General features: G+C 37.6%; 1 long non-coding RNA gene across 1 annotated transcript; it reads right to left on the reverse strand.

Annotated features, from left to right (window-relative positions):
- Positions 1-31722: 31722 nt before the first annotated feature.
- On the reverse strand, positions 31723-96063 carry LOC120537115. The gene is made up of 3 exons (XR_005635263.1): positions 96000-96063; positions 90374-90420; positions 31723-31831 (listed from the first exon to the last, which is right to left on the reverse strand). It is a non-coding gene; the product is annotated as an uncharacterized LOC120537115 (long non-coding RNA).
- Between the last annotated feature and the right edge of the window lie 48116 nt (positions 96064-144179).

The following is a 144179-nucleotide window of genomic DNA, read 5'->3' on the forward strand; positions in this document are numbered from 1 at the left end:
GGTCAATAGTCCTATTTCCCCAGGTTTACAATCCACATACTGGGAGAAGGCAGGTAATCTTTTGTCCAGCATCACATGGTTAAAATCTCCAGTGATTAGTACAAGCGCCTCAGGGTGCTGTTTGTAATTTAGCAACAGCGGAATGGATGATGTCACCCGCTGTCTCCCTGTCCGCCCGAGGAGGGATGTAAACAATAACAACAATGACGTGTCCAAACTCTCTGGGCAAGTAATAGGGGCGCAGACTTACAGCCAACAGTTCAGTGTTTCTGCAGCAAGTGGAGATTTTGACATTTACATGTCTAGAGTTGCATTACCTTGTATTCACATAGAGAGGAAGTCCTCCTCCTTTCTGCTTCCCACAGGTATTTGCGCCTCTGTCTGCTGTAACTGTACTAAACCTAGGTAGCTCCACGTTAGCATCTGAGATGGTAGTTGTTAGCCACATTTCAGAAAAACTCAACAAACTGCATTCTCTGTAGGTCCTGACATTTTCACCAGTGTGGCCAGTTCGTCGATCTTATTTGGTAGTGTGTTCACATTTCCCAGGATCACAGAAGGCACCAAAGGCTTGTAACGCCACATTCTTGCAAGCTGCTTTGCCTTTAGCTTAGCTCCGGCTCTGCTGCCACGATACCGTCTTCTTACTTCGTCAGGTAAATACGGATCCACACTGGTATGGGCATTTGTCTCAGCTTGTTATGGAAATCCATGTCCAAGTAGTAAAAATTGTCTAGGGAATGAGTCCACATAAAAGAAAGTGGTAGGAGTGATCAGTGAAATAGAGAAAAAGGTAGAAAGATAAAGTCATACACGGAGATTCTAGAAAGGCTGCCACTGATGGCGGCACCTGAGTCATTCTTCCTCCGTAGAAGTAAAAATGTACAGCTTGCCTTAAATGTCCACTTTCAGTTTGGCAGGATACTAGAGGCTATATCTTATCTCGGCTTTCCGTAAGCGCTGTTTAATGTTGTAAAATGCGGCACATTTAGCAGCTGTTGAGGGTGAGAAAACAGGGAAAATACAAATGTGATTATTTTAAACATGATTTCTTCTTTCTGTTTGAAAAGTAACATATGTAATTTAAATTGTCATTTTTGAAACACAATGAGAGTCCTAGGTTTTGAGGTATTCAATTCATGTATGTGGTAAGCTGCTGCTATCTCAGTGTCTGATTTGAAGTCCTCTCCAATTATTTTAGAGAATAGTTCAGCTATAAATTGCACTGGGTTTGGATTTTCATGATTCTCAGGGAGACCTTCGATTCTAATATTATTCCTTCTGCATCCATCTTCCAGTGCAGCTAGTCTGCCTCCAAGTACTTTGCATTTGGAATTTGCAGCTGTTGCTTTTCCATCAGCAGTAGATGCCAGTTGTTCAGCTCTTTCAATACGAGTCGTGAACGTTTGCTTAACATTTTCAAACTGAACGCCAAGTGCTCTAAGTTTATTTGCAAACTTAGATGCATTTTCCTGTATTTTTTCCTCAGTTTTTTCAAGTATACCTTTAAAGGTTGCATCAAAGCGATTACTTAAACATTTTTCCTGGTCTTTAATATCCTGAAGCAGCTTCTCATGTATCTTGTGTATGTTCTTCATTTCTTTCCTTATATCATTTATGTCCTTCTTTATATATTATTCTTTTTTTTAATTTAAGTTTTTATTGAAAAGAAATACAATCCAATATATCTGTTTATGACTTTTGTCACGTTTACAACAGATATAGCTTATATATTATCAAAAAAGCTCTTCATGGCATAAAACAGATCAATATATCTCTTTGGGTTATCTCTCAATTATAGAAAAAAAAAAGAAAAAAAAAACTATTTACAGAAGACAGGGGATGTTTTATATATTAATTTTAAGCCCTTTTATACCCCATGAGAGTGGTCATCATTGCTTACAGCTCGGACAGATTGTTTCGGTCCTCTTTGTGCTCTGCGGGTGAATTGGCAAACCCAGTTAGAGTCAATGTTGCCAGCTCACGAGGTGTAGTTGGCAACTTGGAAGGTAAGGCCATTTTCAGTTTCAATGAATCTTCTGGAATCGACAACGAGTTCTCCTGGCCAGACTTGCTTGCACATTTGCTCCCACTTTCGCTCTCAGCTGGAGATGATGCAGTAGCATCAGGTCCCGGGAAATCAGTGCTTTCGCCTAAATCTTCCAGGTCAATCTCTGGCAGGCTGTACCTAGAGCTTGATCTTGATGTCTATCTAGGCTTGGATGAAGCTTTAGCTGTCTTTACCTTTTCTTTTGGAGCGTTTTATCTGCTGCTCATGTTTATATATGCTTGCACATACTGTAATTGAACCCCCTCAGGTTGAGTAAATACAGGATACCTCAGGATGATAAAAAAAGAGAAAAAATAACACCGTTCCACTTCAGACACCCATCTCCTATAATGGAAGAGACCAATAATATACCTTCTTTTTTTGGACATTTTGTTATTTGAAAACCTTTGCCCTATTTTGAGATACTGTACATTATACATCGGCATTTTGAATTTAGGTTGAGGCTGCCAGCGGTGATGATGCCCACTCAGTGGGTTCAGACCTATAAGAAGGCATGTTTGGCTTTTCGTTGTTTTTTGATGCCTTCATCTCTTTGTGAAATTACTGTGTGGCAGGAACACAACAAGAATAAATGAAAATGGTTAATCTATTAATGCCTCACATACATCACATGAGTAAAAACTTACTTGAACCTTCTAATCTCATGTATAGTACCTACCTCCAGACAACATTTTACTTTTGTGCCTTATGCATTGTACCACAATCCCCTGAAGTAACGTTCTGTTCTGGGTGGTTGAGTTACTAAACCAAATATTATACATCACCATTTCAATCATGTTCTGCTTATATCACTAAAAATTAAGAAGCTCTACTTAAGTCTTTTCACATTATACTCAGAATCCTCAGAGGGCAAAGGTGTTTTGTGCATTTTTTCAGATTGACCTGACTATAGTGATTCTAAGAGGTGTCCCTGCAGAGGTGAAATACAAAGATTCTAAAGCAGTTAATTTTTGCTCTATCATTTCTGACCAGATTAATATTCTTTCCCTAATTATAAGTATAATATTACTTTTATCCTGTAAGATTATTTCAGACCGCCTCATACAATTTTGACTACATGTCATTCCTTCCCGGAAATTATCACTGTTTTGCAAAAGTCTATTTGATGATCTAGTTAAAAAAATGTATATTTCAAAACTTGTAGTGGTGACATTTATTACATTATTGCCATAATTCTGTAGGCCTCACCACTATGATCCAGCCTAATCTTAAACTCATGATGCAGACTTATGGACTACACAGACCCATTATTAGGGGATGTCAAAATATTCAGAAAGAGGGGGAGGAAAATACATAAAATCTCCTGTCTCACAAAAGCAAAACAATCTTCCTTTAATATTTAAAATTTTATTCTCAATTCAAATGATACAAAAGAAAACATAAGCAGTAGTAAAGATAAAGGATACAAAAATTAGGCAAACGTAATAGTTAACAACTGCAAGACAAAACCCAGAACTGCAAAACCCAGAACAGTAAAGGGTAGAATAAAAAGAAAAGAAAGTGAGACAGAGGTATACTAGCCAGAAAGGGTAAACTACTGTGTCCATGAGGAATGTCATGGTTTCAATCAATGATTTATTTAGTGCTCAGATTGTCAGTAACACGGTATGGAGTGGAAACCATCAGAAGTGTGCTTCTAAGGACTACTGGATAAATCCAAACTGAATGTGCACTGTAATGCATTCAGTGTCAGATAGATAGATAGATAGATAGATAGTTAGATACTTATAGAGCACATTTAAAATAACATCAGTAATGCTGCAGCCAAAGTGCTTTACATTAAAACACACAATAAACATAAAATAAATACAATAAAAAGCAATAAAACACAATACAACAGGCAGTAATTGAAAACAAACAAATAAATTAAGAGGAGGGAGCCATTAGTATCACTGAAGGTCACGGAAAGCTTGAGAATAGAAATGTATCTTCAGTGTAGTTTTAAACAGTTCAATTGAAAGTGACTCTTTAAAGTAATAAGGTAAAGAATTCCACAGAGAAGGTGCAGCAGCTGCAAAAGCCCTGTTCCCCTTAGTTTTGCACTTTATATGAGGGACCACAAGAGAAAACTGACCAGTTCTCTGGTGTCTAAGCTCTCTGGATGGCTGGTGTATAACGCATAATTTAGATTAAAAGGTGGGAGCATACATATGTAATGAATTAAAAACCAGCAGCAACATTTTAAAATTAATTCTAAAGCAAACTGTTAGCCAGTGTAAAGAGGCTAAAACTGGAGATACAGAGGCAAACCTTTTTGCTCCATCAAAAAAAACTAGCAGGAGCATTCTGCACCAGCTGCAACAGGCATATCAAGGATTTACTGATCCCAGAATACAAAGATAAAAGCATGAGTAACTCTCAAGATCCCTAGAAGATAAAAAAAAGCTTAACCTTGGCTAAAAGACGAAGTTAGAAAAAGCCAATCTTGACCACAGAATTAATCTGTTTCTAAAAAGAGAGGAAGTATCAAGTAGTAATCAAAAATAATCCTAAGATTCCAAATTTGAGGTTTGCAAAAGTGTACCAAAGAGCTAAGATGTTCAAAACCATTTTGAGCTTTGACTGCAGAACCAACTATCAGTACTGCCCTTTTATTTTGATTTAGATCAAGAATATTGTCAGCCATCCAGAATCTTAGTTCTTCAAGACAATTGTGCAACTGATTAATTTCAGAATTGTACACAGGATTATAAACTTGTGTGTCATCAACATGACAGTGAAAATAAACATTAAACTTCCTAATAATAGCTCCTATAGGATGTAGATACTGTATATAGAAAATAAAACGGGACCAAAAATGGATCCCAAAGTAACAGCACATTTAACAGCAGTAGTAGATGAAAAAGAGGAATTGAAAGTCACTGAAAAGTTTCCACCAGTAAGATATGACCTGAACCATTTAAGAGCAAACCTCTTTAAGCTCCACCAGATGCTCAAGCTCCAACAGTAAGATATCATGATCTCAGTGTCAAAAGCTGCAGAAAGGTCTAGAAGGAAAAGGACTACTGCCCCACCTGAGTCACTAATAAGAGAGATGTCATTAAATACTTTCAGGAGGGCCTTATCAGCTTTATGAACATGCCTAAAGCTAGATTAGTAGATCTCAAATAAATTACTGGAATTAAAATGATTGATCAATTGATGATAAAAAATTATTTCTAATAATTTATCCATAAATTTTCAATTGAGAAATCAGGAGAAAATTAGCTAACACTCCAGGATCTAACTCTGCCTTTTTAAGACAAGGTCACACCACCGCAAGTTTAAACAATATTGGGTTTTTTAGCTACAAAAGTGAAATAACATTAAAGGAGTCCAAAACAATGCCATGAATGACAACAGGAAGTACATAACATAGCCAACTGGAACAATGCCAGAGTGAATAGTATTGATTTTGCAGACAAAGAATAAAAGAAAATGCTGACATGAATGAACAGTTGAGTCTACAACTGTTTTTAAATGATGAATTTAAAGCTAAGGTAGAATCATCAATACAATCGCACTGGTCTTGTAGATCGAGACTGGAAAACATGGTTTTAAAATCAGATATATTAAAACAATTTAAAATGAAAGATCAGGAACTGGTAGAACTGACAGTATTACTCAGATTCTATGAAAGCCAATCCTCAGTGCTACATTTGGGACATGTTCTGCACGTATTAAGAAGAAATAAGACACAGAGACACAAAAATAGAGAGTTGGGGGAATTCACCATATAATGTTGGTGGACTGAGTCATCGTAAAAGACTGAATCAACAGTCAAAACTTGTAAAAAACACATTTAACAACAGGAGATCTTTTCACGGGTCTTTTATGAAATGGTGGCAAAGTGGGAATGATCTTGCAGGAAGTGAAGTCATCAGGGGGAACCGGAAGTGAAGTCATCAGTACGGGGCCAGAAGTTAAGCCATCAGTACGTGGCCGGAAATGACATCCTTGGAAAAAGGAACCAGAAGTGATGCCATCACAGGGAGCTGGAAGTGGTGCTATTACATGGGACTGAGGTGAGAAAGTTTTATTAGTCTTTCGTTGGTCTGTTGGGAGAAGAGAAAAGGCATTAGTACTCTGTTCCAATCCCCTATTTATTGTTCTTTCACGCTTATTTGGATCCCTTGGCTGCCCCCTAAGTGCTCATATCTGACAATATGTACAGTATGTATAAAAGATTACTATAAAACTTGCATGTCTGTGGCATCTCTGTAGTTGTATTGTTGTGCTATTGTTTTAATTCTGTTTATAATAGATTTTGGGCTGCTTTGCCCATTATATACACATATAATGATTTCCCACACTGAATTTGCGGTTTCCTTATTTATATACTGTAGCATTTTATATGAGTGAGTTTTGAGTCAGTGTTCCAGGGGGGTCCTCATGGTGGTCAGATTTGGTGTTGGCATTCCTTTTTTGGCTAATAGTCTGCCCTTAAAATCTGCCGTTGACAACAGTCCAAATGGAAACTTCACCAATAAAAAGAGGCTTGCTACAATCAAACTAAATGAAAATATGAAATAGGCTAAAAGGAGGAATAAATACATCATTAAAAACCCTGTTGGAAAGGTTAACTAGCTAAGGGGTGTATAGTAGATGTCAACAACGGATTACATTTATAATATAATTTATATATACACATGTGTATATGTTTACAGTATTTAATTTTTCTTCCTAACTGCACTAAAAAATAAAAAGGCCCATTTATACATAAAAATAAAAACAGTAAAGCTGATGAGGAAATTGCAAATGAACTAAGTACATACAGTAGAATGTCTCAAGGTGAAGTAAACTGTGTTTAAATATTTAAAAAGAGAAGAATCAGATGTGCATTATGAAAAAAATATAAAAAAATAAGCAGCAACTAGCAAAGGCATTTCTTTTTAGTTAAGATACATAATGACTGTACTTGCAAATGTGACTTCAGTGCACAAGAGAGGCTAAATGTGTTTCAGTAGTTAAAGACCCATAAGCCTTACATTTGTCCTGTATTACTTAAAAGAAACAAGAAAAGGAAAATGAACTATAAGGAAATAAAAAACAATGAAAGCCATCATAAATATAGTAAGGAGTGAAATGTATGTAACCCTACCACTTCCATCCATCCATTCATCATCCTACCTGCTATATCCTAACTACAGGGTCACGGGGGTCTGCTGGAGCCAATCCCAGCCAACACAGGGTGCAAGGCAGGAAACACACCCCGGGCAGGGCGCCAGCCCACCTCAGACCCTACTACTTATGCTTTAAAAAGTTTTAGAAATGATTTGGTACTGGTTGCTTATCCTCACTTCAAAAATCAGCAAAATCCTATGAAAATAGATTGTATGCTTGTTAAAGGACAATAGATAAAGATTAAGGAAATGAGGAGATTGCTCCACAAAGGATAAGAACCTTGGAGGACCATTTATAGAACCATTACTTTTTCTAACTTACATTTATTATATTGATTCAAGTATTATAAGTTAAACTAGCACATGCTCTTCTACGCAGTGGGGTGCTGGGGAGGCAGCATAAAGAAGAAGGACGCCTCACACCTGGACAAACTTGTGAGGAAGGCAGGCTCTATTGTAGGAATGAAGCTGGACAGTTTAACATCCATGGCAGAGCAACGGGCGCTGAGCAGGCTCCTATCAATCATGGAGAATCCACTGCATCCACTGAACAGTATCATCTCCAGGCAGAGGAGCAGCTTCAGCGACAAACTGCTGTCACTGGGGTGGGGTTGTTGGGTAAACGTTAACATTATTCAAAGTTATTGTCTGTTTTTACCTGCATTTTTATTACTCTTTAATTTAATATTGTTTTTTTGTATCAGTATGCTGCTGCTGGATTATGTAAATTTCCCCTTGGGATTAATAAAATTCTATCTGTCTATCTTTATAACACAATTATAAAAATAGTGAATACTGAGCAGACAGCAAAATACTAAACAATCAATACTACAGCTCAATCATATTGCAGCTTTAGACTTTGCAAAGAAAACAACAAATGGCATCCCTTCAATAAAGTGAATATCTTACCTTTACAGGTTAAACTAACTAATCTACTTATTTATTTTTTGCACAGAGAATAAGTACAAAATTCACAAAAGCATTGACAAAGTTGATCCAGCACAATGGCTTCAGCTGAATTGAGAACATGGATTGCAAAGGAAAAGAAAAAATGTAGAGAAGACAAAAAAATGAAAGGTCATTGGAATCCCAAACAAGTTATGTACAATACAGTGGAACCTCTGGTCACGACCTTAATTTATTCCAAAACTCTGGTAGCAACCCGATTTGGTCGTGACCCGAACTAATTTCCCCCATAAGATTATATATAAATACAATTAATCCGTTCCAGATCTTACAAATTTTTTTAAAGATTTTTAAGCACAACAATAGTTAATTATACCATAGAATGCACAGTGTAATAGTAAACTAAATGTAAAAATATTGAATAATACTGAGAAAACCTTGAACAAAAGAGAAAACTAACATTGCAAGAGTTTGCGCTACACCCTTACGAACTGCTGTGAAAAACTTTGAACAATACAGAAAGCTAACATTGCAAGAGTGCGGGCTACACCCTTACGAACCGCTTGCTGTAAACACTTTTTTTAATGAGTTTTAAGCACAGGGAAAATTTTGAAAAATCCTTAATTTATACAAAAACTAACTATAAACAACCAACTAACCTTGCATGAGTCAAGTTCTGGCATGAAGGAAGTGAGGAGGAAGCTGGATGGAGAGGAGGTTACAGTTTTGAGGAAGCGTCCGGCTCCGTGATGGAGGGATATTTGCCTTCAGGTGTTTTCCCTCTTGTGATTTCTTGGGTTTCTGGTATTTTTAGCTGTTTAGCTGGTGGATCAAACTTCGTGAAATAGTGGTCTAATGTGATTTGCCTTTTTCTGCGCATTAAAATTTTTTGGAAATGTGAGACAACATGGTCATTCATCATGTTTATCTATAATTCGGTTTCAATTTTCTTCTAACCTTATTTCTCACCAACACTACCACTCTTCACTTGCTTAGAGGCCATGGTTAATTGCAAAATTAATACAAAAGCACATGAAATAGAGCACATAGGTCACAGTGAATGCACGCACGTCTGACTAAGAAAATGTACAGGAAGAGACTGAACATGTGCAGAAATCATTGGTGCGTACGAACCAGAAGGGAAGCTGGCTGGTTGCCAGTGTTTTTGTTCGCCACCTGAGTGTGTGGTCATGAACAGATGCAAAAGATTGGCGAACTTTTTGATCGTAACCTGATTTGTAAGTGTTCCGAAACGTTTGTAACCAGAGGTTTTACTGTACTCGAAATGAAAACTCCAGCATCACACTCTGCCCCTCTCTAGTAATTACCATTCTGTAGGTTCTCTGGAAATACAGTGCTATGGTAAAGCTGCATTTAAGTACAGTTGAATTAGTACTATGGCTGGCTATGGCATGTGTTTACCCCCAGACTTAATAAATAATAATAAATGAGATCTAAGTTAATGCTATTCTATCTTTAGTTTTTTGGCTTGAAAAAGTCATAGGTAAATTATGTGGTATGGACATTTTCTGAGTTTTCAGTTGTGATGTTTTACTCTGCCACATCATTGTGAATATCCAGTTGGTATTTAGAGAGAAACGTGATGTTACTGTGACTATTTTCCTAGATTTGCACAATAAACAACTGAAGATTATTTTTTTAAGAAAATTAAGTGCAAATAAATGTATTAAGCATATACTGCATTGTTCCAAATGCAGTACAACCAAAAACCTACACATGCTTCAAGACGCAGCCCAATAAAACGTAAATAATTCATGAACATGTGTTGTCTTAGATGTTGTCTGAAGTCTGGTTGTGTTTTATACACATTCCTCAGTATGAGTCTGTCTCAGGTCGGGCGCTATATAGCATCCATATCACAGTGGGTATTTGCAGATTTAAAACAACAGAAGAACAATACTGGCGTGCCAGTAGTAGATAGTCAAAACAACTCGGTTGGACTACAGAACAGATTTTCTGTTTCAATTCTGTCCAGCTTCTGTTGGCACAGAGTACAAAGATATTGCTGTTAAAAAAAAAAGACTGGAAGAAGTGCACGTGTTTGAGAAACTGGAACAAAACTGTTTCTAGAAGCCAGTATCAAATACAGCCTCTTGTATCCTGCCAAACTGAAAGTGGAATTGCACGGTCAATTCTATGTCTTCGCCAGCAAGGAAGAAGTAGAAAAGGAATTAAGAAAGCTGATCCTGATACTATTCTGAAAAACAATAGTGAGTCGTAGCCTGTCATGACATGGCAAGGATAAATAACCTGTTGTCTGATCTATTTGTTCAGGGTTATTATAATTATACATCCCCTTTATTACTCGGACGCTATCTGTTTATGTTTTAATTACAGTTATAGAGGTTTGTGCTTAATTCTTACTTCTTTTATTTTCTTTATCTTATTTATTTATTTTATCTCTACCCTAAAGGAGAATGTTTAACATCATACCTTTGGTTTATTGCTATTGTTATTATTGCATTAAGACTTACTATGTTTATTCTGGACCACTTTCTACCACCATTCCCCGGGTTTATTATCCGGGTTTATAATTTTAATACATTAAGATTGCTGAAGATTATATGTAATTTAAGTTCATAGTTTGTTAATGATTATATTTTAGGCATATAGTATTTAGATTATATTGGCAATAGATATCTCTATTTTTTAATCCTAAAACGCTGCTGCGTGGGGGCTTGTTTTGCTTTGGACGTGCTCTGTCTCTGGGTATGTCAGAGGACCGGGACTGTGTGAAGTGGGGTCCAGCCTAATGTGGGGAGGTAAAACAGGAGGGTGGGGGTTAAGGGGGGGAGAGAAAGAAAGCAGGCTATATCTATATCTAATCTATCATTTTAATCTTTATAATTATAACTCCAAACCTAACAATAGGCTGCATGGCAATAACTCTTGGGGAAATAGGAAATTAAGGTTAAAGCTGTCTCACTTCCAGTTAAGACTATAAAATGACATCAAAAATTCAGAATCAATGTCTCCATGATGGGACAGTTAACTTTGTGAGCTGGAATGTTAAAGGCCTGAATCACGAATTAAAGAGAAAGAAAGTACTCTCTCACCTAACAGGTTTAAACGCTAAAATAGTATTTTTACAGGAGACCCACTTACTAAGCAAGGATCAGTTCCGGCTGCAAAAGGACTGACTGGCCAAATGTTCCATTCTAGCTTTACAAAAAAAACTAGAGGTGTGGGAATTCTCATACATAGAACAGTCTCATTTGTAGCATCAGATGTAGTATTGGATCCTGAAGGGAGATATGTGATGGTCATGGGTAACTTATCTAACTGTAAAATGATTTTGATAAATGCTTATGCACCTAATGTTGATGATAAGGAATTTATACAAAATTTATTTGCATCCATTACCAATGTGAACACTCATAAAATTATAATGGCTGGGGGCTTTTTAAATCCACTCTTAGATAGGACTTCTATCACGGGGGGATGACATCTAACACTGCAAAGATAATTGCAAAGTTTATAACTGATCACAACTTATCAGACCCCTGGAGGTTTTTAAACCAAACTCAAGAACATATTCTTTCTACTCACCAGTACATCATTGCTACTCAAGAATTATTTCTTTATAGATAATAATTTCTTGCCTACAATTAAATCTTGCAAATACGATGCTATTGTTACTTCTGACCATGCATCTCTGATCTTGGAGCTAAAGTCAATATGCCCCACACATTCACCTCGCAGATGGTGCCTGAACTTGCTTCTATTAGCAGACGAGAATTGAGAAGAATTTATATCCAAACAAATCAGTTTCTTCCTAGAGACAAAAAAATCATCAGAGATTTCTGCAGGAATACTCTGGGAAACTCTTAAGGCCTTCTTAAGAGGACAGATTATCTCATATCTTTCCCACAGAAATAAATTAGAAACCAAGAAAGTAGCAGAGCTAAAAAGCAAAATTACTAGAATAGATGAAGAACATGCCAGGCTTCCAAGCGAGGCTCTACATAGGGAAAGGCAGGCTCTGCATTCAGAACTAAACCTCTTCACAACAAAAGAAACTGAACAACTAATTTATAAATCCAGATATCATTACTATGAACACGGAGAGAAAGCTAATAAGCTTTTAGCTCAACAAATTCACAAGCAAGAAGTCCGCAACGCAATCCCAGTAATCACCAACACGAACAGAGACAAAATCATCAACCACAAAAATATAATGCACACATTTAGAGACTACTATAAATCCTTATATTCTACTGAGTTTAAAGAAGACAACACACAATCTAATGCATTTCTGGATACATTACAGATACCACAAATAGACACTTTTAGTGTGGAGGAACTCGATAAACCTCTGGCGTTATCAGAATTACTAGATACTATAAAGTTACTTCAAGGCGGGAAAGCAGCAGGCCCTGATGGCTACCCTGCAGAATTTTATAAGAAATTCTCCGCTCAGCTAGCTCCCCTCCTATTAGCAACATTTACAGAAGCCAGAGACAATCAAACTCTTCCTCAAACTTTTCGCCAAGCATTAATCACCGTTTTTCCTAAACAAAATAAGGACTTATTACAATGTGCATCATACAGACCAATTTCACTTTTGAATAATGATATTAAAATGTTCTCAAAAATCATAGCTAGAAGGATGGAGAAAGTGTTCCCTTCAGTAATATCACAAGATCAAACTGGATTTATTAAGGGTCAAGAATAATCTTCAAATCTTCGACGCCTGTTTAATGTAATATACTCACCAACTATGTTATTTTCATTGGATGGAGAAAAAGCATTTGACATGATTGAATGGAAATACCTTTTTACTACATTGGAGAAATTTGGGTTTGGCCCAAACATTTGTGCATGGATCAAACTACTGTATACCAATCCAGAAGCTTCAATTTGTATCAACAACATTTGTTCAGACTACTTTAAACTAGAACATGGTACCAGACAAGGATGCCACTTGTCACCGCTGCTGTTTGCAATCGCCATTGAACCACTTGCAATACACTGTCGAAATGCTGATCAGATAAAGGGGATTATCAGAGAAGGACTGGAACAGAAAATTTCTCTAAATGTAGATGATATGGTACTGTATATATCAGACCCACAAAATTCTGTGCCTGCAGTCTTAACAGCACTCACAGAATTTCAAAAGATCTCTGGTCTCAGAATTAATCTGAATAAAAGTGTACTCTTTCCAGTGAATTCTCAAGCATATAATATTAGATTAGACACCCTACCTTTTATCATTGCAGAACAGTTTAAATACCTAGGGGTAAACATCACAAGTAAACATAAAATTCTTAATCAAAAAAATTTTGCCGTCTGCATGGAAAAAATGAAGCAAGACTTGCATAGACGGTCAACCCTTTATTTCACTCTAGCTGGAAGAATTAACATTGTTAAGATGAATATTCTTCCTAAGCTCCTTTTTTATTTCAAAACATTCCAATATACATCAATAAATCATTTTTAAGCAATTAGATTCAACAATAACCTCATTTATTTGGAACTCAAAACATCCACGTATCCAAAGAGCGACCCTACAAAGACAAAAGGCAGAAGGTGGCATGGCTCTACCTAACTTCCAGTTTTATTACTGGGCAGCAAACATACAAGCTATAAAAACCTGGACACAAATAGATGAACATACACAGGCCTGGTCCGCAATAGAACTAAAATCCTGCAGTACTTCTTTATATTCCCTGCTCTGTGCCCCAATAAATGCAAGTTATCGGCAATCTACTAATAACCCAATTGTGCTTCACTCACTCAGAATATGGAACCAATGTAGAAAGCATTTTAAGATGGAGAAGATTTTATCTGTGGCACCTCTGCAAGAGAACCACCTCTTTCAACCTTCGCAAACATATGCAGTTTTAATATCTGGAAAAAATTTGGGAATAACTTGCTTAGTGATCTTTATATAGACAACGTCTTTGCATCCTATGAACAATTACATTCCAAATTTAACATTCCAGCTACACATTTCTTTCATTATCTTCAAATTAGGAACTTTATTAAACAGAACCTGCCCGATTTTCCTCATCTTGCACCCTTGTTCATGCTGGAAAAAATATTGCTCAATTTCAAGGACTCAGAAACCATCTCTGCAATATATAAAAATATTTTACAGTCCCTCCCTTTCAAAGATCCAAGAGGACACTGGGAAAAACATCTCTCAATTAATTTATCAGAAAATGAGTGGAAAATAGCAATGCAGAGAATTCACTCGAGCTCCATATGCGCAAAGCATACAATTATTCAACTCAAAATTATATATCGAGCATATCTGTCTTGCCTAAAACTCTCCAAAATGTTTCCAGGGCGAGATCCAACCTGCGAACGCTGCAATCAAGTCCCAGCCTCACTGGGTCACATGTTTTGGGCCTGCACCAAATTAACATCATTCTGGACCAAAATTTTTAATTACCTTTCAGACAGCCTTGGTCTCACAATACCTCCTAACAATTTAACAGCTGTGTTTAGGGTTCTTCCAGATGGGTTTAAAGTGGAGATGGACAAACAAATGGTGATTGCATTCACTACACTTTTGGCACACAGACTTATTTTGCTAAACTGGAAGAATCCTAACTCTCCTTTTTTAAGTCAGTGGGAAACCGATGTTTTATACTATTTGAAATTGGAAAAAATCAAATACTCATTTAGAGGATCTGTACAGACTTTTTTCAAAACATGGCAGGATCTAATCAGTAATATTTTAGAACTAGCAAAATACCCGCACTTTGCAGCGGAGAAGTAGTGTGTTAAAGAAGTAATGAAAAAGAAAAGGAAACATTTTGAAAATAACGTAACATGATTGTCAATGTAATTGTTTTGTCACTGAGTGTTGCTGTCATATATATATATATATATATATATATATATATACACACACACGCATATAAACATATATATACATATACACATATACATATATATATATATATACACATATATATATATATATATATACCCTTTGGGGTGCGAGCAGCTGTTGCTGGGGGTGCCAGAATCCATTGAGGAAGAAAAATGAAATACATTATTTATACAAAATCTTAATTTAATAGAAATTTAAAGACTAAATTCAACTTACATTCCTACTAAAGGTATTTCTGTCGACTATATAGAACCTACTTATATCCAAATAGAACTTGAAAAGATATATTTTTTTCGAATCTGATTGCGCATTTTAGATCGACTTGATACGCACCACATCGAGCCTGCATGCTATTGTGCTCTCGCCTGCCTGCCTCAATAAGTCTCTGTCGCTTCGCTCTTACTTTTTTACCGTTCATTTAATCATGGCTAGTCGCGAAAAAATTTGAAAATGGAAGGAGGATTACACTGAGTATGGCTTTACCAAAACAATTATTGATGGTGAATAAAGTATCCATTTTACACAAAGCTTCAATTGGTGATCTTTTTTTCTGCGTTAACCTCATATTTTTTCATACTTTTTCTCAAACCAAGGTGGTGTGAAATCGGGATCGTCCATCACAGGGGGTGCGAGGGTAAAATGAATCGGGAAGCGCTGATATATATGTATGTGTGTGTGTATATATAATATATGTGTATATATATATATATATAAAAATAGTTTTACTGTCAAATAATGCAAAGAGTACGCGGCACATGTTTCGCCCTAATTCTGGGCTCATCAGGCATACACACTCACTGCCCCCCTCCCGGGAATCGAACCTCGGATGTCAGCGCTAGAGGCGAAGCCTCTTGGGTTGCGCCACGGCATGTGGTTCGTTTATTTGACAGTATATAGATCGGGGTATATATATACTGTATATCTATACTAATAAAACGCAAAGCCCTCACTGACTCACTCACTCACTCACTCACTCACTCACTCATCACTAATTCTCTAACTTCCCGTTTAGGTAGGAGGCTGTAAATAAAAAGGCTGTAGTTATCAGCAGGGAGACGTGAATCCTGTGGCGAAGCAAGGAAGGGAATGTAGAGACTGGAGTGACGGACGGCCTTATATAGGCAGGCAGCCAACAATGTGGGAAAAGTTGGGATGGGGGACCCAATGCCGCCTCACACGGTGACCGAGCTGCAGGCTATGGACATATATATGTACGTAAGTAGGATTCAGTTAGCGTTGGAAACCTGCGTACCAAATGTCTTGAAGATGGGCCCATAAGTAACAAAGACCGTTGAAAACTTCAATATGGTGGCCGACAGTGGCATCATACAACCAAAATAAGTACCAAATTTCAGCCTTCTACCTAATTAGTACCAAAGTACTAATAAGTGCCAAATTTCATGAAGATGGGGCCATAAATAAGAAAGTTCAACATGGCGAACGTTGTCAACCATTACGCGTAGAATTTTGAAATGAAACCTGCTTAACTTTTGTAGGTAAGCTGTAAGGAATAAGCCTGCCACATTTCAGCCTTCTACCTACACGGGAAGTTGGAGAATTAGTGACGTTGGAAAGTTCAATATGGCGGCCGACAGTGGCGTCATACAACCGAAATAAGTACGTACATCGGTTTCGGTTAGCGCAGGGAAGCCGCCTACCAAATTTCGTGAAGATGGGGCCATAAATAAGAAAGTTCAACATGGCAAACGTCAACCGCTACGCGTAGAATTTTGAAATGAAACCTGCTTAACTTTTGTAAGTAAGCTGTAAGGAATGAGCCTACCAACCTTCTTCCTACACGGCAAGTTGGAGAATTATTGATGAGTGAGTGATTGAGTGAGTGAGTGAGTGAGGGCTTTGCCTTTTATTAGTATAGACAAGCAAAATACCCGCGCTTCGCAGCGGAGAAGTAGTGTGTTAAAGAAGTTATGAAAAAGAAAGGAAACATTTTAAAAATAACGTAACATGATTGTCAATGTAATTGTTTTGTCACTGTTATTGTGTTGTTGTCATATATATATATACACACACACATACATATACAGTGGTGTGAAAAACTATTTGCCCCCTTCCTGATTTCTTATTCTTTTGCATGTTTGTCACACAAAATGTTTCTGATCATCAAACACATTTAACCATTAGTCAAATATAACACAAGTAAACACAAAATGCAGTTTTAAATGATGGTTTTTATTATTTAGGGAGAAAAAAAAATCCAAACCTACATGGCCCTGTGTGAAAAACTAATTGCCCCCTTGTTAAAAAATAACCTAACTGTGGTGTATACCTGAGTTCAATTTCCGTAGCCACCCCCAGGCCTGATTACTGCCACACCTGTTTCAATCAAGAAATCACTTAAATAGGAGCTGCCTGACACAGAGAAGTAGACCAAAAGCACCTCAAAAGCTAGACATCATGCCAAGATCCAAAGAAATTCAGGAACAAATGAGAACAGAAGTAATTGAGATCTATCAGACTAGTAAAGGTTATAAAGCCATTTCTAAAACTTTGGGACTCCAGCGAACCACAGTGAGAGCCATTATCCACAAATGGCAAAAACACGGAACAGTGGTGAACCTTCCCAGGAGTGGCGGCCGACCAAAATTACCCCAAGAGCGCAGAGACAACTCATCCGAGAGGTCACAAAAGACCCCAGGACAACGTCTAAAGAACTGCAGGCCTCACTTGCCTCAATTAAGGTCAGTGTTCACGACTCCACCATAAGAAAGAGACTGGGCAAAAACGGCCTGCATGGCAGATTTCCAAGACGCAAACCACTGTTAAGCAAAAGAACATTAGGGCTCGTCTCAATTTTGCTAAGAAACATCTCAATGATTGCCAAGACTTTTGGGAAAATACCTTGTGGACTGATGAGACAAAAGTTGAACTTTTTGGAAGGCAAATGTCCCGTTACATCTGGCGTAAAAGGAACACAGCATTTCAGAAAAAGAACATCATACCAACAGTAAAATATGGTGGTGGTAGTGTGATGGTCTGTGGTTGTTTTGCTGCTTCAGGACCTGGAAGGCTTGATGTGATAGATGGAACCATGAATTCTACTGTCTACCAAAAAATCCTGAAGGAGAATGTCTGGCCATCTGTTCGTCAACTCAAGCTGAAGCGATCTTGGGTGCTGCAACAGGACAATGACCCAAAACACACCAGCAAATCCACCTCTGAATGGCTGAAGAAAAACAAAATGAAGACTTTGGAGTGGCCTAGTCAAAGTCCTGACCTGAATCCAATTGAGATGCTATGGCATGACCTTAAAAAGGCGGTTCATGTTAGAAAACCCTCAAATAAAGCTGAATTACAACAATTCTGCAAAGATGAGTGGGCCAAAATTCCTCCAGAGCGCTGTAAAAGACTCCTTGCAAGTTATCGCAAACGTTTGATTGCAGTTATTGCTGCTAAGGGTGGCCAACCAGTTATTAGGTTCAGGGGCAATTACTTTTTCACACAGGGCCATGTAGGTTTGGATTTTTTCTCCCTAAATAATAAAACCATCATTTAAAACTGCATTTTGTGTTTACTTGTGTTATATTTGACTAATGGTTAAATGTGTTTGATGATCAGAAACATATTGTGTGACAAACATGCAAAAGAACAAGAAATCAGGAAGGGGGCAAATAGTTTTTCACACCACTGTATACGTACATATAAACATATCTACATATACACATACCTACACATACACATATCTATATATATATATATATACACATCTACATATATATATACATATATACACATATTAACATATATACACACATACATATACATACATACATACACACACACATATACATATATACATACATACATACAGATAAATATACATATATACACACATACACATACATATATATATACAGTAATCCCTCGCTATATCGCGCTTTGACTTTCGCGGTTTCACTCTATCATGGATTTTAAATGTAGGCACATCTAAATATATATCACAGATTTTTCGCTGGTTCGCAGATTTCTGCAGACAGTGGGTCTTTTAATTTATGCTACACGCTTCCTCAGTTTGTTTGCCCTGTTGATTTCATACAAGGGACGCTATTGGTGGATGGCTTAGAAGCTACCCAATCAGAGCATGTATTACATATTAACTAAAACTCCTCAATGCTATAAGATATGCATCCCGAGCGGAGCTTGATTGTTTGCTTGTCTCTGCCTCTCTCTCACCCTCTCTGACATTCTCTGCGCCTGACGGAGGGGTTGTGAGCAGAGGTGCTGTTTGCTTAAAAGATACTGACGCTCCTCTAAAAATGCCGCTTTATTGCGGTGCTCGGCATATTTAAAAGCACAAAAGCACATGTATTGATTTTTTGATTGTTGCTTTAATCTCGCTCTCTCTCTGACGTTCTCTGCGCCTGACGGAGGAGAAGTGAGCAGGGGGGCTGTTTGCACAGAGGCTGTTTGCTTAGAAGATCCTGACGCTCCTCTAAAAATGCTGCAGCAAACTTAAAAGCACAAGTATTGATTTTTTGATTGTTTGCTTTTCTTTGCGAGCGCTCTCTCTGTCTCTCCCTCTGAAATTCTCTGCTCCTGAAGAGAAGAAGATCTATTTGCATTCTTTTAATTGTGAGAAAGAACTGTCATCTCTGTCTTGTCATGGAGGACAGTTTAAACTTTTGACTAAAGGGTGTTATTTCATGTCTAGAGGGCTCTAATAATGTTAACAGTGTGGGAGAGTTTATAAGGGCTTAAAATATATAAAAATAACTACACAAACATATGGTTTCTACTTCGCGGATTTTAGTCTATCGCGGGGTTCTGGAGCATAACCCAGCGATCGAGGAGGGATTACTGTATATATATATATATACACATACATACACACACACACACACTCATATATATATATATATATATATATATATATACTAGCAAAATACCCGTGCTTCGCAGCTGGAGAAGTAGTGTGTTAAAGAAGCAATGAAAAAGAAAAGGAAAAATTTGCAAAAATAACGTAACATGATTGTCAATGTAATTGTTTTGTCACTGTTGTGAGTGATGAGTGTTGCTGTCATATATATATATATATATATATATATATATATATATATACACACACACACATAAACATATATATATACATATCTATACATATACACATATATATACACACACACATATATACATACATACTGTTTATATATATCTACATATATACACATACATATACATACACACATACATACATACATACACACACATATATACACACAAATACATATATATATACATACACACACACATATATAAACATATATGTACATATACATACATATCTACATATATACACACACAGCTATTTCGTATCAGTGCAATACGCTGCTTGTTAAAACGGATAACTCCCGCTCTTACGTGCAAGTCTGCATGGATATTATGAACTATCGTATTTGTTCAAGTTCTATTTAAATTTTAAATAGAAGGAATTTTTATTTAGTCGACAGAAATATCTTTGGTAGGAATGGTAAAAACAGACAGGAATATTATTCGTGAATAAATCAACTCAAACCTTAAACAACTTATAATATTTTGCTCTCCATAAAAATATATCCTGTCTAAATTATACAAGTTAGAAATAAAGTAAACGTTAAAAGAACAAACATTCAAATTTCTTTACTCTTATGTAATTTTATATAAAAAATAAACTTAGATTTTAAATATCCCAAAAGATTTTGCTCTCCATAAAAATATATCCTGTCAAAATTATACAAATTCAAATATGAACATGCTGCATAACAAAACCTGGAAATATAAATAAAATGTGTTCCTTTCAGCAATAACAAATCAAATCATTCAGTTGTCTTTGCTCATATGTCATTTTAGAGCTGGACGCCTGGCATCTTTTTTTGGCAACAAGTTCGTTTATGTTTGGTGTGAGGTTCTGTGTTGTGGAGATTCTCAGGATGGATTGCAGGTGCTCATCAGTGAGGCGACTCCTGTGTGCTGTTTTGTTAGTCTTTATCACTGAGAAGAGGTTCTCACACAGATATGTGCTACCAAACATGCACAAGGTTCGAGCCACAAGTAGACAGACTTTTTTTGTTCTTCAAAGTCACCAAAGCGCCGTGCAAACTCAGTGCGCTCAGTTTATCAGCAAAGTGCGTATTTTGGGAACACCGTAGTGACGACTTGGTTCAACATTACTTGGCAACAGGGAAAGTGGGGTAAGTTGCACTGGTGCATGTGTGTCTCCCATAAAAGCAGCTTCACTTGAAATCACTTTGTGATTGTGCACGGGTAAAAACGTCCGCTGAAGTGTCAGATTCTTATTTAATTCTTCTGCTTTCTGTATCTTCTGCATTGCATTCAGGTCTTTCAGGTTACCCTGATGTTTTGTCTCATAGTGCCGTCTTAGATTAAATTCTGTAATTACAGCCACATTAGCTCCACAAATGAGACACACGGGTTCAGTAAACATATACTCAGCCTCCCATCGGTTTTTAAAGGCTCTATTTTCAGAATCAACTTTTCTCTTCATCATCGTGTGAGCTAGCTTCGCAATAACTTGCAGCATCATAAGCTAGACTTGATTAACGCGGTAAGTATTCGGCAAGGCAGCTGAAGCGCTGCATAATGGGATCTGTAGTTTATTGTATTACCAGCGCTTCATATACCCGGGCCATTAATAACAATAATACAGTATATAAAATGATCTCGGGGTCCGGATATAATTACACGCGGGCGGATGTGGCCATGCCCTTGAGTTTGACACATATGGACTAAATAGAACTTGAAAAGATATATTTTTTCAAATGTGATCGCGCAATTCAGATAGAGTTGACGCGCACTACAGCCTGCATGCCTCAATAAGTCATCCTCCCCTCGCTCTTACTTTTTACCGTTCATCTAATGAATACACTGAGTATGGCTTTACCAAAACAATCATTGATGGCGAATAAAGTATCCATTATTCGAGTATGTAGATCGGGGTATATATATACATATATATATACCCGCGTATCGCAGCGGAGACGTAGTGTGTTAAAGAAGCTATGAAAAAGAAAAGGGAACATTTTAAAAATAATGTAACATGACTGTCAATATACAGTAATTGTTTTGTGAGTTTTACTGAGTGTTGCTGTCATCAAGGATTTGATTATCATTATTTCTTTCAATCAGGTTCGTATTTGTAGGATATGTTGTGTTCAAGTTACATTCCTTGTTTGTCAATCGTTGTAAAGATGACAGGTTTCATTTATCGATTTGTTTCCTACTGCATCAATAAACAGCTCGTCTTCTTCTTTATCTGAGACCCGACACACTGCATGCACGGGATTTTTTATTTTACACTGTCTTCCTTTAGCGGGACATTGACTTTTTCCACTGTGTGCTTTGTTTCCACAGTAGCTGCATTTATGAATATGCTTGTATGTATCAGACGCTTCATATTTTTTTGCTGCCTTTTCAATTGTGTAATTCATTTTTTGTTCAGCGCTCTTTGGAACTGTTCCTTTTTGTCTGTGCACTGCATCAGTTCACGTGAGCCGCTCGGTGTACATGCATCGAAGTTTCCCAGCTGTGCTGGTGCCATGTCGTGCTATGTCCATGGCTGTATCTAATGTTACCAAAGTCCCGGCACTTAAAACTTTCTCTCGCAGTTTCGCTGAGTTTGTGCCAAACACCACCCTGACCATCTCATCTTCCTCTGCATAAGCACAGTCCTTCACCCGTGAATATTTACCCGTGGCAGTTTGCTATTGGATTGCCGCTGACGGACGGCCTTATATGGGTAGGCACTAAATTACAAACGCCAGCAGCAGCCTGTCTATAAACTTAATTTAAAGTTTAGGTTTACATCGTGCTTTGTTTCCGAAGTAGCAGAACTCATGAATATGGTTGTATATGTCACTCGCTCGCTTCTTATTGTTTCGCTGCCTTCTCAATTATATAATGCATGTTTTCTTCAGCGCTTTTTGGGCCTCTTCCTGGTTTTCTATGTACTGCGTGATTACGTGGAAGGCGTGATGATGTCACACGAAACTCCGCCCCCACGGGTTTCAAGCTCATCTCCATTACAGTAAATGGAGAAAAACAGCTTCCAGTTATGACTATTACGCGTAGAATTTCGATATGAAACCTGCCCAACTTTTGTAAGGAAGCTGTAAGGAATAACCTTACCAAATTTCAGCCATCTACCTACACGGGAAGTTGGAGAATTAGTGATGAGTCAGTCAGTCAGTCAGTCAGTGAGTGAGTGAGTGAGTGAGTGAGTGAGTGAGTCAGTGAGGGCTTTGCCGTTTATTAGTATAGATATACACAGACACATATATACATATATATACAGATCTACATATATATACATATCTACATATATAACAACAACAACAACATTTATTTATATAGCACATTTTCATACAAACAGTAGCTCAAAGTGCTTTACATATTAAAGAATAGAAAAAATGAAAGACACAATTATAAAACAAAATAAATCAACATTAATTAACATCGAATAAGAGTAAGGTTCAATGGCCAGGGGACAGAAAAACAAAAACTCCAGACGGCTGGAGAAAAAATAAAATCTGTAGGGATTCCAGACCAAGAGACCGCCTAGTCCCCTCTGGGCATTCTACCTAACGGAAGGGCTTGATGATGATGATGGTCACGTAGACTTCTGCCTTTTAATCCGTCCATCATTGTTGGAGCATCATGGAGCTTTGAGTAGGTGGTGGTGGCGCAAGAAAAAGAAACAGAAAAGAGAATCGGGGTCAGTACCGATTTTAGAGCCACCATGAATAGTTATTTTGAGGAAATTGAACATATAGAGTATCAGGATTAAGTTAAATTAAGATTAAAATGAAGTTATAAAAAGGCCATGTTAAAGTAATATGTTTTCAGCAGTGTTTTAAAGTGCTCTACTGTATCAGCCTGGCGAATTCCTATTGGCAGGCTATTCCAGATTTTAGGTGCATAGCAGCAGAAGGCCGCCTCACCACTTCTTTTAAGTTTTGTTCTTGGAATTCTAAGGAGACACTCATTTGAGGATCTGAGGTTACGATTTGGAATATAAGGTGTCAGACATTCCGATATATAAGATGGGGCGAGATTATTTAAGGCTTTATAAACCATAAGCAGAATGTTAAAGTCAATTCTGAATGACACAGGTAACCAGTGTAGTGACATTAAAACTGGAGAAATGTGTTCTGATTTTCTTTTCCTAGTTAGGATTCTAGCAGCTGCATTCTGCACTAGTTGCAAACGATTTATATCTTTTTTGGGTAGTCCTGAGAGGAGTGCATTACAGTAATCTAGTCGACTGAAAACAAACGCGTGAACTAATTTCTCAGCATCTTTCTGTGATATAAGAGGTCTAACTTTACTTATGTTTCTTAAGTGAAAAATGCTGTCCTAATGATCTGATTAATATGTGATTTAAAATTCAGATTACAGTCAACAATCACCCCTAAGCTTTTTACCTCCGTCTTGACTTTTAATCCTAATGTATCCAGTTTATTTCTAATAGCCTCATTGTATCCATTATTGCTGATCACTAAAATTTCAGTTTTCTCTTTATTTAACTTGAGAAAATTACTATTCATCCATTCTGAGATACTAGTCAGACATTCTGTTAGTGAATCAATAGAATCAGGGTCATCAGGTGCTATTGATAAGTACAGCTGTGTGTCATCAGCATAGCTGTGGTAGCTCACGTTGTGACCTGAGATAATCTGACCTAACGGAAGCATGTAGATTGAGAATAACAGCGACCCAGGATAGAGCCTTGTGGAACACCATATCGGATATCATGTGTCTTGAGTTGTAATTCCCACAACTAACAAAAATTTTCTCCCTGTCAGGTAGGATTCAAACCAATTTAAGACTGCCAGAGAGGCCCACCCATTGACTAAGGCGATTTCTAAGAATGTTGTGATCAATGGTGTCAAATGCAGCACTCAGATCTAAGAGGATGAGAACAGATAAATGGCCTCTGTCTGCATTTACCCAAGTCATTTACTACTTTAACGAGTGCAGTTTCTGTGCTGTGATTTGTTCTAAAACCTGACTGAAATTTATCAAGAATAGCATGTTTATTTAGGTGGTCATTTAACTGCATAATGACTGCCTTCTCCAGAACTTTACTTAAGAAAGGCAGGTTAGAGATGGGTCTAAAATTTTCAAGAGCTGAGGGTCAAGATTATGTTTCTTAAGTAGGGGTTTAACTACAGCAGTCTTAAGACAGTCTGGGAAGACCCCAGTATCTAGTGACGAATTTACTATGTCAAGAACATTATCAATTAGCCTGATACTTCTTTGAAAAACCTTGTTGGTATCGGGTCAAGGATGCAGGTGGAGGGTTTTAATTGAGATTATTTTTTTAAATCAGGTAAATCTATCCTAGTGAAAGAGTTTAATTTGTTTATAACAGGATGCTGGGGTTTAGGAGGATCCTTAGTGTTGGAGGGATATACTATGTTATTTCTAATATCATTAATTTTTGATTGAAAATACAGCGACAGCCTCACAGGTTTCACTGGAAGCACTTAGGAGGCATTCCTTTGAGCTACCTGGGTTTAGTAGGCGATCAATTGTAGAAAATAAGACTCTGGGATTACTAGCATTGTTATTTATAATCTTGGAGAAATAGCAGCGTCTCTCAAGACGGACAGTGTTATTGTATTCTGTTATTTTGACTTTTAATATTTCGTGGTGGATAGTAAGTTTAGTCTTCCTCCATTGACGCTCAGCTCTGCGGCATGTTCTCTTTAAATCAGACACTCTTTGGGTCTTCCATGGTATAACAATGCTAGAAGATTTTTTCACTGTCTTTTCAGGTGCAACTATGTCAACAGCAGCTCTTACTTTAGAATTAAATCTTTCCACCTTACTATTTACATTATCCTCGCTATTATAGCTGGCACTATAAACGGACTGATTGCTTAAAATGTTTGTAAGTTTTAAAGCTGCTGCCGAGTCAAAGAAGCGTTTTTTAACAATATGCTTCTCATGAGTGTTTTTTATCATTATTTCTATATTAAAAAGTAGAAGAAAATGGTCTGATAGACCAATATCAATGATCTGTTTTATATCAACTTTCAGTCCTTTAGTAATCACTAAGTCTAACGTATGACCTGCTTTATGTGTAGGCTGATTTATGAGTTGTCTCAAATCAAAAGAATCCAGGAGGTTCATAAATTCTTTTACTTTTAGATCACACTGATTATCTATATGAAAATTAAAGTCGCCAACTATTAGGAGTGTGTCATAGTTAGTAATTAAAATTGACATTAAGTCAGAGAATTCCTCAAAAAACGATGCGTTATATTTAGGAGGTCTATACACGGATAGTACTAGAACTTGAGAATCTCCATGGATAACAACGGCGAGATACTCAAAGGACTTGAACTTACCAAAACTGACATCTTTACATTTTAATCGGTTCAAGTAAATGTTAGCCAATCCGCCCCCCCTTTTTCCCTGGCGGTCTGCACGAGTAAAACTGTAATCCGGAGGCGCAGATTCGATTAAAACTGCCGCGGCATCTGAACTAAGCCACGTTTCATTTAGTGCAATAAGATCTATTTTTTTATCACTAATAAGATCGTTGATAAAAAACGTTTTGTTAGTTAAAGCTCTAACATTTAATAGTGCCATATTTAATGTTTTGGAGGTGCAGAGATGAGTACTATGTGCGTTATTGATATTTGGAATAGGAACTAAATTATTATTATTAGCGCCACTCTGTGTGTATTTTTTGTTTAATCTGTGATCTGTTTTTATAATTTTAATACATTGTTCCTCTAAAATAGTGATTTTAATTAGATTATTGGAGTTTATGCCATATTTCCTAGGTTTTCTACGTGCATATACACACACACATATATATATATATACATATCCACATGTTTTTCCTCAGAATTCTACACACAACACCCCATAATGACAATGTGAAAAAAGTTTACTTGAGATTTTGGCAAATTTATTAAAAATTAAAAAATTGAGAAGGCACATGTACATAAGTATTCACAGCCTTTGCCGTGCAGCCTGTTTCCCCGATCATCCTTGAGATGTTTCTGCAGCTTAATTGGAGTCCACCTGTGGTAAATTCATTTGATTGGACATGATTTGGAAAGGCACACACCTGTCTATATAAGCTCCCACAGTTGACAGTTCACGTCAGAGCACAAACCAAGCATTAAGTCAAAGGAATTGTCTGTAGACCTCCGAGACAGGATTGTCTCGAGGCACAAATCTGGGGAAGGTTACAGAAAAATTTCTGCTGCTTTGAAGGTCCCAATGAGCACAGTGGCCTCCATCATCCGTAAGTGGAAGAAGTACAATACCACCAGGACTTTTCCTAGAGCTGGCCGGCCATCTAAACTGAGCGATCGGGGGAGAAGGGCCTTAGTCAGGAAGGTGACCAAGAACCCGATGGTCACTCTGTCAGAGCTCCAGAGGTCCTCAGTGGAGAGAGGATAACCTTCCAGAAGGACAACCATCTATGCATCAATCCACAAATCAGGCCTGTATGGTATAGTGGCCAGACGGAAGCCACTCCTTGGTAAAAGGCACATGGCAGCCCACCTGGAGTTTGCCAAAAGGCACCTGAAGGACTCTTAGACCATGAGAAACAAAAAATTGAATTCTTTGGTGTGAATACCAGGCGTCACGTTTGGAGAAAACCAGGCACCGCTCATCACCAGGCCAATACCATCCCTACAGTGAAGCATGGTGGTGGCAGCATCATGCTGTGGGGATGTTTGTCAGCGGCATGAACTGGGAGACTAGTCAGGATAAAGGGAAAGATGACTGCATCAATGTACAGAGACATCCTGGATGAAAACCTGCTCCAGAGCGCTGTTGACCTCAGACCGGGGTGACGGTTCACCTTTCAGCAAGACAACGACCCTAAGCACACAGCCAAGATATCAAAGGAGTGGCTTCAGGACAACTCTGTGAATGTCCTTGAATGGCCCACCCAGAGCCCAGACTTGAATCCGATTGAACATCACTGGAGAGATCTTAAAATGGCTGTGCACCGACGCTTCCCATCCACCCTGATGGAGCTTGAGTGGTGCTGCAAAGAGGAATGGGCAAAACTGGCCAAGGATAGGTGTGCCAAGCTTGTGGCATCATATTCAAAAAGACTTGAGGCTGTAATTGCTGCCAAAGGTGCATCGACAAAGTATTTAGCAAAGGCTGTGAATACTTATGTACAGTGGTGTGAAAAACTATTTGCCCCCTTCCTGATTTCTTATTCTTTTGCATGTTTGTCACACAAAATGTTTCTGATCATCAAACACATTTCACCATTAGTCAAATATAACACAAGTAAACACAAAATGCAGTTTTTAAATGATAGTTTTTATCATTTAGGGAGAAAAAAAAATCCAAACCTACATGGCCCTGTGTGAAAAAGTAATTGCCCCCTGAACCTAATAACTGGTTGGGCCACCCTTAGCAGCAATAACTGCAATCAAGCGTTTGCGATAACTTGCAATGAGTCTTTTACAGCACTCTGGAGGAATTTTGGCCCACTCATCTTTGCAGAATTGTTGTAATTCAGCTTTATTTGAGGGTTTTATAGCATGAACCGCCTTTTTAAGGTCATGCCATAGCATCTCAATTGGATTCAGGTCAGGACTTTGACTAGGCCACTCCAAAGTCTTCATTTTGTTTTTCTTCAGCCATTCAGAGATGGATTTGCTGGTGTGTTTTGGGTCATTGTCCTGTTGCAGCACCCAAGATCGCTTCAGCTTGAGTTGATGAACAGATGGCCGGACATTCTCCTTCAGGATTTTTGGTAGACAGTAGAATTCATGGTTCCATCTATCACAGCAAGCCTTCCAGGTCCTGAAGCAGCAAAACAACCCCAGACCATCACACTACCACCACCATATTTTACTGTTGGTATGATGTTCTTTTTCTGAAATGCTGTGTTCTTTTTACGCCAGATGTAACGGGACATTTGTCTTCCAAAAAGTTCAACTTTTGTCTCATCAGTCCACAAGGTATTTTCCCAAATGTCTTGGCCATCATTGAGATGTTTCTTAGCAAAATTGAGACGAGCCCTAATGTTCTTTTGCTTAACAGTGGTTTCGTCTTGAAATCTGCCATGGAGGCTGTTTTGCCCAGTCTCTTTCTTATGGTGGAGTCGTGAACACTGACCTTAATTGAGGCAAGTGAGGCCTGCAGTTCTTTAGACGTTGTCCTGGGGTCTTTTGTGACCTCTCGGATGAGTCGTCTCTGCACTCTTGGGGCCACTAGGCCACTCCTGGGAAGGTTCACCACTGTTCCATGTTTTTGCCATTTGTGGATAATGGCTCTCACTGTGGTTTGCTGGAGTCCCAAAGCTTTAGAAATGGCTTTATAACCTTTACCAGACTGATAGATCTCAATTACTTCTGTTCTCATTTGTTCCTGAATTTCTTTGGATCTTGGCATGATGTCTAGCTTTTGAGGTGCTTTTGGTCTACTTCTCTGTTTCAGGCAGCACCTATTTAAGTGATTTCTTGATTGAAACAGGTGTGGCAGTAATCAGGCCTGGGGGTGGCTACGGAAATTGAACTCAGGTGTGATACACCACAGTTAGGTCATTTTTTAAGAAGGGGACAATTACTTTTTCACACAGGGCCATGTAGGTTTGGATTTTTTTCTCCCTAAATAATAAAAACCATCATTTAAAAACTGCATTTTGTGTTTACTTGTGTTATATTTGACTAATGGTTAAATGTGTTTGATGATCAGAAACATTTTGTGTGACAAACATGCAAAAGAATAAGAAATCAGGAAGGGGGCAAATAGTTTTTCACACCACTGTATATGTGATTTCTCAGTTTTTTTATTTTTAATAAATTTGTAAAAACCTCAAGTAAACTTTTTCATATTGTCATTATGGGGTGTTGTGTGTAGAATTCTCAGGAAAAAAATTAATGAAATCCATTTTGGAATAAGATTTTAGTATTTTTATGTTTCAGTTTCACATAATAACATTTTCTCTTGTTAAAAAAATATTTTTTTTTGTCTAATTCTTCCAGGGATAAACATAACACCAAGTAGGTTAAATGCTTTTGTAACGTCTATTAGTCAACTAAATGGGTACACATTTGATATTAGGGAAAGTGAATAATTGTTTTTAATCATTTTTATTTAGCTTCCCATAATCAAAACAGGGCTTTTTACTAAAGAAAAAACTCAAATGCCAATATGCCATTACTGTGACTTTCTTTATTATATCCGGCCATAGCTTTAGATACTAAACAAGAAAGGGCCTATGCTTTCCCTTTAGAGAGAGAAGCAACAGACAATAATTTACTACCATAATCATATGAAAAGTGTGGATGTAAAACTACTTACTGCTTCTTGGTAAATATATCTGCAAAATTTTCATACTCTTTTGGCAACCTCTTAGAGAAGCAGCAAAGAATAACAGAGGGACTGATATTTTCTAACCAAGAATTCCAACAGTTTACTCCCAATTAATTTGTTGTGAGCGTTCCTGTAACCAAAAATAAAACTAATGAAAATTACTCTTGGCTCTTACAAGTACAAGAAAATGAGCATTTTTGAAAATGAAAACAGCCAGTGTGAAGATGAAGGGCTGGGATAATTGTTGGATAATAAAACGTTTGTAATAATAATCGCAGGTGCCCATGGAAAGTGAGTGCATATGTTTGCACATGTGTGAGAACTGTGCGCTTTTTGGTTGTTGTGATTTTGAGCCTGTAAAGATCATTCTAGCAAGTGGGAAACTATACTTTTGTAGATACAATACTTGGCGACGAGAATGGCTGAACTTTCGCTTCCATTACCACCCCCTTTCTTACCTTTATCTGATGATCCTTCTGTGCCTTGGACTTTTTGATTTGAGTCTTTTCAAATTGATTTGATTGCACTTAGCTTAGACTCACTACCTGATGCATGCAACCATACCATCTTGCTCCATTGTCTGGGCACTGAAGGGCAGTGTGTTTTTCATACATTGGGCTCAAACAATTTATACAATGCAGCAGTTCCAAAACTCAGGAAACACTTTTCTGGAACACTAGGCATTCTTTTAGGGTGGTTTCATTTTCGGCAGAGCATTTGGTTTCAAAATGAGATGATAAGAGATCAGATAATAGAGTGCCCCTGTGAGGGAGAGATTATTATTGGAATCTGGTGAACTCACACTAAAGAAAGCGATAGAGATTGGATGCCAGTTTGAATCAGCAGTGCAGCTGACAGCTAATGCTTTATGAGAGCAGACGTTATAGTCCACTTTCGCTGATAACCATGCCGAGATAGTTACCACAGCCCTACAGCATGGAGAAACACCCACAATCTCAGGACAATATTGTGGGAATTGTGGATCTAACCACCATCAGCACAGGGACCCAAGTTGTTCAATATGAGAGCAGAGATGTAGAAAATGCAACAAATTAAACTATTTTCCAAGATTCTGTTGTTTGTCCTTGTTGTCTGCATCTGGACAGCCTTGACCTTCACATCCAACACCAGCATCCATTCATGCAGTGCAGTCTTGTTCTTCTAACTTCTGTAGTATATATACAGGATATGTGCATTCCTTTGCTTTTGGACATGGATGCTAAAGTGTCTCTGTTTAATTATGTTACATACAAGCAATTTTATTCTAGTTTACATTTGCAGAGGCCATCTATAGCTTTGACTGGTATAACAAGGAACGTAAGAAATGCAAAAAGGTTCAGGGACATCCACCCCATATACTAAAAACAGCAAAAGAAATATGTTTTTATAAAATGGAGTTCAAAACAGAACTGAGGTAATGAAGTTCATACAGAGACGTTTATATGGCTGAAAAAGAAAAGGAATGATAACAGTGGCTGGAAGTGGAAGTGATGTCTTCGGTAGGTGGGTTCTAAAGAGAAGGAAGTCATCAAGAAGGGATGGAAGTGACATCATCAGAGGGAGCTGTAGAATAAAGAATAAACACAACATAAAGGTTTGGGGTTGTCCGGCTCCGTATAATGTAAAGTTTACTTTTCAAGGTCAGAGATTTTCATACAGAAATACAACAGACAGCTTGTAATGGTGAATAGGGAAACATTTATGGAGTGGGACCGGAAATAACACAGAATGAATGCTGGGAAGGAACCGCGTGGTTGATGGGAATCATGACGTCATCTGAGGTAGACGGAGGGAAGGGAAAGAATGCGGAAGTGTCAACACGGGATTAGGGAGTCTGAGCACATTCATGGTGGTGCGGCTTCTTTCTTTCTGTATGAAAAATGGAGAGAAAGGCTAATGTCCCTCTTTTCCCTTTTGGAATTAGTTTTCGTGCTGCACCTCGGGTCTTTACGTGGCTCCCTATGCACGCGTGCATGACAAAGCGCTAGTGGTGATGTCATTGTTCGTTCTTCTGCTGGTCTGCCGAGGGCCGGAATCAGGAAGAATCAGATGAAAGTGCCGTCCCCTAAAGAAATAACATCATTTGGGCCCATCAACCTTCTCCCAAGCGCACATGTGTGACACTGGTTATGGGCACACTAAGACTGATGTTCTGGGAACTTTGCTGTTACATGTTCGTTATGGAACAAGGTCTCTTTCTAACTTTTGCTTTCATGTTACAAAGCACGGAGCAAATATTCTGGGTGTTGAACCTTTTACTCAAAATTGGACTTACTGTGCTTGACTATGATTGTGCATAAATCCTGCTGGTCAGTTGTACATGGGTGCAGAAATGGCCTGCTCTGTTTAATGGTCTAGAATGCCTGGCTGAGGTTGTGCACAATACCAGAATTAATCCATTCACACCTACTGTTATTAAGCCAGTGCAATATGGACCCCACTAGCACTGAGAGATGATGTCACCACGTAGTTTCTGGATAAAGGGATTACAGAACCAATCTGATTCTCCAATCTAGTAATTGCACGTAAAAAGTCAGGTGGGTTGCATCTCTGTACTGGCCTTTGTGCAGTTAACAGGGCTGTTGTCCGAGACAGATACCCACTACCAACAACTGGGGAGATTATATCTCAATTTTATAGTTCTACAGTCTTCACTAAACTGGACTTACAACAAGGTTACTTCACTGCATTCGTCACAGACTTTGGGGTGTTTTGTTATACCTATATGCCATTTGGGCTTTGGTAAGTGCCCAGCTGTTTTAAAATAAAAATAATGTCATCACTCTTGGCTGTGATGCCAGGTGTATGTGTACATATGGATGACATTGTAGTGCATAAGCCAACACTCTGTCCATATTGAATGACTACACACAATGCACAACCTCATTGTGCATCTTTGCAGCACCAGAAATTCATTTTGTTGAGTTCCACTTATCAGCTCAATAATAATAATAATAATAATAATAAATTTTATTTATATTGCACTTCATATTTTGGAAATCTCAAAGTGCTACAGAGTAAAAACAAAAAATAAAACAAGAAAATCTATGTATACTTTAACAAAATATCTTTCTAAAAAGATGAGTTTTTAGATTCCGTTTAAAAACATCAGTCGACTGTGGGGCTCTCAGGTAATCAGGGAGGGCGTTCCACAGTCTCGGCGCCACAAGGTATTAACCCTCTCCAATCCATTGTGGATGGTGTTTGGTGTTTTCCTGAACCCACTTCAGCTGCATAAGTTGCTTCATTTTTAGGCATGACACCCTTTTACTTACACTTGCTTCCACAATATTCACCTATCACAGCCCCACTCCACAAGCTCCTAAAAAAGGATGCACCCAGTGCTTCAACCTCTGCATGTGCTAAAACATTTAATTTCCTAAAGCAACAATTCTGGACTGCACCAGTTCTCTCTCATTTTAACAAAGAGGGTACTGCCATAGTTACTTGTGATGCCGCTGCTTTGGCCTTGAGAGAGTGGAAAAGCCAGTTGCATTTGCTTCCAGAGCACTGAGTCTGATCGAACAAAATACTCTGCTGGGGAACATGAAGCTTTGGCATGCATCTGGGCTTGTGAGCAATGGCATATTTATTTTTATGGCAGACCTTTTATTCTGAGGTCAGACCATCAAACTCTCACTTCCTTGCTGTCAACATCTAAAACAGGACACAAGGCCCTCCAGTTGCATAAGTGGTCTGATTGTCTACAACAATATCATTTCCAGCTGGAGTTTAAGACAGAATGGGAAAATTTAGTAAGTAACCTACTGTCATGTTTTACACTAATACTGTGGTCACGTTACAACCAAGCTACTGACACTGAAAATGACCTTATTCATTTGCTGCATGGGCTTCTCCAGGACATTTTATAACTTACAGAACTCCAGCAAGCTTCAGAAGTGGATACTCTTTTCAAATTTTTATACACATATTTATAGAGGGCTAGCCCAAATGTGTAGCTGATGAACTGATCACATTTGCTCATATGGAAGAGTAGCTGTCATGTTGGAATGACACACACATTGATCGGGGGTTTGGCAATGGCTTGTGAGGGTCACCTAGTGTCACACACATGTGTATAGGAGGCAGCAGAAGGTCTCACAAAGGGATAATTCTGTGCCAGACCAGTGGGTAGCAGAGTGCACTAATGCTTCCTCTTTTTCATCAGCAAGCCAACCATGGCAAATGTCACCTGGACTCAAGGATGCCACTTCTGGTTCTGGGGCCTGATGACATCACTTACAGTTCCTGCCCTGATGACACCACTTCCCCTGCCTGACTTTAAAACCGCCATTTTGCCTGTCTATACTCTACTGTGTCGGACTGAAGTCTATTAAGACTTGTAACAAATTTGAACCACAAACATCTGTTTTGGCAGCCTATCTCAAGTATACAGGTAGTTGCCCCCAAACCTTTCTCTATGTAGTGTGGACTCCTTTCACACAAGTAATTGTGAAAATGAAGCAGAGGTGCCAAGATTGGGCATGGTGGCCAAGCACTGACAATGATATAAAAGTCCTTTTTAATGATTGCTCTGCTTGTCTGGTTAGTGGAAAGACAGGGATACCTATACCTATACCACTTCAGCCCCATCAGTAGCCAGCCCACCCATTGGAGCACTTGCAGCTGGACATTTGTGGTGATCTTTACAGTGCTCCTCCCCAGCATTATTTTCTTGTGCTGATATATGATCTGCACTCTAAGTGGCCTGAAGTTGCTCCAATGAGCACAGTCACTTCAAAGGCTGTAATCAATGTAGTGGAGGATCAAACTTCCGAGTGTAATCACAACTGACAATGGGTCTCAGTTCATCTCAATAGAATTCATATCATTCCTAATGAATTGAACACCGTAAGACAGCTTATTATAACCCACAGGAAAATGGAGGGGTAGAGTGATTTAATTATTCCCTTAAAAATGGCATCCGGGCACATCTTGCTCAAGGTTGCAATTTTTATACTGTCTTCAACCAAACGCTACTTCACTACTGGGCAAGTCAACACTAAACCAATGGGAAATCACCAGCTAAGTTAATGATTAATCAGGAATCTCCACTTCCTCTAGATCATCTTTGCCCAATGGATTTAAACCATTCTGCACCCTCAGCAAATGCCAAATTCAGACAAAGGCAAAAGAAAATGAAATGGCATTTTGGTCAGTGCTATAGAGTGACGTTGTCTAATAACAGTGCCAGTGACTGGGTGAGAGTTACTACTGTTTACTGTTTACTATTAGACTGTTACTAAATTCTTTAGCTTTAATGTTTCGAATTTAACAACACATTAATTCCCTATGCTCTGTGACTACTACTATTTAAAAAAAAACGTTCACCCATTTGCATACTAAGTGATGCCTCATAATGAATGCATGTGCAACTTGTTGACAGATATGGAACAAGCTTAGTGATGATGGGCATGAAGTCTAAGCTATATAACCATATCTTATAAAAAAAAAAATAAGTGGCAAACTTGTCTGTCTTGAAATGTTTATAGAACTCCAAGGTTTTATACTTTTATTTGGTGTCTTTCACCTCAAATAATTTTTCAGCCACAGGCTGAAACCAAAATAAATCCCAAATATTTATTAGTTGGTGAATTTTGTGTCTGTCTCAGTTCATCAGCTGTTTCTTTCTACTCAAGTAAGTTCTTGCACTCATAAGATTCATTAAGGTATCTGAGGTACCAGAGTTCAATCTCACATTTCTTCTTAATTAGGGCACACATTGACCCCACTTTGATATCAGCATTGAAGTACATGTTGACTATTTCTAATCAGTCTACAGCCTGTTGTGAAGTAAATGAACAACACTAAAGATATGGGTATGCCACTTGTAGCATTGATAAGCCCAATTCAACACCAGTTCAATATACATTTTTGTATTTAAGCACATTTTTTTGTGGACATGGGTCAAATCCAACTGACCCTATTCATATACTGTACCCTACGAGACTAAAAAAGCTGTTTTTACTACTTTCCACTAACATTACACATCTGGAAATCTGTAAAACTGAAGATACTTCTTGACTTGGTAAATCAATAAGAAAGCAATAAAAGCTTGATACATCTTTTAATTTGAATGTTAGCAGGAAAGAGTAAGACAATTCATTAGAGCACAGCATGGTGCAATGTGTTTCTTCCTTAGTTCTGTCACATCACAAGAAAGATGACTGCTTTTTATACCTTTGACAAATTCTTCAGGTGATTCTTGACAGATTTTGGTGACTTCAATGAAGCAGCATGATTTTGAAATGATTTTTATTTGTAAGTGAGATGACATATGATATACACACTCCAAAAATAAGATCGCTTCTGAAAATCTGTCACTTAAGTGTTTTGTGTCCAGGAATATGTCAGACTTGAGAGTTTGGTGTGAAGGTGGACTTTATGCTAGTGAATACTGGAGAGGGGCTTATTCAGTGATGGCATTGGGTCATATTGTTATGATTTGTGGCAGAAAAACAGCAAACTTTGAATGTGTGATTAGGAAATGGAAAATCACTCAAAGAAAGAAACAAACAAACAGCCAGGGTTCAAAAATCAAAGAAAGCACAATATTTGCACTGCCAAATTCCCAAGTTCTTTTAACTGTAAAATTCTATGCAGGAAACGTGAATGACATTTTTCTTTGTTCACTTACACTCAGGTGTGAATTGCTACTTCTCTACATTGGCTTGCACTTGAGCGCATCTGCATATTCTTTCTATCTCATAAATTTTAATCTAGCCGTCATTATTGAGGTTATTAAATGTTGGTACCTAAATCTGAGTGGCTGTCTCTTATCTCTCTCCTTAACACTACTAAACAATAATCACCGAAAAAAAATATCACTTATAATCACTTTTATTGTTTCACCACATATAATGATGATTGTAAGGAAATCTGAAGAACTTTCAGCACTCCTTCTATTTAAATTAGACTAATAATAATGTAGCCGCAGATGTATAAGGCGAAGTCAGGCATGGGTAAGACGCGTGTCAAAGAAATCTGACAGTCCAAAAGTTCGTTTTAAAATATTTAGTGAAAGTTAAAGCAAATAATCCACTCAGGAATAAAAAGAAATATAGTTACACACATACAGTAGAATAAAGGCAAAAAAAAGGAAAAAATGTATCTTCTGTAAACTTAGTTTTTCTTAAGAAGCTTTGGTTATTTCTCTACTTAAAGGTTCTTAATTTCTTCTTCTGTATGCCTTAAACATACGGTTCAACACCTAAATCTTTTTTTTTAAGAGTTACTTCACACTCAAAAGGCCCTTAGGCCATCGGCACATAGACATGCGCCCAGGCATGGTCACGTGCGCAAGCACGAACGTGAGCACAAACAAGAACACGGTTAAAAAACCATATGACTCTGTACCTTACACAAGGCAAGGCTAGACACTAACTGGAGAACTGTTTGCTGAAAACTGTTAGAAAATGACAGGAAAATACCAGCTCAATTCAATTCACGGGGGTTATAGGAACCTCCCATATTTTATGCATTATCATCTAGTAAATATTCATACATTTTATAGAACTAGGAAAATGGCTCTTACAAATAATATAAAACATTAACTGAAATTGCAGCACAATTTTTTAACTGAAATTTGACTAGCATAGGTTATTAAAGTGTCATTAAATTAAAAATAAATTTTAAAACTAAATAATTTAGTAATAGTCTAACAGTAAACAGTAGTTTAAAAATTAAAAAAAAATGATATTTAAAATATCTTTATATTCATGTATGGCTCACAGATGACACTTTAGATTTCATAAGTTTGAAATTCACATTTATATTCCGAACTAGTGTGTTGCATAAAACAACATGTGGAGATGAATGTGCAACATATATAAATGAATACACTGAATATGTAGACATAACTGTAACTTGAATTTGGACAACTGAACTCAATACAGACTTTATATATGTTTATAACCATATTCTTGTATTAATTTTCATACTACATTTCAGCATGCAAGCAAATTTGTCATTTTCTCCATCTCCATCACTCAGAAAACTTTAGATTTTGTTGGTATTTATTTATTGTTGCCAGTTTTTGCACGTGGCAAAGCATGTATTATTCAATCTAGCACATCCACAAAGGCAAAGATTAGGTAAAAGTTCTTGATAAAGAAAATCAAGCAAAAGTAATTCCCAATAAAGGAAGAGTGTTTACTCAAAATATTGTATTTTCTGCTTAAATTTGTTATTTAGTTCAATAAATAGTTACATACAGTAAGTGTCTAAATATAAATATATGTATATATAATATACTAGCAAAATACCCGCGCTTTGCAGCGGAGAAGTAGTGTGTTAAAGAAGTTATGAAAAAGAAAAGGAAACATTTTAAAAATAACGTAACATGATTGTCAATGTAATTGTTTTGTCACTGTTATAAGTGTTGCTGTCATATATATATATATATATACACACACACACACACACACACACACAGACACACATACATATAAACATATATACATATACATATATACATATATATACATATCTACATATAGACATATCTACATATACACACATATATATATATATACATATACACATCTACATATATATACATATATATACATATCAGCATATATATATACACATACATATACACACATACATACACACATATATATACACACAGACACATATATACATATATATACAGATCTACATATACATATATACATACATACATACATACACATATATATATACTTACCTACATACATATATATATATATATATATATATATATATATATATATATATACTGTATATAGCAAAATTCCAGCGCTTTGCAGCGACGAAGTACTGCTTTTACATTTTTATTAAGAAGAAAAGAAAACCTTTTTAAACTGAGGGAAAATATACCAATAACTATCTGTTAATGATCGCTTTGTATACCACGTTGTCAGTTCAGCACTCCGGTTGTAATATGACCAAGCTCTGCGAGCTTACTCTTGAGAATGCAACGTATAGTTGTCCAGGAGAAAAGCAATGTTGCCTCAAATCAATGGCAACCTTTTGTAGGGTCTGTTCCTGAGACTTATTAATTGTCATCGCGAAGCAGAGCCTTACTGGAAATTGGAGGCATTTGAATTGAAATGGGAGAACAAAGGGTATAACGGTGATGCGAGGAATATATTCAGAGTGTGGCGCTCTGCTGTTTTTTTGTGTAGCTGCCTTGACACAGCTTCTCCGCTGCTTTATAAATGAACGCCATATAAGGCCGTCCTTTCTCCTTGGTTCGCGGTTCTGTACTGTTTTATTGATCGTTTATTACGATTGTTATAGTTATTGTGTAGCTATTTGAGACTTATTTTACTGTTCAGCTACCTATTTCCTTCTACGCTATTTTTTGTTCGTTTATTACGTTTATAGATATTTATTGATTCCCTTCTTTAGCTGACTGCCTGCTCATATAAGGCGCTCTGCTAGTTTTTTGTGAAGCAGCCTTTACACAGCTTCTCCGCTGTTTTATAAACGAATGACATATAAGGCCATCCTTTTTCCTTGCTTCGCCAAGGAAACTGCCTTTTTATTTAATCCATGGGTTTTTCGCTGTTTTATTGTTCACTAGCAAAATACCCGCGCTTCGCAGCGGTGAAGTACTGCATTAAAATTTTTATTAAGAAGAAAAGTAAACCTTTTTAACTGAGGGAAAATATGGCAATAATTATTTGTTAAGGATCTCTTTGTATACCATGTTGTCACTTCAGCTCTCCGGTTGTAATATGACCAAGCTGTGCGCTGAGCTTATTCTTAATGATGCAACATACAGTTGGCCATGTGAACAGTAATCTTGTCTCAAATCTCACAGCTTAGATTGCTGCTGTCATAATCGGTTTGAGTTTCATGGTTTGTTTCAATTACGACAGTATTTGCAGGATTTGTTGTGTTGAAGTGACATTTGGTATCTGTCAAGCGTTGTGAGCACACAACCGGTTTCATCGATAAAATCACATCCAGGTTTTGAGAGTTTAAACATTCATAAACATCAAAGTGTCCACTACTGAAATCGTCACCTGTGAATCTAAGATGTTTAAGAGGCATTGGCAGTTGTCGAAAGGTGAAAAATATTTGGCCATTTCGGTACACTTGAAAGCAACAACCGAACAATTCAGTGGCAGGCATCAACTCAGATGCAAAACCATAGGTGAAGAGCTAAAGCATTTTACTCTTATAGTGCTCCTGTGTAGTATAATTATCTCCTGTACCGTCATCAGTCCACATCGTAAACCTGTCCCAGTCATTCAATACATAAGACATAATGTTCCTCGGGATATCAAGAGTGAGCCTGATATGGCCGTGCAATATGATCATCTCGATAGACATGGTAATGGGGGTTGGAATGATAAAGGAAATGGGTACCTGAGCAATGTAAAGTAAGTGTAAAATACCTACACAATAACTATAATTGTAATAAACAAACAATAAAACAGCGGAGAAGCCGTGGATTAAACAAAAGGCTGTAGTTATCAGTAGGAGATGTGAATCCCATTGCGAAGCAAGGAAGGGAATGTAGAGACGGGCGGCGGACGGTCTTATATAGGCAGGCAGCCAACAACGTGGGAGGCGTTGGGATGGGGGAACCAATGCCGCCTCACACGGCGACCGAGCTGCAGGCTATGGACATATATATGTACGTAAGTAGGATTCAGTTAGCGTTGGGAACCCGTGTACCAAATTTCTTGAAGATGGGCCCATAAGTAACAAAGACTGTTGAAAAGTTCAATATGGCAGCCAACAGTGACATCATAACACCGAAATAAGTACGTACATTGGTTTCGGTTAGCTCAGGGAAACCGCCTACCAAATTTCGAGAAGATGGGGCCATAAATAACATAATAATAATAATAATAAGTACAGACATCGGTTTCTGTTAAAAGTTCAATATGGCGGCCGACAGTGGCATCATACCACCGAAATAAGTACCAAATTTCAGCCTTCTACCTACACGGGAAGTTTGAGAATTAGTGATGTTGGAAAGTTCAATATGGCGGCTGACAGTGGTGGCATACCACCGAAATAAGTATGTACATTGGTTTCGGTTAGTGCAGGGAAGCCGCCTACCAAATTTCGTGAAGATGGGGCCATGAATAAGAAAGTTCAATATGGCGGACGTTGTTGACCGTTATGACCATTACGCGTGGAATTTCAAAATGAAACCTGCTTAACTTTTGTAAGTAAGCTGTAAGGAAAGGGCCTGACAAATTTCAGCCTTCTACCTACACAGGAAGTTGGAGAATTAGTGACGTTTGGAAAATTCAATATGGCGGCCGACAGTGGCGTCATACCACCGAAATAAGTATGTACATCGGTTTTGGTTAGCGCAGGGAAGCCACCTACCAAATTTCGTGAAGATGGGGTCAGCCTTCTACCTACACGGGAAGTTTGAAAATTGGTGATGTTGGAAAGTTCAATATGGCGGTCGACAGTGGCGTCATACCATCGAAATAAGTAAGTACAGCAGTTTCAGTTAGTGCAGGGAAGCCGCCTACCAAATTTCGTGAAGATGGGGCCATAAATAAGAAAGTTCAACATGGCGGACGTTGTTGACCATTATCGACCGTTATGACCGTTACGTGTAGAATTTCGAAATGAAACCTGCTTAACTTTTGTAAGTATGCTGTAAGGAATAAGCCTGCCAAATTTCAGCTTTCTACCTACATGGGAAGTTGGAGAATTAGTGATGAGTGAGTGAGTGAGGGCTTTGCCTTTTATTATTATAGATTTATTACGATTGTTATAGTTCTCTTTGTATAGCACGCTGTTAGTTCAGCACTCTGGTTGTAATATGATGAAGCTGTGCGAGCTCACTCTTGAGAATGCAACGTATAGTTGTCCAGGAGAAAATCAATCTTGCCTGAAATCAATGGCAACCTTTTGTAGGGTCTGTCCCTGAGACTTATTACTTGTCATCACGAAGCAGAGCCTTACTGAAAATTGGAGGAATTTGAATTGAAATGGGAGATCAGAGGGTATAATGGTGATGCGAGGAATACATTGACTGTGGAGAAACTCTAGAGACAGCGTGTGTATTAACTTGTGGATTTTTCTGTGAGTATTTGGTGGCAGAGTGACTAAGTTGCTTCTACAAGACCGCGTTAGCTGTGGAGCTCCGCTCAGAGCATAATCTTTTCCTACCTTGTCAATTGTGTAATGCGTTTTTTGAACAGGTTTGATGCATGGAAGTGCTCACTCGTACTGCATTCAGTCAGTTCACGTGAGCTGCTCTCTTGTGTGATGTTGCGATGTCCACGGCTTTACTTAATGTTAGCTAAGACCCGGCACTTAAAAGTTTCTCGCTACAGCAATTTTAACTCCATTACAAAGTGATACAAAGTTTTGTTTATACCTCGTGTCTTCTCATTAAACTTGTATCTCACGAACAAAGTATTTGTCGAAGGTATGACAAACGGCAGTGGGAGCGTGTCTATAAACTTAATTTAAACTTATGGTTAACACCGTGCGTGTTTCTGCATTAGCTACACTTATGAATATGCTTGTATGCGTTTTGTCTTCAGCGCTCTTTGGAGCTCTTCCTTGTTTTCTATGTACTGTGTTCACAGTCAGTTCATGTGATTACGTGGGAGGCGTGATGATGTGACACGCAACTCCGCCCCCCACGGCCATCGAGCTGCAGTCCATTACAGTATATGGGTAAAAATAGGTTCCAGTTATGACCATTATGCGTAGAATTTCGAAATGAAACCTGCCTAACTTTTGTAAGTAAGCTGTAAGGAATAAGCCTGCCAAATTTCAGCCTTCTACCTACACGGGAAGTTGGAGAATATAGATATACAATATATATAAAACTAGCATTTCAGCTTACAAGTTACATTACATGTATATGTAGAAGCATGTAAGCATACCAGTTATTTATCCATTTTCTCATTATTCATTTGCACTTACTGCCATAAGCATTGTACACCCATTTAATAGTACAGCCTTCCTTGCAAGGACGACAGGATGGGCTCTTATGGCTACCGAATTACTGCATTAATTTCCCTACTACTTTTCAGACAGCAAGCAAGTGTATCATTTCTTCTAACTTCATCACTCAGCCAACATTTGATATTTTCTGGTATTTATGGACCATCACTGTTTTTTACACTGGCGACTACACTGTGATTGGTGCCCATTGTTGTGTAAATTCCATTAAGGGTATGGGAAAGTGAGGCACAAATTAATGGTAGTAATTAAATAGTGCAAGGAAAGCCAGCACCTTTATTTATAAGTTTCATATATTGCCAGTTTTGTATGTGCAATTTTGGACATTGCTCATTCCTATCATATCACCAAGACAAATTGGTTTGAACAATTTCAAGTAACCTTTTTTGGGGAATATTTTTTGTCCAGCTGTTTTCAGAATAGCCAGATAGTGGCACAGCTCTTTTTCTTAGGTGCTGGAATGGAAGAGGATATTATAGAGGTAAACAGCACTAAAGACATAGTAGATCTGATGCAGTATGTTTGCTTGATGCTGGCGAATCACCAGAGCTATGTAGCCCAGATGGATAAATGCATTGCTGCCAGTTTATTTGCAGCTGTTGTCAGGCCTATAGCCTTTTGTCATGCCTATTATACTTTCCAGGGATAGAACAGCGACAGCCACTAGAGAAAGGAGTAAAACCATGAAGTCAGATCGATCTGCAAAACCATCCAGTGACCACATCCTTTAGCAATGGGTCACCATGTCAAAAAAATATCTCAACAAATTGACAGTGCCCATTAAAAATAAAATGGCATTTCAGAATTTACAAAACTTTATTAAAACTTAACTATGTTAAACTTAATTATGTAAAAAACAAATAAAATATTTTAATTGATTATGTTTCAAAATTCACAAAAAAGCTCCGCACCCTGAGAAAAAGTTCTAGCAAACAACATTTTTAAAAAATTTGCCATGATAAGGCATTGGTCCAAATCTCTATAAGACCATCAGTTCTTGGGACAAAGTAAGCATTAAATCAAAAAACCTGGTTGAGTTCTGCTAAGCCACTGGGTATGGCCATAATGGGACTGCACAGAAGGCTGCCTCTTTTCTCAATAATAGCAAAACTGAGCTTCTTTTTAATTTCCACTCTGACTTCTGCCCATTTCACCTTTGCTCTATAACTTTGGGTCTGTGATGATATTGTGTGAAATCAAGTAAGTCAAACCTGGTTGGAAATTTTCAGTATCAGTCATCTGTCCTAAGACTTTTAGCAACTGGCTCTTTTGATTACTGGAGAGATGTTTCCTAAAATGTAACAAGTCCAAAAATGGGCTCAGAAATATATCCCAAGCTTCATAGACTTTATTAGGTTTAGGAGATATTTCTGCTCTATTTTTTGTCTGATGGGCTGTTGTGTCATATAATTGATCATATTCTTTTATTTTCTAAGGACCCTGGAAATGTGCTTGTATTTTTAATGTGAGGTGGGTATGAGTAGCATCATTCTATCCACAAGTTCAAATTTGCATAATATTGTATTTCAGTCATAAAGTACAACTGAGTCTGCTGTGCATTTTCCATATGCTTACATACTAAGGGGTGAAATGTTTCAAAATAATCATGCAATGAGGTGACATATTCAAAAACATTGAATGTTTATCTGCACCTTCCATCCTTCCTTAACTAAGTTAAGGGTGTCTCAGAGATGTTCCCATGTACAAGTCAAAAGGCAAAAACCTAGTGGATGCTTGACGCACCAAAGAATTTTCAAACAAAATGAAGGAGATACCAATCCTTTTCATCCATTTGCATTACATTCCTCTTCATCTATTAAAGGATTTGATTAAATTTTTCAAACAACCTGTCAGTTTGTGGATATGTTTGATACACAGAAGCTTAGCAGTCTATTTCAATGTTTAAGAATTAAAAGGGGCCCCATGATCTGTAAGGATCTCTTTTGTGGTGCCAACCTGTGCAAACAACCACATTCACTCAGGGTGATACATTTAGAATTGGTTATTAGAATCAGAATGAATTTGAGGTAAAGAGTTGCATAATAACCAACTAGTATATCTTTCTGTCGTCAAGGTGACATTTAGAATGATTGTACTATATCAATGCCAATGCCCTTGAAAAGAATACCGGTTAACATCAAGGGAACAAGAGGAGCATTCTGGTATCTGGGTATCTGATGATGCTGGCATTCTGAGCAGGAGCAATAGAAGTACCTCTTCAGGCCAGCGGAAGCACAATTTTATTCTTTCTACCACTTGATCATTTCCTGATAATATATGGGCATGAGCCAGCTTGCATATCACTCCACGGTATGGGCAGGGGACTAAAAGAAGCTGGAGTTGTCACCCAGGTGATGAACTCCCCAGTACAATAAATCATGTGTAAAAGCTAGCCTGGCCACAGACAGACACGACAACGCAGTGTCCACAACACACACGTTTATTCATATAAATATTTATAAATAACTATTATTTACAGTACACAGTCCTTGGCTCCTAACCCTAACCCTGTCCTGCAAGCTCAGTCCTTCTTCCACCTGACTCTGGCTCTCTGACTGACTATTACCCTGTCCCAGATGTGTCCCAGGTGCCTGGTGATGAACCTGTGGCGGAATTGCTGCCCTTGCACCTAGAAGCACTCCAGGCATAAACCATCCCTGATCTGTCAGCACTTCCTGGTGTCCCGGAAGTGCTGTCCCCCAGGGATCAAGGACCGGCTGGGTACCCAGGGAAAAGAAGTGCCGCTCTCCCGGTTCCTCCTTTCTCCAGGCATCCCGGCGGGGCAGGGTTCCTGGCTGTCTATCACACATGAAGTGGAAGCCTTGTGGAATGGTTTCCACGGTTGACTGTCCATTAATGGAAACAACAGCATTATCATTCCACTGTTTTCTTTTAAGAAGTTATGGTAATTTGTTACTCTGCAACACCAGATCGCATAGGTACCTACTGCAATAAGTAGCTTCGATGTCTGCCTTCTTGGAGGAAACATGGACTTTTTCACGGTGCCTCAGGGTGGTAATTGTGGATGCTGTGACAACCATGTTGAACTCAGTTAGCATGCTTTTCGAAGTATGCCCTGCTAAATAGCTTATCTTATACAGAGTGTTAGAATTTTTAACCTGTCCTGTTATACATATTTTGGGTTCAAACTTAGTTACAGAAGGAACAGTCGAGGAATAGTCCTACTGGAATATTCTTTACATTGATTTCCAGGATACTTGTGCTCCACAATCATATCTGTTTTTGGGAGATATATTTTAACTTTTAGTCTTGTCTTATGCTCCTTTAACTGTGGCATGATGAACCTGACTGCATGAAATGTCTGAAAATGTTAAACATTAGCTACCTTTTTTTGAAACTGCTTTGGGTTGGCCCAGCACTGCTTTTAATATATATTCTTCAGAAATACCTTAAATTAATTTAAAATAAAGATGTAACTTCACTTAGTACTGTGCTTTATCTTTAGCCAACCCTAAGACATCCACAAAATTTACCTTAGCAAATCCTCATCTTAAACATGCATACCTGAAATTCATGAACTCTCACGGCTTTGCATTTTATGATTTGTTCATTACATTCGCTTCTACTCTGTGTATATCTGCTTCAGATACCACAGAAGTTCTCTCTCATTAAGCTTCAGCTTTACCATAAGAGATGCCTCTTCAGGATTTATTTCAGGTTATGCAAATTAAACATGGCTTCATCATCATCCTTTTTATCTTTTTAGCCACTCAAAAGATATATTCTGTGCATTTTTATAACTTCATTTTCAATTCTTCCTATTTTAAATTCATAGCATCTAGTAAAAATGTTTCTGACTCAAATTCTTTCAGCATGTATTCTTTTTGCACATTGCAAATACCTTTAATTCATAATGATGCACTCTGACCATTGTCAAGGTCATTTTCACCTCTGAGGCATTCTTTCAATTGCGCCAGACTGTGATCAGACTTACTCCAAGTTCTGGGCCAGCAGTAGCCTCTGCTATATGCATAAAAATGCTTCAAATCTCCCTTTACAGTTTTAACTGCTATAGATGGCTTCCTTGCCGTTTCATGTCAATTCTACCTGTTCGAACAATTTAATCCTAAAGTGATTGTCTTTTACACCATTAAAATTCTGTCTCTCAGCATTTCTTTCATTGTTGCTGAACTGCAGCAATCTCATAAAAAAGCCAAAAACTCACAAACTGTTTCAAGTAGCTTCTCTAGAGTCAAACTTCATATGAAGCACTATTTCTGTTGGCTTACAGTTGCAATATTCCTTTGAAACAGTAAACAATTCTGCAAATGTTTACATCCTGGCCTCTCAGCATTGACCAATCTTCGTATTAAGCTGTGTGCCTGGCTTCCAAGTTCACTGTTGACCTTTGTTATTTCATGTGTCATGAAATAAAGGTTTAAAATCTTACAATAGTCTTCCCAGTCTCTAAATCATTTGTTCTTTCTTTTTGCAAGTAACCTCGCCTATCACTTTTACCATAGTATAATTAAGAAGTTCATTTTAGTTTCATTTCAAATATTATGCTTTTAGTTTCCATCATTATTTCTATAAATGGGTGTAAAAGTGAAGGAGGTGCGACAACAAGCAAGCAAACAAGCCATTGTTTTATACAGCTTCTAGCTTTTCAAAACACTTTACGGCAGAGAAACACATAGTTGGTTATTAGAACTAATATTACAGTCTTAAATGATAAAGACCAGCATTGTGAGACACTCCACATATTTTCCAGTGACTTTCAGTCACAAGCTAAGTTTACAGGAAAAGGACAGTCATGGTGCACTCCGATGACTCGCAGTCACGTAGTTTGACGTCTCTACTGATTTGGAAAGAACAATTTGTGACTCAAATCAAACAGGTTTAATAATGTCTTTAGTTTTTGTAGTAGGCTTGTGTGAACTGAACCGCCAATTTATCGTGGTGGAGGGGTTTGCGTGTCCCAATGAAACTAGGAGCTCTGTTGTCCAGGCCTTTATACCCCTTTTAGGATCACCCAAGGCAAACTGGTCCTAGGTGAGGAATGAAACAAAGAGCGGTTCAACCAAACCCCCTATGAAGAACAAAAACCTTGGACGACGTTTTCCCTCACACGGACGCAGGTCACCGTGAGCCCCCCTCTGGAGCCAAGTTTGGAGTTGGGGCTCGATGGCGAGTGCCCCATGGGGCTCAGACATGCACAGCCCGAAGAGGCAATGTGGGTCCCCCTTCCCATGGGCTCACCACCTGTAGGAGGGGCCAAGGAGGTCGGGTGCAGTGTGAGTTGGGTGATGGTCCGATCCTTGGCTACAGAAGCTGGCTCTTGGGATGTGAAATGTCACCTCTCTGAAGGAGAAAGAGCCTGAGCTAGTGCGCGAGGTTGAGAGGTTCCAGCTAGATATAGTTGGGCTCAACTCAACACACAGGATGGACTCTGGAACCAATCTCCTTAAGAGGGGCTGGACTCTCTACCACTCTGGAGTTGCCCCCGGTGAGAGGCGTCAAACGGGTGTGGGCATACTTATTGCCCCCCAACTTGGAGCCTGTTCATTGGGGTTTACCCCAGTGGATGAGAGGGTGGCTCCCTCCGCCTTCGGGTGGGGGGACTGGTCCTAATTGTGTTTGTGCGTATGTGGCGAACAGCAGTTTGGAGTACCCACCCTTTTGGAGTCCCTGGAGGGGGTGCTAGAGGTCATACCTTCTGGGGACTCCCTCGTACTGCTAGGAGACTTCAATGCTCATGTGGGCAATGACAGTGAAAACTGGAAGGGTGTGATTGGGAGGAATAGCCCACCTGATCTGAGCCCGAGCTGTATTTTGTTATTGGACTTCTGTGCTCGTCATGGATTGTCCATAACGAACACCATGTTCAAGCATAGGGGTGTTCATGTGTGCACTTGGCACCAGGACACTCTAGGCCTCAGTTCAATGATCGACTTTGTGGTCATATCATCGGACTTGCGGATACATGTCTTGAACACTCGGGTGAAGAGAGGGGCAGAGCTGTCAACTGATCACCACCTGATGGTGAGTAGGTTTCGATGGTGGGGAAGGATGCTGGTCAGGCCTGGTAGGCCCAAACATGTGAAGGTCTGCTGGGAATGTCTGGCAGAGTCCCCTGTCAGAAGTAGCTTCAACTCACACCTCCAGCAGGACTTCGACCACGTCCCTAGAGAGGTGGGGGACATCGAGTGGACCATGTTCCGTGCCTCTATTATTGAGGTGGCTGACTGGAGCTGTGGCCGTAAGGTGGTCAGTATCTGTCGTGGCGGCAATCCCCGAACCCGTTGGTGGACACCGGCGGTGAGGGATGCCGTCAAGCTGAAGAAGGAGTCCTACCAGACCCTTTTGTCCTGTGGGACTCTACAGGCAGCTAATAGGTACTGGCAGGCCAAGCGGAATGCGGCTTCGGTGGTCGCTAAGGCAAAGACTCGGGCATGGAAGGAGTTTGGGTAGGCCATGGAAAACGACTTTCAGATGGCTTTGAGGAGATTCTGGTCCACTCTCCGGCGTCTCAGGAGGGGTAAGTAGTGCAGTATTAACACTGTATATGGTGGGGATGGTGCGCTGCTGACCTCGACTCAGAACGTTGTGGGTTGGTGGGGGGAGTACTTCGAAGACCTCCTTAATCCCACTAACATGCCTTCCTATGAGGAAGCAGAGCCTGGTGACTCGAAGGTGGGCTCCCCCATCTCTAGGACTGAGGTCACCGAAGTGGTCAAACAACTCCTTGGTGGCAGGGCCCCGGAGGTGCATGAGATATGTCTGGAGTTCCTCAAGGCTCTGGATGTTGTAGGACTGTCTTGGTTGACACGTCTCTGCAACATCGCATGGACATCGGGGACAGTGCCTCTGGATTGGCAGACCAGGGTGGTGGTCCCCCTCTTTAAGAAGGGGGATCGGAGAGTGTGTTCCAACTACAGAGGGGTCACACTCCTCAGCCTCCCTGGAAAAGTCTATTCTGGGGTTCTGGAGAGGAAGGTCCGTCAGATAGTCGAATCTCGGATTCAGGAGAAACAGTGTGGTTTTCATCCTGGTCGTGGAACAGTGGCCCAGCTCTACACCCTTAGCAGGGTCCTGCAGGGTGCATGGGAGTTTGCTCAGCCAATCTACATGTGTTTTGTTGACTTGGAAAAGGCATTCGACCGTGCACCTCAGGGAATCCTGTGGGGGGTGCTCCGGGAGTATGGGCTACCGGGCCCCATGATAAGGGCTGTTCGGTCCCTGTACAACCGGTGTCAGAGCTTGGTCTGCATTGCCGGCAGTAAGTCAAACCCATTTCCAGTGAAAGTTGGACTCTGCCAGGGCTGCCCATTGTCACCGACTCTGTTCCTAACTTTTATGGACAGAGTTTCTAGGCGCAGCCAGGGTGTTGAGAAGGTCCGGTTTGGTAGACTCAGGATTGGGTCACTGCTTTTTGCAGATGATGTTGTCCCTTTTTGTTTCATCAGGCCATGATCTTCAGCTCTCTCTGAATCGGTTCGCAGCTGAGTGTGAAGAGGCTAGGATGGGAATCAGCACCTCCAAATCTGAGACCATGGTCCTCAGCCAGAAAAGGGTGAAGTGCCCTCTCAGGGTTGGGAACGAGATCCTGCCCCAAGTGGAGGAGTTCAAGTATCTTGGGGTCTTGTTCACGACTGAGGGAAGAATGGAGTGTGAGATTGACAGGCGGATCGGTGCGCTGTCCGCAGTGATGTGGGCTCTGCATCGGTCTGTTGTCGATCTACGTTCCTACCCTCACCTATGGTCATAAACTATGGGTAGTGACTGAAAGAACGAGATCACGAATACAAGCGGATGAAATGTGTTTCCTTTGCAGGGTGTCTGGGCTTTCCCTTAAAGATAGGGTGAGAAGCTCACCCATCCGGGAGGGGCTCAGAGTAGAGCCGCTGCTCCTCCGCATCGAGAGGAGTCAGATGAGGTGGCTTGGGCATCTGATCAGGATGTCTCCTGGATGCCTTCCTGGTTAGGTGTTCCAGGCACGTCCAACCGGGAGGAGGCCCCGGGGAACATGCTGGAGGGACTATGTCTTCTGGCTGGCTTGGGAACGCCTTGGGTTTCCCCTGGAAGAGCTAGAAGAAGTGGCCGGGGAGAGGGAAGTCTGGGCATCCCTGCTCAAGCTGCTGCCCCCGCGACCCGACCTTGGATAAGCGAGGATGGATGGATGGATGGCTTGTGTGTGTGCAAGACCTGAGAAGCAGAGTTATCACCCAGAATACAATACGTAAATGCAGCCACAAGGAATAAGAAATGTGGGTGTTTTGGACCTTGCAAGCAGAAGAGAAACTTCTCTGTCCAATGTCTTGTGTTTGTCATACCATCACAGAATAGAAAAAGGGAAAAAAAGAGGGTGAAGTTGCAGCTGAACTCACCATACCTTGAAAGTATTCACTATGGCCAGGTTGCTGTCAGGCAGCATGTTAATAGGCAGTGAACATGTGGCAAACTTGTGATACATTGGAAATTTTAAACTGTACTTGAAATTGTTACAATTGCTAATCATGTAATTTGACTTTCTCAAGGCAACGTAATTCAGAAATTGCACTTGTCTTGCACAAGTCTGACTCCCTCATGTTATAAGCAGTAGGCTTTAGCTATTAGACCATACATACAAAAATGCCTTTTAATAAACACTTTGAATATTTGCAAATACAATTTTCTTTGACCTCTGTATTAATGCATTACCGTGGCTGAACACACTTTACATTTCAAACTCTCCTGACAGATCACTGAATTTCAGACAAATCTTTTCACACTTATGAGAAGCGCCTAAAACACTGCTTTAACCAGGTGTACTGCAGTCTACAATAGGTTTATCTGTCTTAACCACCCATCCATTTATCCATCCATCCACTCATCCATTATCCGAACATTCTGTATGAATTCCGTTCCTAATGGAAAACAAGTTTAACTGTGATATGTAGTTCTAAAAGAAAGCAATCGGGTTGTAACTAATACAATTTTTATGCAATAAACAACAAAATGCTTACAGCCTTACTTAGACGATGTGGCACAGTCTAGACTGAAAATTACAAACATTATCAAGTGTCTTTCATGTCTGCCATCTTTTAAGACAAAACAGCCTTTTAGATGGATGGGTGACTAGAGGGAAAAATGGCAGCCTTTACCTGACTGGTAACACTAACAAGATATAACCCAGTTGCCTCCTTGACTGTAGATGATTGGCTGCACATGTAGGATAGAAATATGCCAATAAGGTTATGGATTAGTTGGTTGTACAGAGAACAAAATAACAGAGCAGCTTCTGCTTAGGTTTATTGTCAACAAGTGCACAGATAAATTGGCTAGCTAGAAAGATAATGGATGTTCATTGCCTTTCTGGACAAGCAGAGACAACATAACAGCAATATGTGGTGTGTCTGGCTAGAGGGACATTGTATAGCCACCATCTTGATGGAGATCCAGGAAAAAAAACATCAAATATGGTGACATGGCCATCTTAACAGAGACAAGACAATCAGCGTTTAATGAGAGAAAGCAATGCTTTCAGGACAGGAATAAGACAACTGGACATGAGATATTCAGCTGATATTTTCCATGAGGAGATCAACTGGACTGAAATAAGACAGATATATCTCAAAATGAGATAGACAACAAGCAACAACAAAATTCTTGGATAGGTATTAAGTCAAAGTCAAAGTGAACTTTATTGTCATCTCAACCATATTCAAGTATACAGATAGAAGAAATTGCGAAGCTCAGGGTCCGCAGTGTAACAACATGATGTGCAAATAATAAATTAAAAATAGAATTAAAATTTAAAAATTTAAAAATTAAAACACAAACAAGACAAGACATTGTGCAAAGATAGGACATAGAAGTAGCAGCAATATTGAAGTGTAAGATATGTAATATAATAAATAAATAAATAAATAATAGATATAGATAATACATAAATTATCAGTGTATGATAATAGTTGTTTAAGACGTGTGTAAACAATGACAGGTCAGAATGTTTCACAGCAGAAGGATATCAAGAGTGTCAAAATACTTAAAGGTCAGTATGAGATTTTCAGTTCTTTTCTACATGCACACTCATCTTTGCAGGATAGTGGTTTTCATGTATAAAAGTTCTGTTTTTAAAGGTGGTTGAGGCTGTGGGGAAGGTCCCAGGGGGAGCCTGGTGTTATGGAGTCTAACAGCATGGGGGTAAAAACTCTCCTGCAGCCTAGTAGATTTGGCTTTGATGCTGCAATATCTTCTCTTGGATGGCAGAAATGTGAAAAGTCCATGTGAGGGGTGTAAGTGGTCCTGCACAATGCTGCAGGCCTTGCGGACATTGCATTTGTAAAATATGTCCTGTAGTGAAGGGAGAGGCACCCCAATAATATTCTCTGCTGTCTTCACTATCCTTTGCAGGCGCTTGCGGTCAGATATGTTGCAGTTTCCATATCAGACAGTGATGTAGCTGGTCAGGACACTCACCATGGTGCCTTTGTAGAACATGGTGAGGATGGAAGGGGGAAGACGCGCTCGCTTCAGCTTATTATGGCTTATTGCCTAAGAACCCTAACTTTCCCACTGTCTATTAAAAGTGTGCTACAGTATATACAGTAAGTGTAATTAATTAAGAAACCACACTCTGAACCAATAGGCCAATAGTCATCATGACATGTGACCAATGTTTTCTCTGCTTTGTGTGTGTGTGCTGGAATGCAAAACCTTTAAAGCTTTGGCACACAACACTTACCAATAGCAGACAAGGGAATAAATAAAAAAAAAAGCTAACCCCACCACCACCAGCCGAGCGCTTACAAAAAAGAGACGGAAAAATTACCCTGATGTCTCAAAAATCAATTTTTAAAATTTTAAATATATACAGTAGAAAGCCCATAGGCTGATCCTTTGAAAATTGACAATAAAGTAAAACCATTAGATTGTTTTAAACCTATTCCTAACAAATTGTATTCACTTTCATATTAGCCAAAAATATGTCAATATATTTAAACACAGATTTAATTTTCTGAATGATACATATATATTTGTATGCTTTATATATATGCTTTTAAAATATTTTTCTTATTGTTAATATTTATACTTTTTTGCTCACAGTACGTCTGCAAAGCATGTAGTACATATGGCTTGTGTATAATTATATAAAAAGCAGATTGAAACTATGCCTTCAAATGAATCTCACAGTCACAAGGTCATTAAAATAGGCTTCTCTGGCCACACAAAGTAACAGGATGTAAAAGAAAGAAAAATTAGGTACACTTTTGACAGGTGATTGATCAATTCTTCTTTTTTATACCTCTTGAAAAGGAAAATAAATTAACAGACTATGGACAGGAGCAGACAGTCAAAGAAAAACATATAGGGATATACTAAACTCATTTTCACATTTTTTCTCTTTAACATTACAACAAAAAATGTTATCACAGGTAAATGCTGGCTGACAGCTGAGCTTGAGGTAACTAAAATGAAAATTGCTAACAGTGAAAATACTCTTTAAAATATTTATATTTTTAAAACCACTTTAATTACAAAAGTAAAATCAGAAATATTCCAGTTATTCTTTAGACCTAGAACATTAGTAAAACTGAGACGAGAACAGGCCATTCAGCTGAACAAGCTTGTCCATCCAACTCACCTACATCTCTCTTTTATAAAAAAAAAATCCTAGAAGGCTTGGAAGGAGACAATGCCTGATTTTCTCAGAGACACTTTATTGTCCTGCGAGACAAGGCAGTGAGACAAGCTGTACAGGCTTTAAAATGATCAACGAGCAGTACGACAAGCAGAACACGCAGCTTGGCAACAGTGGCAGCAAGCCAGCAGCTGATCCAACCACATCTCCTTAGTGTGTGTTCGCCAGCCCAATTCGCCACCCCCCTTCGCAACATGAGTGGCAGAGATGTGAAGTGGCTGGTGCGTAGTGCACCCCGGGATGGAGGGGGTGGGTGAGTGAAGCCCCTAGTTGGCTAAAATTTGCAAACAAGCTTTCCTTAACAGGTTTCCAACTGTGTTCCTGTATTATTGATGTACTTGATGTAGAGTTAATTTTTAAGTAACAACTGGGATTTGTTGTAGTAATTCCTTTCATAATTTTAAACACTTCAGTCATATCCCTCCTTCTTCTCTGTTTACTTAAATTAATAAGGCTGAACACCTTTAATCTCTCCCCATAGCTCATACTTCTCAGTCCCAGTATCAGCCTATTAGCTTTCCTTTAGATTTTCTCTAGCGCTGCTGTATCTTTTTTTGTAATATTGAGATGAAAACTGAACATAGTACTATAGGTGAAGCTTCACTATTGTGTTAGTGTGTTTGTGTTGTCTTTGTGTTTTTGTTATTTAACTGGTGTTCATGGGTCTAGTAGACCTGCAGCATTATTGGATTTATGAAAAAATAAAAACATAAGTTAAAATACTTTACATATGTTGATTTGACCTAATTTTCAAGTAATAAACCTCTGATAGATCACTTTTATTTAAGAAAGTTTTATTCGATTCTTGTGATAAAACTTAATTTTTGTGTAGAAATTAATGATAATCAAGACATAGGTGGAATAAATCATATTAATCTGAAGCAAACACAATTGAGACAAAGTTTGCAAAGCTCATTACATGTTCATTAAGTGTTTATTGTTATGTAATGAACAAATTCTAAGGAAAACGTTTACATACAGTGTTATATTGAAATAATATAATAAGCCCAGTTTAACACATATTCATAACATCTACATACCATGTGAAGGACAGGGGTTTAATATGTGAGCATTGTAAATATATTTTTGCACTTGATGCATGCAAACTGTGCCCACCTATTTTTTTGGATCCACGAACATTGCAGTGTTTCCTCCTGCTCCTGCTGGCAGCAAACTACAATGATGAAAATGATGATTAGCTCTAAAAGTCCACTAACACATCTCTCGGCTCTGTTGGTTCCTGGTATTTTTCCCAACCAGGAGGCCATAGAACAGAGGGAGACTGCTTCCTGGTACCATATATCCCCCTATACACAGGGTCGCAGCATCTCAATGGTGGAACTCCCATTTGTACACTTGTATGGCACTTTGGGAGCTGTTGTCCTGAGGGGCGGCCCTGTTGGGACACGTGGGTGCCACCAGGGGAAGCTTCAGGGGAACACTCCCTCTACTTTGGGGGGCTTTCACGTGGCCCAGAAGTGCTTCTAACATGCAGTGCTGTGACACCAGAAGTACTCCTGGGTCTGGCATGGAAGAAGCTGTCTCCTCTACATCAAGGACTCCATGTCAGGAGCATGTGGACAAGGCCTGTACAGGGGGAAATGGGGGTGAAGAAGAAGAGGAAAGGAAAGAAATGAAACAGAACTGAACTTGTGACTAATTTATACAGTGATAGAAACCCGTGGAAGGTTTTGTTTAAATTAAAAATGATTTTCCTTGAACCTGTAACTGTGTAGTTTGGATGAGTCTGGGTGTTTGGGGTGCAGGTCATATATAGAAGTGAATGTCTAGGATACGGTTTGCATATTTATATGTATAAATCTACAAAGGGAGAAAATTTTAAAATGGCCTTTTATTCCTGCACTTTCAACACATATCAGGTGTCATCAGAGGAAAATGATTAAACATACAAGAATCCAAGGCAATATATATCAGATGAGGAAGGGGAAGGGTAGGTGGGTATAAGAGAGATGGATTAGTAAGGTGGGGTTCAGAGATTGATGGCCTTAAAGTCTTTTTTGTTATTTGGATGTTCTTCTTTTTAAGCCTTCATATGCTGGGTTCAAGCCCAAGTGTCTGTTAATGGTGTTTTCATTTGATTGCCACGATTCAGCTAGTTTGGTACCATCTTGCAAACGTAACCAGTTTATTGATTATGTTCTTGTCCAGATTGTTTATGTATATTAAAAAGGGTAGCAGCCCCAGTACTGACCTGTAATGGACACCACTTTTAATTTTATTTTATACCCACCCACATTTTAATGCCGCACCCAGAATTTCTACTTCTTTTAGTCTGATCAATAAACTTTTAAGTGACACCTTGTCAAAAGCCTTCTGAAAATCAAGATAAATAATATAACATGCACCTCTCTGATCACATCCTTCTTTAGTTTCCTCATAGAATTTCATCATATTAGTGAAACACAACCTTCCTTGTCTGAGCCCATGTTGGGGATTTGCTGATACTCCTGTTCAAGACTTTTGATGTTTACTCTTTTTCTTAAAAATTACTTCCATTAATTTAACAGTGAGGATTGCTAAGCATACTTTTTTGTTATACCAATAGTCTTCTCACAGTAGTTGGCAGCTGTATATTCAAAATGTAACTCTAATAATACCAATCTAATAATTTTAGATTCATATACTTCATTGTTCTACAAATTTAAAACAAACTTTGCTGGAATGAAATTCTTGACTATATAGCAAAAAGTTGTCCATGATACTTAAAAATATTTGCTTTGTACTTTGGTGTGGCAGAGAAATCCAATTACTACTTAGTCGCTGCTTTTTTTCTTTTTTTTGAGTAACCTTTATTTAATCGTATTCTATGTGTATTTTCTATCTCTTTAAATACATTATTGATTAGCTGTTTTAAGCATCAAGATTCCAAATTATAAATGTGGGGTTCATTGACCTTCTTGTTCCCACATTAAACAAACACCAATTGAACAGACTTTTGTATTGCAGTGATTTTAAAACAGTATTCCAATCCATGATGATTGTTACTATTTGACTGTTGGTTAATGAAAAAATAAAGAAGCATTTGTAATCTTAAAAAGCAAGTCAATTCAACTTAAGGCCATTACTAGCAGTAACTGGCTACTAATTCAGAAAGTGGCTGAAATGAAAACCTGCAGCCACTGCAACCATCCAGGATGTGAATTTGACACCCTTGGTTTATCGGACAAAACACTAATGCTGAGTTTAGCTCTACTAATTGCTATGAAGACTCCCAGGACTTTTCTCTACACCATGTTGAACTACTTCACAAAATACGTTTCTACATGAAGTGTTAGACTATTTTGGATACAATTATAAGTCTGTTTTTATTATTAAAGAATAATAGCAATTGGACTAGCAGAATCAGTTCACAATCGGGTCAGTAATTTTTGTAGTATTCAGGAAACTAGGTTTAAAAAGAAATGAAAAATCAGAAATACAAAGATTTTTAGGGAAGCTACAAGAGAACTAGTGAGAAACAGAACTCAAGTTAAATTACAGGCTTCTGTGAATGCATTTCTTCTTAAACACAGACAACAATCAAAAACATTAAATAATGAGAAGCCTGGCCATTATCTACCAGCCAAGTAAACTAGTGAGGTATGACCATGAGAACCGTTTAAATGGGCTAAACATAAGACATAGCAGTCAGACAAGAAAAGTATATAGAATACAGCTGAAAGCTTTTGTAAAACATGAAAATTCATTTTAAAATCATGATACCAAAAAAGGAGAGAAGGAATAAAATTGTTAAAGACATATTAAGCCTATAAAATGAGCTGTGTATAATTGACTGATAAAAATGTACCAACAGCCACGGGAACAAAATCTTGGACAGGAGGCCATTTATAAAATGTCCATTACATATAATGCAAAGTTCACTCACTCACTTACTCATTAACAAAAACTCAATTTCCTATTTAGTTGAAAAGCTGAAAGAAAAAACATTTCGATATATCAATATTTTGATATCTATTTTATTTTCCATTATACTTTTCTTCTATTTACATCATTATACTTTAATAAATGCCAAATTGCTTTTACATTTTTATACTTTGTCTTTATATCTTGAGTGACTGAAGTAAATAGTGTACCTTGTGTGAGAAGATTGCTGCTTTCTTTCCCACAGGGTTATTAAGACTGTGAGGTTGCACCTTTATGCGAAGAACAAGTGTGGTAGAAGTAAGACATAGTTTGGTTGATAAGTGACATATAACCAAAAAAGTGTTGACCCTTTGTGTGTTGTGAGGACACCTCTATGTTTGTTAGTACTGGTGGTAGTGAGTCCTTATGTAGAGTACTACGTGTGACAGGTACTGTATTGCGCATCATTCTTATACATACTTATGTGAAGTGGTTCTAATGTGGAATATTGTAGGGTGTCTGTCATTTAGGCATCACTTCAGTCATTATCTGACTAAGCTAAGATCTCTATGTGTTTGTCTATGTGTATGTCAATCTTAATGTGCGGGAGTAGACCAAACTTAGTAAGTCTCTCAAATCCCATAAAAATACACAGCTTCTAATGTCACAAAGCAAGGACTGATACTCATAAAAACATATAAAGTTTTCCTACTTGCAAGAGAGAAAACTGTTAACATTCAAGCAGGTAAATAGATATTTTAAGGCAAATACAAAAATATATGCAAACATTCACAAAGGTTGGAATTACGACTTTGATAGTGCCACACTAATCCGATGCCTGCAAAAATCCAAACAAATCATGGGAGATTGTGGGTGTTTGCATGAATTTGGGATTGCGGAAAGCTGTTTTTTTATCCCAGCGGTTTTAAGGTTTTAAGACAGGACACAACCCTGAATGGGGGTCACAGTCCATCACAATGCACACTTACACATACACCTTTGCGTTTCCCGATTTCTTTGACATTTTCCATTTGAAAAACATCAATTATCCATTCTGCTATATCCTAACTACATGGTCACAGGGGTCTGCTGGAGCCAATCCCAGCCAACATAAGGTGCAAGGCAGGAAACAAACCCCAGGCAGGGTGCCAGCCCACCACAGGGCACAAACACACACACTTTGGACTGGGAGGAAACCCACGCAGACATGGGGAGAACATGCAAACTCCACACAGGAAGGACCCGGGAAGTGAACCCAGGTCTCCTGACTGCGAGGCAGCAGCACTACCACTGTGCCACCCTAAGATGTCAACTATTTTGTACCTAATTGTTACTGTGTGTATTAGACATTTATATCATTTTTTGAAGGATGACATTTGGTGACAATTTCACTACATCTAGATGTATACTCTAATATTCAACTAAGAGGCCACTCTTTGACTACACAGGCTTATTATATCATGTTTCAATAATTCAAACAGTATAAAACATATGCAAAAATTAAGTAAAATCATTAACACCTGTCTCACTCGCTGATTGTATATAAAAATGTTCTCATGGACAGCTAATCCACAAAAATGCACACTGGTTTGGAAAGTGATAACACTGTTTTGGGAAATCTATTATCAGTGTCACATTAGTTACCGTTAACACTCTTGGTTAGATATCTTTATATGCAGGTTTGATTTTTGGTAAACAGTCACAGTTGAAACATTTACCAGAAGATCATTGCATAAACCTCCAATAAAGAAAATAAAAGCTGTTCATGTGCTGGCAGATTACAAATACCTGATGTTGAGTGAGTAAAACTCTTTACAATCAGGCTTTTTAATTAGTAGACAAGAGTGTTGCCATTTTCTGTAATCAGCCATTTGCAGTTTTTGGTAGATGTAAAGTTGCACCACCATAAGAGTAAAACAGAATAAAAGTTAAAACATAATATATCATAATGAAACTTTATCCTTTTTTGCTTTCCCACAAAGCAAATTTTGGTATCTTCAACATTGGAGACCTAATTTTTGCTTAAAAGGACTGCTATATCATTCTATAGTTTCACAATTATTATCAGAGATAAAAAGATGTCACATAGTGCAAACATGTGTATTTTGACCACCAAACAAAAATGAGAAACTACAGGCATGGGTCTGTGATCTGTCTGATTGCTTAGAATATTAATTAAATAAAACTGGTGTCCATTTTCAGTCATTCACTCAGTTTGCACCAATTTCAATTTTAAAAATACAGACTCAGTTCAGTGTCGTATGGAAAATGAAATACAAAAAAAAAAGAAATATCAAGGCATATTTATCTTACCTACATTCCCTTAAAAACAATAACACATCACGATATATAACTTTAAGAAAACAAATAAAAGAGAAACATTTGAAACAAAATTTTTGAAAGTTTAAAGGGCAGTGATGGTCGACATATACCATAGTTCTTTTTATTTTCACTATGGCATTTGCAGAAATATGCTGAAAAAGATTTCTCTAACTTCAACATTAAAATTTGCAGTGTATAGGTTAATAAACTTACTAAATTATTTACTATAATTTTGTAAGCATTTACAGCAAGTAATTTCACCTGTATTCGGAAGATGGTAGTGTATAGTCCTCTGCTTTTATTGCTTGTTGGTTAGATAGGCTGCGAGCATGTGGTGCACCACATGAATCAGGAACAAGATAGTATGAGGGGACAGTATTGCCACTTTTCACTCTTTCCATTCAAAATATGTCCTTACATTGTGTGGTGGGCTGTAACAAAATGAGTAATATTTAACATATAGGTTGCTAAATATTTTATAAGACTTTATTTGAAAAATTAACATTATATATTTGTGTACTGTTTTTTCTATCCGCAGTTTTTAATCGACTAGAACTGACCAGATTGGGACAGTTTTGAATTAATTGCATGTTGTCTTTCTTAAAGTTATAGAAAATGCTGGACTGGGAAAGAATGGAAGGATTTGCATTAAACTATTTATAACTGGTTTGGCAAGGGAGCTTTGTTATAACTTGTGGTACATGGCCGGCCGTTCATCCCGGCCAATACCCCCAGGCCACCAGATGGACCCCTCCTTGCAGCATAGAGGTGCCCTGAATGCCAGCAGGGAATTATGGACAATGGACTTTTAATGCACAGCCCTGCTGAATACCATGGGGGCCGCCAGGAGTCGCTGCATGAAGGACCAGAGACTATTTGCCTTACACCCAGGAAGTACATCATAGTCACATGGACAAAGAGAACGATGTGCTTCCTGGGTGAAGAAAAGAAGGATTTTTATCTGACCCAGAAGTGTTCCAGGTGACATGGACAGAGAGGGTGAAACGCTTCCAGGTCAAGGAGTATAAAGGACTGTGGGAAATCCCAGACGGACGAGCTGAGTTGGGAGACAGGGTGGCTAAGCGTCTGGGAGAGGAGGATTGTTATTGTGATTGGTTTATTGTTTATTGGAGAATTGTGGAGAGGAGCGTGCTTTGTGCACATTATTATAATAAATAATAATTATTTGGACTTTTACCTGGTGTCTGACGTGTGGTCTGAGGGTACAAGGGAGCGAGAAAGCCATAATCTGTCACAAACTCTATGCAGGACATTCTATAAGCCATTCCCCCCAGTAGGCCATAAACTGGCCAGGTAGTTAGAGATGAAAGGGCAGTCTAGCTGGAAGGAATGGTATGGTATTCAGCAATGAATCTTGTCAAAACAAAAACTGGTATAAGGCAGAGGCTGGAGGACTGGGGTGTGACTGTTTAGGATTTATCGTTGAATAAGGAGGGGCCCACTGCACCACGATGCCCCATTGGTCCATGACATTGAGATATAGCAGGTCCACAGCTCAGATCGAAAAGGCCAGTTTATAAATAGATAATCGCTGCATTCGTGGCTTAAAGAGGGATCGTTATTAGCGTGGCCGGAGCGTTTCCTTGCTTATGTGCACAGGGGAGGAATCGTCTGCATCGGTAATTGAAGCTGGGAGTCTTCGCAATATATAGGAGAAACGCGAAGCGGAAAGAAGTAAAAAGGTCAGGAAAAAAGTGAACGGAGGTTAAGGGAGAGAAACGCTGGAAGCGAAGGAGCAGATGCGCTAGTGTGAGAAATAGAGAGCGAGCGAGAGCACACTCGCTGGTGTTTGCAGGCAGGTGGTAGAGGTGAGCCCTAGCGGGGTGTTTGGTCGGCACCCAGAGGCCGACAGTAGTGATCGCTCCTGCTGAGCACTTCTGTGGTGCAGGAGTGACCGGGAGAAGGTTGGCTCGCCGCTTAAGGCAGATAAGGCAGCGAGAGTCGGAGATTTGGAGTGGAACCCCAGCGTGAGTGCCCTGGCCGTTGGTGGAAGCCAAGTCTAAGTCTGGCGGAGGGCTGAACGAAGTCAGGGATTGACAGGCCACCAGACTAGTACAAGTAAGAGAAGGTCAGCTGCCCGAAGGTGACTCCCCTGGTGCATAGCCTAGATGGGGAGCTGGGGAGTCACTAGTAGAAAGAAGGCACCGGGCTTTGTATTTAAAAGGACTGCTTTCAGCCATTGTTTTAACCTCATTTTAAAAGGATTTATTTATGTGACTTTAATCTCCACATTTTTCACTTATTTTTAATGGATTGTTTAATTATTGAACTTTATGCACAGTACTATTTATTTAGAAACTTTTTGGTTTTGTTTTAAATAAAAGCACTCTTACACTTTTTTGCATCATCCCCTTTCTTCGTTGTTGATGTCTTCACTGTCTAGCTCATCCAGTTACATAACTGACGGCGTCAGGTTCGAGAGCTCCCCAGAAGCCAGATGGGAGCATGGGGCAGAACCTGCATCGTCACAGACATGTATTAGGAATTGGTCGAGTCTCTTTACCTCTCCATCTCTGTCTCTGCCATTTTTCATCCTGATGAGAGTAAACCAGAAATTAGCTGACTAGAAAGAATTATATGTAACTACAAGTTTATGCGCCATCTGAAATTAAACATCTAGCATTATTGGGTTTTATGCCTTGTTCTGCGAAGCCACATTCCATTTTCTTTATATGGCACTTGTTATAATAAAACATATTATTTTTAATACATAATCAAAAGTTAACTTCTTTCTTCTGTCTGTTCTTTTACTGTATAAAATTACCTGGTTAACAGATGTAAAAGAAAAGACAGAAAGGATAACTAAAGAACCTGACAGTTTGGTAGGAGTATGGGATTTCAGACATTTTGTTAAGGTTTACATAATATAGAGTGTAAAGTGAAGAATAGCATCACCCTATGATCCTATTAAGACAAAACAGAACAACATAGTATTAGGGCAGAGTATCACTCTGTCCATTTAAAATTTGAGTTTAAATAGCTAATGCATATGTAATATCCATCCATCCTGCTATATCCTAACTACAGGGTCACAGGGATCTGCTGGAGCCAATCCCAGCCAACACAGGGCAGGAAACAAACCCCAGGCAGGGCACCAGCTCACCACAGGGTGTATACACACCCACCCAGGAGAATTTAGGATTGCGAATGCACCTAACCTGCATGTCTTTGGACTATGGGAGGAAACCCACACAAACACAGGGAGAACATGCAAACTCCATGCAGGGAAGACCCGGGAAGCGAACATGGGTCTCCTAACTGCAAGGCAGCAGCGCTACCCACTGCGCCACCGTGCTGTAATAATGATGATTGAACATTAAATAGTTTTGGTTGAGCCCAAAGCACAAAAAAGTTTAAATGTCTGTTGTATCATAATAAAGTAAATAGTTAAACATGATCTGAGCCCCTAAACCAGGGGTGCCCAATGTGTCGATTGCGATCAATCGGTAGATCACAAAGGTAGTGCAGGTAGATCACGTTGCATTAAAAAAAAATGTTTTTTAAACTTTAGTCTATCATATATCCTCAATATGGCATTTGCCACTTGATTGACATACAGGGTGGCCAATCTGAGATCTCTTTTCTTCTAACACACTTGTCATCCCGCATGCACGATCAAATGCTCTAACTACTGCAAACCTCCGGCTGTGATCTAGTTAGCCTTCCAATTTATATCAACTAAAGAAAGGATTTAAAAAAAAAATGTTTGGGGAGGGTATGGGTTGGATGTGGAATTGGAAGAGGATATTTTTTTCACAATGTCACAATCGAAGTGCGTTTGTCTGATCTGTCAATCTATTATTGCTATTCCAAAGAAGGAAAATGTGGAAAGGCACTTTCCAACTGTTCATAAAAACTACGAAATTGACGTCCTTCCAAAAAGCGATATGAGAAAGAGAAAGGAGAGGGAACTAAAATCGCAGCTAATCGGACAGCCATCATTTTTCACTCAGCTGAATTCAAAAGCTCCTTGACTGCATTATTCGACTCTACTTATTTATGCGAGTCAGCCTTTTCCCACATGACGATTATTAAATCCAAATACTGTAGTGACCATAAATGTATTGAATTGTTATTGTGCCATAAAGGTTATTCAGTTATGCAAGTTACGTCAACATACATTTTATGTATAATGTATCCTCAGTATGTGTATATATATACTGTATATATATATCATTTTTAAAGTAGGTAGATCATTTTGACCTGGTAATTTTAAAAGTAGCTCGCAAGCCGAAAAAGTGTGGGCACCCCATCTTAAACAAAGGCTGTGGTTCAGGTATTAGCAAGTCTTGTTAGAAATGCTCAAAAGTAGGCCATGTGGTTTATTTTCTACTCGTAGTAATAATTATGGCTTGTATTGTTCACGCTATTTTGTTTTTCTTCTGGATAGATAACCCAGTTATCACAATACTTACTACATGTGGGAACAGAGAAAAATTATACAATTCTAATAACATACTGTAAAAAAAGGAAAAAATGCTAGTTAACGTCAGGGTAATACACGTGTAAAGAAAAATGTAAAGTAAAGAAAAATGGCAAATAGACATGATTACAGCTCTTTTTTAAGGGACATTAGTAATGTAATTCGTTGAAATTTCACAATACAAAACACAGCAATGGAAATTTCAAAAATTATATGATAAGATCATGGTTCTGGAATCAGTAATAGATAGCCCAGGAACAACAAATATTAAAAAGAAATCCAAATATTAAAAAGAAAGAAGAGATGAGGAAAATTAAAGCATTAGTACTTTGTGACTTTTGAATTTGATTGTCCATTAAAAATTACTCTTGAGTAATGATATAAACATAAATCATTCTACCTTTGTCTAATCATGCATGTCAATTTAAGATGAATCCATTATTACATAACTCCTGTAAAATAGCCTTTGTTCTGTTGATTTGAAGGCACCTCACATAATGAGGTGCCATTTAGGACTTAATTAATTCTTAGCAGTGTATTCATTATACTTATTGAAATGCTTACACTATATACTGATTTCTTGTCTCATACACAAGATTGCATACACTTGACAGTGAAACTCATACAATCTATTCTGAGATTTTGTCTCATACATTTTATATATATTTATATATTGTGAAAGCTGGCCCGGACACACACAGACGGACATCTTAAGTTCACCCAACACACTGTTTATTTACAATATTTACAAGGTTTTCTCACGTGCAACCCCAGTGCCTCTTGCACCGATTCCCCCAAAGTCCAGGGCCCACAGTCTCTGTGCCTTCTCTTCCTGGCTGCCTCCAGTCCTCTCCCCAGCTCAGTCTCGCTACCTCCCGACATCCACCAATCACTGGAGGAAGGCGGCCCCTCTTATAGGAACCCGGATGGGCTCCAGCTGCTTCCTGGCAATTCATCTTGGCCACACCCCTGTGTGGCAGAAGTGCCGGCTGCGCACCCGGAAGCCGTCCGGGTGTCCCCTGTCGTCTTTCCCCCGGCACTTCCTGGTGTGCCGGAAGTGCCGGGCTCCCGGGATAAATAGGCACTGGGGCGCCACCTGGCGGTGGCCACGGGTCCCTACAGGGCTGGGCTTCCAAGCCCCCTACCCAAGACCTCCTGCATAACCAGGACGGACGCCCCCTCTCGGTCTGGAGGAGGCACACGCCCTCCTCTCATCCTCCTGGGCGTCCTGGCCGGGCTCCAGCCCCGGCCGAGGACCACACGGGATAAACCGGCATCGGAGCGCCGCCTGGCGGTGGCCACGGGTCCCAATAGGGCTGGGCTTCCAAGCCCTCTACCCGAGGCCCCCAACATAACCAGGACGGACGCCCCCTCGCGGTCTGGAGGAGGCACAAGCCCTCCTCTCGTCCTCCTGGGAGCCCGGCCGGGGACCACAATATGTATATATATACTAGCAAAATACTCGCGCTTCGCAGCGGCGAAGTACTGTCTTAAATTTTTATTAAGAAGAAAATTAAACCTTTTTAAACTGAGGGAAAATATACCAATAATTATTTGTTAAGGATCTCTTTGTATACCACATTGTCTTTTCGGCCCTCCGGTTGTAATATGACCAAGCTGTGCGCTGGGCTTACTCTTGAGCATGCAATGTACAGTTGGCCATGTGAAAAGTAATCTTGTCTCAGATCTCACAGCTTGGATTGCTGCTGTCATAATTGGTTTCATGGTTTGTTTGAATTACGACAGTATTTGCAGAACTTGCGTTGAAGTGACATTCGGCATCTGTCAAGCGTTGTAAGCATACAACCGGTTTCATCGATAACTTCACATCCAGCTCTTGAGAGTTTAAACATTCATAAACATCAAAGTGTCCACTACTGAAATCGTCACCTGTGAATCTAAGATGTTTAAGAGGCATTGGCGGTTGTCGAAAGGTGTAAAATATTTGGCCATTTCGGTACACTTGAAAGCGACAACCGAACAGCGGCAGCCATCAACTCACATGCAGAACCATAGGTGAAGGGCTTAAGCATTTCACTCTTATAGTGCTCCTGTGTAGTATAATTATCTCCTGTACCGTCATCAGTCCACACATTGAACCTGTCCCAGTCATTCAATAAATACTGTAAGACACAATGTTCCTCCGGATATCAAGAGTGAGACTGATATGGCTGTGCAATATGAGAGAATGAAAAAGGCGGGCGCCATCTCCAGGCATGGAAACCACTCGATAAGTGACAGTTCTTTGATCGATGCTGATCACCTCGATAGACATGTTAATGGGGGTATGGTTGGAACGATAAAAGAAATGGTTACCTGAACAATGTAAAGTAAGTCTAAAATACCTACACAATAACTATAATCGTAATAAACAAACAATAAAACAGCGGAGAAGCCATGGATTAAATAAAAAGGCTGAAGTTATCAGCAGGGAGACGTGAATCCCATGGCAAAGCAAGGAAGGGAATGTAGAGACCGGAGTGACGGACAGCCTTATATAGGCAGGCAGCCAACAACGTGGGAGGTGTTGGGATGGGGAACCCAACACCGCCTCACACGGTGACCGAGCTGCAGGCTATGGACGTATATATAGTATGTATGTAAGTAGGAATGTTAGCGTTGGGAACCCGCGTACCAAATTTCTTGAAGATGAGCCCATAAGTAACAGACCGTTGGAAAGTTCAATATGGCGGCCGACAGTGTCGTCATACCACTGAAATAAGTATGTACATTGGTTTCGGTTAGCGCAGGGAAGCTGCCTACCAAATTTCATGAAGATGGGGCCATAAATAAGAAAGTTCAACATGGCTGACGTTGTCGACCGTTATGACTGTTACGCATAGAATTTCGAAATGAAACCTACTTAACTTTTGTAAGTAAGCTGTAAGGAATAAGCCTGCCAAATTTCAGCCTTCTACCTACACAGGAAGTTGGAGAATTAGTGACGCTGGAAAGTTCAATATGGCAGCCGACAGTGTCATCATACCACTGAAATAAGTATGTATATTGGTTTCGGTTAGCGCAGGGAAGCTGCCTACCAAATTTCGTGAAAATGGGGCCATAAATAAGAAAGTTCAACATGGCGAACGTTGTCGACCATTATGACAGTTACGCGTAGAATTTCAAAATGAAACCTGCTTAACTTTTGTAAGTAAGCTGTAAGGAATAAGCCTGCCAAATTTCAGCCTTCTACCTACACGGGAAGTTGGAGATAAGTGAGTCAGTCAGTGGGGGCTTTGCCTTTTATTAGTATAGATATAGTATGTAACATATGCTAAGATTTTTATACACTGTATCTAAATACTTTTAACAGTGAACATTTATTGACTTGACTGTACAATCTTAAAAATAAAGTTTTTTTAATGACACTCTATGGTTCTTTACTGGGTCGTGTGGTTCCTTATAGAGTCATTTCTTAATCAAGCACCATTTCATTCTGGGAATGGTTTTTTGCTTTTGAAGTGGATCTTTGCACTTTGTAAAACTTCCTAATATGTGGAAAACAAATTAAATCTTTAATGTATGGTAGGCTACCTAGCAGGACACTAACAGCTTAAGAAAACCTGGACTTGGCCTGCAATTGTATGCTGTGAGAGTCCTTTTAAAATCATGAGCCATTTTTATTTAAAAAAGCTTTTACCATCTATTCATTATTGTTTGCTGTATGAAACCTGTTACAGATCTAAATAAATAAAGGTTCATGTAGATGGGTCTTTTGGTAACCAAAAATGCTTCCCCTATGGCATCACTCTGAAGAACTGCTGTGGCACCTTTATTTTTAAGGGTGTCAGTGAATTGTGAGGTTGAAAAAATCTATTTAAATTGTTAGGCATTTCTAATTAAGTAAAAGGTGAATAAAACCAAAGTGTTTGTTAATTTGTGTTTATTAAACTGTAAGCTTGTGCCAGCATAAATGGGCACAAGTACATTACTTTGACTGCACTAAGATGTATAGTAAAATACATTACAATACAATACAGTATTGTTTCTCCTCATAGCACAATCTCCTAAGTCTCAAAGTACAAATTCAAGACCCAATAAGCATACTTAATAAAAGTACAGTAATAAGTAATAAAACATTAATAACAAACTGTATGAAACATCTTACTTAATAAAAGATCTCCATAAAAACCAAAGCAGAATTACTTGTGGTTGGCACTGCAATGTAAGCATCAGGATTCGAGTCCCTGGATGGTCACTCTGTGGAGTTTTCACATTCTAATTGTGTCTACAATGGGTTTCTCCAGGACCTAAAGTTTCTTTCATTTACCAAAAAAGTGCCCATTAGGTAAACTGACAGTTCTAAATTACCCATAAGCCATCCTTCGATGAGCTGGTGTCTCACTCACTGTTGTTTGTCGCTTTGCTCCCTGTGACAACGTTCTGGGTTATGCAAGTTATAAAAGGGTTTGGAGATTTATGTTGACTCTATTTGCTGTTAGATCTTCATTTCAGATCTTGAGGTTGTTTTTGTCACTCCAGCAAACAGCAAAACCTTGTCAAATTGCCACTTCTTTCTTATATATTGTCGCAGTAGGGGGCAGTAGTGCTCCCTTGAACCCTCAGGTACCACGCCAAATACCTGGTAAAAGTGCCACAATAATTCTTTTTATTATAATAATTACGTGCACTAAGCACCCTCCACTCTACACTATTCATAAACCAATACACAATACCAAATCAATAATCACAATCCTCCACTCCCAGACGCGTTGCCCTCCTACCACCCAGCTCAGCTCGCCGTCTGGGAGTTCCCTCAGTCCTTTTATATTCCCTGACCCGGAAGTATTCCCAGTCCCCAGTCCATGTGATCTTGTATCACTTCCGGGTCAGGTAAAAAGTACTTTTCTTCATCCCGGAAGTCTGTCGCTCTTCCTATGACGAACTTCCGGGTCATAGTGTACAAATAAGTCTTTGGTCCTCCCTGCAGCTCCCTCTTGCGGCCCCTGTGGTATCCAGCAGGGCTGAGAATAAAAACTACATAGTCCATGACTCCCTGCTGGCCTTAGGGGTACCTCCATACTGCAGGGAGGGCTCCATCTGGCGGCTTGGGGGACTTGGCCGGGATAAACTGCCGGGCACAGTCCACAATATGTAGTGGACTGTTAACTTGTTCACACAACATATAAGGTCCACTGAATCTAAAGAAAATCCACAAAATGTTAAATGCCAATGCCGATACAAGCAGCTGAAGAACAAATGGAATGCCAATGAAAATAATGGGAATATGGACCACAGAACCTGGTACACCAAGGACACAGGCTGTTTAATATCTATTATACACTGGGGCATTGCATTTTATATAATTTATGACGTGAGATTTGCACCACCAAATAGTGAAGGGTTGTAATCTTGCATATGTATAAAAGTTACATTTACCTTTAAAATCTTACATTTTTAACAACTCACACCAGTGGTTACCCACATGTATTAAAATTGGCAGCGCCAAGTAAAAATCAGTATTAAGCACTTTCTGTAATATATGTACATTATAAGAAAAGTACTGAGAAAAGTGAAAAACAGTATGGAGTTGTAGAATGTAAATGACACAAATTATGCAAAATAGCTAAGCCACTGTTCTGGAAAACAAGTTAGAGAGAAAGGACTGAGGATAGTGTGTTTGAGTAATTAAATCTCATTAATGACTTGAACTGCTTCTTGACAGCTAAATTCTGCTCTTTGGCTCTTGTAGTAATGCATCCTGCTGCAGCCTCCATATGTTTATTGCGCTACCTGTAGCCACAGATGCTTTTCATGGTCCATGTAATGGGGTAGCTGTTTATTCATTTAGGGTTAACCCATGAAGGTTGAGGGATTAGTGCGTATGTGTGTACAAAACACCAGCAAGATAAAGATAAAAAGAAGGATACTGGCAACCCTCTAACTGACTTGCAGTCAGACCTAGTACTGTGGAGCTGGCAAAGTAAGCAACAGAAAAAGACAGCTTCCGGTAGCATACAAAATGATATATATGTATTACACAATAATATGTGCAATGGAATGGTTCCCCTTTATGAACCAATCGGATGCAGGTGTTGCAATCACTAAATGCCAAGGTTTGTGGAGTGGCATATCTGCATTACACTAAAACCACTGAAAGCAATTATAAATCCCAAACTTAAACCAAACCCAAGCTCCTTTGTGAAATCAGGACATTAAAAGAAAAACAATGTAGACAATAAATAGTCCCTTAAAAAGTGTAAAAATCAGTTAAGTCCTTTAAATTTTTTGGCTTTGGTGACAAAACAGTCAAGTACCTAATCCTCTTATTATACATCTGTCTTTTTTCCACACTGCTGTCAAAAAATGTAATGGTCTGGTTTTGCTCCAGTTTTTTTGGCAGCTTAAAAATGTTGATAATAAATTGAGGATGAGCCAGGCAAATGAGGATACACATAATTACCAAAAGGTGAAAGTGGGTTGTGTTTTATTCAAAGCCAAAAACAGTCCAAAGTGCAGTACATCAATCGTCAATAAATAAATAAATAATCCATAAAAATCAAGTGATCAGCGGAGGTTAAAATCCTATGAACAATAAATACTCCTATAACACTAGAATTACCATACCATACGAAAAAACTCATCCGTCCCACCTTAAATTGTTCCTTAAAATCGTTCACAGCACTTTACCAACGTCTTTTTTCATCTAAATGTGCTGATAAAATCAGGCTGCAAGCAGCCGGCTATTCCATCCCCCCACCGACTTAGAATGTGCACAAACTTCTCCCAGCTCATGCTTTGATTGATTTTCTGGGAGTGAAGTGGAGTTTTAGAGTGGAAATAATAGATCGTTGTTTGGAACACACACATTTCATGTCTGTTCCGTTTCTACAGTAATCTGTGTAAACACATTGTTAAAACAGAAACGTTTTTTATATTCTAGTAGTAGATGACAAAATGTAGGCATAAACTATATAATGTATGAAGCCCGAAGTCCAAGTATTTAAGAAATACTTTCACAGAAGGTACAAATCTAACAATTGCACTTTTATTCAAAAATATAACTGCAGAAACAAAAAGCCGCCTTAACATGCAACATTGACACCCATTTATTATGACTGCCTCTGTGGCGCAATAGAATCAGCTATTGACTGGGAATCAAAAGGTTGAGTTTGATCCTGCACCACTCCTTTTTGAGAAGTAAACTGCTCTTAGTCTTACTATTTTAGAATAAAAACTTACATTTGATTTCAGTCTGTAACAGCCAGTGTAATTTATGATACTTGTAAAGGTTAGCTTTGTTTTTGTTTTTTTTTTAGTCAGTTTTATTATCTCAGCCGTGTTTACGAGCCCAAACACTGACACTGCTGTTTTCACATAGATGCGCTATAACAGAGGTAAACTCAGCTCCCTTCTACATCGGAGAAAGAATGCACATACCATTGCTTAAATATTAAAGTGTCAGCAGGCACTTTTTGTGGCACTACACACATTTTTGAGCATGCCCACTGCACACTAATTGTGACTTTAGGCTTTAGGAAATGAGTAAATAAAAAAGGTAAATCATGTCATAAAATGATTTCTTCAAAACGTCATATATATTTGTCTCTTTCTTTTTTTAAAATGTGCATTGATCACGGCCAGCATGTTGTAGCACACAGCATCTGGCCACCTGCATGTTCTTGCGCGCACTGAATAAGAGACAAATATATAGTCTGACTGAGAGAATCAGATTGAAAAAAAGCAAACATTTAGAAATACCATACTTTTACAACTGATCGGACGCTGTTCATTTTCAAATAATATTGCATTTGTGCGATGATGTTTTCACATATATTGTCTCTTTCTTTCAGGTGTGTAATAGAAACCACAGCATGGAGAGAAGTGTGTACAATGCTTCTTACAGGAAAAGGCGATGGAAAAAGAAAAGATGATGCAGCATCAACAAGCTTCAGTTCTTTATTTACCTTTAGTTACCTTTATTTATTTACTCACTTCCTACAGCGTAAAGGCACATGTAAAATGCAGAGCTTTCCATATACATATACAAAGTACAGCAATGTGCATTCTTGCTCCGACGCTAGATTTATTTGGAACGGACATGCTCAAAAAATACATGTGTAATGCCACAAAAAGTGCATGCAGACACTTCATTTCGCTACCATTGGTAAGAGAATGTATCGTGATACACTACAGAGCTATAGCGCGTCTTTATGTGAAAACAGCAGTGTCAGATGGGGGCTTAGGGAAGGATCCAGAACGTAACTGAGAGAATGAAAAGTGAATAAAAAAAATCAAAGCTAACCTTTACAAGTATCATAAATTACACCGGCTGTTACAGACTGAAATCAAATGTATGTTTTTATTCTAAAATAGTAAGAATAAGATCAGTTTACTTCTCAAAACGGAGTCGTGAGGGATCGAACTCATGACCTTTTGATTCCCAGTCAGCAGCTGATATCATTATGCCACCGCACCAGTTGTAATGAATGTTTGTCAGTATGGCTTGCTAAGGCAGCTTTTTTTTCTGCAGTTCCACTTTAGAATAAAAGCGCATTTGTACCTTTTGTGGAAGTGTTTCTTTGATATTTGCACTTCAGGCTTCATACATTATATAGTTTATGTCTACATTTTGACATTTACTACTAGAATATGAAAAACGTTTCTGTTTTAAAAATGTGTTTACACATATTACTGTAGAAACGGAACACACATGAAATGCGTGTGTTCCAAATAAGAATCTATTATTTCCACTCTAAAACTCCACTTCACTCCCAGAAAATCAATCAAGGCATGAGCTGGCATGAGTCGATGGGGGGATGGAATAGCCGGCTGCTTGCAGCCTGATTTTATCAGCACATTTAGATGACAAAATACGCTGGTGGAGAGCTGTGAACGATTTTAAGAAGCGATTTAAGGTGGGACGGATTTACGAGTTTTTTCGTAGGCTCTGGTAATTCTAGTGTTAAAATGAGGTTAATAGTCCCAAAAGCAGAATTCTTCTAAAAACAAATGAGCCACAGTGATTCCCTCTAAAAACTGATGCCATCTTTATTATCTTTTTTTTTTTGGTACTATTGAATTTTCCTACTTTCATATTCTTTAACTTGATCTGCATGTGTATGACGCCGTTTTTTGAGCCTTTCGAATTCCACTGTTTCATAATCTCTAACCTGCTCTGTATGTGTATCACACCACCATTTTTGAACGTCTTTATGAAGTCTTTTATTTCTGACCCCAATTGGACCTACAAACTTTTCAGTTTCACTTGGTCCAGGCTGATTATTACTTTCCTTATTTTATGAATTTGCACACAGATTATTATTGTTCTTTTGTGCATTCTTTTTAGCCTTCTTTTCTCTCCCATGCTTTTGTGTCTCTTTTCGACGAGGAGCTCTTTCTTCTTCGCTTAATCATTGATGTGCCATCTAGAACGTATAAAATTTTTAAGAGCTGGGAGCACATGAAGTGTGTCTGCCCAAAGCATTCCAACAACTGAGGTTAGATGCCCATGATCTTGTTTTAAATTGTTTGTAAGTAGGGTGTGATGTGCAAAACAACAACAACATTTATTTATATAGCACATTTTCATACAAATAATGTAGCCCAGAGTGCTTTACATGATGAGGAAATAGAAAAAAGACAAAATAAAAAAAAAGAAAAACAAGACAAAACTCAGTAACATAGAATAAAAGTAAAGTGGCCAGGGAGGACAGAAAAAACAAAAAAAAACTCCAGATGGCTGGAAAAAAAATAAAATGTGCAGGGGTTCCAGACCATGAGACCGCCCAGCACACCCTGGGCATTCTACCTAACATAAATGACCAGTCTTCATTGTATTTAGGGTTCTCATAGAAGGACTTGATGATGATGGTCATGTGGATAATCTGACCTAATCTGACCTAATAGAAGCATGTAAATTGAAAAGAGCAGCGGACCCAGGATAGAGCCTTGTGGAACACTATATAGAATACTAGCAAAATACCCGCGCTTTGCAGCGGAGAAGTAGTGTGTTAAAGAGTAATGAAAAAGAAAAGGAAACATTTTGAAAATAACGTAACATGATTGTCAATGTAATTGTTTTGTCACTGTTATGAGTGTTGCTGTCATATATATATATACTAATAAAAGGCAAAGCCCTCACTCACTGACTGACTGACTGACTGACTGACTGACTGACTCATCACTAATTCTCCAACTTCCCATGTAGGTATAAGGCTTAAATTTGGCATGCTTATTCCTTACAGCTTACTTACAAAAGCTAAGCAGGTTTCATTTCGAAATTCTACACATAACGGTCTTAACGGTCAACAACGTCCGCCATGTTGAACTTTCTTATTCATGGCCCCATCTTCACGAAATTTGGTAGGCGGCTTCCCTGCGCTAACCGAAACCAATGTACATACTTATTTCGGTGGTATGACTCCACTGTCAGCCACCATATTGAACTTTGCTATATATATATATAGCATATATATATATGACAACAACACTCATATCAAAGACAAAACAATTACATTAACAATCATGTTACGTTATTTTTAAAATTTTTCCTTTTCTTTTTCATAACTTCTTTAACACACTACTTCTCTGCGAAGTGCGGGTATTCTGCTAGTATATATATATATATTTATATATATATATATATATATATATATATGTAGACTCAAACCGATTATGACAGCACCAATCCAAGCTGTGAGAAAACAGTAAAAAGGAGGCGTGTCAGGACGTTGTGGTACATTTTCTGATGCAGCTAGACGAAAACAACTTTGTGACGCTGCCGCCAAATACACAAAACAATTACTTTGACAATCATGTTACGTTATTTTTAAAATGTTTCTTTTTCTTTTTCATAACTTCTTTAACACATGACTTTGCTGCGAAGTGCGGGTATTTTGCTATATATATAGCATTTCTTATAAATGATAAAAGTTAGTCCCTTAATGCTGTGCACACAGCCCAACTCCTTTTCTGCATAAATCAGGAACAAATCATATAGCTCTCTGCAGCATGATCAACTCAAAACACAGTCATTGATATCTGTGAGTTAAATAATAATGTTTTCTCTTCGACAATATACACACACATATATATATATATATATATATATATATGCATACCCTTTGGGGTGCGAGCAGCTGTTGCTGGGGGTGCCAGAACCAATCGAGGAAGAAAAATGAAAAATATTATTTGTACAAAATCTTAATTTATCTATCCATTCCTAAATAATTAAATGGGCAGGCTATTTCGTATCAGTGCAACACGCTGCTTGTTAAAATGGATGACTCCCGCTCTTACGTGCACTTAGTGCTGCGTGGGTATTATGAACTATAGTATCTGTTCAAGTTCTATTTAAATTTTAAATATAAGTAATTTTTATTTAGTCGACAAAAATATGTTTGGAAGGAAGGCAAGTTAAATTTAGTTATCATTGCATACATTTTTCTTCAACATAGAAATTTAAAGACTAAATTCAACTTACATTCCTACCAAAGATGTTTCTGTCGACTATATAGAACCTACTTATATCCAAATAGAACTTGAAAAGATATATTTTTTCGAATCTGATCGCACATTTTAGATCGACTTGACATGCACCACATCGAGCCTGCATGCTATTGTGCTCTAGCCTGCCTGCCTCAATAAGTCACTGTCGCTTCGCTCTTATTTTTACCGTTCATTTAATCATGGCTAGTCGCAAAAAAATTAGAAAATGGAAGGAAAATTACACTGAGTATGGCTTTACCAAAACAATTATTGATGGTGAATAAAGTATTCATTATTCATAAAGCTTCAATTGATGATCTTTTTTTCTGCGTTAACCTCATATTTTTTCATACTTCTTCTCAAACCAAGGGGGTGTGAAATCGGGATCGTCCGTCACATGGGGGTGCGAGGGTAAAATGAATCGGGAAGCGCTGATATATATGTATGTGTGTGTGTATATATAATATATGTGTATATATATATATATTGAAATAGTTTTACTGTCAAATAATGCAAAGAGTACGCGGCACGTGTTTCACACTAATTCTGGGCTCATCAGGCGTACACACTTACTGCACCCCTCCCGGGAATCGAACCTCGGCCCTAGAGGCAAAGCCTCTTGTGTTGCGCCACGGCATGTGGTTCGTTTACTTGACAGTATGTAGATTGGGGTATATATATACAGTGCATCCGGAAAGTATTCACAGCGCATCACTTTTTCCACATTTTGTAATGTTACAGACTTATTACAAAATGGATTAAGTTCATTTTTTCCCTCAGAATTCTACACTCAACACCCCATAATAACAACATGAAAAAAGTTTACTTTAGGTTTTTGCAAATTTATTAAAAATAAAAAAATTCAGAAAGCACATGTACATATGTATTCACAGCCTTTGCCATGAAGCTCAAAATTGAGCTCAGGTGCATCCTATTTCCCCTGATCATCCTTGAGATGTTTCTGCAGCTTAATTAAAGTCCACCTGTGGTAAATTCAGTTGATTGGACATGATTTGGAAAGGCACAAACCTGTCTATATAAGGTCCCACAGTTGACCGTTCATGTCAGAGCACAAACCAAGCTTGAAGCCAAAGGAATTGTTTGTAGACCTCCAAGACAGGATTGTCTCGAGGCGCAAATCTGGGGAAGATTACAGAAAAAAATTCTGCTGCTTTGAAGGTCCCAATGAGCACAGTGGCCTACATCATTCGTAAGTGGAAGAAGTTCGAAACCACCAGGACTCTTCCTAAAGCTGGCCGGCCATCTAAACGGAGCGATCGGGGCAGCAGGGCCTCAGTCAGGGAGGTGACCAAGAACCCGATGGTCACTCTGTCAGAGCTCCAGAAGTCCTCTGTGGAGAGAGGAGAACCTTCCAGAAGGACAACCATCTCTGCAGCAATCCACCAATCAGGCCTGTATGGTAGAGTGGCCAGATGGAAGCCACTCCTTAGTGAAAGGCACATGGCAGCCCGGCTGAAGTTTGCCAAAAGGCACCTGAAGGACTCTCAGACCATGAGAAACAAAATTTTCTGGTCTGATGTGACAAAGATTGAACTCTTTGGTGTGAATGCCAGGAGTCACGTTTGGAGGAAACCAGGCACCGCTCATCACCAGGCCAATACTATCCCTACAGTGAAGCATGGTGGTGGCAGCATCATGCTGTGGGGGGATTTTTCAGCGGCAGGAACTGGGAGACTAGTCAGGATAAAGGGAAAGATGACTGCAGCAATGTACAGAGACATCCTGGATGAAAACCTGCTCCAGAGAACTCTTGACCTCAGACTGGGGCGACGGTTCATCTTTCAGCAGGACAACGACCCTAAACACACAGCCAAGATATCAAATGAGTGGCTTCAGGACAACTCTGTGAATGTCCTTGAGTGGCCCAGCCAGAGCCCAGACTTGAATCCGATTAAACATCTCTGGAGAGATTTTAAAATGGCTGTGCACCGACGCTTCCCATCCAACCTGATGGAGCTTGAGAGGTGCTGCAAAGAGGAATGGGCAAAACTGGCAAGGATAGGTGTGCCAAGCTTGTGGCATTATATTCAAAAAGACTTGAGGCTGTAATTGCTGCCAAAGGTGCATCGACAAAGTATTGATTAAAGGCTGTGAATACTTATGTACAGTACATGTGATTTCTCAGATTTTTTATTTTTAACAAATTTGCAAAAACTTCGAGTAAACTTTTTTCACGTTGTCATTATGGGGTGTTGTGTGTAGAATTCTGAGGAAAAAAATTAATTCAATTCATTTTGGAATAAGGCTGTAACATAACAAAATGTGGAAAAAGTGATGCGCTGTAAATACTTTCCGGATGCACTGTATATCTATACTAATAAAAGGCAAAGCCCTCACTGACTCACTCACTCACTCACTCATCACTAATTCTCCAACTACCCGTGTAGGTAGAAGGCTGTAAATAAAAAGGCTGTAGTTATCAGCAGGGAGACGTGAATCCCGTGGCGAAGCAAGGAAGGGAATGTACAGACTGGAGCGACGGATGGCCTTATATAGGTAGGCAGCCAACAACGTGGGAGGCGTTGGGATGGGGGACCTAACGCCGCCTCACACGGTGACCGAGCTGCAGGCTATGGACATATATATGTACGTAAGTAGGATTCAGTTAGCGTTGGGAACCCGCGTACCAAATTTCTTGAAGATGGGCCCATAAGTAACAAAGACCATTGAAAAGTTCAATATGGCGGCCGACAGTGGCATCATACCACCGAAATAAGTACCAAATTTCAGCCTTCTACCTAATTAGTACCAAAGTACTAATAAGTACCAAATTTCGTGAAGATGGGCCATGACTAAGAAAGTTCAACATGGCGGACGTTGTTGACCTTTATGACCGTTACACATAGAATTTCGAAATGAAACCTGCTTAACTTTTGTAAGTAAGCTGTAAGGAATGAGCCTGCCAAATTTCAGCCTTCTGCCTAAACGGGAAGTTGGATAATTAGTGACATTGGAAACTTCAATATGGCGGCCGACTGTGGCATCATACCACTGAAATAAGTAAGTACATCGGTTTTGGTTAGCGCAGGGAAGCCACCTACCAAATTTCGTGAAGATGGGGCTATAAATAAGAAAGTTTAACATGGCGAACATTGTCAACCGGTATGACAGTTACGCGTAGAATTTTGAAATGAAACCTGCTTAACTTTTGTAAGTAAACTGTAAGGAATGTGCCTGCCAAATTTCAGCCTTCTACCTACACGGGAAGTTGGAGAATTAGTGACATTGGAAAGTTCAATATAGCGGCTGACAGTGGCATCATCCCACCGAAATAAGTACGTACATTGGTTTCAGTTAGCGCAGGGAAACCGCCTACCAAATTTCGTGAAGATGGGGTCAGCCTTCTACCTACACGGGAAGTTGGAAAATTAGTGATGTTGGAAAGTTCAATATGGCGCCCGACAGTGGCGTCATACCATCGAAATAAGTATGTACATCAGTTTTGGTTAGCGCAGGGAAGCTGCCTACCAAATTTCGTGAAGATGGGGCCATAAATAAGAAAGTTCAACATGGCGGACTTTGTCGACCGTTATGACCGTTACGTGTAGAATTTCAAAATGAAACCTGCTCAACTTTTGTAAGTAAGCTGTAAGGAACGAGCCTGCCAAATTTCAGCCAGTCATTCCTGATTATATAAAGTCAACATCGGAGTATATAAACTCATTCCTGAATACATAAAGTGAAAGTCAAAATCTATTGATTGAAACGACTCTGAACTGAACTAAGTTAACAAAAACGTATTCAGAAAAATAAATAAAAAAAACACTGTTCGGTAAATGTTTTGAAAATGATGCATGTGCCCTGCTCAGGATTGGTTCCTGCCTTGCGCCCAGTGTTGGCTGGGATTGTCTCCAGCAGACCCCCGTGACCCTGTGGTCGGATTCAACGTGTTGGGAAATGGATGGATATTCCGACGCTGACTTTATATATTGAAGTTTTGACTTTATATATTGCAGCGCTTACTTTATAGCCTGTATTCTGACGCAGACTTTATATATTTAAGATTTGACTTTATAGATTCCAGCGCTTACTTTATATATTCTGAAATATTCCAACGCCGTCTTTATATACTCAGGTTTTGACTTTATATATTTGGGAATGACTTTAGGCTATATATTCAAGTTTTGACTTTATATATTCCAGCGCTGACTTTATATATTCAAGTTTTAACTTTATATATTCTCGAATGACTTTATATATACAAGTTTTGACTTTATATAGTTAAATGTAGTCATCATTGCATAACTTTTTCTTTACCATAGAAATTTAAAGACTAAATTCAACTTCCATTCCTAACAACGATATTTCTGGCGACTAAATAGAAGCTACTTATATCCAAATTCGAGCTATTGAGCTGTCGCCTGCCTGCCTGAATAAATCACCCTCACTTCGCTCTTACTTTTTTACCGTACATTTAATCATAGCTAGTGGTGTAAAAATTATAAAATGGAAGGAGGATTACACTGAGTATGGCTTTACCAAAACAATTATTGATGGTGAATCGATTATTCAGAAAGCTTCAATTGGTGATCTGTTTTTCTGTGTTAACCTCATATTTTTTCATACTTCTTCTCAAACCAAGGGGGTGCGGGGCTAAAATGAATCGGGAAGCGCTGATCAATGTAATCGGTTTACCAGGAAATCATGCATTGACAGAAGTTCCCCTTTGCTTGTGATTAAATGAGTGATTTTTAACGCGTTATGGAGCACATGCATCGAAGCTTCTCAGCTGTGCTTGTGCTAAGAAAAGGAACTATTTTAAAAATACCACGATTGTCAATGTAACCTTTTGTAAGTAGTGCCTGGAGGATTCAGTGTGGAGAAACTCTAGACACAGCATGTGTATTAACTTGTGGAGTTTTCTGTGAGTATTTGGTGGCAGCGTCACAAAGTCGTAACACTGCGTTAGCTGCAGTGCGCAGCTCAGAGCGAAATGAGATGAATGGGAGGGGAGATGATGATGTGACTCCCCCACCGCCTTAACTGTCAATCCCCCACAAACACAGTCTCTCGGAATTTGCATAAGCACAGCCCCTCACCTGCAATTTTAACTTAGTTACAAAGCGATCAAAACTCTCGTTTATATCCTGCATCCTCTCATTAAACTTGTATCCCGCATTACCCGTGGGCATGACAAACGCCAGCGGCAGCCTGTCTATGAACTTAATTTAAAGTTTAGGTTTACACCGTGCTTTGTTTCCGAAGTAGCAGCACTCATGAATATGGTTGTATATGTCACTCACTCGCTTCTTATTGTTTCGCTGCCTTCTGAATTATATAATTAATGTTTTCCTAAGCGCTTTTTGGAGCTCTTCCTGGTTTTCTACGTACTGCGTTGACAGTCAGTTCACGTGATTACGTGGGAGGCGTGATGATGTCACACGAAACTCCGCCCTCCACGGCTTTCGAGCTCAACTCCATTACAGTATATGTAGAAAAATAGCTTCCAGTTATGACCATTACGCGTAGAATTTCGAAAATTTTGTAAGTAAGCTGTTAGGAATGAGCCTGCCAAATTTCAGCCTTCCACCCACATGGGAAGTTGGAGAATTAGTGATGAGTGAGTGAGTCAGTCAGTGAGTGAGTGAATGAGTCAGTGAGTCTTTACCTTTTATTAGTCTTTGCCTTTGCCTTTTATTAGTATAGATCATGTGTCTTTTGAGTTATAATTACCACAATTCACAAAGAATTTTCTACCTGTCAGGTAGGATTCAAATCAATTTAAGACACTGTCAAAAGTCTTTGATCCGTATTTCACATACAATTTTTAGTATCAATTTATTCCAGTATTTTTAGATTCGTCTCTTCTGTCCTCAAAATGTAAATATTGCACCTTTCTTCTGCTTTTTAGGTAATCAAGATTTATTCATGATCCTTCCTCTTTAATATCCTAATCAGTATCCTTCTGTTAGTTTGTTAGATAACAAATAACAGATTTCCAATGCTATTCAATTGCTTACTGTTTTCAAACAAAAAAAAAAATATATGGATTTTCAATAAAATGTTAAGCAATGTATGTGAAGGTGGTGTATTGCAACAAGTAATTGGTGGCCCATATCAATGACAGATTGGACTGGACTCATAACACAGAGGAACTACAGTATATAAGAAAGGGCAGAGCAACTGTTTTTTCTTGGGAGACTACATTCCTTCAATGTTGAGTGATGACATCTTTTACATATTCTACAACTCTGTATTGGCCAGTACCTTTTTATAATGCTGTGATGTGCTTGGCTGGTAACATCTCTTAAACAGAGGCTTACTGAATTAACAAACCGATTAAGAGGTAAGCACGTATATAGGATGAACTCTGAACCCATTGGAGGTAGTAGTGGCTTTATGAACAATGATGCACATCCTTTGTCTGACACACACTGAGGCCAATTCATTTGGCCAATGAATCTTTCATCAGAAGAGTGTCAAGAAACACAACTTCTTTACACCAACAGCTTTCATAATGCCCCACTGTGACTGTAACTATTAAGTCAGAAGTTTTATTTCTTTTAAGCAATTCTGGTATGTGTTTAAACTGTAAGGTGTATGTGTGTGAGAGTATATTACATATTGTTATATATGAATTTATCTATTTATTTATGCAAATGGCTTACGCAAAAAGACAAATTTCCACCTGGGGACAAAGTTCTATCTTTCTATATATCTGCTTATCTATATGAAAACAAATAAACATACCGGAACCAATTTACACATACTAAATCAACCCAAGTCAATATGGACAGAGTAAGTATAGCTGAGTTACTGTTGCTAATACTGCTGTAATCTTAAATGATCAAAACATATGCCAAATGGAGGAGCGTCTTTATGATGCTTCAGCAAAGTTACAGTGGTGTGAAAAACTATTTGCCCCCTTCCTGATTTCTTATTCTTTTGCATGTTTGTCACACAAAATGTTTCTAATCATCAAACACATTTAACCATTAGTCAAATTTAACACAAGTAAACACAAAATGCAGTTTTTAAATGATGGTTTTTATTATTTAGGGAGAAAAAATCCAAACCTACATGGCCCTGTGTGAAAAAGTAATTGCCCCTGAACCTAATAACTGGTTGGGCCACCCTTAGCAGCAATAACTGCAATCAAGCGTTTGCGATAACTTGCAAGGAGTCTTTTACAGCGCTCTGGAGTGATTTTGGCCCACTCATCTCTGCAGAATTGTTGTCATTCAGCTTTATTTGAGGGTTTTCTAGCATGAACCGCCTTTTTAAGGTCATGCCATAGCATCTCAATTGGATTCAGGTCAAGACTTTGACTAGGCCACTCCAAAGTCTTCATTTTGTTTTTCTTCAGCCATTCAGAGGTGGATTTGCTGGTGTGTTTTGGGTCATTGTCCTGTTGCAGCACCCAAGATCGCTTCAGCTTGAGTTGACGAACAGATGGCCAGACATTCTCCTTCAGGATTTTTTGGTAGACAGTAGAATTCATGGTTCCATCTATCACAGAAAGCCTTTCAGGTCCTGAAGCAGCAAAACAACCCCAGACCATCACACTACCACCACCATATTTTACTGTTGGTATGATGTTCTTTTTCTGAAATGCTGTGTTCCTTTTACGCCAGATGTAACGGGACATTTGCCTTCCAAAAGTTTAACTTTTGTCTCATCAGTCCACAAGGTATTTTCCCAAAAGTCTTGACAATCATTGAGATGTTTCTTAGCAAAATTGAGATGAGCCCTAATGTTCTTTTGCTTAACAGTGGTTTGCGTCTTGGAAATCTGCCATGCAGGCCGTTTTTGTCCAGTCTCTTTCTTATGGTGGAGTCGTGAACACTGACCTTAATTGAGGCAAGTGAGGCCTGCAGTTCTTTAGACGTTGTCCTGGGGTCTTTTGTGACCTCTCGGATGAGTCGTCTTTGCGTTCTTGGGGTAATTTTGGTCGGCCAGCCACTCCTGGGAAGATTCACCACTGTTCCATGTTTTTGCAATTTGTGGATAATGGCTCTCACTGTGGTTCGCTGGAGTCCCAAAGCTTTAGAAATGGTTTTATAACCTTTACCAGACTGATAGATCTCAATTACTTCTGTTCTCATTTGTTCCTGAATTTCTTTGGATCTTGGCATGATGTCTAGCTTTTGAGGTGCTTTTGGTCTACGTCTCTGTGTCAGGCAGCTCCTATTTAAGTGATTTCTTGATTGAAACAGGTGTGGCAGTAATCAGGCCTGGGGGTGGCTACGGAAATTGAACTCAGGTGTGATACACCACAGTTAGGTTATTTTTGAACAAGGGGGCAATTACTTTTTCACACAGAGCCATGTAGGTTTGGATTTTTTTTCTCCCTAAATAATAAAAACCATCATTTAAAAACTGCATTTTGTGTTTACTTGTGTTATATTTGACTAATGGTTAAATGTGTTTGATGATCAGAAACATTTTGTGTAACAAACATGCAAAAGAATAAGAAATCAGGAAGGGGGCAAATAGTTTTTCACACCACTGTATATGCTGCCACAATCCTTAGAGTCTGAGATATTCTAAGGAGAAAACAGCCTATCCAGAATGACAGTTCATGTAAAAAATAGGCATGGTTTGGTTAGGTCTGCTGGTGCAGTGATATCAAATATCTGTTCTTTATATTACAGTAGGGTCTCCTCTCCATATTATAGTCCACCCTGGTTTCATGTTGACACAATCTGTAGTTTCTGAGATATTCAGATGAGAAAAGTGCCCAGCAATTATCCATATGTGGAGAAAGGGCATGTTTGAGTTAGTGTTGCTAATGTAGTGACGTCAATCTTAAAAGACAGGTCGGTTTCCAATAGAGGAGGGTCTCTAGAATACAGTCCGCCCTGGTTTCATATTGACACAACCCTTAGCTTTATAAATTTTCAAATTAAAAGAGTGCCTATGCAGTTCCTAACGCCTATGTGCTGAATGGACTTGCTTACAACAACAACAACAACAACAACATTTATTTATATAGCACATTTTCATACAAACAGTAGCTCAAAGTGCTTTACATATTAAAGAATAGAAAAATGAAAGACACAATTATAAAACAAAATAAATCAACATTAATTAACATCGAATAAGAGTAAGGTTCAATGGCCAGGGGACAGAAAAACAAAAACTCCAGACGGCTGGAGAAAAAATAAAATCTGTAGGGATTCCAGACCATGAGACCGCCCAGTCCCCTCTGGGCATTCTACCTAACATAAATGAAACAGTCCTCTTTGGATTTAGGATTCTCACGGAAGGGCTTGATGATGATGATGGTCACGTAGACTTCTGCCTTTTAATCCGTCCATCATTGTTGGAGCATCATGAAGCTTTGAGTAGGTGGTGGTGGCGCAGGCCACCACCACAAAGAAACCGGAAAAAGAAACAGAAAAGAGAGTAGGGGTCAGTACGATTTTAGAGCCACCATGAATAGTTATTTTGATGAATTGAACATATAGAGTATCAGGATTAAGTTAAATTAAGATTAAAATGAAGTTATAAAAAGGCCATGTTAAAGTAATGTGTTTTCAGCAGTGTTTTAAAGTGCTCTACTGTATCAGCCTGGCGAATTCCTATTGGCAGGCTATTCCAGATTTTAGGTGCATAGCAGCAGAAGGCCGCCTCACCACTTCTTTTAAGTTTTGTTCTTGGAATTCTAAGGAGACACTCATTTGAGGATCTGAGGTTACGATTTGGAATATAAGGTGTCAGACATTCCGATATATAAGATGGGGCGAGATTATTTAAGGCTTTATAAACCATAAGCAGAATTTTAAAGTCAATTCTGAATGACACAGGTAACCAGTGTAGTGACATCAAAACTGGAGAAATGTGTTCGGATTTTCTTTTCCTAGTTAGGATTCTAGCAGCTGCATTCTGCACTAGTTGCAAACGATTTATATCTTTTTGGGTAGTCCTGAGAGGAGTGCGTTACAGTAATCTAGTCGACTGAAAACAAACGCGTGAACTAATTTCTCAGCATCTTTCAGTGATATAAGAGGTCTAACTTTACTTATGTTTCTTAAGTGAAAAAATGCTGTCCTAATGATCTGATTAATATGTGATTTAAAATTCAGATTACAGTCAACAATCACCCCTAAGCTTTTTACCTCCGTCTTGACTTTTAATCCTAATGTATCCAGTTTATTTCTAATAGCCTCATTGTATCCATTATTGCTGATCACTAAAATTTCAGTTTTCTCTTTATTTAACTTGAGAAAATTACTATTCATCCATTCTGAGATACAAGTCAGACATTGTGTTAGTGAATCAATAGAATCAGGGTCATCAGGTGCTATTGATAAGTACAGCTGTGTGTCATCAGCATAGCTGTGGTAGCTCACGTTGTGCCCTGAGATAATCTGACCTAACGGAAGCATGTAGATTGAGAATAACAGCGGACCCAGGATAGAGCCTTGTGGAACACCATATGGATATCATGTGTCTTGAGTTGTAATTCCCACAACTAACAAAAATTTTCTCCCTGTCAGGTAGGATTCAAACCAATTTAAGACACTGCCAGAGAGGCCCACCCATTGACTAAGGCGATTTCTAAGAATGTTGTGATCAATGGTGTCAAATGCAGCACTCAGATCTAAGAGGATGAGAACAGATAAATGGCCTCTGTCTGCATTTACCCGCAAGTCATTTACTACTTTAACGAGTGCAGTTTCTGTGCTGTGATTTGTTCTAAAACCCGACTGAAATTTATCAAGAATAGCATGTTTATTTAGGTGGTCATTTAACTGCATAATGACTGCCTTCTCCAGAACTTTACTTAAGAAAGGCAGGTTAGAGATGGGTCTAAAATTTTCAAGAGCTGAGGGTCAAGATTATGTTTCTTAAGTAGGGGTTTAACTACAGCAGTCTTAAGACAGTCTGGGAAGACCCCAGTATCTAGTGACGAATTTACTATGTCAGAACATTATCAATTAGCACGCCTGATACTTCTTTGAAAAACCTTGTTGGTATTGGGTCAAGGACGCAGGTGGAGGGTTTTAATTGAGAGATTATTTTCTTTAAATCAGGTAAATCTATCCTAGTGAAAGAGTTTAATTTGTTTATAACAGGATGCTGGGGTTTAGGAGGATCCTTAGTGTTGGAGGGATATACTATGTTATTTCTAATATCATTAATTTTTGATTGAAAATACAGCGACAGCCTCACAGGTTTCACTGGAAGCACTTAGGAGGCATTCCTTTGAGCTACCTGGGTTTAGTAGGCGATCAATTGTAGAAAATAAGACTCTGGGATTACTAGCATTGTTATTTATAATCTTGGAGAAATAGCAGCGTCTCTCAAGACGGACAGTGTTATTGTATTCTGTTATTTTGACTTTTAATATTTCATGGTGGATAGTAAGTTTAGTCTTCCTCCATTGACGCTCAGCTCTACGACATGTTCTCTTTAAATCAGACACTCTTTGGGTCTTCCATGGTATAACAATGCTAGAAGATTTTTAACTGTCTTTTCAGGTGCAACTATGTCAACAGCAGCTCTCACTTTAGTATTAAATCTTTCCACCTTACTATTTACATTATCCTCACTATTATAGCTGGCACTATAAACGGACTGATTGCTTAAAATGTTTGTAAGTTTTAAAGCTGCTGCCGAGTCAAAGAAGCGTTTTTTAACAATATGCTTCTCATGAGTGTTTTTTATCATTATTTCTATATTAAAAAGTAGAAGAAAATGGTCTGATAGACCAATATCAATGATCTGTTTTATATCAACTTTCAGTCCTTTAGTAATCACTAAGTCTAACGTATGACCTGCTTTATGTGTAGGCTGATTTATGAGTTGTCTCAAATCAAAAGAATCCAGGAGGTTCATAAATTCTTTTACTTTTAGATCACACTGATTATCTATATGAAAATTAAAGTCGCCAACTATTAGGAGTGTGTCATAGTTAGTAATTAAAATTGACATTAAGTCAGAGAATTCCTCAAAAAACACGCGTTATATTTAGGAGGTCTATACACGGATAGTACTAGAACTTGAGAATCTCCATGGATAACAACGGCGAGATACTCAAAGGACTTGAACTTACCAAAACTGACATCTTTACATTTTAATCGGCTCGAGTAAATGTTAGCCAATCTGCCCCCATGTTAGCCAATCCGCCCCCCCCCGCTTAGATTAGTGTTGCTGGCACAGTGACCTAATTCCTAACCACTGACAACAGCTGTTATTCTGTGAACTACAAAAATATAGAAATACTAAATTAGGAAATTTTAAGGATTAGATCAATTGTCTAATATTTAAATTTCACACACCCTTAACAAATCAAATTATACAAACAAAGGAATAAAACATGTATGAGTTTATTTGTTTATTAGGTAATTAAAAGTTTTGCTAGATAGAATTGCTTTATTTTGAATTAAATAATTTAGAAAATCCTAGTGTTTGTTAGCACTGTTTGTAATTCCAAAGATAAAAGAGAAAAGAAAATACAAAGAAAATTATGTGAAATAAATATTTTGGCATGCATTATTTCAATTTTTGCATGACTCTTTGTTTATTTTAACTATATTATATATGTTTACAAAATATTTTCTTTTGTCATTAGAAAATATTGCTTAAAATATGTTATTAATTTATTTAACACAGTAAAACAATCCCATGATTACGACTTTAATAACTACATTTCTTTAAAAACATTTCCATCAAGGCTAAAATTAAAATAAAAAAAATGCTTTTGTCAAACTTTTTATCATGTTAAAGCTTAGTTTAAAGACACATGATTAAAAACTCATTTTAAAAAGTGTAATATATGTCATGCTACATGCCAGTGAAATTAACAATCGATGTTAGAAAATGAATGGATGGACTTTATTAATTTAGTAGTTTAAATGTTTATTTTCTATAACACACTTCAAATGCTAATGGGAACTGTCAATTAAAATGTACTGTTTACATGAACATGTCAGTTGCCCTGATTTTGAAGTGCGCCCCTAAAAAGTAAGCGACTTTTATTTTTTTGAGTTTCAGGACGAACAGAAGTGGGCATTTCCATTTTCTGTTACAGTTGCCAGCTTCACAGTACTGTCAAACACAGACATTTGTGCCATCTGCATCTGGCCTAGATTGGAATTAATAACTTAACTTTTTGGAAAAGTTAGATTTTTCTGGGCCTCAAGGCCATTACATGAATCAATTGATGAAAATCATTATTCCACAGGTTGTCTGCAAGTAGCTAAAGAATTTTTTGGCACAGGTCAAATTAATCAGTCAGTGAATCAATCAGGGGCATATACATATATACAATTGTGTCCGCATAATTTTAACAGCAGTAACTGAAAGCAATATAATTTTGACTCTCTTCCAATGTGTGAATTACACATACTGTCTTGGAATTATCAAGTTAGCAAGGATGAAACAATCCTATATTTGACATCAGTCCATCATTGAAAACACTCATATACACAGATACACTAAAAACAGACACCAGTAAAGCTAATAAACAATGATAGGACAGTCCTACCTGCTGAAGTTGTGAGGCTGTAGAATCAATCACTGTTCCACCCAGATCTGAATAATAAAACCATGAAAGTAGACTTAAGTTAAAAAAATAAATAAAACACTCCTGTGTAGTTAATATTTGCAAAAAAAACAAACATATTTTGAGAAAGTAAATGCAAAGTTACAATGCTCATCTGATTCTGCACTCTTAATACAGAAAAGTAATGTTAAGTAAATGGCTCCTCCTGATTTACAAGGCCAAACTGCTGTATTCCTAGCTCTGAAATTCTAAACATGGATGCACACTTGTTTAGTAGTTTTTAAATTCCTGCTATTGATGCCTGACAGATATACAGCTATGCTCAACGTGAATGTGATGAATCTAATAATGCAGTCTGTTTACTCTACCAGGGGTAAAATAGAGAGAGATAATAAATATGTTGTTTCTTTCTATCTTATAAATATGCATTTTATAACAGAGTAGTATCAATTTGGAAACGCTAGCCTATTTTTTCTCTATTTCATTAAAATGTCAAATGGTGTTAAACGATAACCTAACAAGTTTACAACTTATGTATTTACATTACTCACAGGTCAATTTTTTGCAATTTTGCAATATTTTCCTATAAAGCAAAATAATAAATAAAACTGTATTGGTTACAACAGAGCTGAGATTATTATTAATCCTATTAAAATAATACTAGTATTATTTTATTTTGTAAATTAAGCACTGAATAATAAAACAATGAAAATAAAAATGAAAAATAAACATATACATGTTTGTACACATGCTTCTGTGCAGCCAGAGAGAGAGAGAGACATAACTTTTCTGTCATGATAACAATATGACCTATAAAAGGTGTTGATAGATAGAGACATTGTGCGGAAATTGTTTATATTAAATATAGGAAAAAGTTAAATTCAGCTCCCTGTGAACATAATAATTTATATCATATTCAAAAAGTCATAGTTAATTTAACATCCAGTTACCCAATTTAAACAATTTAAATGGTTGACTCCAAATCTTTTTCCTCTACTGTCTGTGCTTATGGACAGCCTTTGGGGCGGGAACCACTCCACTCATGTCATCTATCACCACCTCCAACTCCATCTTCTTCAGCCTCTATGCAGACCTTATCTCTTCCACATCTATTTTGGTACACCTCTTCACTCAAATATCCTCTGCCTTTTGCACCTCATGCCTAATCACTTAGGTCCGTTGTCCTCAGCATAACATCTATTGCTTCCATACCAAGTCTTTCAACAGAGCATTTGCCTTCTACACACGCTGTGACACTCTATACATTCACCTTGTCATTCTCATCTCAGATCATTCAAATTTTGCTTCACGTTCTGCCTCTCACACACCTTTCATAAACTTTACCTTTAAGGCCAGAAACGCTCCTGTTTGTTGTTTGTGCATATCACATTCAAATAACCTTGCAAATTCACAGAATTATATTTACATTGAGCCTCTCAGTGAGTGATGTTTGTACCTTTTGTCCTTTATTGGATCATGTTTTATAAATTACATTAGAGACTATAATTACAGTATTAATGAATAAGAATTGTGTCACACTGTGTTTCTGCAGGCTTACATTTCTCTCAGCTTGCAGTATGGTAGTTTAAATCTAGAGATGGATGCATATCCTGAAATTGGCAGTGTGACATGAGTATAACATTTGAATCACCATATTTGTATTACTGTTGCCTCCCAGCTTTTCTAGTTTTCTAGTTTCCTCCCATGTTCTACAGACATAAATGATAGGTTAAATGGTGACTCTGAATCATTTCTTGTGTTCTCTGTGATGATTTGGTGGCTCTCCCATGGTTGTTTTTTGTTCTATATTCCAGTGCCTTGCCAACATGTCAAAACAGGATAAAATAGAAATACTGTATGAATGTGTCATAGTACTGGATAAACTGACACAACTGTTCTTTATTTTTGTTTCTGCTAACATTTTTAATGTGCAATTTTTAATTTTACATTTGTAAAAAGCTATTGCTTACTTGAATTCCAAAATGGTACATTGTGGTATGTTTCTCAGATCACCTGTGAATCATATACAGTATTTTGTGAAGCCACTAATACCTACTCATATACACAATATACTGAACATATATGAGCATTAGAGTGTTTAATAATGATTGAGCTGTCATTGTGTCTTTTTTCTTCCTAACGACCGGTGCTTGACATCCATATTTATGATGTCAAGAATGGGAAATAACAGCTGAGGTTGCATCCACTTGCATTTATCAGCAGTTGCAATTTCACTCACTTCCCTGGATATAATTAAGGAACACACAGGTTTAGTTGCACACTCAGTCAGTGCTCAGGACAAAACATATTTTCAGGTATGACTGGGCCTAGGATACTTTTTCATTCATTTCCCAATACTGCAAACAGTTTCTGCCTGCAGTTTAAGTAATGAGACAGAAGTGGATAAATGCATTTTTTATTAATTTTCTTCTCTGGACACAGTTTCAGTAAGTAACCAGAAATAGGTACAATTTCAGTCATACTCACTACTGCTTTAGTCATGCTTTTCTCAGCATAAAGTGGAGCTATATAAATTATGCACTTGAAAAAGTCTTACTATATCTCTGATCATCTGAATAATGCAAGTCCTTCATATATAAAGCAGAAAATCATTTGGCATGGTGTCACCCTTTATATGCTTTATAATACAGCATTAAAATAGCTAATTCCATCCAATGTGACCACAGGTGAAAACTGGCATATACTTCATGGTAGTGGAATAAAGTATATGAGACTGCAAAGTTTTAACCATAAAATGGTTATTATGGGCCTTTAAAAATGTACATTGCTTTTCACAAATAGGTGCACATGCACCACTATTGTTTCATGAGAGTGGCAGAATAGCAGGATAAAGTTTCATTTAGTAATAAGAAGCTTACCCTTAAATCAACACAAAAGCGGTTGGTATGTAGAAACTGAAATCAGACATAGAATTTCGTCATTTTAAGTAAGGTAAGGTAAACATGGCTGAATTCTGTGAATAACTAACAAGAAAAGGGTCAAGGTACTTAGGCCAAAATGGATCCATTTTGTATGAAGACTTGAGGTAACATTGACATATTTACAGGCACATAGTTGCCTTTTGTACACATCACATTCTCACTTTTTTCTGGCCTGAGAAAATGCACAAATAGATATACAGTATGTATAGTAGCAAATCCTCACACTGCAAGAATCCTAAACAAAATCAAAATGGCCAGGATCACTTACACTTGCATAAAGGACACAATTACTAGAATAAAGGTGATAATGGGTTACCCTGGAAACAGAGAATCCCAGGATAAGGTAATATTATAAATAGTCTTTATTAATACAGTTTTTTTTTACCCTGCAGTGGACTGGTGACCCATCAAGAGCTTGTCCTAGCTTGATTTTGGATTAAGTGAATTAATGGAGAAAATACCAATGAATGTGTGTAAATAATGCTTTCCTTAGCCTACAGGTGAGTTGACAGGCACGAGCATAATGTAACAGAAAGATTAATTTTATCACACCTTGTTTCATCATCAGGAAACCTCACTCAAAGCATAAAAAGAAAACATGCTATAAGAAATAGCAATTATCTATTAAATTAACTTTCTCTTTAAAATGACCAAAAACTTTAAAAATGCATAGATTTGGAAGAAACAGCAGCAGTGCCACATAGTGAGTATTTATGTATACAGTACTGCAACTTTTTTTTAGCTTCTCACATTTATATGTTATTTTACTTTTCCTAAATACATTTTATTGTGGAACAAAATGGCTAGAAAGAACCAGCACTAAAATAAAGTAGATTGGCAAAAAGAAGAATTCCTTAACCAAACTTCAATCCCTGCTCTCCTCTTCTCTGAAATGGTAGTGCCAAAATTCAAATCTGATTACTGGAGTGCCATTGTGTTCTTATAGAATGCCTGAAGCAGGTGCATAAGTGGCCTAAGAATTTCAAGAACTGAATATGAAGAATGTATTCTAGCATCATAGGAAGCCAAGAATTAACATCCCTGGATGATAATAATGTATTTAGGGTGTTTGCAACATTACAATTTGCAGGTTTGAACTTCTGCTACATTTGACTGCAGTAGCTTTACTTTTCGTCATATCCTTAAAAATATATTGTCTGATGTGTAAATACAGTACACTTTCAAAAGTGTCGGTATAGCCTGGCTGGCAGAGTGATGGAGTGTTTAGTGCTCCAGACACCTGGGTTTGATTATTGGCAGGGTCCTTGTATGCATTTTGTCCTCACACTCCATTTCCACCCTAAGTTCTCAATAAATACATATTTAGTTAATTGATATTTCAGTGTGGGACTGTTAATAGTTTTTATGTGTGCCCTGTGATGGAGCAGTGTCATTTCTAAGGATCATTCCTGCCCAGTCCTAGCAACTTTGAGCCATGCAAGACTGATAAAGGATCAATGGTATGGGTGTCATTCTGGGCAGCACAGTGTTGCAGTGGTTAGTGTTCTAATGGCCTTCATTTGACTCCTGACTCAGACACTGTCTATAGTGCTTGAACATTCTCTCTGTAGTGGATCAAGTCGTATGTGTCATAGTACTGAAAAATCAAATTTAGAAATGTGAGGGTGGATATTATGGATTTACAGAATTGGTGCAGTGCAGTGTAGCTGATAACCAAGAGCAGTACTACAGAAGAATAAATTGAATTATAAGACTTATATAATAATCTCACAGTTCATTGCCTCCATTTATATTTATAATTGTTATTGAAAGTGCTTTCAATAATAATCCAGTTTTTATTTTACATACAGCTTTTAGTTGTGAACAATGTGAAGAGGACCTTAAGGCAGGACGCACACTGAGACTGCAACAACGGGCCTGTAAATTCAAAACGGTCTCTCACTTCACTTCAATACCTACAGTGTGACTAGGGGCGCAAGCAGTGACATTTTCAGTAACCGCATGTGTGCATAGTTCACTGCAATTGCAAAACAGTAACGGTAGGATCGTATACGTTTAATTGAATATAATTCTACCGCAAATAATTTCAAAGGACAACTCAGGTTTCTTCATTTGCAAAAACAAAAAACAAAAACAAAAAAAACAACAAAAAAACCCTGATAACAAAGAAATTCAAAAAAGCAATGGATGCCGCAATATGTGCATGATAATTGGGTCGAATCCGTACCACACAGCCTTCACTTTTAAAGGAGCAGCATCACCTCTACGTTATGAATATACCCGAGTTTTAGTCTTCGAAATGCCTGCAATTACATCAAAAGAAGGGAAAAGGGTCAGCGTCTGTTACCATTTTAGCTCATCAGATAGAAACACTTGAAGCTCGCTACACTAATTAAACACCAAGTCCTTGCAAATATTTGTACTGAATAAATGGAAACGCAGGTCCTGGAGGTTCTCGCGAAACCGCCTGCCTTTGTCTGCGTCTTGTGACTGCCCCACAGCGGCACAATGGAATATGAAGAGAGCCGCGCGCCTCGGGGAATTCCTCTAGTGTTCTTCAAAGGCGCCAATTACTGCAGCGCGCGCTACGCGTCCCGGCGCCTCGCCTTGCAGCGTGTCGCAAGACAGGTCTCGAGCGGAAGACGGGTGCCTTGAAATCCCCCTTATTACGAGAAATGAACCCCCCAAATGAAGTCTTGACTTACGCTAGGATTTGGGCACGGCAGCCGGCCTTTAAGGAGACGGCAGCGATTCACGGCTGGTACAACGGCTTTTCATAATAATGTATGGTATGTACGCACTGTGAGAATATGTGCGCCCTCGCAGGGAAAATGCAGTGAATGAAAAAAAAAGAACTCTTAACATGCACATAAGAAGAAGGGTATATTGAAGGTACAAATTATTGACAGCGTGAGAGCGAGATTGTTTTGCACATTTTATTAATCTGCTTTTTTGCTGTTAGCTTTTGTCTTGCAAAGCATTTCAATATCAAAAGAGCTTATTGTATATTAATCACTTTATTCACAACTACACCCCCTCACCCGTACAACGCATTCTTTATGAATAAAGAGAAAGCTTCAGATCACACCAGAAAAAGATGTGGAATATAATGGACTAAATTAATTTCTACATAAATAGATCGCTTTTCTTTTATTATAATTAGCAGTATTACTATCCGATCAAGAGTTTCAAAATCTTGCTTTTAGAAATACTTAAGCCCTTTTGCAGATGTGTTTTTTCTCCAAGGTTTACATTTAGAAAATATACTCAGCAGCTTGCTAGATATAATTAGACACAAAGGATTGAAATATTGAGTCTACTGTAACAGGAAAATCGTTTTGAAAGAAGAAACACCTTCTGTAATACTGATATATCAGACTGCAGTGTTAAAGTGCTAATGTTCGTAGATGCATTCAGATCCAGAGTATTAAAACACAAGCTGCTTGTGCTCTAGGCACATCTTGCCCATAGTCTACTTACTGTACATGTGCTGCTAGGTTTACCACGTTATAACTTTCCTTAATAAATTGTTCACCACATCTTATTTATTTGTTTCGAAATACTTTGATTATCATATGCTGCTTCATTATTAACCCTGCGCTTGTTGACTTCAAATGATTTGATCTTAAACCTGGAATTATTATTCAGGGCTTCAGTTATATAATTAAAGTGTGGTTTAGTTTTCTTGCATACATTTTTATTTTTGTGCGCTTGTGCATCTTTTTTGCATCTTGAAGTGAGATCTTTCTTTCTGCCCATCTGAACATACACTTCAGAGACACATAGAGTTTTGGGGTCAGAGCACAGGGTCAGCTATTTGTAATGCAGATTTGTACCGGCAGCTTTGGAGTTACCATCCCAGATCCTTTAGTCAGAGAGCCACCACTTTGTCTATTACTGATGGCATAGTGTCTGGGTTTTATTGGAATATATTTGGAAATAAATCAAAATTTGACCAAAAACTTGAAATCTATTTAATATCACTGGCACAATTGTTTTACCATATTGGACCTCAATGTGAGAAAGCATCTTAGATGCAATCAGCTTTTTTATAATTTATGAGAGGGTTCCTTCTTAACATTTCAAACAGAAGGATCTGAGTTTTTTTCCTTTGAGACCTCCTCACTGCCCATTTTTGTGTCAGGTCCAGCTCACACCCCTTCTAACACAGCATTGCCATTGCTGTCCTGCATTCTCTCATTCCCCTTCTCTCTTTCTTTCTCTGTGTGTATATATATATATATATATATATATATATATATATATATATATATATATATATATATATATATATATATATATATGTGTGTGTGTGTGTGTGTGTGTGTGTAAAATATGCATTGTTTATACCTGATGTGTACACTATGAGTAATTTTAATCTCTTTTCCATTTTGAATCTCTGAACAACAAATCAGTCACACCTGTTGTGAGCAGGTATAAATAAAAATAAATATCTTGGAAATTAATGTGTGTGGTGTACATAATGCTTGTTTACCTTAAAACATTGAATTCAACTGAAAAGCGTCTAAAGTTACAGTACTATAAGTCACAAGTTTTGCACACAACAAATCATAAAATAGCTTTTCAGCCAAAGCATTTTTGAGATTAATCCTTATATTCAATGAATTTTCCCCAATTTGGAGTCATTAAAGTAAAAGACATTTGTCAGCAGACGTAATAACATAAAATGCACTACTTGTGTAGAGAACAAAGAGAAATCATTAGACAATTGAATCAGAGTTTGATTCCTTGTACTGTATAATTTTGTGGAAAATAGTTGTGGGATTGAATATTTTCTTTCTAACTCAAACATTTATAACCTTTTCCAATAAATGAATCAACACAAAGCGAGATCTGTGTCACTCAGATGGATGTCACATTTTAATAAGTAAATATATATTAAATTAGAAATGCTAACGGATTAGGTTTCTGCTGAGAAACTGCTGTATTCACTTAAATATTTTTTAGAAAACAGCATTTCTTTATTTGAATGCTTTTCTTTTTCTTTATGCCCTCTGTAAACACTGCAGCTTGAAGTTGAAGAACAAATAAAAACCTTTGCATTGAGGACACCTACATCAATGTCTTTTTTGTCACTCGTTGTCATCTGCATTTAAAAGTCTGGTTGTTTTTGTTTATAATCCTATAACTGCGATTTCATTTCAGTCTTGTGCTGGACTGCCAAAATTTTTAATAGGATTTTGGACACGAATAAAACACTTTGTATTTGTCTCCTCAAATTAATTATTCCAGAGACTGTCAGTCATGCTGATTACGAAAATGCGAGTATATGAGTGAGTGGTGGACCTTTTCTATATTTCCATCACTCAGCAAAGTGGATTTCTGGTTTTGGAAAAGTGACATGTTGCATATTTAAATAAGGAAATATTATAAAATGCATTTGAAAGTGTGTGCTTCCATTTATGTAATTGCAATCTGAAGCCTTTCTAAATAAATATCTAAATATTATCTATATTGATACATTATTTGCAATTTGATATATACAGTACAGGCCAAAAGTTTGGACACACCTCCTCATTCAATGTGTTTTCTTTATTCTCATGACCATTTACATTGGTAGATTCTCACTGAAGGCATCAAAACTATGAATGAACACATGTGGAGTTATGTACTTAACAAAAAAAGGTGAAATAACTGAAAACATGTTTTATATTCTAGTTTCTTCAAAATAGCCACCCTTTGCTCTGATTACTGCTTTGCACACTCTTGGCATTCTCTCGATGAGCTTCAACAGGTAGTCACCTGAAATAAAACCATTTTATATATATGTTTCTTTTGAATTTTTTTTTTATCTATATAAAGCAAACACTGACTATTGGTGATTTGCCATTGTGTCTCTGTAAAATTTAATCAATTGAAATCCCTTCAGTTCAAACCGCATAATGCTGTTTTACACTCATGCTCAGTTTCTAATGTGCATTCTTTGAGATAACCACATTTAGAACCAGTACTGAGAAATTCTAGAAAACATTATCCATTTTAATATTTTAGAGATGCTAGATGCTGAAGGTCCTTTTGAGACAGGTGCTTTATGGTGGCTTGCTCTTCATATGCTACCAAATACAGTCCATTGACATGGCTAACCACCATCTTTTTAAAGTTTCTGCCTACTTCCTTTCTCGTAGTACTAAAGGTTGTTCATTTAAAAAATTATTAGATGGAATTACTCTCTTAGCAGTTGGAAAAAACACCCATCACAATGCTTAAACAACTATTAAATGTATGATGAAAATAATAAAATACAGATTTCTGTCAAATTCACATTTTTTATTCTGCCATATCTTAAACATTTAAAGAAATGTACAAATGGAGTAATTAGAATTATGTTAGCACTTCTTTACCCACTGAGCAAAACTCGGTTATCTTTTTTAGATATTTAGGAGATCTCAACAATTTTCATTAATTGTTGTGCTATAGCTACTTTTCAGGGTGGTTGGAACAAAGTTTGTAGTTGAACGGGTGACAGAGTGACATGTGCTGAGTAGATGGAGGAATTGTACTTTGTTATACTTTTCTTAAAGGTATAGCTTTCACATAACTCTTTTCACATTGTAGAAATACTATATTTCTATATAAGAATAACATTTTTTTTTAAACATTCAAAACTTATTGACTCTTCTGTTCAGTTTTTCTCTTCTACAACAAGTTCTTTCTTTTCTGCTCTGTAACCACACTTTTAAAAATACTGGTTATTTAATGGCAGTTTGCTAGGTTGTCTAGTTTCTCATAGAGCTATTGCTTGATAAATTACCATTTCATTCTGAGGATATGTGGACAAAACAGAAATCTTTAATGTACAGTAAGCAATATAGCAGAATACGGAAGATCAAGAAAAACTGAACTGAGCCTGTGCTACACTGTATGAAATGAAGGTCCTTTTAAAATCAGGAACCCACTGATATCTCATAAATCTGTTACTGTCTATTCATGGTTATTTATGGAATCCATTTCAGATCTAAATAAATAAACATTCTTTGTGGAATGTTCCTCTGGATGGTTCCTTTCAGAAGAAAAACTGGTTCCCAAATGGCACTGCTGTAAAGAACCTCATTAGCACCTTTATTTTTAAGAGAGCATATATTGCCAAACTTACACTGGATTCCATTTCCACACATCTACTTTAGTCTGTCTCACACAACCTCTTTTTATTTCCTTACTGCACAGGTACATTTTCTGTAGAATTTAAGGATACTCCTGTCATATTCATTCCGATAAAAAAAAAACTGGTGGCAATGAATAATAACCAATCTGCCTTCTATCGAGGACACAAAAGATTATAGATCACCAACAACTCTTATGTTTTGTTTGTTTTTAACAACAACCTACAAGATCTATTTGAGTCCAGCTTCCACAGATGTCATTCAACTGAGACTGCTTTCATATGCTCTGACCTTATACTTCTTATTTTTCTTCAGCTTTATGCACTGTTAACAACTGCTTAATTTCATTTTCTCTCTTTAAATTTGAAATCATGCACTCTGAATTGGACTAGTTCAAGTTCTACCTCTTTGACTGGGTCTTTTATATCTCTTGGCATAATTTGCTGTCTTTTACTTTAAAGCTATCCAAAGGTGCACAGCAAGGATCTGTGCTGAGCGCTTCTTCTCTTTTTGCCTTTTACTAATTCCAAAGGCATTCTTTTATCTTCTGGATGCTTCTTATACCACTCGGTACATCCTTGGAAGAGTCACTTTCTGCCAATTAATACATTACTTTGTTAACCTGATTCAAAGAATTTAATATTATTACCACAATGGCAGGATTCATCCATTTCTTACTACATATGCCATTTTTCTTCTTTTTTGGTTCAGTTTCTTTTTCAGTTGTTTTCCCTTGGATGAACTCCTGAAAATCTTTGTTGGCAGAGCTCTCATTAACTACTGATTGACCTCAACATGTCATACAGCATCCCATTGTCTATATCTAGTCCTCTGCTTCCTCACAACCTTGGCATCTTATAGTGTGGCTGCAGTTTTAAACTTTTGTCCTGACCTCCAAGTTTCTGCATGGTTTTGGACCCCCACACTTCTAAGTAAGGTCAATCCCGCACCGTTCTTCCTACAAAAGCTTTTCTTTCTTCAGAAATAGAATCTTTACTTAAAAAATTGAACATTTAGTTTCTATTAGTAGGAAGAAGTGAAGACAGAAATATACCTTCATCTAGTGTGTCCCAAATAACAAGAAACAAAAGTCCCTTTTCCAATACAAGGTCAAAGGGAATTAGAGCCTTATGGAGCAACAATAGGCATAAGGCTGTGATTCAGCTTTGAATTAAATGCCAGTCTATTAAAAGAAACACAGGCATGCCTGATTTAGGAATTTTAAATTTAAAATCCCAAATCAACCTCTCTAAAAATCTTTTAACTGTGGGAGTTAACCCTGGAAGCCCAAATGCACATGGACATAGTTTGCAAACTCTGTATAGCCAACACCCTGGCTGACAGCAGAGGTGGAGTACCTCCCACCCTTACTAACATAAAAATGTCAAAATGATTACTTTTCACCAAAAAATACAACAGGTAGAGATTACAAAACATTTATGTCTTTTGTGAAAAACATTAAAGAGTTTTTAGAGAGATTTTATTTTCTGCATGAGGTAGGTTATTTGCCTCTTCATTGAGTACTCTGTTTTTTGTTCCACTTGCCAGAGACGTGCAGGATAGGTTAATTTTTAGCTCTAAACTGAAGTGGTGTGTATGTCTGTGGATGTGTGAGTCCTTGTGAAACTAAATTGAGTTAATCGGGTTTAAGAATGTTATTTTCGCCAATGATGTGCAGAGAAGATTATAATCAAGCATGCTTAATAAGGCCACAGATTTTGTATGTCACATGTTTTTGTGGGCCTGCATTAGGACTATGACGATCACACCCAAATTTTTGTACAGGATAACACAACTATTAATATATAACACTAAAGATCTTTGTTATATTAATGAAAGGAAAAATGCAGATGGGTGTTAATTGGATGTGAAAAAGAAGAAAGACAGGAGAGAAACACAGCAGTCAGTAGTTAAAACATTGTCAAGAATTCCTTTATGGAAAACTATGGGATAAAAAGTCATCAGATAGCCCTAAAGTTCTTCTAAATGTATATTTCATTTACTGCATGTAAATTACTTTTATTTCCTTATACATATTTTTTCATGTTCTTATAAACAAAGAGGTAAGTTATGGTAGAAGGAAATGACATGATAAGCCATGTAAATGTACACTGCATGCAAATTTTCCTTGTTGAGGTGTACGAGTTAAAAAAATAATGTATATCATTTCTACTGCTAAAAAATAATTCACACAAAACACAGTGATATTCTGTTTCAAGTCATTTCTGTAGCTTATCCATAATTTATGCCTGCTATTATTCTTATGTCTGGTTTGGGCACTATAATGTTGCATTTAAACTGACCTGCTGCATACTGCAGTCAGAAGCTCATTTAGATTTTGTGGTGCAAGTAATGAAACTGATGAATTGTTGGGCATATGTCTGCACTGGGCATTTTAAGTCATTTTCTTTGTCTAAGAGCGCCTCTGAAATGTGAATAGATGTACCAACTTGTTAATCTACAGTTTATTCTTCATTAAGGGAGATCTGTAGTTGTGTCAGGCTCAATGGCCATGGATTTTTCATTTTCTGATTAGTCTAATTAAGATATCTCGGGCTTTCTGCAGTTGCTAAGAAATAGTGCTTGCTTGGAGATGGCTAAACATTATACACTGCTGAAGTAAGCCAAAAGTTCAATTTGCATTATAAAGGAAATTCAATTGAAGGCACTGTACCTTAAAACAGAAAGTTCACACACCAAATCACAAATAGATTAAAATTAAACAGATAGTAGAGGCCACACTGTACAATTATACAATTTTCAGTTTTGTATTTTACAGTTCCTACAAAATATTCTCAAAAGTAGTATTACTGTACAAGTAATATGCAGTCTGTTCCAAATGTTTATGTCTAAATTGCAGAAATCCTATGGGTGCCTTAGAGTGTTTTTTAGAATGTGATCTCACTTTGGAGACAGGAAGCAATTCATGAATTCTATAGCCATTCGTAACTGGTTTAGTGGTTGGAGCCCAATAAACCTCCTAAAGTATGAGTCTAGCTCAGCTGGTGAATGAGAAGCAGAATATGAGAAGAAAATCTGGCTGTATTGGATGTTTTACTTTTCACTCACTCTGTAGCCTTTTGTTGTGTTGCAGTCTGGGTTGGATTCGCTGGTACTGCATTTTGCCATACTAAAATGTTTCTTTCCTTTGCACTCTCTGAAATGTCAGCAAGTGCTATGCATTAATCCCACACAGTAACATAACATTCTCAAACACACTTAACGCAATTCAGTGTCATGGTCCGATGGAACCTATCCAAGCTGCATCTGAAAAAAGGCAGAAAACAGTCTTGTTGGGTGTCAGTCTATCTCTGAACACAATTAAATACACATGCACATAGGGCCAATTTAGAGTCACCAACTGCCCTAACAGGCACATCTCTCAGCACATAGGAAGAAAAAGACTGGAGGATTATACTGTATCTTCGATGATGCAGAAAGAATGTGAAACTGCACACAAACATCAACTAGACATGGAATTCAAAACTAAGAGGCTGGATCTGTGAGACAACAGCACTGCCCACTGTGTCTCCATAATCCAGAAAGATTAAAGAGGTCACAGTACAACTAATTAAAGAAAATCAATATTTTTTCAGAATAGTTTGAACACATTTCATTTCATGTCCAATACCAGATCGAGCAGTTTTTGTGCAACAAAATTGCATTGTTTTAAGTTCTCACTTTGGCTTGGATATTTTAGTCTTTAGAAAATATAAATACTTTATTAAATTCTAGCTAAAAAAGTATAAAATAATCCTTTTCATGTATTGCTATTTGGTATAGTAGTTCCCAAAATCCCACCTGATGAGGGCTAAACAGCCAAAACATTCAGTATTCTAACATTTACAGTACTTTTTCAGAGTGGGTTTTTCTTAACACCTACAATTGTATGTTACAAAGGAAGCCTGATGCTGACATTCTGTGACATGTTATTCACATTAATCAAAGATGGGATGCACACCATTTTTTCACTAAGGATGCAGTTTATTAATGTTTACATGAAAGAACATGTTTGGAAAGTAAATTAAATTAATCAAAGGTATCTTTTTTTAAGTACAGTGCATGTTAATCTTAGGGAAAAGTACAAAACAATTGTAAAAACCATTTTAAGGAGATTCTTGCAACCTAATGTTAATTTCTTCACCATTTTTTCTTATTTCTATGGAGGGTGGAGCTGTACCGCAGTTCTGAGCTCTATTGCCATACAGCATTTAAACCGCAGGTTGTGTTTTGTGACTCTGTGTTTACACATTATCCAAGAGTTTATGTGCACTAAGTTTACTTCATTGAAAATGTTTCCTCCTACAGTTTTAAAATATGCAGTTAGGTTGACTGACATACAGAAACTGGTCTGCCGTATGCTTTCTTCCTGGAGTTGGTTCCTGCTTTACTGCCTGTGCTGCCAGGATACATTGGTGCTCCTTGTGACCCTGCACTGGACAATTGTTTTTAAAAATGTATGAATGTGTATTTCTGCAGTTTGTTCAGGGTAGGGCAACTATACTAATAGGTATAGACAAAAAGAACAGGAGACTTCATGCATGCAATATATTAGAGAATAAATGGAAAACCAAAAATGAGTCATAGAGGCATGAAAAAAGATAAGCCAGTATAAAAGACAAATAATGCTTCAGATTATCTTTGGATATCAGATATTATTTAACCATACATGAAAGATGGTGGTCCACTTTTCTATGATTAAAAAGAATAATATAAGAATATATATAAGAAACTATTCTCAGTTTACCTGAAAAATTTGAGAATGGTTCTAGGTTCACTTTTTTTGCTATGTTTAATCTTGAATTGCAAAGAGGCTATGAAAGGGTAGAAACTGATTATGCCAAATGCCAGTTTTATCACCTCTAAAATTGCATGTGCTAGTTCTTTTCCTCTTGTCTTGCCTCTATTTAGTTCTCTTACCTTCAAAAATATTTGTATTTAATTTGAATATTCAAAGACACTGCTTGGTAAGGTCCTGTTTATCAACATTTCTGGTTAAGTTCATCCATTCAGCTGCAGCAGTTAGTTTTTCTAATGCATAGAGCCTCTTCTGACAACATCATACAAAAGGTAGGAATCAATATTGGATGAGATACTAGTCCTTTGCAGACAATGTAGTTAAATTATGTCAGTTTCATCAGCAAACATCTGTATATTTTATCAGTATTTCATTTACATAAAGAAATAATTTGTTAGATGTATTGATAAAGAAATATTACTGCTGGATCCTGTTAGAATCCATGTATGAAGCTGACCACTAATGGCTTCTCCATTTAAAGGGACTGTAAAGCTAATGAAACATTCTTTATTCACAGGGAGTAGAATATGATGTGTTTAATGCAGCAAGTTATTGTAGACGTATGTATAGTGTCTACTGATGAAAGGGATGAAACTGAAATTTTGTAATAGTGATTAATGTTTGCTTTAACCAGAGTAACTTCAGAGTCCTGGATGTGCGAAATCTGAAAAAAGATAGAAAAGATACAACAAAAACCTATTGGACTTCCTCCACAGGGGGAACGGCAACTAACACCGCAAAGATAATTACAAAGTTTTTAACTGATCACAACTTATCAGATCCCTGGAGGTTTTTAAACCCAAATTCAAGAACATATTCTTTCTACTCACCAGTACATCATTGCTACTCAAGGATTGATTACTTCTTTATAGATAATAACTTCTTGCCTAAGATTAAATCTTGTAAATACGATGCTATTGTTATTTCAGACCATGCTCCGATGATCTTGGAGCTGAAATTACTAAGCCCCATACACTCACCCCGCAGATGGCGTCTCAATCCGCTTCTATTAGCTGACGAGAATTGTACTGAATTTATATCCAAACAAATTGAATTCTTTCTAGAGACAAATACATCCCCTGAGATCTCTGCAGGAATACTCTGGGAAACTCTTAAGGCCTTCTTAAGAGGACAGATTATCTCATATCTTTCCCACAGAAATAAATCCGAAGCGAAGAAAGTAGCAGAGATAAAAAGCGAAATTACTAAAATAGATGAAGAACATGCCAGACTACCAAGCGAGACTCTACATAAGAGGAGGCAGGCTCTACATTCAGAATTAAACCTCTTGACAACTAAAGAAACTGAACAACTAATTTACAAATCCAGACATCATTATTATGAACATGGAGAGAAAGCTAATAAGCTTTTAGCGCAACAAATTCACAAGCAAGAAGTGCAACGCAATCTCGTAATTACTAACACTAATGGAGATAAAATCATCGAACACAAAAATATAATGTGCACTTTTAGAGACTACTATAAATCCCTATATACTACTGAGTTTAAAGAAGACAATATACAATCTAATGCATTTCTGGATAAATTACAGATACCACAAATTGACGCTATTAGTGTGGAGGAGCTCGATAAACCTCTGTCATTATCAGAATTACTGGATGCTATAAAGTCACTCCAAGGTGGAAAAGCAGCAGGCCCTGATGGCTACCCTGCAGAGTTTTACAAGAAATTCTCCGCTCAGCTAGCTCCCTCCTATTAGCAACATTTACAGAAGCCAGAGATAACCAATCTCTTCCACAAACCTTTCGCCAAGCACTAATCACTGTCTTTCCAAAACAAAATAAGGACTTATTACAATGTGCATCATACAGACCAATTTCACTTCTGAATAACGACGTTAAAATACTCTCTAAAATCATAGCTAGAAGGATGGAGAAAGTGCTCCCTCAATAATATCACAAGACCAAACTGGATTTATTAGGGGCCGACACTTATCTTCAAATCTTCGACGCCTGTTTAATGTAATATACTCACCAACTAAATCAAACACCCCAGAAATATTATTATCATTGGATGCAGAAAAAGCATTCGACATGATTGAATGGAAATACCTTTTACTATTTTGGAGAAGTTTGGGTTTGGCCCAACATTTGTGCATGGATTAAATTACTGTATACTAACCCAGAAGCTTCAGTTTGCATCAATAACATTTGCTCAGACTACTTTAAACTAGAACGTGGCACAAGACAAGGATGCCCTTTGTCACCACTGCTGTTTGCAATTGCCATTGAACCACTGGCAATACATTGTCGAAATACTGATCAGATAAAGGGGATTAGCAGAGAAGGACTGGAACAGAAAATCTCATTATATGCAGATGACATGGTACTGTATATATCGGACCCAGAAAATTCTGTGCCTGCAGTCTTAGCAGCACTCACAGAATTTCAAAAGCTCTCTGGTCTCAGAATTAATCTGAATAAAAGTGTACTCTTTCCGTGAATTCGCAAGCATATAATATTAGATTAGACACCCTTCCTTTTATCATTGCAGAACAGTTTAAATACCTCGGGGTAAACATCACAAGTAAACATAAAGCTCTTTATCAAAAAATTTCGTCGTCTGTATGGAAAAAATTAAACAAGACTTGCATAGATGGTCAACCCTTCATCTCACACTAGCTGGAAGAATTAACACTGTTAAGATGAATATTCTTCCTAAGCTCCTTTTTATTTCAAAACATACCAATATACATTAATAAATCGTTCTTTAAGCAATTAGATTCAACAATAACCTCATTTATTTGGAATTCTAAACATCCACGCATCAAAAGAGCGACCCTACAAAGACAAAAGGCAGAAGGCGGCATGGCTCTACCTAACTTCCAGTTTTATTACTGGGGCAAATATACAGTCGATAAGAACCTGGACACAAATAGAAGAACATACACAGGCATGGACCGCAATAGAAGTAAAATCCTGCAGTACTTCTTTGTATTCCTTGCTTTGTGCTCCAATAAACACACGCTATCGGCAATACACTAATAACCCAATTGTGCTCCACTCACTTAGAATCTGGAACCAATGTAGAAAGCATTTTAAGACGGAGAAGCTTCTTTCTGTGGCACCCTGCAAAAGAACCACCTCTTTCAACCCTCACAAACATATGCAGTTTTAATATCTGGAAAAATTTGGAATTAACTTGCTTAGAGATCTTTATATAGACAACGTCTTTGCATCCTATGAACAATTACATTCCAAATTTAACATTCCAGCTACAAATTTCTTTCACTATCTTCAAATCAGGAACTTTGTTAAACAGAACCTTCCAGATTTTCCTCATCTTGCACCCTCATCCACGCTGGAAAAATTATTGCTCAATTTCAAGGAGTTAGACTCCATCTCTACAATATATAAAATCCTTTTACAATCCCTTCCTTTCAAAGATCCAAGAGGACACTGGGAAAATGACCTCTCAATTAATATATCAGAAAAGGAGTGGAAAGTAGCAATGCAGAGAATTCACTCAAGCTCCATATGCGCAAAGCATACAATTATACAACTCAAAATTATATATCGAGCACATCTGTCTCGACTAAAACTCTCCAAAATGTTTCCAGGGCATGATCCAACCTGCGAACGTTGCAACCAAGCCCCAGCCTCACTAGGTCACATGTTCTGGGCCTGCTCCAAATTAACATTATTCTGGACAAAAATTTTTAATTACCTCTCAGACAGTCTTGGACTCACAATCCCTCCTAACCCATTAACAGCTGTGTTTGGGGTTCTTCCAGAGGGGCTTAAAGTGGAGAAAGACAAACAAACTGTGATTGCATTCACTACACTGTTGGCACGCAGACTTATTCTGATAAACTGGAAGAACCCAAACTCTCCTCTTTTAAGTCAGTGGGAAACTGATGTGTTATATTATTTAAAATTGGAAAAAATCAAATACTCAGTTAGAGGATCTGTGCAGACTTTTTTCAAAACATGGCAGGATCCAATCAGTAATATTTTGAAATGATTTATAAAGCACAGAGAATTTGTTGATTTAGGTATTTTTAAAAGCCTTAAATTTTACACCGTTTGGCTTGCTCTCTCTCTCAAGGGTGGGGATCGATCTGTTCTTAGCATAATTCTTTTTTTTTGTAAAACTTGATTGCTATGTATTGATTGTAATAAAATTAATAAATAAATAAAAAAAAAACAAAAAAAAAAACCTATTGGATAGATGGATAGATAGATAGATAGATAGATAGATAGATAGATAGATAGATAGATAGATAGATAGATAGATAGATAGATAGATAGATAGATACTTTATTATTCTTTATATACACTGATGCTTCCTTTCACACTATTTTAGGTTCTGTTTCTCTCCCTTGACCTCTTTCAATTTAGATGAAGAAAATAAAAATAATATTATAAACCAGTGTTTTTTTGCCTAAGTCATAGGTCCTTCCTGTGGGTGCTGGTTTACTTGTTTATGAACTAATTATTGACTTAGTGGCTCACTCTTTTTGTCATTCTGCAGTCTATGAGATTCCCAACATTATGTTTATTTTAGACAGTCACCAAATGCAAATGTCCTATGATAGGACAGTGATTAATGCTATTACCACACATCTCTAGGAGACTGGATGCAATTTCAGACTTAGTCACTGACGGTGTTAAGCTTACATCTTTTACTAATTTTAAGAAAGATTTTTCTTGGTATTTTGGTATCCTCCTACATTCCAAAGTGCAGGTTTAGTTAAATGACTACTTAGCCAGTGTGACTCACTGTTAGTGTGTGCCCAGCAATGAACTGGTATCCTATCCAGGGCTAGTCCTGACCTTGCATCCAATGCTCAGGCTGCTCATATATATCATATATATAGGACTGGATTAGAATTGATCAACATATTTTTCTTCCTTTTCATTTCATATTATTAAAGAAAATTCTATTGAAGACACAGTTGCATATGACAATGAAAAACTGCCACCAAGTTGGCTACCGTGATATTTACACCTATACTTGCAAATGACTAATTGTTTGGTGTTTTCAATATGCTGAGAAACAACTGAGGACTTTTCATTTTAACAGTAATTTGACTAAAGGCAATGACAACAATATTTATCTCTTTCAATTTTAAGTAGAGGTAAAAAATAATGAGACTATCTTAGATTGCACAGTGAGATAGAAGACAATTCTGTCCACTGAAATTTTTCAAGGTTGTGAAGCCTATCAAGTAGGAATCACCCTGAACTGGGCATCAGTTCATCACATTTCACAGTTTAACATATATGCACAATATACAGTACTGGTTTAAAGCAACTCATTAACAAGCAGCCATTCCTTTGGGTTTTAGAAAGACAGCCCAAGAGGCTGGAGAACGCTCAGCAGACACTGGAAGATCATGTAAATACCACAACGGGTGAGGCTGGCCCAGTAATCAAACCTAAGTCTCGGGAAGTATGAGACTGTTGTAGTGTATCACCTGAATTAATTAACAACTTATCTAAGTTAAGTTTAACATTCATATTTTAAATAAGCTGAATTAAAAATCAACAGCAGAGTGGTTCAGGACTCTGGGGCTCATTCAAAATCACTTCAATTAATGTAGACCCAGTGTGTAAAATACCGATGATTATCAGGAGATCCTGTTCATGCTGTGGAGTTGGCTGAACAGTGAAATCTTACTCTGGAACTATGGAATATGCAATAAATTTAGCTATTGGAAATACTATCAGAATATGCATATCTTGTATAGACAACAGCATCACAGGGATACACAATCTGTAAATAAAATCAATGCCACTTTATACTTCTAATCAAAATCATGCAGAGCAGTCACTTTCGTGAGGCATACATATTTACACGCACTGTATTCAATAATGAAAATGCTACCAATCAGGCAGATTAAAGGAATACCCCATGATTTTCTATAGTAATACCGGAAACAAAATTGGGACCAGTGCTAAACAAACAGCATACAATATCAAATCATGCATGAAAAAACATATGTTATACATCCAGTTACCAGTATATGCTCACAACATTACCAACACATTTAGGTTTGCTAAAATATTAATTAAGTCACTTCCAGAAAATCTGGGGGACACATTTAAATGGGATTGAACTTCTGAAATGAAGACTTGCTTTCTCCCTCATTAATTCATTATTAATCCTGGCTGCATTTATGGAATTTTTTAACAGCATTTTGTAAAACTAAACTGCTGAATTTACCTTTGGCTTGATGAAACAACCTGGATATGCACAAAACACAAGGCATACTTTCCACCTTATAATGTTTTTGCTCACTTTTCTTTAAGTTTTGAATTCTAATTGTACTCCTCTCTCAAACCACATTTTGCAATGTTGATGTAACGTGAAGAGGAAATGTAGCAAATGAATGGTTTAAAATAACATAAAATTAACATTTTCAGGTGAAGGATTCATTTAAGATATTTTCACCGCATAAACCAATGTGCCACCCTGCCATGTACCAGCAGTTCTAGTTAGTTAAGAGCACAGAACACAGTAGCAAACAATTTTGAGAGTAATGCAGTGGTCCCCTGCAAAGTAAACACTGACACCCTTCTGGTATCAGAAATCTCCATCATTTTCTACTGTTCACAGATTTCAAGGCAAACAGTGATGGCTGCAAAGGACTCCTATTTACACTTTTTCTGCCCTTTGTTTTGTAAATTATCTTGAGGCTTGTCAAAGACTATAATTCTCTTTCCTTTTGGATGGGCTTCTGCCACTCAAGCATTTTGCCCAGCCCGGCTTGTAAAGCTCTCAAAGACAGTTGTCTTTCTATCCCATCTGTAAAGATCTGCCTGTGAATCGCTTCAATAGTTTCTCACAAAAACATTATCCATCCATCCATTTTCTAACCCGCTGAATCCGAACATAGGGTCATGGGGGTCTGCTGGAGCCAATCCCAGCCAACACAGGGCACATGGCAGGAACCAACCCACTGCAGGACACACACAAACACACTAGGGCCAATTTAGAATCACCAATGCACCTAACCTGCATGTCTTTGGACTGTGGGAGGAAACCGGAGCGCCCGGAGAAAACCCATGCAGACATGGGGAGAACATGCAAACTCCAAGCAGGGAGGACCTGGGAAGCGACCCCGGGTCTCCTAACTGCGAGGCATCAGCGCTACCACTGCGCCACCATGCTGCCCCCAAAAACATTAGTGGGTGCCAAATAATTTCTAACAACATAACATATGTTAAAAATTTATATTCCAGTAATAATTTCTAACATCATAAATTTAAAAAATTTATATTTGGGATCTCCATAATTTTGATTTTCAGGATTTCAGATGGATTTCATCATAGGTGATGACCACAAATAAATACTTCTAAAAAAGTAGAATTGACACTTCAAATTATTCCACTCAAACATGTACATTTTCTACAGGTTTTTGCTTCCTATGCCACCTTTCATTTTCAATTTGGTAGTAGGCAAATTCAAAAAGCATTTCTGAAGTACTTTTGACATGCTGTGATAAGACTGAAAATGAAAGTGAACTGACAGGCAGACACATACATAGATCCAGCTCCCCAGAGATTCTATTAAATTCCTTTGGAAATGAAATAGTTTTGGTGAAACATAATACAGTCCTATACATTTTCATTCTAACTAATACCTTTACTATTGAATGCCTTACATAATTACCCTTCTTGGTTAAACAGCAAGGATCTGTTCACCTTTTTCTTAACCTACTTCTTTCTTAGAATGAGAATGGTGCGATGAGGAGGTAATGTTAATCTTTGTAACACTATGCTTTTTGAGATTATTATCTTAATACCTCCAAAATGTCAAACTGAAAGCAAAAGCCATTCGTTTCTCCTGGCTTTTGCAAACTAAGACAGAAAATCTACTGTAACTCCGATTCCATAGCATGGAAAATATTAAGTAGATTCATATTTTATCAGATGGCCAAACCAAATGAATGCAGGAAACAAATCGGGCTATTCAGTGTAAGAAAATAAAGCCTACACTTGACAAGAAATTCTTCACACTGTATATTTCTTCTTGTGGCCTCATTGATTCTATGTTTGAATGTGAGTTTGCAATACTTGCTTAGAATGTAACTCTTCCCCCTGTGGGTTCCTTGAGATTTTTTCTTATCCGCCCCAAAGATATCTGTATGTGTATCTGTAGTTCTTTATGAATTATCACAGTATTAGCAAATGTATGTATGAGAGTGTGCAATGCAATGGACTGGTGCACATTCCCGGTTTGGTTCTTACCTTACACCCAGCATTATTGGGGCTGGCACCATCTCTGAGCAAAAATGAACTGGGTCAGTGAGTTCAAACACGAGTGAATGAGTGGCTGAATACATATTTATTTTCTATTGTTTTTATGAAGAAAAGCAAAATAAGTATAAAATATTCTAAAATACAGAAAGCAAAAAAAATTATCTGAATTGTAAAACATTTGAAAGTAAAGCAAAAAATAGTGAATTCAAAAACAGTAGGCTTCAGTCAGATAACAGAAACATTCTGTCATCTTTAGTGATTTAACTGATGAGGAAGTTTGGAGTAATAATATACAAGTAGTGATGAACATTTATTCAGGAAAGACTGTTTTCTTCAAACTAACCTTTTGGATGTCTTCAATGGCTAGTAGTCTCAGATGAATTAAAAACTGGCTGATCGTTAGGAAACAGCAGGTTATAATGGGAAGTGCAGCACTAAGACAGAGAAATATTTACAGTGTTATCCCAAAGGAGTTGATACTTGGTGCCATTTCATTTTTAGTTTATGTTAATGACTTAGAGACCACAATGTTTTCAGATAATGAACACAGAGGCTATTGCAAACAGTTTGACTAAATTTTAATTATACTAAACAGTCTGCTTAATTTAAAAGATAATTCAAAAACTTCCTTCAGTCACTCATTTTTTAGTTAGCTTCTTCTATTGACAGAAATGGTAGTAAAGAGGCTAAACCGATTAAACCAGACCTCACTTTCCACAGAGACACTCTCCAGCTCTTCCTGGAGATAGCTCAGTTGCTTAAAAGGTAATTTAGGTACATAATTCCTTTGTTATATTCTTTTTTCATTCTCAAGATTTTCTCTTACTGGCAGTGACCCTATACACCTTCCATGGGAGGCCATCAACTGCCTTGCCTGACTTCTGTCAATCTTGAAGGGCAATGACTCCACAACAAGATCCTCCTATTTGAATTGCTCACCCTGGCATAGAGGGTAAAGTAACAGAACCATCTCTGCTCATTTCCACAATTATATTCTCTTGTTTACTACTGAAACCATGTGATCACAAATGAAGATGAAATGTAAACTGACTAGTTAAAGTCTACACTTAAGTCTTTCTGCTTCACCATCATTTTGTGATTTAAGTGTAACAGAAAAACATACAGATACTACTCACTTAATGACCTACCTATTTTACGACCGCGTGGATTTACGACCAGCTCCCCGACCAGTCGGTATTGTATGATGTATGTGAACTTTGGTCATGGAAAGGGCAGCACATAGTTTGAATCTTATGTGTCTGCAACTTTAGTGCTCGGTGTACTGCGTTTTTATTTCTGCCTGGTCTGTGCTGCTGCAGCCACACACCTGACATGTGACCGATACCGTTCCCAAACTCCAACCCGAATCGGCTGCGCTCTTCTGTTGCAAGAGGTGCAGAGGTCCTGAGCTTTGATTATGAAAAAAGGGATAAGAAAGTCTCCATGGGGAGAGTCTGCCGTGACGAGTCTCAATTCAGCCTGCAGCAGAAAAGTCTTCAGTGTGTACGGTGGTCTCCAGATGAGCCTCTCCATGCTGCTTATTCTATTGCTGAGTCCATGTCCTTTGTGTTCACTTGGAAATAATGCACCTAGAATGGAGGGGCACATAGCACAGGCAGTGCTAGCGGCTTCTCGCTTATGAACCAATTCGCTTAATGACCTAGTCGTTGGAACGAAACTCAGTTGTTAAGTAAGAAGTGTCTGTACTTGAAACTGTATGCCTGTGTAACACGGACATCCTGTCATTTGTACCAGAACATTTTAGATTAGAAACTATATATGACATTTAACTCTGTGTTTTGTTTACTGATAACAGTTTACATATAAGAAGTCATATTTCTTATACTTTAATATGTTAAACTAGTTTGGAAAATGTACACAATACTCAGTGGTGTGTTTCTGGAGAATACCATTTACCTATAATTATTAACAGTATATTCAAACGTGTTAGGTAAATTAACCTAGGTAATATAATTGTGTGATATATATGATTTCTTCAGTTTGCCATGCTACATTAACAGGAGCATGAGGAACTCTACCTATAGGTGCAAACAAAGGATGGTGATTTTTTAATTTTACATATGATGGCTCAAGACTCATCTTCATTTAGTATATTGGTCATTTCTACTTCAGTCAAGAATGAGACCCATAGATGCTTTAATCACTCCAACTGCAACAACTGATTACCTTTCAATTGCTGAGAATTCACAGTTTGTTTTATGACAAAATCCGGTTACTGATCTGCAGGTGTTCTTTCTCATTCCAAGTGTACTTCCCTCATAGCTATAAACACCTTTAGTGAACAGAAGTCACATCCTGAGTTCCTTGGCCACTTTTAACAGATCTGAGTTAATTTCACACATCTGAAGCAAACCGTTTCTCAGCAAATGCAGTTGAAATAATGGCATTTATCACTGGACCAAGAATCCTACAATCTAGTAAGAGCTGTCAAAATGCAACGCGTATGTAATCATAAGTGTTTCTCAAGTCTTCAAAAAAATTTTAACTGGATTGTCAGACCTCCATGAGTTGCTCCACTGTTTCACAATTGAGGCAGGATCTACAACTATTGATTGGCAACACTTTTGTAGTGATCATTGAGAAGGTGAAGGAGTCTATTCATTCAGCAACTTGAACACACAGTCTTTTCCTCCTTTACTAAAGTATGCATCATGACCTTTCTCTTTTGCCAAGTTCTGATATAAGAACTATGGATCTCTGTAAACGTGTAATAGAGAAAACAAAAAGAATTTGATAGGTTGGTTATTTCAGGAAATGCATTTGTTGTACTTTTTGAACATAACACAAGCATTGACACAATTGTTTCTACTAAATTCAGAGTTTATTCAATCAATATTGTAGAGATTTTACGTAATATACATCAACTGTAGATATGGAGCACATATACCTTAAAGACTTTTTCTGAATAAATGCACAAATTGTGTATTGTGATGGGCTGTTGTCCCATCCAGGTTTGGTTAGTTTTTCTTAGTTCTTCCAGAATAGTCTGTTGCTACTCATAGCCCTGTAACTAGAAAAAAAGATTGTTCAGATAAATTGTTAACGGGATTGTTTTCAGACTTGCTTCTGTATAAAATATATAGCTACTGTTTTTTTGTTTTAAGCAGTTTCTTTTTTATAATTCAGTCCTTATTAAAATTAATTAGATATTTGTTTCCTATTAGTAATCTACACTCTTACAGTGTCAATTTATAAGATAAGACCATTTTTGTATCATTGATTTGCCAAACATGCATATCATCATATGAGGATGTGATCTGCATGTTGACAATGACCAGGTTGGGATTTAAACCTAACCTGTGAGAGTTGGGAGGCAGCAGCTCTAACTACTGTGTAACATCATGATAACAAAGTTAATTGGTTGGAAAAACCATCAATGGCTATATGGGGTTCAAAGTTTAGCTTTACTCAAATATTCTGAACCTGATATAAAATGAACACTATGAAGTATATAATGAATTATCTAAGAAGAGTCTTTCACAGCTAGAAGAGAAATGCAAATGCCACAAGTGGCATGAATTTTTAAAAAGTAAAGTATTCCTTTTCTCTTCTTGATCTTTGCACTATGTGTATATTCTATTATTTTATTTTATACAGGACATCCACTAAAATGGCATATGTGCCCTCTGCAGTTATGGGTGAATCAGAAATATATTTAAGGTCAAGGTACCACCCAATTACAATACAATACAATACAATACAATACAGTTTATTTTTGTATAGCCCAAAATCACACAGGAAGTGCCGCAATGGGCTTTAACAGGCCCTGCCTTTTGACAGCCCCCCAGCCTTGACTCTCTGAGAAGACAAGGAAAAACTCCCAATAAAACCTTGTAGGGAAAAATGGAAGAAACCTCGGGAAAGGCAGTTCAAAGAGAGACCCCTTTCCAGGTAGGTTGGGCGTGCAGTAGGTGTCAAAAGTAGGGGTCAATACAATACAATATACACAACAGAACAATTCCTTAAGACAGCATAATAAAAATTTTAGAATTACGGTTTAACAGTAGATGATATGACATAATTAGGTTTCGATATTTTTAGAGTCCTGGAGACCTCATCCATCTAGCTGCATCTCCATTTGGCCATGCCACGGCTGAAACATTGTTCATGAAAGGACCCTCTTTCCCATGATTCCTGTGATCCTCCATCAGGGATGACTTTACCTTTGGCAGGCAAACAACTTGGCAGGTGGGCCGTGGCACCAATGGCCACATTTGGGTACCGAGAAAAGAAACAGAATAGGTGAGGGTTAGTATTCAAATATAATTATCATGTTACTTATGTTATAGTGCTAATGACTAACAACAGAGATGCAGTATTTACAGTTAATCAGCAGCTCTAGTCAGGATATGCTAAACTGAAGTAGTGAGTCTTCAGCCGGGATTTAAAGGCTGAGACCGAGGGGGCATCTCTTATGGAAGCAGGAAGACCATTCCACAGTTTAGGGGCCCTGTAACTAAAAGCTCGACCTCCCACTGTTATTTTATTAATCCTTGGAATCCTAAGCAGACCGGCATCTTGAGATCTTAATGTGCGCTCAGGTTTGTAAGTCATGATAAGTTCAGACAAGTAAGCCGGACCTTGGCCGTTTAATGCTTTATATGTTTAAAGGATATGTTAAAAATACGATTACCATCTGTGAATAGTGGCACTCCAGCTACCATAAAAAACCTCACACTGTTCCAGTATGGTGCTGAGGTGACATCCACTGCACTCGGGTCCCAATCCAGGTGGTTTGTTGTGTGGTGGGTACAGCAACACACTATCAATGTACAGTATATTCCCAACTTATCTCCTCCTCCCAATAGTTCACTGTTGGCACTATTCCTACTTTAGAAATTCCCTTTCTCTCCTCCCTACTTTTTTGTTTTGCAACTAGTCCCTGCGCTGCTCCTGGTAAATGCATTCATTTCCTGTTCATAAATTCAGATTATCAGTTTTTAATCTAATGTTACTGTACCTCCTACATGTAGTCTCCTTCTTGGCTTTCCACCTATTAGAGCTTAGCTGTCTTAGAAAATGAAAGAAACATAATTTACTGGAGACATACTGTATGATGTGCAGCAGAGGCTTCCTATTCAATATGAACATAGCAGAATATGCTGGGAATTCAACTTGTGGTGTAACCTTTTCATTAACTAGTGTTAACTTGTGGTGTATCCATGAAGTGAGCAAACAAAGCACTCTACGCATATCAAAGGTCAAAGATTATTATATTAGTCTCTTTTGCCTACTATTAACATTTTTCCAGAGGCCTACAAGAGTCTAGAACTGTTCCTCAGCATTGGGAAAATCAAGACTCCCTAATAAGATCCTTCCTGGGAAGTAAATGGGTCCCTAGCAATCATCATCCATGTAGAAAATCAGGGAAGTTTTGACCAGTTTCTATGCTTTGGCAAGTAACTGTCCCATAAGACAGTTATAGAGGAGTAGGTTGGGCAATCCTTCTGCTATGCCAGCATCTCATCTTACAGGAATGTATATCATTAGATCCTTGAGAAATAAGACATTGGGAAGGAATCCAAGATATTGGCCTATAAGACCTTTTGCATTACTCATCTGCTGTTGCTGAGACATGGGCTGTTTACAGTGGTTGCCAAAACATTTTTAGGAGATTTTATCATGCTTGCCCTATGAAGAATTTCCATATTAATTCCTCACCAAGGCAAATACAGTAATCCCTCGCTATATCACGCTTTGACTTTCGCGGCTTCACTCTATCGCGGATTTTAAATGTAAGCATATCTAAATATATATCACAGATTTTTCGCTGGTTTGCGGATTTCTGCGGACAATGGGTCTTTTAATTTATGGTACATGCTTCCTCATTTTGTTTGCCCAGTTGATTTCATAGAAGGGACGCTATTGGCGGATGGCTTAGAAGCTACCCAATCAGAGCATGTATTACATATTAACTAAAACTCCTCAATGCTATAAGATATGCTTCCTGCGTGGTGCTTGATTGTTTGCTTGTCTCTGCCTCTATCTCACTCTCTCTGACATTCTCTGCGCCTGACATAGGTGGTGTGAGCAGAGGTGCTGTTTGCCTAGTGGATAAGGATGCACCTCTAAGAAATGCAGCTTTATCACGGTGCTTCCAAAAGCACACTTATTGATTTTTTGATTGTTTGCTTTAATCTCTCTCTCTCTCTCTCTCTCTCTCTCTCTCTCTCTCTCTCTCTGACGTTCTCTGCGCCTGACGGAGGAGATGTGAGCAGAGGGGCTGTTTGCACAGAGGCTGTTTGCTTAGAAGATACTGATGCTCCTCTAAAAAATGCCGCTTTATTGCGGTGCTTTGGAATACTTAAAAGCACTAGTATTGATTTTTTGATTGTTTGCTTTTCTTTGCGAGCGCGCTCTCTCTCTATCTGAAATTCTCTGCTCCTGAAGAGAAGAAGATATATTTGCATTCTTTTAATTGTGAGAAAGAACTGTCATCTCTGTCTTGTCATGATGCACAGTTTAAACTTTTGACTAAAGGGTGTTATTTCATGTCTAGAGAGCTCTAATAACGTTAACAGTGTGGGAGAGTTTATAAGGGCTTAAAATATATAAAAATAACTATACAAACATATGGTTTCTACTTCGCGGATTTTCATCTATCGCGGGGGGTTCTGGAATGCAACCCCCACGATCGAGGAGGGATTACTGTATAATAAGCACTAAAACCATGATCCTGCAGAACCAACTCTACTACACTGGTAACTGCATTAGAATGCCTGACTCTTGTCTTCTAAGTTAACTCCTTTACTCCCAGCTGAGTAATCATCAAAAAAGCTGGGATGGCCAGAAGAAGCAATGCAAACACACTATCATGGTTTACAATTCAAGGGTTAGGTCAACTAGCTGAGTGACTGGTATAGGACTACAGAGATTATCAGGTGTCACTTCACTAAGGGGCGGTTTATACTTCACGTTGATAACACTTACATGCTGTATTCATGGCTGCCACGTGTTCCCAGTGTTCTTTTGATGCCTCTTCTGAGTACATCATCAGAAATTAGTGATGCGTGTGCGAGTTGCAGTACCAGCAAAAATATGGGTGGCGTGTGTGTTTAAGTTTTGATATGTGGTGTCAGCATCACTGTTTACTATCAATATGTGAGGGCAAGCTGCAATGCTACTCCAACACGATAAATCTGCATACTTCGATGTTTGATGAATGATGCGGTGAAGCAAATCATAAAACTTAAATGTTGACATGTGAATGTATTCATGGTGCTTTTTTCATCCATTTCTCACATAGGAAATACAGTGGTGCCTGCAGTTCACGAACACAATCCATTTCTGAAGTATGTTCGTGAACCAATTTGTTCGTAGTCCAAAGCAATTTTTCCTATAAGAATGTATTTAATTGGTTCCCAAGCCCATCTAACCCTATTTTTTTCGTTTATTTTTTTTTTTTTTGTAGTAAAAAATCTGAAAAAAAGACATCACAGTATAAAAAAGGCTTAATAATATGAAAATAAAAATAAAGAGAACACTTAGCTCACCTTTGTAAGGGAGAGCTCGGCCGTGAAGGAATGGAAGGGGGTAAGGGAGGAAGCTACTGTTTGGAAGGAGAGTTCCCTTCCATGATAACAGTCGGTAACTGTCCTTCAGGCATTTTTTCATTTTCAGTTTGTCCTTATGGTCATCAACAAACTAATCAACGTCTGGACCATTGATGACCAAGGTCATACTTTTGCTCATGGACACAATATTCTCCACTACACATTTATCTGCTACTAGCCAACCCGTGGCGTACCATACGCCGCATAATCAGGCCGGTTTTTTAATGATTTTTAAGCACAGGGAGAAAATTTACATTTGAAAAATCGGTAATGTAATAAATCATCAAGAAAAGCAACATTATAACAATGCACGGAACAAACCAACACAGTAAAACAGTATGCTATGGTGCTCGGTTTTTAAAGACTGCTTACTTCATTGTGTTTTAACCTCAGTTGTAAAGGATTGTTTTGAGGATCCCATGGGATACCCCTCGCAAACCGTTTAACACGCTGCATGTGGCGATTCACCTCCGCCAGAAACATGCCTCTATGAACAGTCAACGTGGCTCGGAGGTGCCAGGAGTTGGTGGGCGTGGCTCCTTCTGCGTGCGCCATAGGTGTCTTACTTGTCGGCAGCTCAGTGAGTCCACGCCCCTTCCGGCGTGCTTTCCATGGTTGTCTTGCCTTAGTGAATTATATTTATCTGCTATGCCCTCAGCTTCATCAAAGCCCTCTAAATCACTTTCAGGGGCAGCTTCTGGCCACCGTTTCCTCCTGGCTGCTCTTAAGGTCCGGGATGTCATGTCATTCCAGGCCATATCAATGATGCCTATACAGTGGAGGATATCGAAGTGATCCTTCCAAAATTCTCTCAGTGTCAGATCAATGTTGTTTGTGGCCTGAAAACACAGAGAGAAAAGAGCTTTTGTATACAACTTTTTGAAGTTGGCATTCACTTGATTGTCCATGTGCTGCAGCAGAGGCGTTGTGTTGAGGGGCAGGAACTTGATTTTGATGAAGTTGAACTCTCTGTCCAACTCATCCTCCAAGCCTGGCAGGTGTGCCGGGGCATTGTCCATCACCAGGAGGCTCTTAAGGGGCAGCATCTTCTCAGCAAGATCTTGCTTGACGGCTGGCGTGAACACTACAGTTAGCCATTCCTTGAAGAGGAGACCTGTCACCCAAGCCTTCGAGTTCGACTTCCACATAACAGTCAAAAGATTGTCTTTCTTTTAAACGCGTGGGTTTTCAGAGTGATAGACGAGCATCGGCTTCACTCTGAAGTCCCCTCTCGCATTCGCGCACAACAAAAGGGTAAGCATTTCCTTCATTGCCTTATGCACCGGAAATTCTCCTGCTGCGTGATGTATGTCCTCTTCGGCATCTTCTTCCAAAACAAGCCTGTCATCACAATTAAACACTTGATTTGGAAGATACCCTTCTTCATCCACAAACTTGCCGAATGTTTTCACCAACGCTTCCGCAGCTGCCTTGTCTGAACTCGCAGCCTCACCATGCCTTACCACACTATGAATGGCACTTCTACATTTTCAAACCACCCCCTACTTGTTTTAAACTCTTCAAGTTCAACATTCTGGGGGTTTTATCCTTTAAATCACTGTGCAATTGTCTTGCTTTCTCGCAGATCATTGCCTCTAATGCTATCACCAGTCATCTGTTTTTCATTAATCTACATTAATAACAGTTTTGCAACTTCCTCTAACACTTTAGACCTTTGCCTACTTAAAGCTGTTACCCCTTTTGCCACATCAGCTGTTTTGATGGCCTCGTTATTTTTCAAAATTGTCGAGATGGTGGACTTTGCCATCTTGTACTCAGATGTGATATCTGACTTGCGAACACCACGTTCATGCTTTTCAATTATTTCTTTCTTCACTTGTACAGTAATTTTCCTAACCACCTTCTTCTTCTTTTCAACATCACTATTGCTGTTCACTTTCTTAGGGGCCATGTTGAAATAGTAACAGGAGTTACCATAACAAAGAACACAACGTGTACAGTAAGAACTAGTACATACAGTACTGTGTGCATGTCTGACTGTGACCGAAGAATGGGAGAGAGTGGACAGGATGCTCGGCTAGCATGGACAATCTTGCGTCTCTTGGATCACATGCTTCTCGGATCTCCAGGTATTCTCAGCTGTTTGGATACACTCTGTCACCTCACTGGGGCAGCCAGGCAGCCATGCACCGTCCTTTGTCAGCGGAGGCGGCGATTTTGAGGAGCCGGGATTTTGTTCGTCAACCAAAATTTGTTCGTTAACCCCAGCATTTTTTTTGCTAAATTTTTTAGACAGGGGTGTTCATGCACCACAGTCTCAGCTGTACAAGCATCTCATATTCCTCATTGTAATGTTGGAATACATTTAAAACTCTCACATACAGTACTATCTTGTGTGTCACTATTGCAATCTTTTTTTTTGCACCTTCACAACATCATCAGAATGCAAAGAATTTCTATCTTTAGCATCTTTCTTCCCACAACTCACAACACAGCGAAACCGGACATTGTTTTCTCACCATGATGATTTGTCGCACTGCCACCTAGTGGAATCCTCCAGATTTACTTAAAGTATGCATGCATGTATAGACAGTACACTACTTGCATAGCAGCAGCCTCCTCAAACACATGTGTTGTGTAGCATTAAGTATATCCTTGGAATTAGACTGAACACTTCTCTGATGAGCTGGAAAAAAAAGACAATGAAAAAGGGGGAACGGGGACTCTAATTTAAAAATACAGATAACTTTTATTGGCATTGATCTTTTTTTGAATTACAGTGGAAAGGGAGAGAGGCTAAGTTGGACAAAAACAGTTTGGTGGCCTTATTGGGGAGGTCACAAGAGCTTACTTTGTCTATCTGAACCTGTGGAAGACAAATGTGATTACCCATCTGCAATACCGTAGATCCTGTGAGTAGATAAAGTAAAGACACCATACAACACAGTCCAACAATGTGCATGCTTTTAAAGTATGAGAATGACAATTAATAATAGCATCAATAAAGAATTTTAATTATTCTGAAAACACAGAAAATGGCAGTGTATACTTAAGGGCAATTCATACAAAATTCAGTACCACAAAAAAAGTGAAACCTGGCAAGACATTTTTCTTGATGGCTCTCTTGGACTATTTTCTCTACTTTCTTTACACTCTGTCTTTTGCCTTCTTTCCTTTACAACATGAAAATAACCTATAACCTTTTATGCTTTTGCTTATCCTTGATTCACCATAATCTGTTTTTCCTCTCCAAGAAAAATGTTTTCCATGGCCCTTTCTTTGACTTTTAGCTCGTTCCCTTAGAGTGATTTGCTACTGAAATCCAAATCCTGATCTTCTGACTTAACCAATATATCGACTTTTTATTCTTTCTCTGTATCAGCTACTGGTAAACTAGTTCCCCATTTTTACCCTCTGGTTTAGGTATTTCCTCAGAAGAATAAATATTGTCTTTAATATCTGTTCTCAACTATTGAGACTCTACTTGAGTCTCCAAATTGTAATTTATACTTAAGTCTTGAATAAAGCTGCCACCCATCACTACAGAATAATGAAAAAGATATACAGTTGAGTTGTTATTTTACATTGTGATTTATAATATTACTTTATTTTTCTCCTGTTTGCTTCATTTTTCTGGAGCAGGTACTCTTGGCACTTTCATAATATCTGGGTCTCCCATCAACTTAAATACGTAGGAGCAGGGCTTTATTTGAACAAGAAATATTTTCCGATCTTCAAAGTGTCCAGAGCTTCTGATGCATTCTCTATTTAAATGATATATCTTCCTTTTTGCTAAAACTTAATTGGGTTTTGAGCCACCAAACCTCATCTGTGAAGAACTATTATGTCACAGAAGTTCTGTTTGTCTTCATTGGCCCCTTTATCTACAGTCTGTTTAACTGCCATTGGCTGGGTGTTAATTTGGGTGGTTGCTGATTCTTGAAGCATCTGCCATTAGTAATATACTGCCTGTTCACCATTTTCAGTGTGTTAGTAGCTGCTCACCTACTTTACAAAGTATTTCCTGATGTTGTCAAGGATTGAGTAAGTTCATGGGAATGGCACATGTGTCTTAGAAACTGCACACTGTAATTTATTATTGAATAATTAATAGCAAGTTAATGTCTACATAAATGTCCACAGTAATATGCCATCTGTATTATTTATATTTTACATGTTATAGTAATGGTTTAAACAAATTTCAAAATATATCAATTATTTTCTTTTCTTGAAAAACATCTGCAGATCTATATATCTCACAGATGTGTAATGGTGACAAACAAAAATTTCCAAATTATTCATCAAAAACAAGTATATTTCCCTTTACCCTTTCCATTCTCTTTACATTTATTTTAAAAGATATGGTTAAAATTGCTAAGATGTAGAATAATTAAAACACAGTAGTAATTTAAATATTTTAATTAACATTTATATTTAAAATTAAAGACAAATATTCACTGCAGGAAGTTGTAATTGCAAATACATTTTGTTTATTACAGTACTTCTATTATAAATAATGATATTCAAGACCCAGCAATAAATCGTGTTACTAATGTGCACTTCAGTTTCCACAATAAATTTAAAAAAATGTGCACCTTTTAAAATCACGTTGGACATAGTCTAGGAGATGCAGAGGTGCAGTAGTTAGCATTGCCGCCTCATAGTATCAGCAATCTGAGTGTGATCATTGTAAGAAATGTTTATATTCTCCCTATTGTCTTCTTCGTGTATTACAGTTACTTGTATATCCCACATGCTTACATGTTTGCTTATTCATTGCCTTTAGAGTGGCCTTTTCTGAGTTCCCCTTGCACTGAATATCACCCAGATATACTCTGGCTATGCACAACCTTGCTGTTAAAAAAGCATCTTAATCTCACCTAACAGGTCTAAATGCTAAAATAGTATTTTTACAGGAAACCCACTTACTAAGTAAGGATCAGTTCCGGCTGCAAAAAGACTGGTCTGGCCAAATGTTCCATTCTAGTTTTACAAAGAAAACTAGAGGGGTGGGAATTCTCATACATAGAACAGTACCATTTGTAGCATCAGATGTAGTATTGGATCCTGAAGGGAGATATGTGATGGTCATGGGAGACTTATCTAACTGTAAAATGATTTTGATAAATGTTTATGCACCTAATGTTGATGATAAGGAATTTATACAAAATTTATTTGCATCCATTCCCAATCTGAACACTCATAAACTTATAATGGCTGGGGACTTTAATTGTGTTCTAAATCCACTTTTAGATAAGACTTCCTCCACAGGGGGAACGGCAACTAACACCGCAAAGATAATTACAAAGTTTTTAACTGATCACAACTTATCAGATCCCTGGAGGTTTTTAAACCCAAATTCAAGAACATATTCTTTCTACTCACCAGTACATCATTGCTACTCAAGGATTGATTACTTCTTTATAGATAATAACTTCTTGCCTAAGATTAAATCTTGTAAATACGATGCTATTGTTATTTCAGACCATGCTCCGATGATCTTGGAGCTGAAATTACTAAGCCCCATACACTCACCCCGCAGATGGCGCCTCAATCCGCTTCTATTAGCTGACGAGAATTGTACTGAATTTATATCCAAACAAATTGAATTCTTTCTAGAGACAAATACATCCCCTGAGATCTCTGCAGGAATACTCTGGGAAACTCTTAAGGCCTTCTTAAGAGGACAGATTATCTCATATCTTTCCCACAGAAATAAATCCGAGCGAAGAAAGTAGCAGAGATAAAAAGCGAAATTACTAAAATAGATGAAGAACATGCCAGACTACCAAGCAGACTCTACATAAGAGGAGGCAGGCTCTACATTCAGAATTAAACCTCTTGACAACTAAAGAAACCGAACAACTAATTTACAAATCCAGACATCATTATTATGAACATGGAGAGAAAGCTAATAAGCTTTTAGCGCAACAAATTCACAAGCAAGAAGTGCAACGCAATCTCGTAATTACTAACACGAATGGAGATAAAATCATCGAACACAAAAATATAATGTGCACTTTTAGAGACTACTATAAATCCCTATATACTACTGAGTTTAAAGAAGACAATATACAATCTAATGCATTTCTGGATAAATTACAGATACCACAAATTGACGCTATTAGTGTGGAGGAGCTCGATAAACCTCTGTCATTATCAGAATTACTGGATGCTATAAAGTCACTCCAAGGTGGAAAAGCAGCAGGCCCTGATGGCTACCCTGCAGAGTTTTACAAGAAATTCTCCGCTCAGCTAGCTCCCTCCTATTAGCAACATTTACAGAAGCCAGAGATAACCAATCTCTTCCACAAACCTTTCGCCAAGCACTAATCACTGTCTTTCCAAAACAAAATAAGGACTTATTACAATGTGCATCATACAGACCAATTTCACTTCTGAATAACGACGTTAAAATACTCTCTAAAATCATAGCTAGAAGGATGGAGAAAGTGCTCCCTCAATAATATCACAAGACCAAACTGGATTTATTAGGGGCCGACACTTATCTTCAAATCTTCGACGCCTGTTTAATGTAATATACTCACCAACTAAATCAAACACCCCAGAAATATTATTATCATTGGATGCAGAAAAGCATTCGACATGATTGAATGGAAATACCTTTTACTATTTTGGAGAAGTTTGGGTTTGGCCCAACATTTGTGCATGGATTAAATTACTGTATACTAACCCAGAAGCTTCAGTTTGCATCAATAACATTTGCTCAGACTACTTTAAACTAGAACGTGGCACAAGACAAGGATGCCCTTTGTCACCACTGCTGTTTGCAATTGCCATTGAACCACTGGCAATACATTGTCGAAATACTGATCAGATAAAGGGGATTAGCAGAGAAGGACTGGAACAGAAAATCTCATTATATGCAGATGACATGGTACTGTATATATCGGACCCAGAAAATTCTGTGCCTGCAGTCTTAGCAGCACTCACAGAATTTCAAAAGCTCTCTGGTCTCAGAATTAATCTGAATAAAAGTGTACTCTTTCCGTGAATTCGCAAGCATATAATATTAGATTAGACACCCTTCCTTTTATCATTGCAGAACAGTTTAAATACCTCGGGGTAAACATCACAAGTAAACATAAAGCTCTTTATCAAAAAATTTCGTGCCTGTATGGAAAAAATTAAACAAGACTTGCATAGATGGTCAACCCTTCATCTCACACTAGCTGGAAGAATTAACACTGTTAAGATGAATATTCTTCCTAAGCTCCTTTTTATTTCAAAACATACCAATATACATTAATAAATCGTTCTTTAAGCAATTAGATTCAACAATAACCTCATTTATTTGGAATTCTAAACATCCACGCATCAAAAGAGCGACCCTACAAAGACAAAAGGCAGAAGGCGGCATGGCTCTACCTAACTTCCAGTTTTATTACTGGGGCAAATATACAGTCGATAAGAACCTGGACACAAATAGAAGAACATACACAGGCATGGACCGCAATAGAAGTAAAATCCTGCAGTACTTCTTTGTATTCCTTGCTTTGTGCTCCAATAAACACACGTTATCGGCAATACACTAATAACCCAATTGTGCTCCACTCACTTAGAATCTGGAACCAATGTAGAAAGCATTTTAAGACGGAGAAGCTTCTTTCTGTGGCACCCTGCAAAAGAACCACCTCTTTCAACCCTCACAAACATATGCAGTTTTAATATCTGGAAAAATTTGGAATTAACTTGCTTAGAGATCTTTATATAGACAACGTCTTTGCATCCTATGAACAATTACATTCCAAATTTAACATTCCAGCTACAAATTTCTTTCACTATCTTCAAATCAGGAACTTTGTTAAACAGAACCTTCCAGATTTTCCTCATCTTGCACCCTCATCCACGCTGGAAAAATTATTGCTCAATTTCAAGGAGTTAGACTCCATCTCTACAATATATAAAATCCTTTTACAATCCCTTCCTTTCAAAGATCCAAGAGGACACTGGGAAAATGACCTCTCAATTAATATATCAGAAAAGGAGTGGAAAGTAGCAATGCAGAGAATTCACTCAAGCTCCATATGCAAAGCATACAATTATACAACTCAAAATTATATATCGAGCACATCTGTCTCGACTAAAACTCTCCAAAATGTTTCCAGGGCATGATCCAACCTGCGAACGTTGCAACCAAGCCCCAGCCTCACTAGGTCACATGTTCTGGGCCTGCTCCAAATTAACATTATTCTGGACAAAAATTTTTAATTACCTCTCAGACAGTCTTGGACTCACAATCCCTCCTAACCCATTAACAGCTGTGTTTGGGGTTCTTCCAGAGGGTCTTAAAGTGGAGAAAGACAAACAAACTGTGATTGCATTCACTACACTGTTGGCACGCAGACTTATTCTGATAAACTGGAAGAACCCAAACTCTCCTCTTTTAAGTCAGTGGGAAACTGATGTGTTATATTATTTAAAATTGGAAAAATCAAATACTCAGTTAGAGGATCTGTGCAGACTTTTTTCAAAACATGGCAGGATCTAATCAGTAATATTTTGAAATGATTTTATAAAGCACAGAGAATTTGTTGATTTAGGTATTTTTAAAAGCCTTAAATTTTACACCGTTTGGCTTGCTCTCTCTCTCAAGGGTGGGGATCGATCTGTTCTTAGCATAATTCTTTTTTTTTGTAAAACTTGATTGCTATGTATTGATTGTAATAAAATTAATAAATAAATAAAAAAAAAAAAAAAAAAAAAAAAGCATCTTAAGTGAATGGAAATGTAATAAGGTTGCAAATTATAATTTAAAGCACTGTAGTACATTAAAAATATCAGACACGCTGATGAAAAGTACAAGGTGACTCACAGTTAACTTGTTAAAATCAGATATGAAATAAGAATTACTTTTAATAAACATGAAATATTCAGCTGCATGCATTTAGTCTTACAAGTATTTAGGAAAACGTACTTCATTTGTGGAAGCATTTTACATGAATGTAGTTGTACCATTTGTACTGCTGCTTCAGTCAAGAAAACAGATACTTGGTTTTAAAACAATAAGGAGGCATAAATGTCAATATTAGAATATGATAAGGAAAATAAATATATAAATGATACCCACAGTATGGTAGAAGGGCACACAGAATATGTAAGATTAAGCATTGTATCAATATCTTGTTACCACCAACGTAGCATGCTGCACTAAATGTGCTCTATGTGTGTATGTGGGGGTGTGTGTGAGTATGTTGTAGTATATGAAGGAAATGCATTGAAAACCTAACAAAGGCAGATGGTTTTGTCAGGTGTTTTTGGATTGGCAATGTTTCTAGAAAATGTCTGCAGGATACTACAGGGTCATGCCAATAAAGCCCACGGACATCTGCTGCTGGAGAGCAACAAAAGACCTGAAAAAACAGCACAAATCAAAAGGACCCTTCATGTCATTTTTAAACATTCTATTTTCCCATTTGAGAAAATTTCCAAATATAGTGAGCTACAGAATTGCTGGCCTGGAGAGACCCACATTAGTACTCATGTTGTATTCTGCCATTCTGAATTAAATAAAAGGATTTGAAAGGCTTGTTTGAACATATGATTAGCAAAAAATGAAAAAAAAAATGTTTCATTTACCTAACAAAATCTTATAAGTTGCTTTGGACAAGATGTATACTTAAGGCAAATTATCTCCTTTAGAATACAATGTTAGTATTCAATAGTGCATACTGTATACTGGTGTACAAATAAAACATTTGCCATGTTTCATTGTTTTTCTTCCATGAGGCAAAGAATGTCTAGGTGAAGCTTTTCTGTAGGTGTTAATATTTTCCTCTTGCATGCCAAAAACATGCCCGTTAGATTAAATGGACCTAAGTGTGGATGTGTACAGGAGTATGACTGGTGAAGGACTTTAGCCCAGTGCTGTTACTTTTCACTCTCATCTCTGTGATGCAGAACTGGAGCAAATGAACTTGATAATGGATGAATGGAATTTAAAGAAGGCAAATGCAAATATTCTATTATAATGGAACAAAATATCTACAGTTGCATTATAGTATAGAGCAGTAAATCAAAGTTTTTTTCACACTAGCTAAGATGTCTTCTTATTCCATTTACAGAAACTGTTTAGACCAAAATGTGGTTGTGGACAGCTTGAAGATGCATTGGCTTTACTCCTAAGAATAATTTAGGAGTCTGACGTCATTACAGATTACATTTTAGACTAGCTTTCATTTATCATATGTGTATTAACAATTTCTGTTAACAATTCCTAAAATAAAGCATGTGTAGGACAGATTTAGCAGATTGATAGAGACATAATGGATATGAGAGAGGCTTTCATTAAATGATTGGTTTCGTTTGATTCTCTGTAATAAAACTATTTTGAACGCTAGGCTGTTTTCTTGCTTTATTCCCACATTTCTACAATAATTGTATTGTGACTTTTAAGTTTCCTGATGTATGATATAATGCATAGGCATGATTCTTCTGAACAGGTTGTGTTTACATGGGAATGCAGGATATACATTTTTGGAATATTGAAACCCTTCTTTTTAAATGAAACAGCAATTAATGACTCATTCTAAGCTTAACCAACACCATTATCATCACTGTCATGAGCTTTACCAAGTGCTGTAACCTTTTCAAAAATTCATAAGTGGTTTCTAAGAAAGTTCATTTTTTGATGAACAAAATGGTTGCTTGAATTATTCATGAGGTGTTTTCAGTCCTTATAGCCGCCTTTCAGGCTTTAGGATCTTGTCTTACAGTAAAGTGGATCTTTGGTGGCATATATGTTAAAGTCACAAAGATATCCAACAATAACAGCTAGGACAAATTCATCATAAAAAATGTATGTTAGCAACAGTTTGAAAGCTTTGGATTCATAAAAAGTTTGAAGGAAAAAATCATAAGCCGAGAAGGAGAGAAAAGTGACCTGAAAATGAATGTATGACTTATGCTGTTTGTAACAGTAACTGTAGTTGTACCTGTAACTGAAGTCCAAACTCAAGATTGTATTTTTTATACATCTTCTAATCAGACATGCATAAAACAGGCATACATTGAAAGAATTGTGCTGATTATTTGATTTTGGGTGCTGAATTCTCCAACATGTAATGTTTTTTTTTTCACAAAACACATTTTTAGCTGTCAATTAGATTTTTTTTTTGTTTGTTTTTGTACTATAATTAATTAAATATCAATATTTTATTTTAATGATTATTTATTTGGATTGAATGTTTTCAAATATTAAAACCTGTGTTTAAAGCAAAAGTTATTTTATTTGATAATAAGGTCAGATTATAGCTGAAAGTTCTGTGTATCTTACTGGGTCAGTGGCCAAGGCATACCACAATATCATGTTTCCTTTGGAGAGTGAGACAACATCAACATTGACATTGGATTCAGAATGAATGGCCAGCTAGACAAATGCTAAGAGCTTGATGCCAAAAACATTATCAGAACTAGCTTGGTGGATCCAGATAAAGTGTTTCTACCACTGCTTCATATTAAGCTTGGTTTAACTCTTTCAGGGCTGATGTTGACTTTTGTCAAAAGGAGGAGTTGATGATGGTAATCAACTGTAAACTGTGACAAAACCAACCATTATGTTTTAGTTGGACTCTCGTTGCTAGAAGGATTGACCGAGGTTTCCTACACTCATGTGAGTAGCAAGGAGCAAACAACGCGAAAAATGGCACTGACATCTGTCGAGAGATCAAAGTGAATACGTAAAGCAAAATACTCCGTGGGGAATGTTTTGCATATTATCTCTGAACTGGACGATGACTTGTCGGACTCTGATTTTGACATAAGTGATCGAAAATGAATGTGAGAGATTCCAGCTTCAACTGATTGGTCCCCAGCTAGTCGGGGTACTGACAATGTTCACCAGGGAGGACTGTCACTTGTCACAATGATAAGAGGTAGAAACCAGATTGTAATTCACTGCGACCGTGATCGCTACTGCTGTCCCAGCCACGTGAAGAGAGCCTAGCAGCAAACCTGCTGCTCATTCTTGGCCGTAGCATGCAGCAACAGACGTTTTACGTTGATTTCTGTGAGAAAATATAACTTTCCAGAAACTATGTTTTTTTGAAAAAATATTCAGCCCTCAAAGAGTTAATGAAGCAGTTTGTTAAAGCCTGGTCAAAAGTTGAAACCTGTTTTATATATTTATGACAAAAGTTTCCAGATTTATCTGAAGCTAAATTGAAAGAGGGCATTATTGCAGGACCTGATATTAAAAAAATAATTTCTAGTGCATAATTTGATGTTGAGATAAATGACCTGGAATGAAAGGCTTGTTAATCATTTAAATAAGACATTTCTAAGTTTTAGATTACAATAAAGAAATTGTGAGAAACAAATTAGTTAAGTTTAAAGAGTTGTGTTGCAACATATGTCTCCAAGGTCACTTTTTGGATTCACATTTGGAATTTTTCTCTGAAAATCTTGGAGTGGTGACTGAAGATCAGGGTGAAAGATTCCATCAGAGTATAAAGTCAATGCAAAGAATGTATCAGGGATGTGAGGAAGTCAGTATGATGGCAGACTAAGGACACACCAGAAAAGTGTACAAATGACGGTCCACCAAACAAAGTTTTCGATTAAGAAACTAAAAAGTGACAAAAACTGCAGAAGTTATATGTAAGTCAATGTGGTGAAGTATGTTAAAGTCCATAGCTATAGGCAGGGTTTTTATTTTTAATTGATGCAAATTTTGCTCTGTTGGTGCATGTGTGGCGGGGTAACTGGACAGACCTGGGGGGCTCAGTGAAGTGGTGAGCTGATTGTTTAATTAGGTCAGCTGACTTACATCAGCACTCAACAAATTGTAGTTAGGATGCCATACCCACGGGTGTTTAAGGGGTGAGCCTGAGTAGAATGAGAGGGAAAAGTAAATCCAGGAGATTAAAAGAGAGAAAAAGGAGACAGAATTGGGAACTCTGACCACAGTACATGTTTCCACTGTGTAATGGTCCATCCTAGATCCCTCTGAGCCTAGAGAAGTTGACGCCACTTCTGGAAAGTCTGGTTAACATAAGACTTCTTTTTTGCATAGTAAACTTTAAGTGGCATTTGTGAATGTAACTCTGTATTGTAGTGGATACTGCTTTCGTACAAAATCATGATTACAATCACCTGTTGACATTACCAGTTTGAAATCACTGAAATCAGTTTTGTTTAAATCACTTGAGCACTTTGCACCATCTCATGTTTGTTCATGTGTCCTCCTTTGCCCTAGGTCATCTCGGTTCATGACTATTGACGGTTCCAAATTCAAGTGTTGATAGGTATTGTGGAGCAAACCGTGACTGTCACAGTCAATGAATATACATTGTTTTCTTTACATATATTTCGAAATTTTTGATTGACTGAATAGTTTCATGTTAAATCAATTTAAAACAATGTTGTATACATGAAAAAGTAATTTGTTCAAATTAACAACATTTCCTTTCAATTTTGTACTTAAATGTGACATAATGGAAATTATTTTTTTGTTGTATTCATTAATGCAAATAAAAATAACTATTCACATTTAAAACAACAGTTTTTGAGTTTCATTTTGAAGACCTGGCAATTAATACATTGTACAATTGTTCCCATCTTATTTTTATTTTCATAATGAATCAATATTGGAGTCACTAAGCCTACAAAAGAAGGACTCTCTCTTGTACTGAGGAGTATTTAGGGACCCTCTTTCAAAAGTGAATTGACAAACACTGCAAGTGACATAGGTTATGATGTATGAAGATCAATACAGCCACCTGCTGGTAAACTTAGTTTGACCTTTCCCACTAACCCATGATTGAAACACAATCTTGTGCCTAAGGAAAGGAGGAATGCCAGCAAACAGTTTGCTCTAATGGGTCTAAAGACTGGCACTAACAAGCAATGCTAACTTCTAGTCAGTCACAGACTTTTAATTATGTTTAGCATCTCAAATTATTAATTTTACAGGAATTTGGATATGCTACATCTAAAAGAATGATGACATGCAATATTTATAGATACAAAAATGTGCTTTAAAATATATATACAAACTGGGAAAAATAATTCAAATATATTTTGCATTTTAACTATTTATTGTTCTTTCCTACTGAAGCTGATCTTATAAAACTTCCAGAGTACCTAAAAATGTAACACTGAAACTTTTCCGGTGCTGTATTTTCATTTATATAAATGTATGGCTGTTTCTTTAACACTTCCCAATAAATCTAACCTAGATATTTGATATTTTTTAAGTTACCCTGTCTAAGATTTCTCACATCACATCATTCATAATCTGTTGCCTCTACCCATCATAAAGTTGAAACTGCTGCTGCATTATAGATAAGATATATATTCAGCATGTGGATTTTCCTTCATTGCCGACATTTTGCCTATGGGGCAAGAGAGGATAGGATTTGCTCAGTATGTTATGTTGCATTTACTGATCCTTAAATATCTTGCAAACAGGTAGTGCATTATCTGATCATCTTCATTGCTGGTATGTATGTTGTCGGTTGAAAAACAGTCACTATTATATAATTCAGCCTTACTTAACCATTTCTTTGCAATAAATAATAATTATTAATAAATTAAAGTATATTCAACTGAAGGATAAAGACATATTTTGGCAAATATATATACAAAATGGTTTATCATGACAAGTATCTATCTATCTATCTATCTATCTATCTATCTATCTATCTATCTATCTATCTATCTATCTATCTATCTATCTATCTATCTATCTATCTATTGTGATAGATATTAATAGTTCAAGAATGTCAGCCATGGTAGTTAATTTAAAACCAAAATTCAAATCCAAAGGGAAAACACAAAGTCAAAATGGAACCCATCTTCCCTATTGGGTCTACCTCTTGAGGTGAGTACCATGTCGATCAATTACAGCAGCTATCTATCCTTCCATTTCTGGATGCCATCACTGCTTACTCTACCTCAATTCCCATCATTCTCCTCTGAGCTCTTCCTCACTGCCAATGAGCCTTTCCTTCAAATAACACCCTGTGCCTAGAATCAAGTCATTCTCACTAAGCCTTTTATATCCACAGAGTCACTTCCAGAGTCACAGTTTTCATAGTCCTAAAACACCAGGCTACTCCACCATTTGGTAGCTTTCAGGGCCAGTTAACTCAAGAGGATGGAGCTGTCATTCAATGACCAGGCATATACATTATGGCAACTTTCAGGCTGTATTTTATCTTTTTCTAGGTAGACACTATCAACTGTCCCAAGGGGGACACCTCTGCTGACACTTCTTGGCCTTCTGTTTTGCTGTTAGCTTTCCATTACAACATGGCCTCTGACTTGCTCAAGGCATTTTAAATTAATATAATATTGGGGTACACAGACCCACAATCTAGTAGCTCCTATATATTTACAATGGTATACAGAGGTTATATTATTGCAAGCTTTCTTTGTTACTTATATCAGTCCTCTTTTCGCTGGTGTGATCTATTCATACCTGATTGTCCAGGAATGTCTTTTTACCCATTATGTGCACACTTGCATGAATGGGTTTGGCATAAGATGTGGTTTAAATAGACCTTGCGTCTAGAGTACATTTGAGTATGTAGTTTGAATTGGATGTGTTAGCAAAGCCTCAAATTGTGGAAAAGAGATGTCAATGTCAAGACAGTATGAAAGAAAGAAAAACAGAGAGAGAGAGAGAGAATAGACATAGAATCAAAGCGAAAAATAGCGAGAGACATAGAATGATGAGAGGAGTAAGGGAGTGCTTTGGTCCAGTTTCTGAATTTTCATGAATTAAATACATTTTGGGTACTTCAGTTTTCCTCATTGACAAATGAGTTAAGATGCAAAAGCTGGGAGATACCACAACATACAGAAATTATATAAATTGATATTTTAAGCCTACAACGGGTCAAATTATGCTCAATCCCAAAAACCAGATTGGTCAAACAAGTTAGTTTGTCCCTCATGATTGGCAAAGAAGATCAGCAATAATTAGGAGAATAAATGTACCACAATATGTTCAACATTGCTGTCCAAATTCAGAGCTAGGTTGTGCACAAATGAAAGTGCATGTCATCAGGGTCGCCATAAAGTATGGCTAATGAAAATATAGAATGAGAAGGTTAAAAAGACTCCTGCAGAATGAGGAAATTAAAAGTGTAGCTTTACTTTTAATGCCCTAAGAGAGCTCATTGAAAATAAGAACACATTAGCTATCATGTCCTCTTGAAGAACTTTATCAGAGCTATACAAGATAGCAGCCTTAAGCAAGGATTTAGCAACAACAGCTAATCAGTCATTTACTGACAGAAGAAAACAAAAATGCATGGAAGAAAACAAATATCAAAATGATAAAAAAAACTGATATTACATTGCAGCTGTAAAGAAAAGGTGAAGGTTATAAAAAGATGGTGTTAACAATAAATACAGAAATACAGAACTTTTTAATGTCAGCTATTTGTTTTGTAGCCCTGTAAGGAGGAAAGATCCACTCAGAAAAGAACAAACAGTATGGACACCAAAAACTGCTTTTTATTTTAATTGTTTTCTTCTGTCAGTACTAAGGTTTATTTATTAAATATACTGTAAAACTTTAGGTAAAAGTTATAAAAATTAACAGGTAAAGTGAATAACATTAACTTGTTACAGGCACCTATCGGGGGTAGGAGATACTGTATTAGGCAGCAAATAAACAGTGAATTCTTGAAGGTGAAAAATGGGCACGTGTAAGGATGTGAGCAGCTTTGACAAGGGCCAAATTTTAATGGATAGATGACTGGGTCAGAGCATCTCCAAAATGGAAGGTCTTCTGAGGTGTTCCCAATATACAGTAAGTAGTAACTGCCAAAAGTGGTAGAAGGAAGAACAATAGGTTAACTTTTAACAGGGTCATGTGCACTCAAGGTTCATTGATGCACGTGGGGATGAAGACTAGCCCATGTGGTCAGATCCCACAGAAGAGCTACTGTAGCACACATTGTTGAAAAATGTAATGCTGGTCATGAGGCAAAGGTGTCAGAACACCAAGGCATCACATGGGGCTGTATAACTGTAGACTGATCATAGTTCTCATGCTGACCATTGTCCACTGCCAAAAGTGCCTGCAATTGGCATTATGGAGCAATGGAAGATGGTCTGATGAACCATGTTTTCTTTTAGCTCATGTGGATAGCAGGGTATGCATGCATCTTTTATCTGTGGAAGAGATGGCAGCAGGATGCACGGTAGGAAGAAGGCAGCCCAGTGGAGGTAGTGTGATACTCTGGGAAGTGTTCAGCTGGGAAACTTTGAATCCTGGCATTCATGTGGATATTACTTTGATACTTACCACCTCCCTAAAGATTGTTGTGGACCACATAGAGCACCTCATGTCAACGGCATTTTGTGATGATAGTAGCTTTTTCTACCAGGATAATATGCCCTGCCACGCTTCAAAAATAGTTCAGAAATAATTTGAGGAACACCACAGAGTTCAATGTGTTGACCTGCCTTCCAATTACCCAACATCTCAATCCAATCGAACATCTATAGAATGTGCTGGTAAAACAAGTCCCATCCATAGAGGACCCACCTTGCATCTTAAAGGACTTAAAAGATCTGCTGCTAATGCCTTAGTGTATATGCCTAGCAGTGGCCTGAGTTTCCATCCAATGGTTCATTTCAACAGAGTATCTGCTGCTCCCTATGATCCTGAATTGGAATGAGAGGCTCTGGCAATGAAGATATTAAAATGTATGTTAATTATACACTTAACAAATAATATTGTTAGCATGGATAAGTAACATGCATATCAACTTCCTACTTATTTTTAATGAACAATTAAAGTGCCTATTGATGTAATAATTTTAAGAATTTTTAAACTGAAAAACATTTAGGTCACTGCAAGACAAAATTTAAAAAAAAAATCCTTTTAGTCAGTGGAGCTTGCTAGGGTGCCTATCTGTCTACCAGTGGTTAATCTCCTCTATATTACTTATTGGTCTTCCCACCACATTTAACAAATGCACTTAAGTGCTCTTTTTAATTCTCTTAAAAATAAGTTTAGTTCTCTATTATAGCAATATGTGATTTGTCATTCAAGCAGGTGTATATATATATATATATATATATATATATATATATATATATATATATATATTCTGTTTTACCTTTATGAAATCACAGCACTCTGGAACATTTTATTACTGCAAGAAAAGCACATTTTAAGAGGATACAATGAGCTTGTGGTAAAAGGATAAATTGTGTGGTTGAATGAGTCCATATGCTTTTTCCACCTCTGTCAACTAGTGAAGGCACAGAAAGTCTACACTCCTGAGACCTATGAGGCAAATTCCTAAGAAAGCTCAAGATTCTGTAATGCAGTCGCCTTAGCTGTCTGTCTGCCATTGTTAAAGACCGTTCCTGCACATTACACACACATTAAGAAACCTATAGGTTTTAAGAAAGGTTAAAGTGTCTGCTTCTTTGCTGCACAGTTTTATAATGTTAGTTTATTTCAGCCATGCAAAACTGTATGCATTGTATTTTCAATTATCTACATTTCCAGTGGATATTCTCAACACCATTTGGTGTCAATACCTTATATTCAGAATGCAAAGAAGAAAGTGTAATGAAAGTAAAGCAAAGAGGTTCATTATTTTTATTTTTTGAAGTTTTATTAATTTTATTGCAATCATTCCATACAAATCAATCAATTTTTACAAAAAGTAAAATTGAGTTAAGAACAAGTCGACCCCCACCCCTGAGAGAGAGAGAGCAAGGCGAACGGCGTAAAAATTAAGGCTTGCAAACATACCTAAATTAATAAATTTGATAAGCCAATAGAGATGAATGCAGAAGACAAAGAAATACAGAAATAATTGCTTCCTCTGTGCTTTAAGAGCTTATTTTAAAATATTACTGATTAGATCCTGCTATGTTTTGAAAAAAGTCTGTACAGATCCTCTAACTGAGTATTTGATTTTTTCCAATTTCAAATAGTATAAAACATCGGTTTCCCACTGACATAAAAGAGGAGAGTTTGGGTTCTTCCAGTTTAGCAGAATAAGTCTGCGTGCCAAAAGTGTAGTGAATGCAATCACAGTTTGTTTATCTTTCTCCACTTTAAACCCATCTGGAAGAACCCCAATCACAGCTGTTAATGGGTTAGGAGGGATTTATGACACCAAGGCTGTCTGAAAGGTAATTAAAAATTTTGGTCCAGAATGATGTTAATTTGGTGCATGAACATGTGACCCAGTGAGGCTGGGACTTGATTGCATTGTTCACAGGTTGGATCATGCCCTGGAAACATTTTGGAGAGTTTTAGACTAGACAAATGTGCTCGATATATAATTTTGAGTTGTATAATTGTATGCTTTGCACATATGGAGCTCGAGTGAATTCTCTGCATTGCTACTTTCCACTCCTTTTCTGATATATTAATTGAGAGATCTTTTTCCCAGTGTCTTCTTGGATCTTTGAAAGGGAGGGACTGTAAAATGATTTTATATATTGTAGAGATGGTGTCTAAGTCCTTGAGATTGAGCAATATTTTTTCTAGCATGGATGAGGGTGCGAGATGAGGAAAATCTGGAAGGTTTTGTTTAACAAAGTTCCTAATTTGAAGATAGTGAAAGAAATGTGTAGCTGGAATGTTAAATTTTGAATGTAATTGTTCATAGGAAGCAAAGACGTTGTCTATATAAAGATCTCTAAGCAAGTTAATCCCAAATTTTTCCAGATATTAAAAACAGCACATGTTTGCGAAGGTTAAAAGAGGTGGTTCTCTTGCAGTGGTGCCACAGATAAAAGCTTCTCAGTCTTAAAAATAAAAAAGATTTTTTTTCCATGGAAAAATGTATAACATGCATGCACAGATATCATCCATTGAGAATACCTCACAAGAGATGCTAAAAACATGGTCTTTGTACTTTATAAAATATTGTAATGCTGATTATTTTATATATTCAAATATCCTTCTTCTTTTAACATGCCTCCTGTAGTTGTCTTAATAAATGTGTGTGCCCTATCCAAGTATATAACTCTCTGGATTCAAGTAGTTGAATAAAGCAGGGAGAAAATTCGCCAGATGCTGTTATACAATATTACAACACAAATTGGATATACCTAGTTGTTTCTTAATTAATCAGATATTGAACTTAAAACCCATTATACCTTCCATAGTTTATATAGTGGCATGGCAATGACAATCATTGTGACTGTTTCTTACTGTCCTTCTAATCCTTTTTCTCTGCTCAGCTTTCATTAGGACACTTAGTCTCACTATCATATTGCCTAAATTATCTCTAAATTACTGGGCCTAGCTTACACCATGGTGAATTTTAGAATGTATAATTAATCTCTGGTTGGCCAGTGCACATGGGCTGGATGACCATGAATTTATCTTCTCTGAAACCAATAAGCAGCAGAATCTTTTTGTTCCTCTGCATTGCCCTGAGGCCTGAGTATTATTATTATTGTTAACAGTATTTAGAACCCAATTAAACATAAAAGCCACAAATATATGTATTGCATTGCATTTTGTGTTTTTATTGAATTGTTGTTAGTGTTTAATTTTAGATGTATTATAATAGTAAAGTTCTCTAAAGTTGTCAATGGAAATGTTGCTATATAAAAATAATTTTATTTAGCTAAATTCAAATCTATAAAAAGAGATTTTTCTCAGTTTATTTGCACACTCGGTCTGCTCTTTATCTATTCATTTAGTGACCTACTTAATCCAATTTAATTTTACAAGGGGCCAGGGCCTAATCCACCAGCATTAGGTAGAAGCGTGACAGTAACACTAGATATAGTGCTAGTCTTTTGTAGGGTACGTTAACAGTCACCCACAGTTAGAAGATGCCCTATAAAATTAAAACATGTCTTTGGAAAACAGGAGGAGAACTGGAAAAAGCAAGGAGAAAAAAACAGTCAGACACAAGTAAAATGTTCAAGATCTGCACAAACAGTGACTGGACTATGATTTGAATACAGTCACTTGGTAGGTGTGAGAAAGCAACAGTGACATGTAAATTTTAAAAGCAGTCAGTCTAACATGTTTATCCTTAGCATTGACCGTCATAATTATATTTTACATCAATAATCATAATAAAGTGGTCTTACTACAATTACAGTAGCAAAGAAACTAAAAAGAAATCAAGGTACAAATGTGTAACTCCAGTTATGAAATCACTACAGTGGCTTCCTGTTAAATTTAGAGTTGGTTTTAAATAACTGAATTTGACACATAAATTCAGCAGTATAAATTGCTTAATAGCCTATGTTTACATTTCAGAATCTAATAATTTCTGTAGTCATCAATGGAGAGATAACAGGCTAAAGGTCTTCTTAAAATTCATAAAACAAACAAAACTGGGATAGGCCCCATATTTCTAGAATGAAATTAATACAGATATTAGAGGGGGATCTGTCAGTATCACCCTTTGAATGAAGGCTAAAGAATCACTATCTGAGTTCAGTATACTCTTCAAGAAGGTGCTGTTTGTGTGGTGTATATTGTCAAATAATAGAACCCATTTTCTTGATTGGCTTTTGCTTTGATGTCCCGTTATTCATTAGTCTGTTAAAAATTGATCTTGGAGAGGATATGCTATCAACAATGATGGACACAGTACCAAACCTTAAATGAATTATACCACAATTATTTATATTTTCTTGCACTGTAGCATCCTATGGAGTAATTATAAATTGCCTTGATAGTTGGCTGACTAAGGACTGTTAGTATTTGGATGTTTTAAAAAACATTTTAGTAATTGCATATACAATAGGTGTGTGTAGATTCTGTATATTGTATTTGTATATTCCTAATAACTATATACAGTAAATACATATATCATTACTGCATGGTGCTTTCATGTTCAGAACTTAATTTTTATGTTTTATTGTGTGTAGATAAAATGCATGCATACTTCAATTAACTGTGTGTTTTATCACATGTAATTTTGAGTTTTATTTTTGCTATTAAAGCTATACTCTGCTTTGGTTGATTAAATTAAACTGAATTGACATTAGTATTTATATTGCACTAATGTACAATTAATAATATACAAGTAAAAATGTATTGCAACTATATGCTTTTGTGGTATCTGAGTATTTAATCAACTACACAGCAACATATATGCAGCAAAGACTAGTTAATTTAGTTAAGCAGATATAAATTAATCATGTGTACAATTTAGCTGTATAATGTGCATGCAGAAAGACTTAAATACATCTTAAAGGAACATAGAAAAGGCACCAAGAGTGTTGGCACAAATATTTAAGGAATATGATTGCCTACTTGGGAATAGGCCGACACACAAACATTATTAGCCAAAAGTGGTCCTATTCTTAGAAACAGGCTGTTAATGAAAAAAAAAATTTACAATGACTGACATGATACAAGTAGAAAAACAGCCGAGAAACTAAGCTCCACCTTAGTGTCAGTGAATGTCAACAAGTAGCTATTGCAGAAGCATCTAAGGAAAGCAACTGTTGTAGGGTTGGAAAAGCATTCCCTGGTCTGATGAATGCCACTTCCTATTGAGGCCCAATGAGAAAAGTAGACTTATAGAAATCATGGAAAATAGTATGAATATTCAGTTAACATTATGTTCTATTTCGGACAGTACAACTTACACATTCATTGCTACTTTTATCCTTTTACTTTTATCATTGCTAAAAATCACATGCATCTGTATCACAAATCCAATGACCCCTCTGTTTTAATTTTAGCATGATATTGTTGTCGCAGGTTCAACATTTGTAAGTAACTACCAACTTAAATTCTGATCATTTTTAAAAATTAAATGGTACATAATTGTATATCAATTAAAAAAGAAAAATAAACCAGAGGGACTGGTGCGGGAATGTCATTGTCAATTATCCTTAACCTATTTGATTCTATTTTTCCAGTTTTCTGTAAATAGTTTAAAATATTTATATACTGTGAGTTTTTTATTGCACTGCTTCTTAAGAAATTACAAAATGAAATGCAAATAAAGCATTCTCATCAGAAAACTAACTGTACGGTATTTTAAATAACATATTTAACAAGAAGATACAATGAAAGCAATAAAAAACAGTCAATAATAGTCAATAGTAATATGTTCTGTTTATCTTGCATTTTAAATTAAATGTTAGATTTTGCAATACCAGATTTATTGAATGGATTATTGGTTAATTCCTTACATCTCTTATTGTGCTATTGTAATAGACGTAGCATAATAATTGACTGTTACTGAAAAAGAAAAACTTGCAGCTACAT

This window comes from Polypterus senegalus, chromosome 10 (genome assembly GCF_016835505.1).
Source record: "Polypterus senegalus isolate Bchr_013 chromosome 10, ASM1683550v1, whole genome shotgun sequence".
NCBI lineage: Eukaryota > Metazoa > Chordata > Cladistia > Polypteriformes > Polypteridae > Polypterus > Polypterus senegalus.